This window comes from Lytechinus variegatus, chromosome 3, assembly GCF_018143015.1.
Source record: "Lytechinus variegatus isolate NC3 chromosome 3, Lvar_3.0, whole genome shotgun sequence".
Classification (NCBI taxonomy): Eukaryota; Metazoa; Echinodermata; class Echinoidea; order Temnopleuroida; family Toxopneustidae; genus Lytechinus; species Lytechinus variegatus.
The window spans coordinates 61,517,076-61,633,431 of NC_054742.1; the positions used below are offsets into that span (position 1 = coordinate 61,517,076).

The 116,356-nt window shown below is 35.6% G+C and overlaps 1 protein-coding gene and 1 long non-coding RNA gene across 8 annotated transcripts in view; one reads left to right on the plus strand and one right to left on the minus strand.

Moving 5' to 3' along the window:
* The window catches only part of LOC121411566, a 14,998-nt gene extending 2,023 nt beyond the window's left edge, over positions 1–12,975 (plus strand). Inside the window, exons 2-6 of one of the 5 annotated variants that reach the window (XR_005969494.1) lie at positions 4,771–4,944; positions 6,082–6,120; positions 6,608–6,739; positions 9,021–9,178; positions 12,823–12,975. This is a non-coding gene — a long non-coding RNA (uncharacterized LOC121411566). Of the gene's footprint in view, positions 1–4,770; positions 4,945–6,081; positions 6,121–6,607; positions 6,783–9,020; positions 9,179–12,822 lie in introns of all 5 variants that reach the window. The other 4 variants (XR_005969493.1, XR_005969492.1, XR_005969491.1 and 1 more) reach the window with 4 other exon arrangements.
* Positions 12,976–24,300: 11,325 nt separating this feature from the next.
* LOC121411567 (cortactin-binding protein 2-like) lies at positions 24,301–111,775 on the minus strand. Of its 3 annotated transcripts, none has more exons than XM_041604360.1 (21): positions 111,410–111,775; positions 88,245–88,358; positions 78,809–79,057; positions 77,933–78,040; positions 70,857–72,327; positions 45,790–45,975; positions 45,126–45,225; positions 43,836–43,986; positions 42,979–43,197; positions 37,305–37,422; positions 35,776–35,969; positions 34,392–34,512; positions 33,902–34,071; positions 33,050–33,136; positions 32,503–32,602; positions 30,910–31,144; positions 30,259–30,555; positions 29,570–29,745; positions 28,579–28,761; positions 28,240–28,339; positions 24,301–27,802 (listed from the first exon to the last, which is right to left on the minus strand). In XM_041604360.1, the coding sequence occupies exons 1-21, from the start codon at positions 111,548–111,550 to the stop codon at positions 27,433–27,435; spliced, it is 4,890 nt and encodes a 1,629-aa protein (XP_041460294.1). In that variant the 5' UTR covers positions 111,551–111,775; the 3' UTR covers positions 24,301–27,432. The 3 variants fall into 3 exon arrangements, with proteins under 3 accessions (XP_041460294.1, XP_041460296.1, XP_041460295.1); XM_041604362.1 differs by having other exon boundaries at positions 71,052–72,327; positions 111,410–111,771; XM_041604361.1 differs by lacking the exon at positions 111,410–111,775 and adding an exon at positions 101,008–101,544.
* Between the last annotated feature and the right edge of the window lie 4,581 nt (positions 111,776–116,356).

The window sequence follows — 116,356 nt, forward strand, 5'->3', positions numbered from 1 at the left end:
TAAAAAACTCCTCGAAACAGACGGCTGCCAGCTGTCTAATCTAGGCCTAACGTTAGATCTAGATCTATATTTGTAGATTTGTATGCACATAAAATGACAGTGAGGTCCGTTGGTCGCTTTGGTCAGAAATCGAAGTGAAGGTCCGTTAGTATGTTGTCCATAACATGGACTTAACGTTAGATACCTCAGGCAGATAGGCTTCACTACAATTCACTACCGCTACATGTACCCTCCGCTCCACCTATCCGAACAGGTAGAGAGGTGGGTAGCGGTAGCAGTGAAGTGTAGTGGAGCCTATCAGAACCCTCGCCTGAGGTAAATGTTAGAAGAAAGATAGCGTTGGTGCGTTGTTTGTTATAATAGTCACAAATATAAGTGAGGTCTGTTGGCTCTTTGGTTGGAAATTGAAGTGTTGGTATGTTGGTCATAGCATGGACTTGGAAGATAGATAGGTGCGTTGGTCTGTTGGTTGAAAATAGAAAAATGAGTCTGTTGGGTCAAAATCGATGCGTTGTGTTTGCTAATAAGCAGGTAGGCCTACGTCCGTTGGTTCGAAGGTTATTATGACTCTACCAATTTATGAAATAGATATTGGATAAAATTGGTAGCTAGATGCTAATGTGTAAAAAAGAATTTTGTGTTGTGTGTGTGATGCCTCGTTAACATTAGTTGGCATCCATGCTCTCATAATCTATTATGACATTGGATTCTAAAGGTACTCTGCTGTTACGAATTCGGAGGAGTTTTTAAACATTTTCTGATTTTTCTAAGTAAAGACTAGCATATTAAAAGTCTAAAAAGTCAATGCAAAGACAGTAAACAAAAAATCAGTGATGATCTATTTGACTACATTTTGTTATTTTTAGAATATGAAGACTTTTAAATATGTTTTTGACCATTTTTCATCATCTTTCTATTTAAGTTCTATTTGGAAGAATGTTGCAAAGTTTTGAGCGTATGAAATCATTTTTTGATATGTGTATGATGCTCGCGTTCAGAAATACAAGCTCGGTTGGGAATACACTCACTATCTGATAGGAATTTTTATAAATTTTGTGGTATTGTTATGTAAGGAGTTTTTGTTTTGACTATAAATTAAGGATTAGATCTATTGCAAATAGCCTAGATCTATAAATATTCTAGTCATGCCCAGGTAAATATTGAAAACGTATTATATTCGTATAGATCTCTAGACCTACACGTAGAGGATATGTATGATAAGTAAAATATCTTGGAGAGTGCATGCATCCCTTTGTGCAAAGTACATTGTACTTTCCAGAAATAAACAACTTAAAATTGTATCCCTAGGAAAATACTTCTCACACAGTATGTACAATGTAGATCGAGACCTCTATTCTATGGTGGGCATGTTTCTAAGGGATCATAGACAAACCTGCTCACATAAGAGAGCAGAGAGAATTATCTTGTCTTTGTGCAGATATGCAGCACACTCACGCTGATTTAAGTTCTTTTCATGAAAATGCTGAATGTCCAAGTTGTAATGTCTACATGTATGTATAAAGGTCTATCTCAGGATTCTCAGATTCCTCATTTGGAGGAGGGTAGAATACCCATTTTAATATGGCAATATAACTTTTTTTGAGAATAACTAAATACACAAATAATCTTGGTGACAGGATGATCACTAAGAACTCAGTTTACTATTAATTCTCTTATGCTTGACCAAAATATTAGAACTTCCTAAAATTCATGACAATTTTATCAGACAGTACATATGTCAGCTTTCTGATTTTTATGTATAACATATCCTGCTACAAGTTATTTCTAGATGGGCTTTCTTTGATTCAACATAATTTCAGGCTTTTGTCGATTTTATTCAGTCTCACACTACATAACCTCACACAAAACCCCCAACAGTCCTAAAACTAGTTTAGGGGGAAGTCCACCCTGACAAAAATTTATTGTAAAAATAGCAGAAAAATAATACAAAATATTGCCAAAAGTTTGAAAAAAATCTGTCAAAATAATAAAAAGTTTAATAGAATTTTAACTGTTTGATCTGTGATGTCATGTGCAAGCAGCATTCTTGTATATCGAATGGTAAGAAAATCAAAGAAATGTCATTTTCTCTGAAATTTGAAAATGGTTTTTACTGTATTCGTATGGTATATTGATAGAAAAAGAAAATGAAAAATAAGTCATCGCAAACCATAAAAGATTGAAATTTATGCATTTTATATTACATAACATATAGGGCAGCTGCTCGTTTATGACATCACATATCTAAAACTGAAAATTCTAATAACTTTCTCAGTCTTGAATGGATTTTCCTCAAACCTTCACCAATATTTTTTTATTTTTCGTGCTATTTTTACAATAAATTTTTATTCAAGGGCTAGTTCCTCTTTAAGTGGAAACTAGTTTAAAATGAGGTAATATTAGTCCAGACACTGAGTGGTTTCAAATTTTTCGCGAAACATAATACCCCACTGAGAGTGTTCTCGTGTGAAGTGGTTTTGAAAACCACTTTCAAGCGATCAGATGAGAACACTAGTTACATCAAACTTACATGTTTTTTGTAGCAAAGTGGTCTTCGAAACTTATTTCATGGAGTGGTTTCCAAAGTGAGAGTGGTGTCTAATTCAACTCTTGATTCTAAGGCCCGTATCGGGTTTAATTTAATCTCTGTTTTAATAAAAGTTGTGGTTTAACTTTAGAGAGCCAACTGTGACTCAAGTCTTTAAAGGTCAAGTCCACCTCAGAAAAATGTTGATTTGAATCAATAGAGAAAAATCAGACAAGCACAATACTGAAAATTTCATCAAAATCGGATGTAAAATTAGAAAGTTATGACATTTCAAAGTTCGCTTATTTTCAACAAAACAGTTGTATGAACGAGCCAGTTACATCCAAATGAGAGAGTCGATGATGTCACTCACTCACTATTTCTTTTGTTTTTTATTGTTTGAATTATACAAAATTTCAATTTTTTCGAATTTGACAATTAGGACCTCCTTGCCTGAAGCACAAAATGTTAAAATAATGGAATTCCATTTTACATGACAATGACGAGAAAATCAAAATATTTCATATTTCATATAATGAAATACAAAAGAAATAGTGATTGAGTGATGTCATAAACTCTCTCATTTGGATGTAACTGGCTCGTTCATATAACTATTTTGTTGAAAATAAGCGAAACTTTAAAATGCCATAACTTATTTTACATCCGATTTTGATAAAATTTTCAGTGGTGTGCTTGCTGAATTTTTCTCTTTTTATTCAAATCAAGTTTTTGTTGGGGTGGACTTGTCCTTTAATGGAAGGCCTACAAGTTCTATTTATCAGCTCATTTGACACTATTAAAGTCATTCATTACTGTTGGAAAATTATAACTAAAAATACTTTATTTAATATTCACCATTAGAGCATACATGTAAAGGAAAGAGCAAAGTAAAGTTAGTTAAAATGTAAGAAACTATTCAACAATAAGCAAACTTTTTACATTTTCAGCTTCCCAAAGTTTTATAAACTGAGTTACACTATGGTCTATTAAGCCACATTTCAGAATACATGTATGTGGGCCTGAGTGTCTAACTGCTTAAAATCCTCTGTCATGTAGTGCTGTATTTTATGTAGATCTGTATATACTCACTGCAGACAAATGGATGAGTACCGGGGGGGCACTCACATGTATAGTTGGCGGTCATCCGAAGTTCTGAACCGTGGTATCACACATACGATGGTGCAAGCCCATTTCAGAGAAAATTGACTTCAAAGTTTACTGTAATTTTCACACTTAGTTCCCCAGCCTTACAACATATTAATTGCTAGAAAATAGATGGTTAGAAAGACTAATACCCTTTTCATAAACCTATCCTCCAATTAGCCGCCTAAGAGTAATGCGGATAATTCAATAAAAATTGCGTTCATAAACTCCGAAAATAAGCCGCATTATTTTAACGAGCGCCCGTCCTGAAAAAGGGGGATAATCGCCATGACAACTGGACATGCCCCCTCCGATGCGGTTGTGTTGGAAAAGGGTGACCTTGTGACCGCACCATGGCAATTATCCGCATAATTTGGAAATGCGTTCATAAACTCAAAATCTTGTCCCGATGCTGCTATTATGCGGATAATAGCAGCATCAGAGTAATGCGGATAACTCTTGTCCTCCTCCAATTTTACGACCAAATTATGCTGCTATTAGCCGCCTAATTCATTTTAATGGGGTTTATGAAAGGGGTATAAGACATTTGCTTGACATTGCTATCCATATTTTTACACAAAATCAAGGATCAGAGAAAATATTATAAAAGAGCTCCATGCTTGTAATTTCAGTTTGAGCGTTTTAGATTTTCCCTGTTCAAAAACGCTATAGGGGATACAACAACCCTGACCACGATATCAATAAGCACGTGGTAAGTCAAAATTTTGTATTGATTTTTGGAGCACCCCCCCCCCCCGATCAGTACATACCCCTGTCCTGCCAGTGTTTCGTCATGACTATGTGAATACTTTCTTCAGTACTCTTGTTAATTTTTATTTTTTAATGTCATTATTATCTTAATTTATTTTTATTTGTTTTTCATGCAGATGTTTGATTATATGTTACATACATGTATTTTGGTGTTAACTACAAAAGTAAATTGTGCTTAACAAGCCTTGCTTCTCTCAAGATCACTACTTTCCCATAGTTACAGCTCTTTTTTTTTTTTAACATTATTATATGTTAGGTTATTGTTCACATATTTTTTCTGGTTTATATTATGGAAAGAAATAAATGAACTTGAATTCAATTTTATATAGGGCATGTATGAAAGCGGGAATTCTATTTTTGCTGTTGGGAAAGACGAAGTAAACTTGCTGCTGCGATGGCGAGCTGTGGACCAGGGCGTGGCGGCGCGATTGAGACTTCAGACTGGAACTTGCTGATGGATGAGCATAGCAGCGTGCCATTTACTAACATGACTAAGCCAACACGTAAGGCGCTGTTCACTGTCTATTTATTAATATGGGCACTATTTAAGGTAGACCTTAGAGGTAACAAACTGACACATGCATTTTCTATTAAATGTACACAAGAGATGAAGAGAATATGTCCAAATTGGTATTACCCTGGTATGCCTAGCCACCATTAAATCCGCCAGACAAAGTGAATAGTCAAGTTTGATTGAATAGTCAAAATCATTTTCATTCTGGTCTCATATAAACAGAATAAAATAAGTGCTATTGTTGTTTTATTAAAGTGAAAAGATTATTAATAGTTGCTGTGAAGATCAGGATTCAAGCCACCTAGTGCTGTACATAAACCAAGCAGTCGTCAGCAATTGACGGCAGAAACAAGCATTTTATGGGCGTGATACCTTCTCTCTCTATAGAATTCTAAACCTCTGCATTCTTGCTTATTCAAGGACTTTGGGATATTTTCACAATACCTCTACATGTATGTATAACCAAAAATATGCAATACCAATATATATATGTTAATAATCGAATATGTTATTCATCTACATGTAATTGCCATGACAAATTATTCAGGTGTCCACTATCTTCAGCACAGCAAAAAGCGCATGCTACCAGAGCATCTTCAACTCATTGTAATTAATAAGTTTTTTAATGTTCATATGTGATTACAGAATGTGCTCCTGTTATAAGCTTTTTTTTTGCTTTACTCTATCACTTTGTTCACAATACATATTAAATTCCTTTTAGCATTAGAACTATGAACCCCACCCCCCTCCCATTGCTTGGCCTCTTGTTCGATTATACAAGTGTGGGAGTATGCAGTCAAAAGAAGACCTACATTCGCACTCATAATTATCTGCAAAGGTGTACACTGTAGATCACTAGTTGCACAGTACCCCTGACTTGGTTATTGATTACAAACACAATACAAAGGTCAAGTCCATTACTGTTGGTATTGACCTGCATTTGCCGTTGATAATAATGGTGGCATGGTTGTGATGTCATAAAGAGATGTAAGGTGAAGGTCTGTCCAGTGCTTCTCAGTCATTTCTGCTGCTCATACTGTAGATACCATAACACTACAGTGTATTTGTTACTAGTAATTTTGACAGTATCAAAAGAGATCATTTCCACGACTGTTGTACATTACAGAGTTGCTGGCATCTCATCTCTGATCTGAAAATTGTTTTGGTAAGTGTTTTGTAAATTGTCATGATATGATAATAATGATATTCTGCTATAAATCAGAACAATGTTAGTAACTACTTTGCAGATGATGTGGTTGTTTTATCCTGGCTTGCCTACACACAATGTGAGCACTATCTCCGCTTGCTGCGCTGAGGATCATTCCAAAAGGCTTAAATTGTATCCTTCCATGTACCCATGTAGCACCTGCGTGGAGAGTGGCAAAGTGTGGGTGTACAGTGTTTGACTACATACATTGTTGTTGTTACAATGGTTAATTGTGGTTAACAAGCCTTGCTTCTTTTAAGATCACCTCTTTTCCATATACACATATTTCCCATATTTACAGCACTTTGTTCATAATTTTTATGCACAACATTAATATTGTTCATACATGATTTCTGGTTTATATTGTGGAAAGAAAGAAATTAACTTGAATAAATTTTATATAGGACCTATATGAAAGTGGGAATTATATTTTTCTTTTGGAAAGGACGATGTAAACTTGCTGCTGCAATGGCGAGCTGTGGACCAGGGCGTGGCGGCGCGATTGAGACTTCAGACTGGAACTTGCCGGTGGTTGAGCAGAGCGGCGTGCCACTTACTAACATGACTAAGCCAACATGTAAGGCGCTGTTCACTGTCTATTTATCAATATGGGCAATAAGGTAGGCCTGAGGAGAATAAAACTGACGCATGCATTTTCTAATTAATAAATGTACACAAGAGAATGGAGCCAAATTGGTATTAAGCCCAGCTGCCATTAAATCCGCAAGACCATGTAGATATTGTCATGATTTAAAAATAATATTCTGCTTTATAACGGTCATACATCAGAACAATGTTTCTATTAAAGCACTGCATGCAAGTTGCAGATTATGTAGTCGATTGATTTTGACTGGCCTGCACACAATGTGTTAACTTTCTCTGCTTGCTGAGGAGCTTTCCAATAGGCTTTTGCATCCTTCCATGTACATGTATCCACGTAACCTATGTGGTGAAGCGAAGTATGGGCATACACTCCATCATCCTGTATTTTGTCCACACTCCATGTTTGAGAGAAGTGGATTTATTTTAAAAATAAGATAAAAAGACAGTAAAGTACTGACACTTTGAATTTCAATTCGCACATTTCAATTGTGCATTTTCATGTAGAATTAACCCATAATTTTTTTATACATGCTCTTGAAACCTGAATAATAAGTTGTTTATTAGACATGAGTCTTGTGACATGATCATATGACCAGAGAAACAAGAGAAATCAGGAAATTACTTGTAGGATTTAGTTTGAGGTTTTCCTACCATAAAGGATGTAAAAACCTCATAATTGTCTTCACATCAATGGATTTGGTGTTTTGACACTATTCTTTATCATTAAAATCAATTCAAAGTATTTTTGTAACTTGCAAAAGGAGATAAAATGTCAATTTTCTGTAAAAGTTTAAATAGAGAAATATCTTTTTTATTGTCATGTGCCTGAAAAAAAACCTAGACCTTTTGAGATGCATTGTTCATTGAATTTCATTAACTGCACATGTTTCATAAAAAACACATTTATTTTCATTTTCTTATAATTCAACATTCAATTTCGTATAATTTAGTCAAATTGGACATACTTTATTGAAATATTAAAACTTGGTCAAGCAGAGTTAATACAGTGTATATTATTTTGAGGGAAGGAAAACAAAAAATTATTTTTTTACCAGTGAGTGTTTAGACTGCCAGGATTTTCATATTAATAGGGTTTAGTTTCAGAAAGATTTCATACAGTACAGTAAGTTGCAGAGAATTTCATATATAATTTGTATTTCATCCTAGTGTTAATTATAAATATTTATATTGATTTATATCTTTTCATGAATATAACACAAACCCCCACAAATTTCTGGTCTGATGATGGAGTTAAAATATTTTCAGCATGCTATCTGGCCATCTCTGCATTTGATGGTGTGTGTCCATGTTTACTCAGCGAAGCATGGTGTCACCCACAAGCTTTTCTAGGGTAAAGCCTGGGAATGCTGAAGGACAATTGTGTAGTCATGGCAAGCAATGCTCACTTCAGCGTGAAGGTAGCTTCATTGAAAGCGACATGTATTGAAGTCGGAAGTCACGTACTTGTGTAGGGGGGAAGGGATCATCGAGTGCTAACCAGATGCACTCTGAGCATTTGGCTTGTGATCTGTTTTGGAGTGGATGGTGGAGGTGTTTCCTTTTGGTGAAGCAGGGATGTGAATAAGAGCACATGATATATCCATCAACAAGCAGTTTACATCCAGTGATCCTTGTCACAGAGAAGTTGCAACAGGGACACCTTGTGCAGGTGATCAATGTCTTCTGGCTGATGTCTTTGAGTTGGTGTCATGCTACAAGTGCTTTGATAAGGATCCTTGGTTTCTTGGTGCGTAGGTCTACCGTTTGGTGTGAAAGTACTTTGACTCATCTTTGTGTAGACAGCTATTGTAATTTGCAACTTTCTGTTCAAGCTACATGTAGGAAGAAAAAAAGAAGTATAAAGATATATTTTGCAATCGGAATTTTTTTTTGCAAGTGTGACAAAGAAGTAGTCTGTCATCTATGCGCATGATTTAAGTCATCCACCAATGAACCAATCAGGCAGTCCCAACTAGCTATCATTTATCAACAGAGAAATAACAAATACACTATTTCACTTTCTATTCAATATCTTGAAATGGGTATATATAGCTGATATCTGTTATCTTTGTGTCAAATTGTGTGAACCAGTTACTGTGGTATATGGTTACAACTACAATTTATATACCAACCAGATGTCCAACTATTAACCAGAGTAATAATGAATAAAATGTATCATTTCATATTCCTTTTTTATGATTGAAATGACATTTATAGCTCATATTTATTGTCTTTGTGTATCTATTTCATTTCAGTAAACTCTTCTGTCTTCTTGGCCAGCCTTTGGTGTGGACTATTTTGTGTCAGACGTTGCTGATCTTAGATTGAGCTTTTTGTTTATCAACTTGACATATTTCATTCATCATGTGTTACGTGGTTGTCTGTCAGAAGTGTAATAAGAAGACATGGAAAGGTAAGATTATTTGGCATGCTCATCTTTTTCTCAGTTTTGTTTTCATCCCCTTAAGGATATTCATCATCTTGTTCCCACTAAAATTCCCCATTTATAAATCTGCTTCATTTTGCCTTTTTTAAAAGAAATCAATTCAGATTAACCCCAATGTGTTGTTGTGAGTTTTACCATTAAGTTGTAATTATCTGTAAGTATTTTCCTCACCTTTTCACTTTGTTTATATTTATTTATCTGATGTTCCATTGACACACAGACAAACATATACAAAGTGGTAGAACATTTAAGATAAACCTGATACAGATTATTATACTGCCAAAATAAATGAAGAATCTGACTGCATTTCTTTTAATAGTTAATTGACCCCAATAAATTTTCAGTAACTAGTATTAGATAATCTAGAATTTGTGATTTTTCAGTTATTTTGGATAGATGCATCACTCTTGGAACATTTACCTAAACCCCTACATGTAGTTTGCTGTTGTGCTGATTTCAAATAAATATTACTGAATTGGGAAAGAACATGGAATTTTATATGAAAAAAAACCAATATTTTAAATTCAGGAAAAAAAAAATATTTACAAAAATACAGAAATACTGTAATAAAGAAGGCAAAACCAATTTTAGCACACAGCAGAATATAAGGCAAAACAAATTTTAGCACACAGCAGAATATAAGGCAAAACCAATTTTAGCACACAGCAGAATATAAGGCAAAACCAATTTTAGCACACAGCAGAATATAATTGCTCTTTAGAAAAAAAAAGATAGGGCTCATAATCTATACATGTTGCCAACACGTTTCAACATCATGAATGCTTTATACCTCAAGACAATAATGCTGAGCCTGCATAATTCAAAACTTCCGTAATTTAGATAAAGTGGAAGCAAGAATTCATACCAGATTATACAAAGTATATGTTAGTGTATCTTTTTTTGTTTATTTTTTGCCTTTCAAGGTCAAACATATAAAAGGTGGGCAATGTTCTATAAAAAGGGGACAGAATCGGGGGGGGGGGGGGGGCTTTAGATATGAGAATGAGTTTGACATATATTCATGAAGCGTTAATTCCAGTTGTGGTGACAGTCTCAATATGTGATTGAACAGAACCCAGTAAAATGATCACCCAACTGTTTGTAGCAATTTAGATATATAATAGATATATAATAATAAAAGATTGATTTATTATTAGCACAATATATGTTAAACAATTCTGATAGAAATGTGTACTTGCTGAAAAAATAGCATTCCTGCAGGGTGACAGGTCCTTTTTCAAGAAGATTTCAACATTTCACAATGTTTGTTTACTTCAGGTCTTGATCTATGATGATATGGTAACTTTCAAATTTGATTTTAAAGGCTTCTGATGAAACTATTGCTCGGTTTTATTTTAGCATTATAATCAAGAAATTTAACTTCTTACACCAAGTTTGTTAAGAGGTTGAGACAGCTCTCTGTGAATGGAGACAAGTGAGAAAGATGACAGTGATTGTATTATGAACGGAAATCACCGTAATCCCTGGCAATTTCTCTCATTTCCTGTTACACTTTACACGGCAATTACAAGGCCTTTGATTTAGCCACTTTAGCCCTGGAATCACACCCACAGCTTTAATACAGAGGATATTGACCGAATACCGTGAAATTATTCTGGGAATTGTTCCAAAAGAAGTAGTGGATTTCAATAACATTGGCAAAGCTGGCTGATGCTATACTAGGGTAAAAGTTGGGAGATTCATCACACTATTGCCTTGACCATTTCCTCGTTAAATGTTCAAAAACATGTTGGGGAGAATTTGGAAGGATACTTGCTGGAACACCTTGGAAATTCAACAGAAATTGTTATTTTTTTGAAGCAGATGCTTGTTGCCTTAATTCATTCTCGACTACTTTATCATTGGTCCCCTTCTCCCCTCCCCTTTGGAAATTCAATTGAAATCTTTTTCTTTTTAGAGGATGTCTGTTGCCTAAACTCATTCTTGACAACTTTATTGTTGCTCCTCCTTCCCATTCCCCTCCCACTTCCCTTCCCCCATCCCCTTCCCTTTCCTCTCCCCTTTGCTTCATCTACTTTCCTCTGTGTAACATTGATTCTTTGAAACGATATCATCTTTGTTGAAACAAGTTTAATTCACTTCTCTGAATCAAAGTACGTGAGACTGTTATTCACAGATGACACTCAAAGTGGACTGTTTGACAATGAAAAGATCTTAACTTAATCCAAGTGTACGGAACATTCCCCCAAAAACTTTAATACAAGATATTTATTTAAAAAAACCCATCTGATCACAAAATTCATACCAACCCACATTCTGATATTTTAGGAGTCAAAATGACATTGATCTGAAAATAGTATGCCAGAACTTTGATGAGTTTACTCACTGACTTTACTCCCTTTTTTGATATTTTAGAAAATATGTATTTATAGTCTGATATGTTCAATGTTTAGTGCTGCATTATCTATATTTATCATCAAGATTCATAAAGTGAGAGTGTTTTTTTTTAACCAACCCATTTTAACACAAGGCACAATGCAATAGACTATTTTTAATCACTTTAAATGCTAGTTTATAATGCAAGTCAGACCCATGTATTAGTGATTAGCCTTGGTAGTGGGGAGAGTGGGAGAAAGTTGTAAAAGAATGAAAAGTAAACCAAATGAACATTGAATGATGCTGAAAAATTGTGAAAGAAAATTATAACACAAAGAAGCACACATTGATAGGTGTGTACATGTATGTGATCTTTCAGACGAGAGATATTCAAGGCTCATTGCACTGTATAGCCTATCGATCAGTGCTACGATTGAAGAAGCTTGTTATGGGGTCCCAGTGACAGAATGCCTTTATAAATGTGTTCATTATAAAGGACAAGTTCACCTGAACAAAAAGTTTATTTGAATAAAAAGAGAAAACTCCAACAAGTATAACACTGAAAATTTCGCCAAAATCGGATGTGAAAGAAAAAAGTTATGACATCTAAGTTTTATTTAATTTCACTAAACAGTTATTTGCACATCTTGGTTGGTATGCAAATGAGGGGGGGGGGGGGGGGTCGATGACATCACCGACTCACTATTTGTTTTGTATTTTTATCATATGAAATATTCACATTTTTTCCTCATTGTCTTGTGAAACAAAGTTTTACTCCTTCTTGGACATGTGGAATTACTATTCCTTTAACATTTTATGGTTCAGTCAAATTTGTCCTTATTGCCAAATCTGTAAAAAAAAAAAATTCAAACAAAACAGAAGTAGCGAGTGAGGACATCATCAGCTCTCTCTCATTTACATGACACTGAGTTGAGCATATAACTCTTTTGTGAAAATTTGAATAAGCGAAACTTTAAATGCCATAATTTTTTTTTTTTACATACTACTTGGATGAAATTTTCTGTGTTGTACTTATTGGATTTTCCTTATTTTATTCAAATCATCATTTTTCTGGGATGGACTTGATGTTAAACATTTAATCCATTTTCTACCAAAATTATGTGGCACATGTTTGTAATATTTAATAACACACTGTTTTGTACAAATATTTGTTGGTTCTATTATTGAAATTATTTTTTATCATTTATACCACAAATTGAACGTACTGTATCTCTAATTATTTCCTTTCCATTTTCCTTGATTCGTTCTTACAGGATGCGGACAACACGCTGAGCAGGTGATGCGAGATGTTCCAGAGGGAGAAAGATGCAAGTGCCCTAGAGGAAGCTAAAATGGCATCTCAACAATCGATCTTTCCGCACATTACCATCTGTCATGGTTTCTATAAGTACTATTTGGGAAGGGGTGAGGGTAAGGTGTGGGGGGGTGGAGGGTAAGGGATGGGATGGGGTAGGGGTATAGAAATGGAAAGAGGGGGGGGGGGGGGGTAGGATTGAAAGTGAGGGAGAGGGGGGCAGAGGGTGAAAGAATAAAGGGCCATAGTTTTGCACTGGAGGGGGGGGGGGGTTAAGAAAGGAAATTGAAAGTTAGTCATGAATTTGGTGGTTGTTGCAAGGGGGAGGGGGGGGGTTGGTACTTTTAAAAATTAAATTGAGAGTTAAAGTTTTTCAAATCCTCTGTGTTTGCAATAATACAATGGGTGATTTCATGTAAGGTGTTGGTGTTGAGTGAAACACTCAGCTGGCCTAAGCTTCAATCTAAGTATATAGGGTTCAGAAAGACGATAACAATCGTTCCAACAGTACATGTTGCTTAAGACGTGAATGACATCATGCATCTGTATGATTACCATATGTCAACTTCCATCAAAAAGACTCACTGATGTCAGCGAAACTGTAAAAAAAATTGCTGTTAAATCTCATCATGCAAAACAACCAAATTTAAAAATACATCAAAATATAAAACAGACAATGTTATTTCTCATCAAACTTATTTCCTTTGCCACAAAAGCTGATTTTTACTGCAGGAAAAGCATTTAGAGGCACTCAATACCAACACAAGCCTGATTTCAAGCACATGGTGCTGAACATCGACTCCAATTTCAAAAGTAGATTCATAATGATGAAGAAATGTGCCAGAACATGACCAGAAGAATTTATAATGAATACATGCCTAGAAGTTGATCGATAAAACCTGACGATCCAAACGAATTCTTTGAAAACGTACATGGGGAATACATCTTTTTTTTTTGTATATATCATCATCGGAGCACATGATTATAAATTTGATTTGCTTTAGTGTGTTATGTATTATTTTTGATCCAATCACATGTATATGTTAAATTTTGCTGCAAAATATATCAAGATAATATTTATGTGATCTATTAATGTTTGTATGTATGTTAAGGCAATCTATATGTTTACTTTAGGAAAAGTGACTAAATAACATGCCAACTGTTTAAGATTTAAAGCAGTTGGGTATATTTTATCAAAAAGAGATATTTTTCAGTATGAAAAGCAAGATCTAAATAAACTGTGAATAAAAGGGAAGAAAACTTTTTGGTTTTGTCCTCAGAAAGGTCTAACTAGTTCCCATTTTTCAAGTTCAGCCGAATATCGGTGATAAATTTTAGTCACTTTTTCTTTGCTAAATTTCAAGCCCACCAATAAAGTGATATTGTTTGTATTATAGTGTTATAAAACGTGACTACTCAAAAAAAAAAATGAAATAATTACTAAATCACAATGGTAATAAGATACAGTGTAATTTTTATATCTCTATTTCCTATTCTGTTGTGTTTTTATCTTATGGATACATGTATACCTAGGTATACAGATTACACAAATGATAAATTTCGTTAGTACATTATTATTACAAGGTATATATCATGAAAGAATATACTGTATTGTTTGGCTCTCATTGGTGGAAAAATGGCCATGTGACAAATTTGACCTGATGAGGCACCTCAACAAGGTTTAGAGAATGTAAGATTTCTGTCTTCTCAAATCGTCGTGTTGGTGGAGATGTGCCCTTAGCACCACATTTCCGCGCTTCCCACCGGTGCACAAACACCCTTACGCAATGCCCTAATGCGCGCTACTCTGCATGTTTCTGCACGCATGCAATGGGAGTAAGTGTGGTGCTAAGGGTGTTCCTGCACCAACACGACGAAATAAACTGTTATGAGACCTATGATGCAAGGTATTATGGTCATTCCAGGGTTTTAGAATGCAGTTTTTCATTCTAATGCACAAACTTCAAAGTATTTTGTTTCTGTTTTTTTTTTAATTACCCATACCTCATTTAATATTAGAATTTTTTTTGTCTAATCAGCAGTTTTATGTTTTTTTTTAATGGACAATGGTGCTGTCCATGCATGCCAGTGTTGCATTACCCACATGGATTTTTGAAAGATTTTTTAATTTTTGGTGTGTGAGTTTAAGAATTGTGATAAAAGAATGACTACCGTAATTCGTAAAATCTGTTTCTCGAATTGCAATGTAAATTTTTCTGCAGAAATTAAATGTGAAAGAAAATTAGCATTTGGCTTTAAGAAATGCAGTTTAAATTATCTAAAGTGTAGGAACTCGAGCCTTATTACTTCAAATACTTGTACTGTGATTTCTGACAGAGTAATTTTTAGAATTCAATATTGAACTGAAAAAACATTTGATTTCAGGAGTATATTTCACACAATTCACTGTGTTAAAGGGGCACTCTCAAACCGAAAAATTAATGATGTAAGTAAAGAATAAAATTATCTGAGCAATACGCAGAAAATTTCATCAAAATCAAATCTTTACATGTAACAAAGTTATTGAATGTTAAAGTTTAGCAGTATTCTTTCTTAAACGATTATATTTCACAAATTCACACCATCATGAATATGCAATGGGTGGGCTGATGATGTTATGTCCCCTCATTTCTCTTATGTTTTTACATGAAATTACAAGTATTTAGTATTTTCATACATATGTGTGTATGATACATGTATCCTTGTGAAACAAAATAAGTTGCAAGGATCATCTTACTTGATTAATCACTTTTCAATAAATTTGTAAATTCTTCATTGACAAAATTTGAGTTGATCTAATCAAGAAAAAAAAGAATAATAAGTGGAAGTGTGACATCATCAGCTTATTCATTGCATATTCATGAAGATGTGCATAGAACTGTTTCATAAAAAATATACAAAACATTGGTACTTCTAGTTCAATATTGAAGAAAATTTGACCATTATTTTGTTTGATTTCACTACTTTCCAGCATGGAATACCCCTTTGATGTTAAAGCACTGCAATGCACTGTGAGATTTATGAAAATAAGTCATGTATTTATTCTGGTATATATCAATTATTGCTGCATGTTAAATGAAATCATTTTTATTACTGAGACAATATTTATGTTTGTATTTTATCACTTAATAAAATATATCAATACTCAATTCATTTATTACCAAATATTGTACAATGTATGATGTTCATGCATGAAAGTATAGTGAGATGGATAACAGGAGGGGCCTCGTCTTACAAAGAGTTGCGATTGATCCGATTATCGCAACTATGGAAAGCCAGCAAAGTCACACAAAAAAATGCATGTGTGCTAAAAAAAATTCTAGGTACGAATGTATATCCTTTTGAATTCATTGATTTCTTGACAGTTTGGTGTGTTCTCCTTTGCTTACAAAGGACATTTGCACATTTCCTGTAGAAAAAATTATGACACTGATGGATTTCCATAGTTACGATTGATTGAATCAATTGTAACTATGTAAGACGGGGCAGTGGGTGGGGAGAAGAAAAGAGGAAATAGAAAGGGAATGATCAGGTAGGACAAGGTGATAATATGGAAAAGTAGCAAGGAGGAAAGAGAAAAGTAAATAGGAGGAAGAGGGGGAGAAAGAAGGAAAGAAATTGAGAGGGAAATAAGAGATATAGGAGAAGAGATACAGGAGGAGAAAAAGAGATATGGATGAGAGAACAGAAGGATGAGGGATGGTCATCATTGGTCACTTATATGTACAGCCCCTACATGATCTAATGGAGTAAGTACTGTGCAATAACCTGTAACATTGTGAACTACTCCAACTAATAAAAGAACACCCCAATTAAAATGGAACAATCCCAACTAAAATAGAAAAAAATAGAATGATCGCAAGTTTTTGTGAATGAATGCTAGTTTTTTGCAATTGATTGCAAGTTTTTTTTGCAATTGATCATAATTTTTTTGGCAATTGATTGCAAGCTTTGCAAAATCGATCGGAAGTTCTTTTGCAATGGATTCGCATTTTCCCAATTGATCACACTTTTTGCAATCGATTGCGATTTTTTTGCAATTGATTGCAAGTTTTTTGCAATTGATTGCAAGTTTTTTGCAATGATTGCAAGTTATTTTGCAATGGATCTGTATTTTGACAATTTATCACAAGTTTCTTGCAATTGATAGCAAGTTTTTTTGCATTCGATCACAATTTTTTTTGCAATTGAATTCCAGACCATGTTTAAATTTTTTAATGTAAGTATCTACATAACCTGAACAAACTGTACTAACAAATGATGTCATTGCAATTAATTTGCAAGTTTTTTGCAATTGCAAGGAACTTGCAATCAGACATTTTAAATGAATTGCAGAATATATTTCATTTTTTTACATCAATAGCTACATTACTTAAACTGTTCTAAAGATTCATCTGCTAACTGCTTTAATTTGAAAGTGTTTTGATTATCAGGTTTAAAACTAATACTCAAGCCACAGATGTTTTCATCTTGTCTTATCTGATTTGCAAGGGTTTCATTGCTAAGTACATGTATAAATAATAAAGCAGATAAGAGGCAGCCCTGTCTTATTCCTCTTGATGGTTTCATCTCTAGCTAAACATCCATTCATTAATATACATGTATTAAGACGGGGATTATTATATACACAACAAAAAAAGTAAGCCCCCCTAAATCAAAATGCTGTGAGTTTTCAACGAAATAATTTTGAAATATACATGTATGTAATATTCCGTAGGTGGTTTTCTACACTCATTAAGCAACTCGTGGGGAAAAATGAGATTGATAGGTTGCGTCATGCATAAGTAATCAAAGATTGAATTAAAAATGACCATTTTTGAAAGTCACAAGAGTCGTTTTTCACATTGTTTAAATACAAAGTAGCGCAAAAGGTTTTTTTTGGTGAATTTTATGGTGTTAATGCTGTTTTACTATTCATCAATTAGCCACTCTACACAAAATTTTGATAATGTACATTTATGTTCATGGTTGAGTGAGCACATTTTTGTGACTTATCATCATAGGGGTTAATGGTAGTTAAAACATGTTAAAATTGGAAAATGTTAGTGGCTCCCCTTTCCAAAATTTGTTTGCCCCTCCCCACTTTCAATTTCTGGCTCCACCACTGATTTGTCCATAAATTCAACTGATCCTAAGAAATTGTTAGAAAAATAATACATATATGTAGTAAAAAGAGTGAGGAAAAGAATACATTTATGCAGTAAAAAGAGTTTTTGATTGTGCTTGCTCAACCATGAAAGTGTAAAAAGTTCAGAAAGTGCCTAGTGAAAAAAAATTATGGATGATAAACAACAGCAATTAAGTCACATTTGAAACCGAATTTGCCCCTTTTATTCACTTTGTAACCCCTAAAAATGAGTCTGTGACATTGAAAATGCCCCCTTTCCCCCTTTTGATGTGTGCTCACTCATCTATAAAGAAACATATCGATTTCATTTTTGCATAGAATTCTGCCCAAAGGTTGATAAACATTACTGCCAAATGAGACTGCTAAAGACAGCTTTGAAAAAAAGTTCCATCACATTGAATAAGGGTTTACTTATTCCTAAACACATGCTGCACCCATAGTGTACAAAATGTCTATGTCAGAATTTCAACTTAAGTGAAATAAGGGTTTGTTTCATGGACAGTTTTTTGTTACTTCTGCCAAAAGTTTTTTTTATAATTAACTTTGCACATGGCTTCAGTATGACACTATCCAAAAGGCATGCACATTCAATTCGGCACAGAGTGGGGCCAAGGCCTTGAACTTTCTTCTCATGTGCATAATTTTCGAAGCTTGTGTGCTCACTGAAGCATTAAACATCAGGATTTTCATAAAAATCCAATCAAATGAACTATGCAAGGTTTGTAAGAGATATCTATAGTTAGAAATTGCATTTTTTCCAATAACGTATAAAAAGAGCTAATCACATTTCACATGTTCATTCAAGGGTGAATATTTAATTAAACGCCTTTGAATCATTAAAGCATGTAAATTAGTCATGAACATAACGAAAGAGGTTGAGAAAAGATCATTTCAGTTACCAAAGTGAAACAATACTTGTCAATGATATTTGAAAATCATATTTTTGTTTCCACTGAATGTTCATTGAACTGTGAAATGATGAATATTGTTGAAGATGCTCTTCCCAAAAGCAATAGTTTTCATATTCGATCACTTTTATCAATAGAAAAGTATAAAATAATCCAATAATAGCAAATTTTGACTGTTATTCAACTGTGATATTTAGAAAAAAAAGTTGTATCGTCTTTTATACCCCTTTTATAAACCCAATTATGCGGCTAATAGCAGCATAATTTGGTCGTAAAATTGGAGGAGGACAAGAGTAATCCGCATTATTTTGATGCTGCTATTATCCGCATAATAGCAGCATCCAGCATCGGGACAAGATTTTGAGTTTATGAACGCATTTCCAAATAATGCGGATAATTGCCATGGTGCAGTCACAAGGTCACCCTTTCCCGACACAAACGCATAGGAGGGGGCGTGTCCAGTTGTCATGACGATTATCCGCCTTTTTCAGGATGAGCGCTCGTAAAAATAATGCGGCTTATTTTCGGAGTTTGTGAACGCAATTTTTATTGAATTATCCGCATTACTCTTAGGCGGCTAATTGGAGGATAGGTTTATGAAAAGGGTATAAGAAAGAACTTTTTACAGGCCTAATGATTTTTCATGAAAATGTGAAAAAAATGGAATCAAAGTCATAATGTTTTGCTTGTGACTTTTAAAATGTGACAATTTTGCCTTCTGGCGGTGCTCACTGAAGCATGACATAAAATGCGTCCGTAACATTCGCTCAGAGGGTAACTTATAAAATTACCTACACCCTCATGTAAAAATATATTGAAAACTCCCAGTGGTTTGGAAATTATGGATGTTTGTTCAAGGGGGGATTTACTTTTTTGTGTATTTATTACTGAAATCCATTTCCTCTTTAAAACAATATTTCTTTAAACAAGCATCAATAAACTTTCACTCTAACGTATCAAATGCTTTTTTTTAAAATCAGCATATCTGCAAACTTTCCATCCACAATATCATTTTCATACACTCCTCTTTCTTTTCTCTGTTAAAATGTGATTCACACCCACTAACTAAACTGCATTTATCAGCATGTCACACATCACATTCAAATGCACTCCAGGGGCCCATCTTCGAAAAAAGAAAAGTGTGATTAAATCCAATTGATCTCAGCTATGGAAAGCCAACAGTACCACGATTCTTGGTCTAATTTGAAGCAAATGCACATAGCCCTCTGCAAACAAGAAGAATCATACTGATGGACCATTTGTCATCTGACAAGATGATGATATGAAAAGGCATAGGCACTTTAGTTGATGGTGTCACTGCCCTTCCATAGTCAAACCAACCAATGTTGTTGAACGAGTAAAAAAAACACACAAGGTCTTACAAAATAAGTGTGATTGATCCAACTGACCTCAGCTATGGATAACCAGTGACATCATCATCTATAATGAATAGTCTTTTCAAAGCATATCCTCAAAACTGTGACCAATACTCACAGAATTACGCGACAGTTACAGAACTGGTGGCTTTCAAATGTGAGATTGATAGGCTTAATCACACTCCTTTAAGAGACAGGGTCCTGAAGAACAGATTCAGAAATGATCTCTTTTAACACAAAGAAGAAGTGTTACTCGATGAATATCTTGAATCGCCATGGCACTGTATTTTCTCTTCTGTACAATGATAAACATACCCACCCCAGTATGGAAGAGTATTGACTTTATTCTGAAAAGCAATAGAAAATATACATAAAATGCCGTCTTCATCTATCATAGCCTTTATATTAATTGGGATGTGCTGAACTTCTCATAAGTAGATGCCATCATTAAAGGCAAAATCATTTAATCCAGGAGTTTCTAATATCATACGAGCCATGTTGTATACATGCCTAGCAGTGATTTTCTATGGAAAACAATATCCTTCGTGTTGGTTTAAAGATTATAGATAACTGGCAATAAAAAGACAATGCTCTCCCCATTTCTCAGATTCTACAGTCTCAGAAGTGATCCCAACATTTCAAAATACATGGTTGAGGACCCCGTAACACAAAGACTAGCAATTGATCGTTAGTTGATTTTTGCCCTTCATAACATTGATCATTATATGCAATCATGCGCACAAATCAACTGTACCATCAGTCGCTATAAACCTTTGTGTTCCAGGCCCTTGATCGCACAATGGACCGTAATCTGAAGTCAGGTTTAACTTAGACCATGGCCAAAAGTGTCAAATTTTTATTAAGTTGTATGTTTCTTATTTTTACTGTGCTCTTTCCCAATTCTTCAATGGTGAAAACAATCATCTATTTATACTTCCTACACAATTATGAATGATTTGAAAGCCAAATGAGGTGAAATATCATATCTCTACTGCTAGTGATTTATGTAACAATTGGCTATCCATACTTAAACCAAAACTTTAAACCTGAGTTGAAGTTAAACCCGACTTCAGAATACGGGCCAATAAATCTAAATGAATGAATTAACCTTTAAGAACCCAACCTCTAATACCATTCTATGACTAGTATTTCAAAGCATGCATAAAAACAAGTAAAATATGATGGGACACTACAACATGAGAATAAGTCTCTTCTTTTTTTCATACCTTCCATACACATTTGTTTATAAACGAAAAGAAAATGAAATGCCAAGTTTCTTGAATACATTACAGATTAAGTATGATGATGGAAATCTCGACCCGATGGCAGTTAATTATTAAGCGTTGTATTTGGTTTCATTCTTGACAATTTTCATGATGTACAGAGATGAATACAATAAAAAATTAAACATTTTGTTCGCTTTTTTATTTGCATGGATTGTATAGTAATAGATAAACGTGAAATCAATTTTTCTTCTTAATGGGACAAGACTTTGGAATAAAAATAAATCTTCCAATCACTGTATGTACAAGACTTGTACATACAATTGAAAGTATAATGATTAATTGAATCTCTTCTGCAATAATCAATTTTCATTTCATTTTATACACAATACAGAGTACCACCCAATAAGATGCGGATGGGAATGAAAATTGCTTGTTTTTTATGCACATTCTAATTATGGGACAAATGAAGAGGAGATGCCTATTCTTGGTAAAATAACCATGATTTTTAACCAACTGTCACTTGAGCAACTTCATTAAAGAAAATGTGATTAGTTTACCCAACATTTGATCTTTATGAAAGTCAGGGGCATTTTGTGGTGGAAATCTATTGCCTGATACCTTGCCATTTATGGGTTCAGGAGACAAAAACTGATTAGATTTCATGGCATAAACATTGGCGTTCAGGTTTGATATTGCATTGAGTGTCAATCAGAAATTTTGGAAGGTTCTGACCTGTTTCTATAACAAGTTTAGCAACAGCCAATAAAATTGAAGGATTTCAGTAGCTTTAAACATTTAATGCAAATTTGCAATTGTACCAAGTTTTGTAACGCAGGCTCTAGTACCACCCGCAGCAGTGACGACAAAGACGAACACTGTGAATGCGAGAGCAACTTCATCAACAACAGCTAATATTTTACAATCATGTCGTCTTTTCTGAGCACTGCGTATCACTTTTTATCATCTATACAAATATGCTCATGTTTTGCATTTCCAAAATCTCTTAACATTGATGTAAAGCTTTCAAATGAAGAAACAGGATTAAAGGGGAAGTTCACCCTGAAGAAAACTTTGTTGTAAAAATAGCAGAAAAAATAGTAAAAAATATTGGTGAAGGTTTGAGGAAAATCCGTTAAAGTGTAAGAAAGTTAGTAGAGTTCAAAGTTTTGGATTTGTGACGTCATAAACGAGCAGCTGCCTCATGTGTTATGTGATATAAAATGTATGAATTTCAAATTTTGTATGGTTCCTGATGACTTAATTTTGTTTTCTTTTCATGATCGGATGTGAAATGATTTGTCTATTGATATACAAAAGGTACAGTGAAAACTATTTTCAATTTTCTGAGAAAATGGCATTTTATTGTTTTTTTACCATTCGCTATGTAGGAATGCTGCTCGCATATGACGTCACAAATCAAATAATTTAAATTCTAATAACTTTTTAATTATTTGATGAATTTTTCTCAAACCTTCGGCAATATTTTTTATTATTTTTTCTGCTATTTTTACAATAAACTTTTTGTGAGACTGAACTTCCCCTTTAAATCATATCCTAAGTAAAACATATAAAAGGATTAAAAAAAAACTATCCAATTGAATACATCATAATAATGGTTATTCAGCTCATCACATACTTTGAATGAATTTACAATCATTTCATTTTCATTATCATTAGGAACAGCGTCGGCTGAATATCATCCACACTGGTTATAGAAAAGGACAAATTAACCAAAAACTTTTATCACAATAAATGAATACATTTTGTATGAAATTTAAAATGTCAAATTTGATAGCATAATACATGTACACTGGCATAATAAAAGTATTAATGACATTTCATAATTCAATAGCAAAATCGTTGACGAATGAATGAAATAAGTAAAATCAAATTGTAGCTAACTTCACTGGTAGGAAACTTTCATATTACACATTCCGGAAAAAAGAAGAAATGGTCACTATGTATGAGAATAATAGACAATAACAAAAGGTTAAAATAATGATTGCATACAGGAGCTCAAAATCATTCACAGATATATCTCAAAATCATGGGACTAAAAATTCATCTGTTAGACTTTTTTTTCATCATCATCCCATTACATGTATATGTAAAATACAGGATTAAAAAAATATTTTGTTCATAAAATGGTAAAATGACTAATAAACCAATCTCATGAATTAAAACCTCTCAAAAAAGGACAGAAAAAAACCCAGTGCCTCGTTCACGTTCACATGCTTTAAAACATTTATGTAATATTTACATGTTGAAAATTAGTTGCCTGTACACAATATACATTACACATTTCTTTTTCTCTACATGACATTTTTTCACACCTTGGTTTGTCTTGTTATAAATTAAAATGCTTTTCTGATTTTCACACGAGATTCTATTTACACTAATCACCAGAGAAAGATGGCTAAAAATATCTCATTCATTATGTCATATATATCTTAAAATATGATATAAAAAGGAGGAAAAATACAGCCTTTAAATTGATCAATATTTCATACAAGTATAAATAAAATGCTTTGTCTTATCTTAGAATGTATAACAATATCATTCACAAATAATTTGTATAATACTAACTTACATAGTACAATTCTTTCGTCATGTCATCAACTAATGAACGGTCAGCGGCATCTACTGCTTCATTTTTAGGAAACAGATTTCTAACAAAGATATTGGACCAATTCTAGATCCTAATGGGCTAATCTATATCATCAAGGGTGCTAGCACAAATAACTCGGATGCTTGATACACCATAACAACATATAATAGGCACACTTTCCAAATAATCGGTGGCATAAAACAGTAAGAACTTTATTTATCTGGATGCATGAAGGCACTCTCTTGAGTAAAATGCGATGACAACTATACAGCTGATATTCCTGATTCCCTTTTTTTCTCTACATTTGGTACTTTTCATCAAGGACTTAATCTCACTAATTTATCACGGGTATGTAAATTTGTTATTTTCAGCAAATGACTCATAACAAAGAAATAACTCTCAATTTGTGACCATATTTGCACTTGGCTTGAGAGACGGAAAGCCAGGGATATTAAGAGCAATATAGAGTAAAATCACGAACTTGTTGTTTTGTGCATTTCAGTATTTTCATGTCATTGATCATATATTTTAGGGGAGCGTGATGACAGACTTCCACACACTACATTTGACATGCATTGGTACATGATGGCCCACGGCAAGGTCAAATAATGTACTCTACAGAAATCGATGTAGACTGGCCTGTTGCATGACTCTTTGCATCTTGCTCCATTGAGATATAGTATTAAAAATGCTGAAACGCACACAAAAATATAAAAAAAGTTAATATATGATGTCATGAGTTTCGGTATACTGTGTCTTTTAAAATGGCTCGCCACATTGAGCCAAACTTTCTTAATAAATCTTAAGTATTTGTGAAATACCTCCTAGGACACACATACTTGGCAATTAAAGGGCAATGAACCTACACTCTCATGGTCTACCCTAACTAGATCATAATGGAGATGAATACTTTCACTAAGCTATTTTTAAGTCTATTCCATGAATACAAGCTTCCTCACAGCCTCTCTTGAGTCAAACTAAATTGTACTGTCCGAAGTACAACTCCAAAAATTGTCAACCTTTTTGTACATCTAACTATGATTTTCTTCCTTCGTACTTTATTTTCTGAACTTTTCCAGCTATTATAATTTAAGAACTTCATGTGTGTCGGTGCAAGAACGCCCTTAGGAAAACATTTTCCCGCACCCCTTGTGCGCAAAGATACCTTTACACCATGCACTTAAGTGCGCTGCTAAGGGCATTTTTGCGCCATGTGATGGGAAAAGGTGTGGTGTTAAGGGCGTTCTTGCACCGACATGACATTTTTTCATGTGAAGTAGAAAGTAGAAATAAATGAATTCAGGAAGATCACACAAATAGGGGAGCTGGACGTATATATTTTCTGGAATTACCCTTAGGTGTTACTTTTTAATGGCAAAATTTCACTAATTAAATATCGATGAAAGCAATACCATTGTAAAGATAACAGCTTAAACAGGGTTTTTTTTATGTACACAGAGCAGTGATTTAAGTCATTTCAGTTTATTTTATTAAGTACTTATGAAGAAATGATGATAGCGGTTTTCTTCTGGACAGGGGATGCACGTCAAAAATTAGTCGGAGAAAGAATAAACACCGAGGCTATTCTGAACGCCCCATTAAACCATGGTCGAAAAGTCGGGGGAAGGGGGAATCTGGCAAGCAACAAGTGTCAAGCATCTGTTAGACTATATACTTATTGTGAGGTTACTGACATGTTTTTGATTGCAAGTTTCTCGTAATCAATTGCAAGGTTTTGCAATTGATTGCAAGTGTTTTCTTTTTTCTTGCAATTGATTGTAAGTTTCTTACAATTGATTGCAAGTTTCTTGAAATTGACTGCAAGTTTTTTTTAATGATTGCAAGTTTTTTTTCACCTGGGATTTCAAGTTTCTTGCAATTGATTGCAAGTTTTCTTTGCAACTGATTTCAAGTTTTTGCAAATGATTGCAAGCTTCTTGACATTGATTGCAATTTTTTTGCAATTGATTTCAATTGACTGCAAGTTTCTTGCAACACCCCATTAGACCGCACTTATTGAAAGTGCCATCTGCCACCTCATTCACTTTAAAAAGAAATACAGATTATTTTAATCATGCAGTGAAAAATGTTTTATTTGCAATGAAATGTGAAGAATAGGATTTGATTGATACAATACATTTGAATTATTTGGTGTGTTATCTACGTCTTGACTATGAAAGAAGTACGATAAAGAGCCCATTTCATACAGACTTGTTATAATAACAAATTTAGTTTCTAGTATCAGCCAACTGAATGATTTCAGTAGATTTATCCTGTTACTGCACATTTGTTATTATAACTAGTTTAATCAAATGGGGCCCAAAACTTTCATTTCATTCAAGTGTGGACTACAGTTAATGTTTCGTCTGGAGTTGATCCTGGTTTAATCATCAGAATATCACCAAGAAAGTAAAGATCCTAAAATTGTTTATATTCTCATGCTTACTGATTGAAATGAAGAACTTATTTTTTTAATTCTAAATTGCAGTACTATGTGACGTGAGTGACACATAGCAGCATAATACATGTATTCACATATATTGGAGAAATCTGCTACGTTTTCAGTAATTCTCAAATATAATGATTCCTTTTTACTGATCATTGATCATTCGTGCTGGTGGGATAGCTCCAATTTGCATATTTACCGGTATTCTTCAGATTTTCTGGCAGGAAGAAATTTAATACTCCATCATTAAAATGCATATATTCAAGGATGGAAGTTTCTGTAATTTATAAAATCATGGCGTTTCTGGGTGGATTTTAAAAATAAAGTACCTTTCATGACGGAAGCGTAACCTCAAGTCAATAATCCCACAGGTGACAATGGTAAATCAAGGGGATTTAATTTCTATTCCTCATTGGCAGGTCATAACATGCTAATTTTTCAGCTGGTGAAAAGATCTTTATCAAAATCGTAGAGCATGGCAATACGCGAACCAAAGTCGCTGATTACAATCCCGCAAACATCATTTAGTCATTGTGGTCACTCTAGCTGTTATTCCTTGATTCAGCTGAAAGGTTTAGACCAAAACAAGCCAAATTTCCAAGGTCTGGCAAAAATGTTTCGCTGAGATTCCCATCCTTCCTTTCTTCTTGGATATTTTTCCCCATATTTCCTCATAAAGCACTGACCAACATTGACGAAACACTGTTGTCATGAGATGGCGCTGTTGATTGTATATTCGCCATTCTTGCATCATTTCATGACATCATTGGACTCAACCTGAATCAGTCATGTCATGACCATGTATCATCATAGTAGTCACAATTGATATTGGAGCAGAAGCTGGTACATATAGGTAACTTTGTCAGACTGAATCCCTTCAGACAGTCTCTTCCCAAACACTCCACACGCCATCCTCATCTTTAGTCCTTGTTCTCGCCAGTCCAGGCGACACCGGCGCTCCATCGCTGGCCCTCCGTAGCAACCTCTGTCCTCCGACCACGCCCACTTGCCCCCCACCGGTCGTCTGCTTGCTGAATTTCATTCCCTTATTTTTGACTTTGTCTTCCCCGTCCCCTCCTCCATTGCCAAAGAGAGTCTTCTGAAGCTCGATGAGTTGTTCTATCTCTGAGAGTGAAGGGTTGGCATGGTTACTGAGGAGTGATTCCAGGAGGTTTGGGTCATCGGTTGGTGATGATGGGATGCTTTGACTTCTTTGGTGTGTTATGACAGGACTCTCCGATAGTTTACTGTTCAATGCAATGATAGAAATAATTCATAAATATATGACAGTGAAGATATTCTTCCTTGCCACTGCAATATTTGTAAAATTATTTTCAAATCATTAATTCCTACCCCATGAAAAAAAGAGTTATGCTTGTTAACAGTTTGAGAGGTTTAGATTTTACATGACTTAATAATATAGGATCACATAGAGTTGCATGTATTTAAAGATCATTCCTTACTGGATCTACCTTTATGAACTGATTGGTTGTTTGTTCTGTTTAGCACAAGTCTTGAAAGGTTTTGGTTTCACACATTGGTTTTAATACGGGTTTAAGTGCAATTTTTAAAGATCAATCTTTACTAACAGTTCTGTTTTGTAATAGTCTTGAGAGATTTATAGTTCATATGAAATTGTTTAAGCATATTGCTTATTGCAATTTTGTTAAAGATCAATCCTTACCTTGTTGAACTGATAGGCAGTGAGTTTTGCTTAGTAACAGTCTTGAGAGGTTTAGGGTTCACACGACGTGGAATCATAGATCGACCATTCCTCTGAGAATCTAGCCATAGGAATAAATAGAAAAATAATATTCACTACAAGATGTATGCGATAGTAATACTAGAATGAGAGCTTCTACAAAGATAAAATCTTTATAATTTAGGAGGCTTATCTATATCAAGTTGTGGTTTCATGCATTATATTTCATTATAAATTAATGTACACATTTCATAGAATCGTCCCATCTGCAAACAACCGTCAATTTGATTTTTTTTCCTTTGCTCTTAAACGATATCCTACCTGCGCTTATGAGGTCCATATGAGCCTGGTTCCTTGCCAGAGCTGCAGCCTTGTTGCTGGTCTTGCTACGATCCAAACTCTTACTCCTCCTGGGCTTCTTAGCACCACTGCTAGACTTCTCAACCACGACGTCCATGGTAGGGGCACTGATGCCTCGGAATCCAGAGAAATACTCGTCTGCCTCTGTATGGGGTCAAAGGTCAAATTCAGCAAATGAAAAGTCAAGTGAAACAGACTCTACATAAGTTGACCTTCTATACGTTGAATGGTTGCCTAAGTTGAAGCATTTGTTTTCAGATCAGAGCTCTGTCTAACAAATAGTTTCGATGGATTTGATCTACCACAGCTATGGAAAGCCAGCAACGGCAACACCTAAATGCATGTTTGATCAAATGCTGTCTCGATGTAGCGTATATTTCTGCATTCACCATTGTCTTGACAATGCAGTGTGCTTCCTCTTGAGAAAATTTACAGCATGAAAAATTATGACAAGATGGATTCCCATATAGTTGAGGTTGATTGGATCTATCATAAGTCTTTGTAAGACGGGACCCAGAATATGATAGATATATCTTTTAAGTTAATTTTTGCCTAAATTGAACTGATTACTGAGGTCCCAAAAAATTTGAATTAGGAAGACTCTGCTTTATCATTAAATGGAACTCTTTGTTAAAAGCGACAAAAATGCTTGCATTTGATTGGCTGGGAGTAAATTTGACATATTTAAGTACATTTTAAGTACTGCAAAATAAAGATAGTCTGTAATTCTACAGGTGACAAAATGTGAATACTGTACCAGACGGTCTGATATTTGCACTGCTCAAAGGTTTTTCCACAAATTAAAGATCATGTTCCAAGAAATATTACACACAAACATAAATACTGTAATTTGATAGATGATGAAACTCAAACATTTTACACGACAAACTACTGGCCATTTTTTTTTATTTCATCCTTCTTTGGACTGTGTTTCCAAGAAGAGCAATCTTACCTTCATCACTCAGTGGGCATCCTGGTAAGAAAGCCTTATGAAGCAGGACATAGAGGGCGGTGCTCGCAGCCATGTTATGTTGCTGTATGTGGGCAGATGATGCCGTAGGTCCATTGTGGTGGAAGGTGTCTTCGATGTGAGGTGCTAGACTGCAGTTCCATAGAAGACACAACCATCTGTATATGGTCAAGAACATAGTACACTTTATCATGGATTTTCACAGTAGTTTAAGGGGCTGGCACAGTTAGATGTTTAAGCTAGCATTTGACAAAGTATGTATGGCAAACATTTTCCACTTCATCCAATTTCTTAATATCAAGAATTATTATGTTATTTTGTTCTCACTGACTTGTAGCATTTTTATTGATTGTACTTGTGTGTTTTTTTTGTAGATATGTTGATCAAGAAAATAATCAAAACATTTGATTCTAAATAGATAAAAAATCAATTTGTATCGTTTACAAAAGGGCAATTCTTATGTCAAGGTCTGAATTCTTGATATCGATATATATGATAAAATGATAGGACAGCTTGCCGTATGTGTATCATCATATGCTGGCTAAATGCAAAAGGGAAAAAACTAAAGGTCAGACGTACAAAAATCATGGAACTGCCCAGCTAAGAGCTGAAGATTGAAAAAAAAAGTGTACAGCAAGCCTAGAATACAGATTAAGGAGAATTATTCTCACTTCAATATGGACATTGGAGCATCGCCGTTGATGCAGCAAGTGAAGAACTGTTTGGGGCCGGTACTGAACTCGGGCATGGAGAGTCTAGCCAGAGCGTCGTTGAGTCGCTTCCAGATACCACACACCCATGTCAGTACTCTCAGGGTATCATCAGAAGGTGAGGTGGGTACCAAGCCATCCTTCTCGTGGATCAGACGCCTGAAGAGATACCGCGGCAGGATGCTACGGAATGGTTCCTGGTCCCAATCTACTCGGATCCATCGGAAGTGCTGCTGGACTGTTAGATCGGTGCCAGGTCTGGGATACGAATAAATAAAACATAAACACTGATCCAAAATGTTTAAAATAAACTCCCACTAATCTTTTCATTAACCACATCCTGAAATGCAGTATGATGCCTACAAATAAATAATATTTTCGCATTTCCTCTAATGCTCATTTAGTCTAACACAAGCTTCTCTAAACAGATGAACTAAGTAAGTATAAGATGGAATGGTCAATGGAAAAAATTAGAAAAAGGTACGACTATGTGATTGAAAAAAAAAATCTAGTAGTAGACCAAATGGATAAAACTACATGGGATGAGAATCAATTAATGGCCAAGTGGAATTAAACCAAGTGGCCAATTCAGAAACTAAGAAGCCATCTTACCCCACTCCGTCCACCGTACCAATGATGATGGAGTTCTCGTGCAATGTGAACAAGGCAGTGCCAGACAAGGCTTGTAGCCGGACGGTCTTCTGATTCGATCTGTTCTCTATCAGCGGTAAGAGGTCGGCAAACAGACCTGCCACGCCCACTTTATCCAACCCATCAAGAACCAGGATGTGCACTGATTTATTGTGGGATGGGTTGGGCTTGCCTGACATAGCCTGGACAAGAAATCCTTGATTGGAGAAAGAAGAAATAGTAAAGATAATATCAAGTCACAGAACTTGAAAAAATAACATACAAATATACCAGGCTTTGAGTAAGTATAGCAGGAATTATTTGTCTGAGGTTGGACTTGCATCACTATTTTCCCAGTACAACCGAGGATGAATAGTTCCTGCAATACTAACACAAAGCCAGGTATATTTGTTTTATATCCTACATTTACTAAGGCAGATTAACAGATCTTTACAATCTAGGTATGGTACTCGCAATTCATCCTTTTTTAATCTGAACCAAAATATAGGTAATGCGCTGCGCTGACTGACCTACTTTTCCTGAAGCCACGCACTCAGCGGAATGCGGATTTGTGCCTGTGCCGTCTCTTCAGTGGGCGTTTTATTTTCAACATCATCGCAACATAGTGAGAATATGTTTGGTCACATGATGCTATTTAATCCAATCAGTATACAGGATTTAATTTATGTATACAAAATGCACAGTCAAATCTGCATCAGTGGCCACCTCTCAATAGCAGCCACCTGCCTGTAGTGACCACTAAAACTGATTCCCTCGGCAGCAGATTTCATGTATATAGTCTATATAGGTCACATTTTGTGTGGTCACTATAGAAAGGTTTCCTGCATTGGAAAAGTCTACAACCAAAATATCTGCCAAAACACACAGTTCAGTAAGTTCCAATATTGATCAAACTTTTAAGGCTACTGATGTGTTTGAAAGCGTTTGAGAGATTCCTTTCTGATGTACACAAAACTTAGCAATCGATTACAGTTTGCTTGTACATATGATTGTGCATAATGATAATAAAGACATTTTACGATGCCCAAAAACATATCCACCCTAAGGGTACTCAAGGTGATCACACTTAACTCTCTACAATTTACAGTAGAGAAGTTTTCCACTTGCCTTAAAATGTTCTACTGATCTATATTGTGCGATCTCCCCTTGACCGTCATAATTTGGAATAGAAAGTCAAGAGTGGAAGTCTTAGAAGTGTGAAGACCAGAGCGACCAGGTTTGCGAAACTCAATAATAGATGAGATGCCTTCTGGTGAAGACAATGTCATAGCACAATTAATCAAGCATAAGTGTCAGCCCTATGATCAAACGTTTAATCTTTGTGTTATGATCCCCATGGTGAAAAGTTGCAAAATTAGATGATGGGTCTCAAATTAGACTACAAAACTTTCTTCTCATCCTTTACCCATGTTACTCTTTAATAGTTAGAGTATGTTTTTGAGTATAGACTTTCTTAACTTCTTAATAGTGTTTTTAAGAGTGATTACAATTTCCATGCCCCACCCCATTTGTGAGTTAACAGAAAGAAAAAGAAAAAGCGAACACATCACATACCTTTGCTAAGGAGCAACTTGCACAGGTCTTTGTGAGTAGATGAAGAATTTAACGAGGCATAGGTCATGTCAGACTCCACTCTATCATTCTTGTTCTTTGCCTGTCAATCATATAGAAAAGTTTTAATCATGCAACAACGTCTTTCAGAACATGAATCAATCAAATCATGACAACATGTATGTTACTATGTATTGAGTAATATATCAGAGTGTGCTAATCGAACACATATTGTCACCATTATTGCTTTCTACTGAGACATACAAGATATGACTAAAATGTTGCTAGTACTAATTAAATGATTAACTTTGAAATAGGACAAAAATTTGTTTTTACCATTTATTGATACAAACATGAGAAACATATCTATCACTTATCATTAATAATAGTGGTTTGTTTACCGTATTATTTCAAACAAGACCTGTTTGTCACAGAGCAAGTGAGAAATGTTGGCCCTGTAGTTGGCTCCTCACACAGTTACAACATTCTCAAAAAAAGTCTAAGCAAGAAAAAAAAAATCTTTCAATTTTTCTTCTAAAAGGTACCATACCTGAATGAATTGAGCCAGTTTAACAGCTAGTCTTGACTTGCCAGAACCGGGTGATCCATACAACAGAACACTTTTGTATTGCTTAATCTACATGAATGAAAACAGAAAGGATATTTCACTGAAAAATAAGGTATGATGTTGTCTTGTTTGTGAATTTCATTTTGAGGGTAATGAGTTCCAATTTCCTTTTTTCAAGATGCCAATCTACTCTTGGCCAATCATTGCCCTTGTGTTGAAGCCAAAGTAGTGTGCTACCAATATGAGCTTGGCAAACTCAAGCAGTGCTCCTCAAGGAGTTAAGAAATTATAAACTATCTGTGAATTAAAACACATAATTGTCCCAATGTTCAATGCTCGCGCTATATAAAAAAATCAAAGAGTATTATTATCATAATTTCCCATATTGTAAGATTTCTCCCATTAAAGCCACCAAATATTGTTTACAGCTTATTCTTAATCAAAATGAAATTTACAAGTTGAATTAAATTCCCCTCAGGGAAAAAAATCCTACCCATGCGAACTAAAAAAAAATTTGTTTGTATATCTGAAGAGCATTTCATCAGGGTTGTGGTGTGACCAATTGTCAGATCTGAAAACTTTCATTGGTTTTGACTGGGTGAGAAGCACAAATGTCTGGATAAACAGACTTTGTTGGATAAAACATTTGACAACTCGTTCATGAAACACTTCCAGATATTTGTATCAATGATCGATAGTTCCATGGAAATGGTACTTCTTATGAAATTGCTCTTTTTATGTCACTTTTGTCAAAAAAGCCTGAAGACTGGGAGACTTGGGGAGTAACTTAACCCCCCCCCTCCACCCTACCCGGGTAAAAAAGGATCAGCTTACTATTCTGACATAGGTCTGGATCATCTGTAGCGGCAGGAAGGTTTCAAAGGCTAGCTGATCCAAGCGGCCATTTTGGTTGCCATGGAGCTTGATGACAATATCAGAGGTCAAATTGAAGATTTCATGTGGTTGCATGGAAGGAGTTTCTCCAACTGACCAATGAAGGTTTCCTAGGACAAACATTTAACATACAGAAATATCATATACATGTACTTGTATTTTCAATGGAATAATGTCACAACCTAGGTTTGTACGTGGCATAGCAAAGTTCAGTAACAATTTGGGTCTTCAATCAATGCCACATGTGGCAAAAACAAACAGGCAGGATACTTTTTAGTCACCTTGCAAGAATTTACTAGTAATGTGGTTTGTTCATCATGTTGTTATCTATTTGACAGGAAAATGAAAGCTGATTTAAGAGAATCACCTAAAAACTTGATTCCTGTGAGGGTTAATTAAAAATATAATATATTAATCCTTCTATGCTCACCTGCAACATAGCTATGAATGCTGTTGACTCCTAATCCAATATCAATGTTTTCAGGTGAGATCTCATTTGTGGGAGATTGATCACTGTTGGGACTTGGTAGTTCATTGTCACTCTCAGGCATCTGTCAATGATAATAGATAATCTATTAATCATAATCATCAGCATTGTAATCATCATCATCACCACCACCATCAGTAGTGCATATCATCATCATCATCACCATCACCATCACCATTACCATCATCATCATCATCATCTTTATAATCCTTCCCTGCTCCTCAATATCATCATGATCAACATCATGATCATGATCCTCATCATCATTTTATCATTATCTGCCTCATATCTATCATAGGGGGATCGCCACAAGAGAGAACCTCAGGAGAAAATGGGTTTATTATATTTACAATAGGGCAGGTGATGTTCAGGGGAATAAAATATATTTTACAGAGAATATTGAACAATAAAATAATTCCCCCAATGTTTGATGTGAAGTAATTATTACTACCATTATGATTATAATTATTCTTATTATCATGATTATTATTACTATCATTATTAATATTATCTCACACATATAGAAGTATTTTGATATTGATTTATTTACATATTTCATTTAATTCTATTTTCATTCTTCCACACAGTTACCTACATGCATTCTCTTCACTATAAACAAAGGTTAAGACCAATAGTACTATTTTTTTTCTAACCAGGTAAAAGGTTATGGAGTACACATAGCTACACATGGAGTAAATGCTCTGTGAGGTTAACTACCTCATTTATCAGGTGACAATCCAAGGGTAATTACTTTATGCTTTGTAAATTACTTTATAAACACAATTTGTTCTCCAAGTCCTTTGGGAGCAAGACCACTAAAGGACTTCAACCTCATCCACACATGTTGAATCAATCAAAAGATTTAAAAGTGACAAATTAAAAAGAGGTCAATATTTGCATTTTGTTTCACGCTACCAACACCACATGACATAAGAGGTAGCTGAAGTTACAAAATCAAAACTTCAATAAAAAAATAAAAAAAGAAATAAAAATGAAATTATTCACACAATTTAATCTACTCTTCATTTATATATTATTTTTTTGAGAAAAAAGTGAGAAATAAAACAAATAAAGCTAATACTTTTGATTGATTTAAACCTAATCATCATTACTATGTTGTTGTTTTTTTCTGATTTCTGTCTGCTTTAATAAAACTAATTTCATGTCAGTTTTAACTTTTCCTTAAGCATCAAGGTAATCTTGGATATCTCATCAGGCACTTTAATGAAAGCGTGGTGCTTATCTTTTTTTGCATCATGTTTGAATGAGCCTTAATGAACAGATGATGTTTTTAGATAAAAAGAGATAACACAGAGAAGTGACTGACCTTGCAGCTGTTAGCCAGGACCGAGCCGATGGCCAGGTCAAACGCTGACCATGTCATTCCTGATAGGACAGACAACTGACCAATTACAAACTGAGATGCTTCGTCCTTCTGGCCGAGGAGGTGGGGTGAAAGGTCGTTGGAAGGCATCGAACTCTGACTAACGTCCACTATCACTCGGACAGTCTTGCCTTCAGCTGGAATTCAAACACAAGAAGCAGGAATAAATCGGGATTACTTGAAATTCAAAGAATTGGCTCCTGTTGGGTTTGTAAACAAAATCATAACTGCACTTGAATGAAATATCAGGCCTGATGTTGTAAAACCTATACATGAAGACCATCCAAACGGGACAATAATAGTGGTCTTTTTAGCACAGAATGATTCCAAGATGAAAAAATTGCTATCAGATAAAAAAAATAAATCTACACTTTTAAAGATGCAGTGATACCTTTATATCAACCTTCCTTGAGATTCCAAGATGAAAAAATTGCTATCAGATAAAAAAAATAAATCTACACTTTTAAAGATGCAGTGATACCTTTATATCAAGACACCACAAAGGGAGACAGGTAAAGCATTCTTTATGAGCAGGTGATCTCTATCAATTCATTTCATACATATTTCAATGGGGAAAATAATTCAAGGGATTCCAATCTTGTGGTCTTTATAAGGTGGACTCAAAGCAGGTTTGACTGTATTTAGTCATTAAAGCCTAATCTCGGGCTTTTGCTCTGAATACTTATTTACCCATCGATAAAAATAAGAGTGACTTCTCAAACAGGATTTACTGATCAACATAATTACATGCACATCTCTGAAAATGGCACCCGTCGTGCAAATGTTTAGTTTGGATTCGTTTTATTTCCAAATTCAAACAAAGATACAAACGATGAAAATTGAAATTAAGAGAACAATAAATAATCCTGCCTGTACTCAATGAAAATAAACATTAATCATAATCATAAACTTCATTAAAACAAAGAGATTTTCATACACAGGAGACTGTCACTATGAGCAGTTTCATGTAGCTTGCAGGTTACAGCAGATTCAAGAGAATTGAATTAGTAATATGAGAATCATTGGCCTGAATTCACAAAGGTGGTTTTTAAAACCATCGTTTGAACCCATGGTTTATGTAGAATTTTCTGTATAATTTACGCTTATTTACCGCATATATTAAAAAATGTCCAATGATGATGCGCACTTTTGTCATAGTGCGTCAAATGGACGCCTGTTGCCATGGTTGAAAACACTATTTTATTCATGAGTCCACTCTTCAAACAGTGGACTAATGAATTAAATAGCATATCCATGGCAATAGGTGTCCATTTGGTGCACTTTGACAAAAGCGCGCGTCAGCATTGGACATTTTTTAATATACGCGATAAATAAGCATAATTTATACAAGAAATCTGCACAAACCATGGATTCAACCGAGGGTTTTAAAACCACCTTTGTAAATTTGGGCTATTGAGTATGAGAAATTGATGATAAATTTGATATGACTCAGTACACTGATAAGGACTTACTAATGCTGCTTAGGAATTCTTTGCAGGAGTCGGAAGCAACATCGCACGGAGTACGCCCTCTCCTGTCGGGTACAGCTAGATGTACACCACCGTACTGATGAAGGGCGACAAGCATCTCCTATATAATGACACAGAGTAAACGAAACAGAGATGTGATAATAGAATTACACTGAGGACTGATTTGTCTCATTTTCATCCATTTTATATAATTTATAACAGTAGGCCTGTACTCTGAAGTGTGGTTTAACTTGAGTCATGGTCTCAGTCTGTGCTAAGTTTATGGATAGCCGAAAGATGATCAAACTTTAATTTACACTGTATGATTTGTACATTTGCTGTGCTCTGCCTCTTTCCTCATATTTCATCCGTGAAAAATAGTTGTCACTCCCAATAATCAATATGTTGAGTGCCAAATATGCCTATGAACTAAATTCCTCACAATAGGTTTGTGTAATTATTTGTCTAACCACAAACCTATACCAAGTGCTGTCTCAGTTAAACTTGAGTTCATAAAGATAGAGAGATGATGTTTGGTATTGCAGAATTATTCTGATTGCAAGGACTATAGGAATTGAGACTTCACCACACAATTATATCGCAGCCATGTAATATATTCAAACAAGTGCAATTGATATGTTCAAGGTTGATTTCCACTATGTGCTGAATTATTACAATCTTTTAAAGATAAGATTGCAATAGTAACCACAGTTAAAATTTCAGCAACATGTAAACTGCTCTCCTTGCTATAAAGGATAGTATCACCCTCAGCCCCTTAAAGCATTTATCGTCAAGAGGGCACCCCAACCGACAGTAATCAATGCTGACAAGAGGTAACGCTGGAGCATTAGACTAAGAAACGGAGCCAGGGGAGAACATGATGATTGAACAAGGTTCTCTTAATCACATGTATTTTGTCTGGCTGTATCAATATTCTATAGCCCCAGAGAGCAATTGGACAATCTAGTTTAAGATTAGGGGCAAATAAGAAGGGGGATTGCTATAGGAGTGATCGAGATAACATTGTCCCAAGGCATGATGGTGTACATGAAGTATGTACATTATATAGACAGGGCTACATTTGTGCCTCAGTAAACAACAACAAAAATTCTTGCGATCATATGTAAGGACATTGTGACCTTGAGAAGCAAGAGAGGTTCACTATTCACTTGATAAAATGAACAAAATGTTGCTTCACATGAATTGATCTGCCTCCAAAATCCAATTTGAAAATTTTCGATTGAATTCACTTTGGCAGAACATCCTCATTAAATTTGATTTGGAAGGCCTGCACCTATAGAGGGGTGAATATTAATGTTATTTCCCAACAAAAATGCAACATACAGGTCTGCAGGTAATTCTTACATGCATGTGTGTATGTGTTAATGCATGTACATGAAAGTGGCTTAATCACCTAAACAGTTGAAAATTACATGACATTTGTACATGGAAAATGCAAGCTTTATATCATTCCATTACCACTAAGGCCATTGTCTATGATTTCTCATTGGTTATATGTAGCCTCAATGGCCCTCTCATTGGGCTTGGATAAATTCAATATTTATTTGATTTTCCATTTGTATAGGGACAGTGATTTTCCGCGATCGCGGAAAACGGACGGAATTCACGGAAAATGCTTTTTGAAACGGAAAGTGGCATTTCAAACGGAAAATCACGGAAAACGCATTTTCCCTCAAAATACACAGAATAGCAACAGAAATTACTCCAAAATCACAACAAAATGAGAATATTAAATGGCCACAAAACCCCAGAAAACACGATCTCACTTCGCTACAATCATGACAATTCACAAATCATGACTGCACCCGACATCAGCACACTCGATTGTACAGTACCCCACGCCCGTACCCGGCCTGCCGGCCGGGTTGGGCTTCACTGCACTGTACCAAAGATCGTTCCAACTATGAACGGTCGTGTGTTGCTGCCCTCTACGTTTGAAGATGTAACAGCACGATATCGTGGTCTTAAAATCCAAGATGGCGGATCGGCAAAAGCCGTTGACTGATGATAACGATGTCAAAAAAACCCCCAAATTATCGATGAAAAATCATTTCACCGTGAAATAATGCTAATGATGTGAGAGGTGAGGATGTATGCATGCTAAATGTCTTTGTAAAAATATTATTTACACCCGCATAGATCCGATTAGAACGGATTCTATTGTGTTGTTGGTACAGTAGCAGATACAAAGTTGGACTAGTGCGAGTGTACGTGTAATTTTGCTATTCAATGTGGAAACGGAATTGTCACTTTTCCGTGTGTACAAAGTCTATGGGGAAACGGAATTTCCGTTTTCTGACGTGCTGAAACGGAATTTGAGATTTTCTGAAACGGAAAAGGCAATTTTTTGAAACGGAAAATCACTGTCCCTATTTGTATTCTGATGTGTGCTCTAAGTTGCTCAAGTTGTTTTTCCCTAAAACTTTGAAATTTAATTTTAAGGCATGAAAAATTTATAGTTTCATATGTTGTTGCCTCTAAAATGTGACTGCCTATCCCCCCACAAAAAAAAAAAATTACAAGATTTTCAGATGTTCCAAAGGATGTTCTACCCCAGATGCATGAAAGAGATTACATGAAGACTGGTGAATATTCCACTCTCAGCCATACAGGTTGTCATGTCTTTGCCAGAGGGCAGTGCATTATGTGGTCACCTGTCATACAGGAAATCCACTCGATAATCAACTTATTCCAGCAAATCTTATTATGTCAGGATAACATGGAGAAATCAGAGAAAAAGTGAAGGGTACATCAAGGAGATAGACTTCAGATGATGTAGAATTATAGTGACAATACACTTTGATATGCAAATATTCAATATAAAGAGATGGAAACAAACTATAATAACTAGAGAAGAAAATATATGTACACCTGAGAGGAAAAATAACAAATAGGACTCTTGTCAGCATCAAACAATTTGGAGAAATTGACACTTTTTTGTAAATGTTTATCATGAAAGTGTTGCTTATTAAGACAAATGCTCAGAATGCCTCTGCCCAAAAAAAAGACTTATGTTTTTTTTTTTCAAGTGAATAAAGACACACCCTACAACTAACTTTGAACTAAAGAGAACTCACTTTATTGGAGCTGGTCACATTTACATGGCACAAGCCAATCAAACCATAACAATATACTGTATTTAATTCAGATATTTATATAGTTTCTAGGAACAGAGTTACCGGTATATATCAATTGAGTTCATCGCTCGACATAGAGATAACGTCACAATACCTTTAATGAACCATGAAAATCAATTGAGCTGGTCATACACATAAAATCAATAAGATACTTTATCAAAACATGTTTGTGCATTGCGGTTTCCTCTACAATGATATTTCATTATTGACTAGCATCAAGTATCTGTAAAAAATAGCCGATGAATGATTAAAATTAGACTCAAATAATAATTTCAGGTTCTGATTAAATAACTAAAAAATCTAATTTTTATACTATATACATGTACATGTAACACCCCCTCCCTAGAAATAAAATGTCAAAGAAACATTTTCAAATTCCATACTTTTATTTTCAATGAATTTTCTCAATCATCTAGCTAATTTGACTAAATTTATATGACAAATTCAATTATTTATTTTAAAAAGTTTTGATTGATTAATTAATATCATAATTATCAATATTATTATCATTATCATTATTTTTTTTTTGAGGGGGGGTCCTTACTGACTATGTTCACATGCATTTTTTTTTCCCTACACAGAAGAATGTTATTGACAAGTAAAAACAATTTTTTTTTTCACTAATGGAGGTTAATGTAATTTCTTAATAATATCAAATTATGATTAGTTTTGTTGGTTAACACAATACTTTACTGATTACATTACAGTAAGTCTATTTTGTGAGTAATGTAAGTAAGGGGTGGGTGGGCCTTTCCTCAGATAAAATGGTACAATTCTCAGATTCAACCTCTCACTGAAAAACAACACTTATCTAGGGTTCACCAAATCAAGGTTACAACATCAAAACAAATGAATCTCACTGGAGTTTAATGCATCATACAAGATGACTTTAGGAGCTGGATCTGAATCAAATCACATGATAATACAAGGATCTTTAGGCAATCAAAAACATATGCATCTTCAAAAAAACTTCCTGTTGTTATGAAAGCGGTAGCAGGGGTCGAGAGTCCTTTGACAGCTTTCAATATCCTCCATCTCAACAATGGAAACCAGGGCTATGTTTCATGAAACGTGCTATCAGTAGCAAGTAACAGGATATGGTTAAAAGCTACTGAAAACCCATTATTTTATTGGCCAGGAATAGAAATGTCATACATTTGTAGAATTTACATGAAAGCCTTCATATCTGGTTTTATGGAACAGACCTAAATGTATGGTCTTGGACCCCATGACACAAATATTTGCAATCAACTGCTAAATGTCAATGGCCAATAAAAAAAACTGCTGCATGTATCTCTTTTCTCTTTTTTAAAAAACACTGACCTGTAAACAATCAACATTGTTCAATGAAATTTGCAATCATTCACAAATCACAGAGTTACAGGTTCCGGAGTCCTGTTGCATAAGTACATATTATGGTAACTCTGCCCTCAAATAGTAACTACCATGGTAAAAATGCTAAATATTCGACAAAATCAACTTATTCCATGCAAGTTACCAGTCAATGACAAAGTCCAAATATTAGCTTTTATGCAACAGGGCCCAGACGTACAAAATAAATCCAGCAGTGATGTTTCTATATGGGGGAAGAAAGTTCTACGGGAATAACATGGAAAAACAAATCATTTTCAATTATTTCACAGAGAGCTGCTATTGAAGTAAATTCGTAAAGTCATCTTCATCATGCAAACAAAGTGGGACAACTTTGGCCACTGGTCAGTGTTGTGATGCCATCCTCATAACTGTTTGCCCACCATCGCAGATGTCTAATCGCTTGGGAGGAAATAAGAAGGCGCTTTTAAGGAAATGTAAGATTGGTTTAGAGGAAGACTCTTAATTGACAGTGACTACGGTTTGAGTAGGTGAAGATGGGTTGCTAACACATCGTATTTGATCAAAACGCGGCTAAATATAACAGGATTAGGAGCTACGGATTAGCAGTAATCTGGAGAGAATTTTGCAGTGTGCCGTTTGAGGGAGTGATAAGATGATTGAGTGCATTCCCTGCAAGGATCACAATGACCTGGCAGCAGGAGCTTCTTAGAAAAGTGATCATAATCTGACTTTCTTATTCACTTAACAAATCACATAATTCATATGTTTTTACAAATTTTGACAAAACAAGGAGAAAGTTTAAAGCTAATTGGTCAATCACATATAATTTTGATCTTAAAAGTAATATGAAATCTAAAAGCAAGAGCACACTGCATATTTTTTTTTCTGACGAACTTTTTTCTTCCCAACCTCCACTTTCTCGCCTTTCCATTTCACTTCTATCTCTTTTCACTTTAACCTCAGCCCTTGTAGGATTTTAAACACGGTGTACCATAAACCACTTCTGCATTTTCAAACATCATTTTTTTCTAGTTTCATTTTGAAGATTGCTGTTCAATTATTTGATACAAATAACAAATGCAACAATGCAAGTCACCAAGAATCATGCAGTGACGGGGGTAGATTATCCAGAAGAAACAACAGAGGAACATTGGGAATGTCAGGATTAACATGTGTGAACTCACCTTCTGTCCAGTCGAGGCCAGAATGTGAGCCAGAGTCCATCCATCATGGTCCATCATGTTGAGTAAGTCCGGTGAGACAGGCTGGGGTGCCGTCTCTTGGTTGATCTGTGAAAGCATCTGCAGGTCAGGTTGTTCACTGGTCGGTGTGTGGTAGAGTAAGGCATGTAAGCTACCCATCTGACCATAACGTGCAGATGCGTGGAAGGGGGTCCAGCCAATCTATAAGGTTGAATGAAAAACAAGACAATGATATAAGTACAGGTCTGATGAGACAGGTTGGGTGTCATTTCTTGGTTGATCTGTGATAGCATCTGAAGATAAAGTTGTTGACTGGTTGGGGTGTGGTAGAGCAAGGCTTGTGAGCTACCCATCGGACCGTAGCGAGCAGATGCGGGGAGGGGTCCAGCCAATCTATACGATGCGACATATATGGAGCTATATGATGGGTCATCTTAAAATTTATCTAGGATACATTGATAACATATCGTATGTGAATGGTTTCAAATCTTGTAAATTAAGTATAAAGATTCCGAGATTCCTCAAACGATTTGGTGAAGGCTAGTCAGGTGATACAACATTTTTTCCCAAATTTCGAAGTAACAACTATTAGCTACTGAGATCCTTACTTCTGGACCTTGTTACATAATATCTATGGTAACTCTGTCACCAAATGATAACCATAAAAGTAACTTTTATCCATTATGGTCCTGATAAGCTGGACCGAAATGGTCAATGACAGTAAAGAGCAAGATCAGCATACAACTTTCTCCTGAGGTAAATACACTGCATTGGACAACCATATTTAAATCATATAAATCAGAATACATTTCATGTATAAATAGTTGTGTAAATCTTACATTTGTAATGCAGTCACGTTTGGAGCCATTATCCAGTAGGGTTCTGACACACGAGGCGTGTCCACTAGCAGCGGCCCAGTGTATTGGTTGCCATCCTTGGGAATCACGGGACAGGGGGTTACATCCATGCTCAGACAGAAACCTCACACATCTAGATAGAATAAGAGTAAAACAAACTCAAATTAGCATTTCCAGGCTTACTTGACAGATTAATTGATAAGACCTAATATTGACACAAAAATTTTATACAGAGTCAAAGCAAACACAAAAATTGTTATTATTTTTTTTATTAATAAATGGGAACTTGACTCGATTGAGTTCTTGGCTCTAGCAAAAATTGCATCTTCTGAAATAGTCCCACACTTGTGCATGTTAAATCTTGATTCATATACCCTTTTATGAAATAATCAATAATATAGTGTGAATAGCCATTCAATCTTTATTGAAAAACAGGGATACTTGAAAGCACATTGTAAACATGCTGTTTCTTTGCAATTTGTGGCACAAATCTTGTCAAGTGTAGTGAGTGATAAATGATTTTTAATTTGTGGGCGTACATTGCAAGTCTATGTTATCGCGTGTGTGCGTGTTTGAGTTTTGTTAGACGTGTATCAATCAGAAATGATTATTTACGTCTGGGACCATCTTTAACGTCGCCATCCGAAAGACGTGACCAGGGCTCGAACCTCGACCCTCTGCATCAATTTGTAACTTCCCCACAGCTTGGATTACAGGCGCACGCCACAACGCCCAGTTCAAAGTGTTGCATCCTGGTAAGTGCCCAGGTGGGTGTTTCATAAAGCTGTTCATAAGTTAAAAGAGACTATACGAACGCCTGGTGACCCTTTCTTAGGTACTAAATCCACACCGATATCTCAAGAAAGGCTCACAAGTCATTCGTAAAGTCGCTTGTAACTTACAAATGGCTATATGAAACATTCACAAGGAACTACATGTATATGAGTAGGTTGGATTTAATTCAGGGGCTATTCAAAGTGGGTGTGGCATATTGGATTTAACATTTCACTCATGCTTTGTTATATTTTGTTTTTTGTTCTTATTTTTGTATGCTTATTTTATGTTGGTATTATTTGTTATTATCCTTTGTCCACGGCATTGCAGAAAAGTAACTTCTAGCTGAAAGCAGGCTTTTTAACTGTGATTAAATAAATAAAATACAAAAAAATACATTTTTCAAACAAGATCCACATATTGGTTACTCTTGATTCTATCATGGCTTGAATTAAAGAGTTCTGGATAGAAGCCATTGTTAGAAGAGGAACTGCTTACCCTTCATGCCCCTCTCCAGATGCCACATGTAGGGGTGTGAGTCCTTCTGACTGAGCTGTATCGGGGTCTTCTCCTAAGGTTACTAATAAATCTATACTATCTGTAAAACAGAACCGCAGAAACAAGAGACTGGTTAAAGAATATGTGCAGGAAGGTACATGCACAAAGATATGCAAGCACAGTTTAATATAGTCCCCTGTTTCATAAAGATTTGTTATAATAACAAAATCAGCCAATCAAATTAAATGATTTCTAACGCTTTAAACTGTTATTGCAAATTTGTAATAACAATTTTTATGAAACGGGGCCCCAGATCTTCAAAAATTCAAATCAGACCCTCTAACTGTAATCTTGGGCTGGTTTTCATTCCATCCAATCTTTAAATATCAATGTCTACATCAACTAACATTCAATATTTTATTAATGTATATACTTATACAGTATTTTTTTTGTAAATGTTTTAGGCAAACTTTGCATTTGGACTACTGCATTGGACTGTATTGTATACACTGAAATGGAATTGAATTAAAGCGAATATTGTTAATCTTTATGAAATGGGCCCTTGACAAACATCAATTAAAAACTGGCAATTGATATCTGCACTCTTATTGCAAGTCAGTTTCTTGCAACCACCCCCTCCCCATTCCCATGATGCACCACTCACCTACTTGACCGCCATAAGCAGCGGCATGAATGAGGGTAGAGCCATCTTTCTCTGGTGAAGTCCTATCGTGTTGCTCCTCTATAAGCCTACAGAGCGTTGCTGTGTCCCCTTGTCTGGCGGCCTGGTGGAGAGGGGATTCCCAGGCCGAGGGACACAGGGTGGGGCGGGTTAGAGAAGGGGGACTGCCTGCATGAGGTGAAGATGGAGGAGAGAGAGAAGGAAGGGGGGAAAAGAAGATAGAATTAAAGTCATCATCTTTGCATTGTAACTTATCTTCTTGCAGCCCATCTTCTGGGAAGGTTCATTTTGGGCTTTGTTTTCGGTGACGACTGATCAAAATCAATCATAAATTGACAGTTGATTTCAATGCATCACATCCTGGGACGTGATTGATATCACAATGAAGCACAACAGAAATGAAATGGGATCCATCACAACTAAAGGAAGACATGGCACAGCTCAAGATATGCAACGGAAGTCACTTCAAGAGTAAACAAACATGGCTTGTAGTGTTAAAGAGATTTCTTCATATTGAAGAAGGCAGACAACGCTGGAAAAATATCTTGCTTGAAAACAAGTTCACTCTCACAACTGCTGTTATTGTCTGTATGCCATCAACACAGCATCAGCATTCATTAGTTTCAAAGATTTTAATCATGTCTTTTATATGAACATGAACTCAGGACAAGGTCTGAGGACAATAGCCTATATGAAGATCTTATAACACGGGTTGTGACAACCCATAAGCACAACTAAAAACTTGTATTTAAACAAAAATGTAGCTGTGATGCAATTTTATCAAAATTTCAAGTAGCGAAAAGATATCATTGGTGAAAGAGATGTCTCCTGAATGATAGAATGAAATAGTGATTCAAGGTATGCAATAGTGAAACTTGAAAAATGAAAAGAAATGAAAAGATATTAAAATCCCATGCTCCAATTCACGATATGCTTAAAAACATCAGAACTCCCAATAACATACATCGGTACTCCAAATAAGACTTCAAACATTTCATGACTATACCATGAATCATTGTTCCGACATATACAAAAAAATCTTGAAGGCTTAGTAAAAGGAGAACATTAAATAGGTACACTTCACAGCATGTATTTCTAACAATGCTCATCGGCCTTTAATTAACAGGTTCCAAATTGTAAGTATAAATGAATGTTGAGAGGTAGGATATATTTCATGAACATTTACTGTTATTGGAAATAGTTTCTCTGACCTATTCATGACATGTGAACATGACTTACTAGGAAGTGGGCTTAGCTTTTGACACATGAGAGGATATCCTTCTTTCTTTCTTCTTTTTTCTATTTACATGCAATCCTAAAAGGCTTTGGTAGGTCTCTGTTAGACTGAGTTTGCATGAACCAAATGGGCCCTATACAAGAAAACATCTACATTAAAAACCCCACTTGATGATTCTCACTTTATTTTGGTGAGTCTCACTTTATGATAGTGATTAACCCCCCCTCCGAATTTTATTCATTCCATCTCTTGCCTGAATATCATTTAAAGCTACCCCTAAATTGTCATATTTAACATAAAATTCATTTTCTAACCCCCTAACCCTTCTTATCTGTTGACTCTAAAATCCCTGCCTATCTTCTTTTACATACGAAAAACTATCTAATTTTATTAACTCCGCCATTATGTTCACTATAAAACCTCTCTCGTTCTCTGTCCATGTCAAAAGCATGGTACGCATCTAAAATCACTGACTGGCATGCATCAGGGAGAAGAATTCAAACCGGCAGCTTGGAGAATTGCAGAGAAAATGTTAAAGGTCAAGAGACTGACTGCTATTTGCTGGAAGCTAATGATCCAAGTCTGCCGGGGCTAGCAAAAAGATCAATACTGCTCAACTCCGTCTCACAAACAGATGATGAGATGTCATCCAAAGTATTATTGGGAAAGAGGATAAATCTATAAGGGCCAGGAGGAGAGATGCTCTTTCATTCTACACTGCCCTGCGGCTGCCTCTACCTCCTAAAGAAATGTATTGATAACATTCAAGGTTAGGCAGTAAATATTGCAATATTCTCCTTGACTGATCCAATTGTTTGATACGGATAATCTGCTTTGATAGACACAACTGAAGGATGTAATTCAGAAATTTGCGATGGAGACAAGGTAATGCCTCCATTGAGTTTTATTAATAGATAAATGTGGACGATGCTTGTCCAGTTGAAAGCATTTCTATTTTGATCATCGGGACATCGAGCCTCCTTCCTCTCCTGTTGTTGGGTCGGGGAGATTGAAATCTAATTCCTTATTGTTTCACAGTTTGTCGCATCTTGGTGACGTCAATTTCAACCATCTCAAAATTTATTGGTTTTTAACCTGACCCCACTTGTGTCAGTGAGACTGACTGCCAAGGAAGAATCAAGAACATTTAAAGCCTGTCTAAAGCTTTGGTAAAGGGCCAATATTAAATATTATAATTGAGTAAAATTCAACATTCCAAGTTTTATAAGATATTTCATTTTGAACCTGCACTCAAACAAAAGAACTTTCTAAAAATATAGTTGGAAAAACTATTCAAAGACATTTATATTTTGTATCATAGACAGCAAAACTGTTTAAAAAATACACGCACATTAAGGCAGATTTCTCAAAACTTGAAAAAAATTCAGGCTGAATACAGATGACCATGAAACACCACATCCTGATTATTCTGCATCTGAGTATATTCAATTTTCAATGAGACATAATTGTCGGTACTTTTTTTTTATAAATCAAATGACCTGAATATTAAAGATTGCAATATTGCTGAAAAAATTATTAAATCAATTAATTAATTAAATGAATAAATAAATTGTGTAGTGATTGTTAAAAGAGTCCATACGCTGATGCTCCAAGTAACAAACTGATTAAGTCATTGTAAAGATCACATTTCGAAAACAGAAAAAATCTTAAAAGTGCATTTCAAAGTGCACTGGTCTTTCAGTTTCTTGGTGCTGAAATCAAGCCCTCCAAGTTATCTCTCAATGCATCTCATATATATGCACTCCAAGAAAAGCAAAGGCCATCTACATTTACATACTGGCATTGCTTGCTGTCAATGCACCCCTCTCCTAATGAAAGGAAGCCTGTATTACTGGTAATCTCTTTCATTATCAATCATACTATTTCTTATTGAATTAGATTGAGAGAGTGCATCTTTAATGGCCCAAAGAGTAGAGTCAAAGGGTGCGTTTAGACTTGTAACTCTCGAGGTCAGAATGAATGTCTTTAAATGTACATTGAACTAAAAATATAAAACGTTCATATAAAAAGTTCATACATACTGTTAAAGCTTTTATTTTACAATCTACATTAATGCTACCCTTCTAACAATATTGATCTTGATTAAGCTTTTAACACCAGCATTCTCAATTGCCATTCATCAAAATGTAAAAATTCCAACAATGTAAAAATTCCATCAGCTTTTGATCCCAACATGTATCAAAATGCCCAAATGGCCCCAACTAACCCTAAAATGTTGAGTACATTAATGCAACATTTGCACAGCACTTAATACAATTCTGCTAAGCGTACTATTACCCCAGCTTTAGCACAGCTACCCTGATCAGGTGCTCGAGAATTCAAGACATTTCTGATGATGGTGATGGTGATGATGATGATGATGATGATGATGATGATGATGATAATGATGATGATGATGATGACAATGATGATAATGATGATGATGATAATGATGATAATGATGATGATGATGATGATGATGATAATGATAATGATGATAATTATGATGATGATGATGATAATTATGATGATGATGATGATAATGATGATGATGCTGATGACAATGAGAATGATGAAGATGATGACCATTATGATGATGATGGAGATGAGGGTGAAAATGTTGACAATGATGGTGATACTGATGATGAACATGATAATTGATTATGATGATGATTATGGTCATGATGAGACCATGACGGTGAAGATGTTAAGGATTGTAGTGATGAGGTCATGAGGAGGAGGTTATGATGGTGATGAGGATGACTGATAAAGCAACATGAACAATACAAGGATGGTAAAGATGTTGATGATGATGATGAAAAAGATTATGTCAAAAGTATAAAAGATGAGTTTAAGGATCCTGGTAAAACATCATCCTCAACATCTGGAAAAGCTGCCGCATGTGACGACTCAGAGAAGTCCTCTACGATATCTCTATACTATTATCACAACATTCCTGTGAGATCATATGCTTATACTGGTGAAGTGCAAATCAAAGACCAAGAACAACAACATGCACTATAGAATCAGTCAAATTCATTAATACTCCACCTTTCTTTTCAACAATAACCATATAACTCTGTCTATATGTACCTGCTTTTCAGTTCATAGCCATAACAGCAGACAAAAGAAGAACTTAATTCATGAATAATAGAAATGACGTAAACACCAAGAATCAAATTGCGACCTCAGAAGACCTTCCTGATTCCCAGACAAACAAATCTGATATAATCTGATACAATATTATGAAGTTAACACATTCTAGGTCTGTCTTCATCAAACTGAGTTCTTAGAATAGTCTGCTACAAATGAATTTGGTTCCGGAAACGTCTACTAAAAAAAACATAGCTCATAAAGATTAGGCAGGCAACTTGATATTCATCTCTATATACAGTTGAGGCCGAAAGTTTACATACACCCATGGAATTCAGTGAAATTCGTTCACTTGTCAAACATCGTTAAATTTACTATATCTTCAGAAATATAAATACTACCATGAAGAATTTGGTATCAAATGAAAGAGCATATTGAGCTCTTCCACATGATTGGAATACCGTTGAAATCAAAGTATATTTCAAGTGGAATTTTCTTTGAAGAAAAAAAAGTAATATTAATGCCATTGTATTGTATTGTTAGTTTTTATATTTTCAAACATCGTTTCATAAAAATATATAAATGTCAAATCTATGATTTATATTACATTTTCTATCATGATATGTCACCACTGAACAAAAATGTGTAATCTGAAATGTTTGTTTTGAGAAGTAACTAGCACAAATATGAAATGTTTTTGTCAAGTTTTTGTTTTTAATTCGTCTAAAATATGAAGATTTTGGGGGAAAAAATTTCACATAAATATTTTTCAGCTCCTGGTGACAAAGCAATGTGATGAAGGGGCATGACATACTCATTAATTTGATATCAAATTTGTCATGATAGCACAAATATTTTATAAGATACAGTAAATTCTATGACGTTTGACAAATGTCAGCTTTTCTTTGAATTTCCTGGGTGTATGTAAACTTCTGGCCTCAACTGTATGAAGTCGAGGTCATTGTCAGATATGGTAAAAAAAAATTCAAAGGTGAAGATGCACATGGGTTTTGGGTCGCAATAATTTATTCATGATCAAGACCATACTACTTTAATAATTGTCAAACTTTGGCTGATGGATGATGAAGATGTTGACTGGTGGATGGAGACAACAAATGTGGCCATTTTTTTATTTGATGCAGCCATGCAGGGTACCTCCTATTAAAACTTATTAAAACTATTACTACATAAATGGTGGAAATTTTTTACCGGATTGCTAAGAAAGCATGAATGCTTGTAAGCAACCAGAGGACTGACGGCCCAAGGTCCTCTCTGAGAGACCTGGTTTTGGGGATTAATGCCTTACCAAAGGGCACTAGTGCACCAAGTGGGTATCGAAAGCGAGTCAACGAAATCCAAAACCCCCGCTCTATCAACTGAGCTATTATGCAACCATGTAAAATATAAATACAAAAAGTCATACCACACAAAACCAATCTAAGGTAAACCAGGATGCCAACACCAATTGTGAATGTTGCCACTGCTAAAATGTGCACATTGTAAAGATAAACGCATTCTAGGCCTTTTAAAAGAAAAAAAAAGAATACACTACAGTACCACACATCTTTTTGTATCATGAAGTGATATTCATTTTCTTTTTCTTGAGGTCTGACTGGCCTAGAATTGTGCAAGAATCTTGATCTTGAGTCGCACAGGAGCTGATGATAATCTAATACGCCTCAGACACACCGGCGGCACTAGACTCTAGACCGACCAAGTCTATCATGCCACTTCCAATGGCATATCATCTGTCGGTTTGAGTTTGGCGTCACCGGTGTGACTGAGGTACAAGCCTGGTGTCCTGAGCCAGGTCACATCAATTTCCTAGAGGATGTGTGCTATGGGAGAACGTCTTGCAGCCTTGCTAATTACAAACTGTCAATTATACATTCCTGCCAAGCTATTAATAACACAGGAATGCCATAGGATGGAGGGGGATGAAGAAAGACGGAAAGAGAGAGTAAAAGAGAGAAAGAAAGAAAGAAAGAGAAATAGAGCCAAGTACTCAGTCGTTTTGTTTCATACGTTTTGCTGAGTTTGCTGATAATGTTTATATCATTTATCAAAACCTGTTATTCTCCTGGTATTCATGTATCAAATAGAGATAATTCAATTTCTAGGCAAGCAAAGACCACACCCAAGGTGCAATTACTTCTGAGTAAAACCACATTGTATAAAAAAATGTAGGAATTACTAGTAAATTACTGGCAACCATTTATTATTTTTACATTGTACTATTAATTTTGAAAGACAGGTGAGGAGGAACAGAACCTATGAGTATGATCTAGTATTCTACTGTATACTAGTAGTTTGCCTATATTCTACTTTCAATTCTAGTAGTAATTTTATTCTGTGAAACTAAAGGTACATTTATGCAATACAAAAAAAGTATAGGCCTACAATAGGTTTGCAAGACCTCTGATTCTCTAATTCAGAAGATTTATCACTGGATAAGTCTCCTTAATTTCCATGCAGTATTTGATTTATTTGTTAGTAGCCTAGAAATGAACAACTGTAAAGGTTCGTAAAGGGATTAAATAAGTCTTACTCCAACTCCTAAGTCACTCGCTTGGTTAGAAATCTATGGAAAGTCCGAAAAAATTGAGGGGGGCATGAAGGGGGGGGGGGGGCATGAAATTAGATAATATAAAAAAACTTCCACAGATTATGATCATAATTCTAAATGTAGGTCTATATTGTAGCCATATATGAGGAGGGTGTGTTCAATGTTGATTTTTCAAATTTAAAGATAAATTCCAGTTTTGGTAACGATCTCAAAATGACTTTTTACAGAATCTAATATAATGACCACCCAAGTGTCTGTTTGTATGAATAAAAAATACGTGCCAAAGGATTCTGGAAGAAATTGTGTTATTGCTGAGAAATAAGCAAAATAAGTGCGGATTTGGTCACTTCCGTCGGGTCTTTATTCCAGCAATATAATACACTGTCCCACGTGTGCCTATCTGTGTTGGTGATCTTCATTGTGATCATTTTTCAGCGTAGATTTCAAGATTTCACAAAGTTCAGTTTATGTAATTGTACCAGATCTAGATCCTCGATGATAATGATACCGACAATTAAGCCTGGTTTACATACTTTCTCATGAAATCAATGTTTACTGCAACTACTGGCATTTCTCTTTAAACAGCAACATGAATCATGATTCAATAAACAATTACAAAATACACAACATAAACATGATCAGTGGTACAACATCAAGTGTTGAAAATTTGAAGCTGATTGTACAGTGATCATCTTTTTTAAATTTCCTGCCCTAAAAAACAAACATCTGCACAACTGCTGCGAGAGCATATATAAAGACATTTCAAAACTCAATCGTGTTCACTATTTCATTTTGTTGCATTCGCGATGCTGAAGGTTGTAATATCTACACTAATCGCAAAAATGCTGATAAAAGGTGCACTAACTCCTTTGTAATTAATGAGCCTTGAAATCCATAAAACACCTTCATTAGATAAGCTTGGTCACTTTGATCCCTCACTTTATATTTTCAAACATAAGCCCCATTACCCCCACCTTTCCAAAGGAAAAATGCTCCCTGTCATCAAGGAACCATGATACGCCCGAGGAAACCTGAACATTCATGAATGCTTGGCAAGAGACGAGAGGAAGAATGGTAGACAGAATCAGACCTTGAGATCTTTTGGACAGGAAGATGTGATGGCCATCTTCACTGACATGGAAGATACCACATCTCAATGGATGGATGTAGATGGATGCAGAAAGAAAGAAATAGATTGAAAGATAGATAGATGAATAAATAGATAAATATAAATAAGCCATAAATGAATATGAAATATATAAATAAACAAATGAATACTTTTAAACACCATTTCTGATACACAATGCAGTACCGTACCTTGTGTTGTTTAATGTGTTGTGTTTCTGTTTACAGTTCCCCTCAGAATTTTCTTAATTCTTAATGCAATACCAATTAAGGCCCTATAAATGTTCAGAAATTGTTGCCAATTTGAGGAGTCGAAGTTTATTAACTTAGACCTTTAGAAACCATCCTAATGATCTTGAGACTTGACAGACTCTGTCTTCAGAACTTGAAAATAGTGGGAGAAGGTCCTAATTACATGACACAGAGAACACTTGAGACCTTCTTGCATTCAATTTCCCAATGAAGCAATATGTCAGCCCTCGGGACATTTAACGCCCAACTCAAAGTTTATTTTTTCACATATTGTTGTGAAAATGTCAAGAGAAAGAAGGAGCAAAAGTAGGAAGCTCTTGAACACTAGTCACTTCCTAAAGGTACTTTCATGTTTCCATCAGAGACCGGGGAAGGAGATGGGGATTAAAGATGACTTGCAAAATATTACTTTTCAAACTGCAATTATGGCACCAAGATTTCTTTCAAATGTGAAATATTCTTCAAATGTTTTCTACAATCAGCTGCATTCATTGAGTAATACATACAGGGTATGAAACCTTTGATCGAAAAACTGGAAAAAACAACACAAGACTGGATGAATGAGAAGAATTTACATTAAGTCAAGATGGTACTAAATACTGCATTACACTAAAATGCATGAGAGTGTTCTGGCCAGAAATAATTTTGATTTATCCCTACTATGGGCTGCAAAATTTAATGAACATATTTCTAAAAAGAGTAAAGTCAAGAAGATTTACAAAATTTATCCTACTCAGACTACATTACACCAAAATGAATGAAGTTTTCTTAAGTGAAAATTTATCTACAATCAGCTGCATTTGATGAATATATATTCTAAAAAGAAAGAAAGAAAAATCCTTATGATTGTGTATCCATAACAATATAAACCACATCCGCATGGAATCAACACAGTTTATCCATGCACTTTCACTAAAAGACAATGTAATCTCCAGATGACAAGACAAGTTTTCTGAATAAATGTAAGGATAAGGTTTGACTTTACGAGCAATGGCAACATTCTGCGTGGCTTCTACTAGCTGTGCTCATTTCTGTTGTTTTCTTTTGGGGTTTAGATAATGATTTGATGGGGAAATGTCCATCTTAAAGGTCAAGTCCATCCCAGTCTGTCAATGTGTATTTGCTATCTATTTATCTGTCCATTCACCGATCTATCTTTCTAATGACATTTATTGTAACCAGGAAAACCCAGTCACCAAAATGCTCTCATCTGGAGAGTAAAATTGTAAGGAAAGTCAATGTTTACAACAACATCTTGAAGCTTAATTATCTCCTTTTTTTCAAAACAAAACCCCACAGCATGCCCCTGTCATTTTGAAGGTCCCTATTATCAGATCCCTGCTTCACAACCTATCAATAATTATGGAAGCAGCCAAGAACGTGTTTGTCCATACACAGATGCCTAGAAAAGAGGATTCCCTTTCCAAACTGATATACTATTGGGGCAGATAATTCCCTTTAGATGCATATAAAGGGTGTATGTTACATGGAAGATAGACAGTAATCTGAATCAACTTGTTAATACATCATGAGAGACACAGTGCTTGCAGCCCAAGTACAAAGATTTGCTTGTAGATTTCTTAAAGGGAATATTCAGCGCTGCAAGTCAATATTTTTTCCGTCATATCTCTCCGCCATACACGAAAAGGCTAGTGGTCTGAACAATCCATGAATCTGTGTTGAACAGAGGTTATTACTAAAACGTTTGACAATGCATGATTCAGATTTTCAAAACAATTATATCACTGTTGATATAGTAATTTCTTTCATTATTTATTCATTGCAGATTAAACTGTATTGTAAAGTAATAATAATAATAATAATTGGCATTTATATAGCACTTTATCAATCTTCGACTGTTCAAAGCGCTTCACAATTATTATTACCCGGTCATTGGATTCATAGCATTCCAAGCAGCCTGTTAGGAGCAAACTTGCTAAACCAACCACAATGACGGTTGTTTCCTACCGGTATCCAATTAGCACCTGGGTGAGAGGGGCAAAGTGTGGATTGACGCCTTGCCAAAGGGCGCTAGGTCATGGTGGGATTCGAACACACGACCCTCTGATTACAAAGCGAGAATCAGAACTGCTACACCACGGTGCTTCCACAAAGTACAACTGCTCTCACCTCTGCTATCATATTTTCAAGAAAGCACGGCAGAGGGCAAAAGGACATGAATTCCTTATCCCATTGCTGCCTCCCATTAAAAACGATACTTGATGAATGCAATAAATCACAAAATGTTATTAAAAATTTACTACAGAGATTCCCCGAGATGAGATGCTTAGCACAAAAGATTATAAATCACCACCAATTATTACATGCCTCTCCAGCATTGGTAGGATACAGAGTCTGCATAAGATTGTATTCTTAATATACTTTCCTTCTTAGAGTGCTTTCAATGAATTTCTTAAGCTTCTACTGCAAACAAGAATCACAAATCAAAATGCAAACTGAAAACATCAGAACCTATAGGGAGTGTTAGATTTAGCCCACTCATTACCCCTCCCGAATAAGTGGATTTGACTTGGGGATGAAAATGCTGACTTGAAATGTACACATGTCTGCAACATTTTGATCTTGTGAAATTATGAAAAAAAAATCACAGATGGCCTGTTGTAGAATAATGATTAAGATCTCTGTTGCTTGGTGAAAATTAAGAACAAGACCATAAAATAAAAACTTTTTCTGAACACTTTTCCTATTCCTATATACAATACATTTCATAAAATAAGAAAAAAAAAACCCATAAACAATAAATTCCTTGGTACAAAATCTTTGTCATGGATATTGAAGAGGTAAAATGAAACCAGGCTACAGGTTTAATAGCATTCCATAAAAATTACTGTCAAGTATGGAATTAAACCTTTATTTAATCATCAAAATACCAAGCAATATCGCATTATCGCTTCAGTGAGAGTGATTGAGAATGTAAGTGTTATTACCTTTTTCGACCGAATAGACATCTTTGTGAGAAGAGCAAAATTAAATATGAAGCCCCAAAATTGGATCATGATTAATGATAATCCAAGTTATCCAACAATGATACTCAGTCATTGATCACTGTTCTAATTCATAATTGGGTCACTAATTGATCATGATTCATAAAAGGGACATTAGATCGTTCAACTATTACAGGGGTACTACAAAAATGATGAGCAAGTTCTGTGATGCGAACTTTGAAGTGACATAACACTGCACTTGATTGTTAATCAATTGTCATCTCCTCACACATTAATTTCAAAATTCTACAATAAGCTACATATAAAGAAGGATATCTGATATGAATAAAATGCAATATATTTTTGTAAAGAAAAACATATCATGCCTTCTGATAAACTATAACCGAAGGTCATCCCTGCACTGAGGAAAATATATTCTTCTTCATGTCAACCCCCCGTCCAGTTGTTAAAGGGGGTAGTCCTCATTCATCTATCATCTTCTTTGAGTGCTTTAAGACAGTGCATCTAATAATGCAGAAATCCATGCCAGCTGTCTGACTGGCAGATACCCCTTTAAATTGATTAGAGGGTGAAATTTGATGATTTAATCAAGCCTCAATGCAATCAGAGACAAACCGGGACGTTTACAGTCCCAAAACACCAAGCGGTGCACATGGACAGCCCGCCTACGACTGTTGGATGTTTCACTCAACATGAAAACAACATTCCTCGTGTTGTATCTCTCCCGAGTACCCCCTTCGTGGTACCCCCTCCAGCAATGAATGCATGACGGCGCCTGCCTGCTCGCCCTGATTTTAAATTCTCAGTTTGTGGAGCGCGCTAGGGCAACCAGTCAGGTGTGAGATGACGACGAGACGCTAATTTGCTTGCCACATCTCAAATAAATAAGAGGTACACATGTATAACAGGCTGTGAGCAAGATAGTGTATTCATTTGTCTTTGTCTTCTCTCAATCTTGCTTGCATGCATGTGCTATACAGACCTGTGTAGCAAGATGATTACCCCCTCCCCTTCCTAGATAAAGTTTGAATAATTTTTCGGACATTTTTGTTTTCTATGCGTCTGAAATTATCCCTTCCTTATTTGTTTCACTATACTAATATCAGCCATGATTTATTTTTATTTTTTTGCAAAGGGGCTTGCAAAAAAAGGCACTTATACTAAATTTACAAAAAATTGAATGATATAAAATAATGAAATGAAGATTAGTTTAATCCGATTATATATGTAAAACAGCCAACCATGCTGGTAGAGGTAAAACGGCAGGGTTCGTTTTTTTTTGCTTACACCAGTGTCATAATGTTTGAAGAGGGCACAATTTCAACACTTTTCCCACTCTCAGCTTTCCTTGATACCCCACTGAAAATACAGCACCAACAAATTAAATAGTAAACGTACTTCGCTAACTTTACATTCCATTCATCAATGTTGCCCTTTGACTTGTAAACGAACCTATAATGAAATAAACAACTGCCCAATAAGAACTCCCGGGGTGACTTTTGTGGCCCTGTATACGATCGAAATTCATTGTACGAATGTATTTGTGATGTTAAAAAATGAACATAATTCATTTACAGAGTGACGGTTTGGCAGAGACTGAACACGAGCAGTGATTATTTTGACAGCTCTCTCATAAATTGACAGGCATAATGTTGCTTCATGGTGTGTAATGCTCGAGTACAAGAACATAGGTGTTTCCAGACCCACATGAAAACTGAAAATTCCTGGTATACATATTTTAATCGGGTAATCATTACGAAAGCAAAATACTTGCAATATCCCTGGAAGAAAATACCCTTTAAATAGCAGGTACCGGTACTTGCTGAAATCACAAGAACTTTTGCAGGGATTTTTCCGAAGTCAAGGGTATTTTGGCGATCGGAAAACAAATTACAAGAACTTTTGCAATATCCATGAAAGAAAATACTCGCTAAATAGTAGGTACTTTCTCAAATTATGAGAATTTCTGCAGGGCTTTTAAAAGATCGCTGGTGTCTGCGCAGGGTGAAAGAAAATCACAAGAACTTTAATCCAACACATAGGGCACAGGCTGCGTTGGCAAATTTGATGGCACATGCCTCATCTGCTTCTCAGACTGAACAAAACCCAAATTGGTCTGGTTCAGATTTGTATGGATGAGAAAAATACAAGTGCAAGTTCTTATAAATTTGGAGATTGAGTGGGTCTGAAAGGACCTTGTGAAACATCTAAGTAAGAATTTGGACTGAGCCTTTGGGTTCAGAGGAAGTACAGAATGTTGCTCCATGTCATCTTCAGTTTAAACATGATATATATCTACACGTACCTTCCTGTGGCTGAGTGTTACTTTTCAGGTGCAGAGACAAACCTGCAGGAAGTTCAAAGTTGCACTTAAGACGCCCCTGGAACAATCGCCAAACTATACCGATTCAAAAAGAATTATCAATTTTATTATGAAGGATGAAATCTACACAAACTACCCCTTTTATATTATAGAATAGGAATCACTGTATAGTCTGGGCAGGTGCTGAAGTTGCACCCCTCTCCATCATTTGATATCAAAACGAAATTATCCCTCCCACAATTTTTTTAAATGGTGGGTTCTTCAGTAATTGCTTAGTTTAAAAACATTCAAGATACTTAAACTGCTTTCAAACACACCCTCCTGGTCAACAGACTTTAGAAATGAACAATAAAATCGTAGCTTGCACTTGGCAGAAATCACATTGACAAAATAAAGAGCCATCAGTTTTGTCCACAATCCATGTTATATTGTTCAAAATTAAATCTGAAAAAAAAATACTCAGAAAATGTTTTCGCCCAATTGATCATTGGTCCAACAGCCACTGTGCAGCGCCAGATATGGGTGTACTCTGTGGGAAATCTGGTGATGCCAAGAATGCTTCACGTAAAATAAAATTAAGTCTATGTTCTGCTGCCTCGTGACAGAATGAAGCAACTCTTACATTTTTTTTGCTTTATAAAAAATTGACTGTTTTCATGATATGGTATATTTTCAGTAAAAGGAATTGGAGTCACATATCCCCAATTTCTAACATAAAGACCTATCAAAAGCAAGCAACTCTCCATAATTCTAAATAAAACTATAGGCGGTTCAAACCGCCTCGATCACAAGAATCCCCGTTAAATTACGAGAACTTTTTAGGCTGAAAAATACCCGTTAATTATTCCTGCATTCACACCGCCCTGAAACATACCCTTCGGGATAAGTTCCTGAAGTTACGAGCATGCGCAGTATGGTCTGATAAGCAGGCAAGGCGCGAGATTCAAAATCACTAGCCCAGCAGCCACCCACAGCTCCTGCGCCCAACGACGACCAACGACACGCTGGGCTAAAAGTTCCCGTAATTTGCTTTCACATCGCCAAAATACCTGCGACCTTGGAAAAATCCCCGCGAAAGTTCTCGTAATTTCGCCAAGTACCTACTATTTAGCGGGTATTTTCTTTCGGGGAGATTACGCGTAGTTTGCTTTCACATTACCAAAATACCTGGTATTTTCTGATCGGGTAAATTTCCCGATCAGAGAATACCTGGAACTGGCAAACTTCGAGGCGGTCTGAAACCACCTAATAACACATTTTCCTCATTTTTTTTTATAAGAAACTCATTCTAAAGAATTGCTTTCTTTGTCATAGGATGGCAGAATAGGCCAAAGAGTGAGGTAGAGAAGGGAAGGCGTAGAGGAGGGGGGAACATGACATCCCTCTCATCAGGATGTACCCTGGGAACAGGTGGGGTAGTAAGATACTTCCGTCTTCTGGTCTACAACCGCCGGTCAGCCATATCCAGACAAAATCTAGCTAAGATCACTATTAATATCACCAAGTGATGAAAACTAAAAAGCAGAACCCGTAAACAAACCACCGCAGGGCTTCTCCGCAAAAAGACACATTCAATAATCGAAAAGTAATCCCCTTTTGAAAAAAGAACCTTGTGAAAAAAAAATGTAATATTGTCATTACTAAAACAACAGCCAAATAACATTTCTTTACAATTGGGGCCTTTAATTTATACTTGAACAAGCTTTCAGACCAACTACATATTTTAACAAGTAACTGCCAAACTTGTTACCTTGAGATTGGACTGGAATTTAAACAATATCTTGGATGTAGGTATTTGAAGTTTAAAAAACTTATTTGCCTCTCGTTGACTTCTCATGACAAATTCCAGAACACTATTTTAATGGCAATGTACAGCGTTTGAACATGGACCAGCAAAACTTTCATATGGCTCAAATTTTTCTTTTCTTGAGTTCCATAATTTCAACAAATTGGATTTGAGGCTGTTTACAGATGGGCTCTCAACCACGTTTGAGGGGAGGTTGTTCCATTCGTTGATGCAATTAAATGCCTAATATACACAGACTTCAGGAAGAGTAAAAATTATGCCTAATTCAGAAAGGGATTTGCCTCATTAAGGCTTCATTAATAGATGCTAAAGTGACCCAAGGTTTCCAAGCTCTCCCGGGTCCAGGAACACAAAGGTTGGAAATTAATTGTATTCTTGATTTTCACGATTGATTGCACATTGTAGTCAATATAATCAATCGTAAAAAAAAGTTCTACGATTGCTAAGCTTTGTGCTATGGGCACCATACCTCATTAATACCATGCTTTCTTTTTTTTTCTTCAGTTCTGTATAACACCATGAAACTCAAATGAGATAAACTTCATGATTTCTTTTCTGTTTGATGGGGAGAAGCATTCATTGAAAATTCCAGTTAACTAACCTAAATATTGTGAAAAACAAAGCTTATTTTCCAAGTCTTAGCTGCTTCCACTAATGCAAAATTTGCTGTATTAACTGCAGAGAATGTTTTTTTTTCTTTCAAAATTTTCCCCCTTTAATTGGAAACTGTGTTAATAGCTTTGAAGTTGTTCAAAGTCCGATCAATTCTTTCATCAGGTACAGTTTTAGCCATTTGGTCAAGCTCCTAGAAAAGCAATAGGCAAATTTTGCTTTACTGTTGTATGAACAAAAAAATAATATATTGATTTCAGACTAGTTACCGTGTATCAATGTCAAAACAAATGTCTAGAAAATTCAGTCAGGTTTTTGTTTAAGTACTTAACATGCTTTTGATGGTAAACAGTGCTTTAACAAGGCCAGCAGCACATTTACAATGTACAACTAAGTCTGTGGTATGACCAACATCTTGACATAAATATTTACAATTGTTTATCCCAACTCAAAAGTTTATCAAGACTAAGATGAGAATCAGGGTGGGACATTACAATCACTTTACAGCTTTCTCCTTCACATCTTTCCATGACAATAACATCTTCAAATAGAGTGCTAGTACCATGCAATCTGGGGTATGTATTGGTGTAGGCCCTGAAAAGGCATACTCGTATCCTCCTGAAGGATGTTCCATAAAGCTGTTTGTAAGTTAGGGCAACTTAAAAACGACAGGCGATCCTTTCTTGTAATGAATAATGCATACCAGATTTTCATTGGCGTTCCTTCTTGCAGTTCCTGAGATAGGGCCACCAGTCATTTGTAAAGTCGCTCATAGCTTTATACGAACAGCTGTATGAAACACCTACCTGATAATAAAGTACCCATGAATTATCAGGACTCAAAAAACCTGACAAATTATATTACGCATTCATACCAGCTTGAAAAAGATTAAGAGCCTGAAGATATCCGCCAGCAACGAGCCTCACATTTCTACCCAAAGATGCCCATTCTCCTTGCCTGAAATCAAAAGTTCATCAAAAAATAAATTCAAAACCCCTTTAAAGTTGTTGCAATTTTGAAAAGTACCTCCCAATTTGTAAGTATTCCATTGTTTTTCTTATTCTATCGCAGCGAGGCTTCCCTTTAATGACTCTGGCTTGTCTCTTAACAGAAGATAGATGTAATCTCCATGATTACGAGAATGTTATCCTCCCGGTTACCAGATGATGATATCATCTTCATCTTCAGAACTTGATTCATGTTACCCTCCAGTTAACCTCACTCAGCCAGAGAAGGACAATAATTATACCTAAGTAGGGGTGGCATCTTGGAATGGAATTGGTATTCCTCAGCAACATTAAAAAACTCTCCTTCCAAGACTGCATCAAGGATGAAATGTTCCATCTGTTATCACCCTCATGGCCAAATCTTGCCTGGTGTAATGGGGGTCATAAGACTCGCAATATGATCCATGTGACATGTTACAAATGATGGGTCTCCGGTAATAGTCTGGGTATTACATTTACTTTATACTGGATCTTGTCTATGCTTACATGATACAAGATGCATTGAGGAATATGGGTGTATGTCATATACATCTGTGTGAAGCCTTGTGTTATACCCTCATATATTTTTAAAAAATAATCTCCAAAATCATATAAAAGGTTTATGGCATTGTGGAACTGATAAAATCATTATTCCGTATTAACTTTCTTTGATAAATGCATGAGCCTCTTCATAAGCATACCCCTGAAAATTCAGTTAGACATTTTCTTACAATAAGATATATTGAGGGAAGAGTGTTTGACATCGCCTGCACTGTTCATGCCACTCATGTTATGCACATCCGAAATGTCAAAGTTTTGCTTTTCTCATTCTACATTTACTTTTCATGAAATTTCACAGTTACGCTTGCTTATTCATATAAAATTGATGTTAGGGTGGACTGGATGTAAAAGAAAAGAGATGTTCTTGTTCAAGCCTAGATAGGAAAACTTATGAGGGATTTACATAAATGAAAGGAAAGTTGTGGGCAACATTAATTTCTACTACCAGTACATAAAACTGCATTACAAACAATCAGAATATATCTAATTCTGAATATGTAGGAACCTATACTTCATAAAACCTAGCCGATATAAGGAAAAATCCTGTCAATCATCTCCAAAGGGTCAAAACTGCAAGAGACAACCTTGAGCATGACTTCAGCAGTTTATAATGTGGGTAAACTCTGGAAAAAATATGGTGTTCTGTTTCAGTAATCTCAGATCATAATGGCTGCATTCAACTGTCACACTCTATCTTAGAAACATGGTTGCAAAAGACCACCACGGTTACATTTAAGTATTTTTTTTTTGCATTTGATTCCCCCCTAAAAAAGAGATGTTTTCAAAGTCTCAAATATGAAATGATGAATAGATGCAACTTGAATGGCCATCCTGCAAAACCACTTCTGATAAAATTTGATGCCACTCTCCACCCAGGTGTTAAATGGGTACCCCGTAGGAAGTGAAAGCCTATTATGCCTAGCAATCGAGTCTTGGAACTCTTGTTGGAATGCTCCCCAGGGAGTGGAGAGGTGCATACATTGTATGCGGGCATGGAAGGATCCGATGACCAGGGTAATAAGATGTATTAAGCGCTTTATAAATGTGGATTATTATTACTATCGAACACATAATGATAATACTATGGCAGGACTTCCTCGGTGTAGACGTATGCATTGCTTACAACCAAATTTGACCTATAACTTCAGTATGATCGGTGGGATTGAAATAACAGGGACAAAACAATGTGCTTTAAATCATAAAAAAAACTAATGAAAGAAATTTGAAAACTGATGTTTACATTCCAAGTGAACAGTATTACAAAGAGGTTGGTCTCTAACCATTTTAGTTCATCTCCTGACGTTTCCATTGAAAAATAACTTGTAAGCAGAAGTCAGACAGTAGAAAATCAAAGTACATAACAATATTTTAGACAGTACAAGAAGAATGCATGACTCTCAATATGAATAGTGAGTGAATGAGCAAATGTACACATAAATTGTAGGGCCTACATGTAGGACAAAAACTTGCAAAGAATAAAGTGTAACTACAACATAGCAAACATAACACAATTTCTAAAAGAGGAATGTATTCGAAGAAAACAGGTGGTGACAGAAAACATTGGAAACTAATTAAAGTTAACTTAACTCAATTCAAAATTAGTAGCCAAATAAATAATTCAAAAATTTCAATAAGCAACTTTCATTTCTTATCTCTTACTACTGTTGGTATCAATAGTAATAACATGTTTACTATGATATTGGTTCCATCATTGTTGATTCCACTTTAACAAAAAAAAATCTACTTGCAGTTTCCTTATTGTTTGTAGTTCTTTTTTAAAGTTTGCTTTCTATATTCTAAGGCACTCAGACAAGAAATAACACTTGTTGTAAGAGGCAAAAAACAAGGTTTTGAAATTCACATTATTGGGACAAGTAGCTAAAGAATTTGAGGTTAAAACTTAGCCTATCAGTTGTTTAAGGTGCAACACTAAATTTCATAAATTTCTGTGGATTCTAAACCATTCATCACCTCCAAGCTATATCAGATGAATAAAGACCTATACCAATATCTTTTCAAATGTTCAGCTGGTAATATTCTACATTGAAGAAAGAGCAAAGTCGCACCTTATCCATCTCTTTCAAGCAAAACGATTACCATCAAGGAAATTGCCAATTCATGGTGAATAGTTGGACAATTTTCTCAAAGATCCTTGAAGTGTCAACTAGATTTTGGGGTGAGGAGGTTGTAGCTATTGTTTTGGAGCTTATGTCTGGAAAGCACCTGTTAAAGAATGTGTGAGTGGTTGAGTTCAAGTTAGTATTTTCCACCCTAGCATGATATTCAAAATTTTTAGCAAAATGTGCTGCACTTAACCCAGGTGAGGAAATGGGTACCTGGCAGTTTATTCCGTGAATGCTCCAAGTGCACAGAACTGTATTTTACAACAGAAGGATGCTAAAACTTGCTTTAAAAAATAGACAAATATTTTCATCCTTGTACTACGGCGTGGTATCAACATTTGATTGAATACTGGTAGACTGCTTCAAGTTTAGACTTAAATTGTGTCTGAAAAGTTGAACTATAATTGCTAGATCAAACTGCACTGTAGTATATATTTTGATATGAAGAAAAATGAGCATTGATGAAAAATCGCTTGTATGTTGTCTGAAGTAATTGCACTTTACTTTTCCCTTTTGATTTGTAATATCAATGTGCGATTCTGGGTAAAGAAAATTATATGAACACACCCTGATTCTCCAAGATTAGAGGATTTTGGTAAGAGGGGATGAAGGAACAAAAAAAACTGGAATAGAGCTCAGAATGCTACTGCACCACAACCATTATATTTTTGTCCAGCAAGGTCGCAATAATCCATGCGTGGCAAAGAATATTAAATTCTAATCCCCAAACATGAACATTAAACACAAATAAGGATTAAAAAAGAGGCATGAAGTAGTATACACAGTTCAATCCTGTACTACTGTTTAAACCGTCAGCTATCAAAAACAAAGAAAACAGGCATTCTCTTGATCAAACCAATAGGAGAATTAGCACTTAATGTATTAATACAAGTTGCTTCAAATAAGATTAAAGGGGCCTATGTGATTATAAATAACTTAACAACTAACACTTTTCAGAAAAATTAATAAAATGTTATTTTCAAATGAACTTCTAGAGGAACCTACATGGTAAAATCAAGTGTGTTCAATGGAAAAAGATAGAAAAATCAACTAAAAAGGGGAGCGGGATGTAGGTGATGAAATAGTATTAATGCTTTTCTAATGAGATGGGCCCACAAAATAATGGTAAGGTGTTTTAAATGGACTAAAAATAAACTGCAATCAAACAGAAATTATTAAAAACCCATCATTGCAATTTTTTTAATATAAGTTTATTAGGTTGAAATGGAAATAAATGAATTAGATTTTTTTTCTTAAAAGTTAGAGTTAGAAAAAAAGGTATAAAAGACAATGAATAAAACAATAAACCACAATAAAAACCGAATAGGGGTTTATGAAACATTAAACTTACTGCCTTGCCGAACTTCTTGGCCTGTAAATGTTAGCAAAATCATACACAGTTTAAGTTTCCCTTGTAACTTCAAGAACTACACATTCTTCGAACATATCAATGTATTGATATACAAAATAAACCAAAAAAAAGAAAAACAAAAATATTACTGAATGATTGTATGTAAGAGCAGAGTAAGGAGACTTTTCCTGTATTTACTGAAACTTTTTACATACATGTATTCCTAAACTATACACTTTTTACCCTGGAAATGATTAGGGTTTACCTAGATCATATCATTCTACATCTCATTCTTGCACTAAAATTTGAGAGCATATCAGTTCCCAAACATATAATGTGGTAAAAATGAACAACAGAATTTCTAGGGAAATAGGAAAAAAAAGTTCAGGCTGTCATGCCTATTAAGTCTAAGGAAAAGAATACAATAAAATTGTAATGGATTCCAAAATAAAAAGAAATACACATGAATCTGAAAGACATGTACATGTATAGGTATGGCCAGGAAACTTGTATGAACTTATAAAACTTAAAAATGAAAAGAGCCATAAGCAATTCAAAAATACAATCATTTGAGTAGATGACAGTCAAAGTAATTCTTGTCAGAACGACAAACATCTAAACGACAAATACATAAAAGTACAAGTGACTTTAAAACACAACTTTCATGCTTGCTTTCAACAAAAATTATGCATGCTTATTCATCCGGTTGCATCAAAACTTCAAGAAATGTGAACATGCTTCCATATAGCATGACATACAACAAGAACAGCAGAACAATTGCCATACCACGTAAACCACATTCACAGTCAACAATACAATTTTCATGCAAAATATGACAAGTCTACTTTTAAGTCGCTCATTACAATGCAGAGTATCAAAAGTGATTATGACAAGGGAAATGGTGCATAATAAACGAATGGAAAACTTTTAGAGGAACTATTTCTGCTCATACCCCCCCATCTATATCTCTTATGTGAAGCGATTCTCCCCTGATTCCCCTAAGTAGGCCATTTAATAAAGTCTAAATAGGCTTGTTTTCAGTAAATAATAGCAAAAATAGCTTTCTAAATAATTACAAGGATACATTTTTGTCCTTTCTTCTTCAACCTTTGATTCAATAAAAAGACAAAAACTGTCCTAAAAGGGGAAAATTAGTTTGGTATGTTGAATAATTTGCATGTGGGGATAATATACCAGTATGGGTTTTTATTTCATCCTATCTTTTAAATACACATTACTCGAGAATGCCATTCTGCATTCTCCAAATGTTATGATAGGTATGATAGGTATGATAAAGACCCCCCCCCCCCACTTTTGTAAACAAATTGATTCAATCATGGAAATGACTCATATGGTGCATGAAAACTGAAACATCTCACCAAAAATAATAGAGACATCCCTTCCCACTTGTGTTACTGTTACATTGGATTTCATTTTCTGTCCTTTTCTGCCTTTTTTCTGCTTCTGCTTGGGGAGGCTTTTGGGGGAGTAGGGAATATGGAAAAACAATTCACATCACATACAGAAAGGTTGGGAAGGATTTCTCTGAAACCTTCAGGTCTTTGGGAATAAATGTCAAACATCAGTGCACAAATCAATTTATTTTCTGGCATGTCCCTGGGTGCAGAAGGTTATGGATTGGCAGCTAGATCTATCCTGAACTAAAATAAGATATCCAGATGGCAAAATATCAAGATATGATTGTCAGTTACATGCCAGGTGAAAGGTCTACTAAAAGGGAAACATTTCATTTTTGCCCAAACATTCGGCTAAAAATATAGATTTTTCCAAGGTTGGATTTGTTTCTCTATATCAAGCTGGTGCATGATTTTTCTATTATATAGGATTGATTTTACCCATTTTTCCCCCTTTTAAACCATTTATCAAAACATGATCTACAATCTAACTGAACTTGTCCATCCACTAAGTGACTTTTCTGTGTTGTTGTTTTAATTTTGAGAATATTGCATATGCAATGTAATATCATACAAATTTGCTTAATATTCTTAGTACTAACACTGCTACAAATTTATGCACATTGAAAGGACTTTGTACATCAAACTTTGCATATATTAAATATTTAATGGTATGTCAGAACCACGTCTTACTCTAGGCATTGATTAGTCTTTGGGTCTAAACATGAACTGAACCATCCATCCTTCAAATGAAGCTTCTCATGATTTCTGCCAGGACTTCCAACTTTGAAATGGAATCCACAGAGCAGATTGGGTGGCTACGGCCAAGAACCATGACTGATATTAATAACAGGACATGAAAATATGTAGATTTAAGGAAAAGAAGCACCTATGGCAGAACACAGAAGAGCAACAATGAAAACATCTCAACGCTTGTTTGTCCTTAGGTGAAGCACTCGCCCCTAATCCCATCAACTCTTATTGATTCTGGAATGACGGAGAATGCTTCACCAATGATGAAGAATTGTTCCTCACTACAAAACACTCTCCTCCCCCATCCTCATTCTCTCTCTCCGTCTCTCTCTTTCTCCCTCCCTCTCACTATTCCTTTCTTACAATCTCTGTTTTCTACATCTTGGATAAGGCCCAAAATGATAAGAAATCAAAATAAAATTGGACAGCTAAAGAGTGCTGCTTTGATGTCCTGAAGATGGCTTGAAACAGGATCATCATTAGAAGAGGAGCGATAATGAGAGAAGTCAATAAAAATATGAAATGCATATTGATAATAACTTGTTATAGCACATAGTATTCAATTGCTGTTTGTCACTGATTGTAGAAAAATGATATGACCAAAATATGGATTTATTCAAGATTTCAACAACCGTAACTGTCACTTAAAATGGATTTTGAAATGAAGAAAAGAGTACCAAATAAATGGATGTTGTTGTAAATAAAATGATTAAATAAGATCTCTTGTAAAATATCTACAACTAGACATGCCTCAATACAGCCGAATCTACCATGCTTATACATGATTCTGCTAAACGGATCTGATGGCAATCGTTTCTAACCAGTGATACAAATTAGTCTTGAAAATTGTTAGTGTGAACTACAAACAGCAGAAGATACCATGGAAAGTGGCTCAAAAACTGGCCACAATGAAGTGCTAAAGGTGGGTATTAGTTTAAGAAGTTAGGGAAAAAAGCAGGAAAGCAAAGAGGAAAAAACTGAATCAAAATAAAAAAAAGCAAAGGGAAATTGGCAATCTGGGATAAGGGGGTGTTAGCGTTATTTTTCTGCACAAGAAACAACTGACGGCAGAGCACTGTGGCTAACAAGAGGACCAGTCTGGGCATGCTCAATTCTATAGTCTGGTGACCCACCTGCGCAGCAGCCTTTCCTTGGATGGAGCTTCCTGTGACCAAGGAGGACGAGGTCTTTTCGTTAAGGGACTCCAGGCTATTGGAGTTGGAGTTATTGACCATGAGCATTGGGTTGCTGCTTTCAAAGGGTGGCCGCAGGTTAGTTGCACTGATACCCACACCACTGCCAAGTTTATTGGCAAAAAGCTGCTTGCGGGCTTCGACCAGAGAGTCTGATTTCCTGGAGCTGGACAGGGAGTTGGAGGTAAGGGAGTTCTTGGGGCCATTGGACTCGGGGTGAGAGTTGGTGGTTGGAGTTGAGGAAGAAGATGTTGTTGATTTGGTAAAGGCAGGAGGAGTTGTAGATGTCGTTGACTTAGACAAAGCGGGTGAATTTGTATTAGCGGTTTGCTTTGAAAAAGCAGACGACGATGTTGGTGTGTTTGAGGTTTTTGTAAAGGCAGTTGTGGAAGATGCATTTGTTTGCTTTGATAAAGGAGAGGTTGTATTTGTTGGTTTGGATGATGTTGAACTTGATTGTTTAGATAAAGTAGATGACATGGTTGAACTTATTGGTTTAGATAAAGCAGAGGATGATGTAGTTGTTGTACTTGTTGATTTAGATGAAGCAGTAGTGGAGGAAGATGTAACTGAGCACATAGTGGACAGGGAAGCCGTAGGAGGAGCAGAAGAAGTGGAGGAAACAGAAGGTTGTGATTTATGAGGTATAAGAGAGGGCTTATTAGGTGGAATAGGTGGAGGAGTACCTCGGGGTGACACATTGCGTTTTCCTGGGGTGATGGACGATGGAGAAGTCACCACAGGTTTCACTTTGTCAGTGATGGCAGTACTGCTGACACTTGTGGGAGCTTCTTTGGTTTGAGTGGTACCACTAGGCTCTGAGGAAGTGGAAGAATTGAGTTTATTTGGAGTGTTTCCAAGTGGATTGAAGACTTTCTTACCAACGGGACTGGTGAGCTGAGCTGCAGCTGCTTTCACATTCATTCCAACAAATCCCCTGGTTGGAGATTTATCCCTCGAGTCTTTGTCCTTTGGTGATGTAAGAGTGTTCCGTAACTGGGAGACTTTCCCAGCAGGTTCTTTTGCTTTCATTGCAGTATCCCCTGAAGCTAAAGTTGTCGGTCTGGACAAAGCATTGCTTTTAGGTTCACTTTTGTCCATTTTAGATGAGTCTGTACTGTCTGAGGATTTCTTTACAGGCAGTTGTTTGCTAGCTTCCTGAGATATATTTGAAGCCTTGCTGGGTTGTGGGGCAACAACTGCCACTGTAGGGGCACTCTTTCTCAGTTGAGATGAATTTGCAAACATGGCACTGCTGCTGGGTATCTTTGTTCCCTTCTGAGACACCCCTGATGAAGGTGAAGCAGAAGATGCTTTCCCAGATAGTTTGTCCAGACTTGAAGCAGGACTAAGAGGTTTATGGTCTTTGCCTGTGCCTTTGGAAAGGTTAGTGGTACCAGGCTTGGGCTTTGAGGTTATGCTTGGTTTCTTGCTTTCTGACAAGTTGCTCTTTGGACTTGGAGCAGCAGGACTCACAGAGTGTACTCTGCTCAAGGAAACAGTCACATTGATATCTTCTGAAGATGACGATGATGATGAGGCCTCAGACTTATCAGAATGAGGAGGAGTCTTGTATCCTTTTGCACCATAGATTTTAGCTGAAGCTTTTGGTTTAGCTACTGCTGGTTTGCGAACCGACCCAGGAGTCTCTTTTCCCTTAGTTGTTTTACCGTCACCACTGCTTGATATACTCTTTGCAGAACTTCCTTTTGAATTGCTATTCAACTCACTACCATTCGCTGCACGTCCATTAACTAACTCTGCAGATTTCTTAGAAGACTTCTTGAGAGATTCCAGCTCTTCTCTAAGCTCTTTAGTCCTCATTTCCTCCCGCTGCAACCTTCCCAACAACTGCTCTCGCTCAATATCAAAATCCGAGAGCTTCTTCTCCATCTCTGCTTCCATTTTCACACTTTTGTTCCTTTCTTCAGCGGCAAGCTTTGAAGCATTCTGCGCCTCAGCTCTCATTGCTTGTGCCTGGGTCTCCCATTCCATGGCTCTCTGTTGAGTGTCTCCGAGCTGCTGTGCTAGTAAGAGATGTTTGTCAAACATGAGCTTGATGAATTCTGCATGCTTCTTGCGTTCCTGAACCAGCCGACCCTGAGATCTCTTGCACTCCTTTTCTAGCTTGCTCTGCTGGGCCTTCTCAAAGTCCACCTGCAATAAAATACAAAATATAATATAACATAAATATTTAAGTGATGATGCGAGTTAATCACAACATCAATATCGCTGCTTGGGCAACAATAACTTGGATCTCAATGTTCAAGAAAGTAGAAATGCAGGACTGCAATAAAGCTGCCTCAAATAGTTTTGCTACTTTTTGACAAAGTTCAACATTTTTCATATTGTTATCAAGACAAGATGAGGAAAAATCACATCTTTGTGCTACTAAAGTAATGTGTGTTGCATGCATGCTTCAAGTCTAAAATATTGTCTGAAGTTGTGAGGACCAACTCATGACATCATTATGATGTCATGAGCAATGTTATATTCATGTATATTATGTTGAGTACAAGTCACAAGTTTGTCCGGGTAACTTTTGACATTTTAGTTTACTCTTTTTAATAACTGATTGGATAACAAATTTTTGTTGGAATGTGACAAGAAAATTTTGCTCAGGAACAAAAAAATTTTGGTTTACACCTGGATTATCATTCAATTTCTGAAATATCCAGAAAGGGCGCAAGACTTTTCAATGTATGAAAATGAAATACTTTGCACCTGAAACATCTAAAAATAAGACCAGTGGGCATTAAGTTTGATTTATAGGTAGCCTGCAATAATCAAGCAGCACCATATCTGTACAATAGGCAGATTTCTTTTCATTCTTGGGCATATTAAACAGGAAAACCTTATGTATACTCTAGACTGAGAAGTGCAGTACTATTTTCTGAATGTTATACAGATGTATGGATATAAAATTAAAGTGTAATCTACAAGAGTTTGGGCAATTTAAACAACTCCTTCAAGATTTTAAAATAATAATATACTTATATAACACTCTTTAATTTTCATCACTGAATTGTAATTTCTAGAGGCATGCACAGTGAACAATTGGAATCGATATGGGAGCGACTGAGAGAGAGAAAGATTGAGGGAACGAAAGAAATAGAAGTCAAAAAGCACAAGGGAGAGAATCAAAAGTAAGAGGAAGGAAGAGGAAGAGAGAAGAGTGGGAAGAGAAGGGAAGGGGGAGAGAATGAGAAAGGCAAGAGAGAGGAAAACACAGAAGAGAGAGAGAGAGCCTTTTAATAGCGATTTTCTTAGCATGAGTCATCATGCCCCCATGTCACCCCCACATGGGATGTGTGCAGTGGATTATAAAGGCTTCGGTCATATTAACCTGTTATATTCAAATCTCCCTACATTGCCAAGTACACACATTATCAGATGGTGGCTGGCTAGACAGTATGCTAAAATAACTCACAGCGTCATCTCAGTGATAGGCATCAATGACACTGTTGCATTGACGCTTAATCAAATTGCAAGTAAGCCTCGCGCGGTGTAATTAATCTAATTATGATTTTCTTGAAGAGGTTAATGATCAATTATAAAATAAAACGAAGCTTGATGCAAAAACACAATAATTGTATTATGCTACCAAAATATCTTTTATTGACACTTAATGACAATGCCTTATTGAGGAGCAGTGTGTTTTAGAAACAATACAACTTCTTGGATATTAGGCCTACATTGTAACATGATCTATAATGTTTAATTTCATTTACATGAATGCTGACTGATTTAATACATTAGAATTTGACATCTTATCAATAAAAAGTCATTATCAAATTTAGCTCCATAAATTCTTTCCTAATTTACATATTGAACGTGCAGTACAATGTGTTATTTTGCTCTGAAGGCACAGACAGACCTGCCAACCTCTGGGCATGAAAAACTGTATTCTGTGATAAAAAAAGTATTTTTCCCCCCAAAAAAGTGTATTTCATAATAAAATGCATGGCGCACTTGCTCATTGCCGCGCTCAAGCTGCATGCAAGCTAAAAAGATTGCAGATGAAAAAAAAACATCGAAACATGTGTATAGCTCACCCTGGTTTGAACAAAATGATTGAAAAAAAAGTTACCTGAAATTACATTGATCTTATATCCACATTTTTATAAATCTTATGAAATAGAGAAATATAGAGATGATTTTTCTCAATAAATTATGATTTTATTTTAAAAAAAAACATATTTTTAAAAGAAAACACATACTGCAAAAATGTACTACATGTAAATATGCCAAAAGCGTACTGGTTAGCAGGTCTGCGCAGATCAGGGGTATGGCATTTTTTGCTTTTAGGTTTCTATGCCTTCTTGTTTATAAAATCTTAATTCAATTCTTTGTACATCAATAATAATCATCTAGCTTTTAAGATTATGTGCTGCAGTAGTTAAGAGCTTTTGTATTATCAATAAATTCTGCAATTACAGAAAGTCTCCAGAGTCTGAACTATTAAAAACAGCATCAACAATTTAGACAAAGATAATAAGGGACATTTTCCTTGTGAAATTTTGCCCCTTCCCTTTCATATCAAATAAAGAAAGCTCCAGAAAGTTACAAGTCTTCATATAAAATACTCTAAGGTTATTTTTGGAATTATTCATGCAAAAATAATCCCTGAACAGAAAAACAATTATTTTACCTCAGAGTAGATTAATTTTTTAGATTATCAAAATTACATGTATTATCTGCCTCTGTTCAACCTATTTGTGTGGAGTTATACTTTATTGCTTTATTTATTTTCATTCATTTTGTTCAGACCATGATTAATCAAATGGCCAATTACACATAATCATAACCATTAGAATTCCTGAACTATATCCCATTAAAATTCTTTTACTCTTTTATACAAGTACTCTTGTTGTTGAAGCTTCAACTATTGAGTGGCCATTTATCATGGTTCACAACAAGCCCACACATGTAAACATGTTCTCATTGTGTCACTGACTGCATTCGACATTCTTGATCAGAAGAGGAAATAAATATGACAAGGAGAGCCAGCAATTAATTAGACTGAATTAATCCAATTACTCTCAGACACCATATTGTTTGCATCTAATTTGACATTTGGCACCTGTACTTTCAACTAGAGGTTACTTGGGCCTACATGATGCAGGAAATGCTTGTGTTTCCTCCATCTAATGTAGTCACTTCAGCAGGATGAATATGAAATCAATTATTGATAAAATAATCCATCATTTCCATCATGAGAATATTAACTACAATAGAATTACACCCTTTTCTTCCTAGCTATTTAATCATTTGGTATGTGTTTTGGATTCCAGGCTATTATTTGACAATATAACATGTCAGTGGATTGATTAAGTTTTTCCATAATATATTTCCCTGAGGTGAAGTACATTTCCCTAAACATGCTTTGTGACAAGGTTTTGGTTTTAAGCATGTGAGAATTCGACCTTGGGATAGGATTTGGTGTGACAAGATGTTTGGCTTAATGTTCAGATTTTGCAAAGGAACAAATCTGCTGCCACATCAAAATGTCACAGAAGGTTCTTTCAGACCACCTCGAAGTTCGTCAGTTCCAGGTATTCTCTGATCGGGAAATTTACCCCGATCAGAAAATACCAGGTATTTTGGTAATGTGAAAGCAAACTACGTGTAATTTCCCCGAAAGAAAATACCCGCTAAATAGTAGGTACTTGGCGAAATTACGAGAACTTTCGCGGGGATTTTTCCAAGGTCGCAGGTATTTTGGCGATGTGAAAGCAAATTACGGGAACTTTTAGCCCAGCGTGTCATTGGGCGCGGGAGCTGTGGGTGGCTGCTGGGCTAGTGATTTTGAATCTCGCGCCTTGCCTGTTTATCAGACCATACTGCGCATGCTCGTAACTTCAGGAACTTATCCCGAAGGGTATGGTTCAGGGCGGTGTGAATGCAGGAATAAATTAATGGGTATCTTTAGCCTAAAAAAGTTCTCGTAATTTAACGGGATTCTTGTGATCGAGGCGGTTTGAAACCACCCAGAATCAACTATTAATTTTATGTACTACATCAAGAGGGGCATTGCAATAACCCTGAATATATATTACAATATATTCAGTGAGTACTACATGTACACTAAAAAGTTGAATCAACCAACAATTCAAAGAAACATACATGTATATAAATAAACTGGCAACTTCCTTGTCATTCGCTATAAATTCAGAATCCCCAAACAAATATACATATTTCCAAAAAGCCCTTCATTTGTTACATACATTGTACATGGCAAATGAAGAGAGGCATCCGATTCCCAGGTTTTCCCCAAGTTCTAGGGCAGCTTTAGAAAATCTAGCTTTTGACGTCTAAGGCCAATGAAAAGTTTAGTGTACTTCTGTCGTGATGGACTGCCCATTATGATGCCTCTATAACAAAACGGTTCTTTTGACCCGAGGCGATCAGAGTTGGTGAACCTCACAATAAATGACCCTAACAAGTCTTTTTTTTTAACCTGGGAGACAGGTTCATGTATTCCCACTCAATGCAAGTTTAAATTGCTCTCGAGATTAAACACACAGTTTGCTCAAATCACCTGTGTGTATGATTTCACTTGCATGTATGCGTATGACAGAACAGAGAGCGATGCATGCATAATGAATATCAATACATTGAGTAGGCCTATAGTGGTACATTCTAGAATGATGCTCGAGATAAATTATGTTCAAAAGTGATAAGAACTTAGCTTGGAAATAAACATAGCGCTGAGCAAAGACGTACTAAAAAAATTTAGCCCCCGCCCCCCCCCAAAAAAAAAAAGAAACAGTTGATTGGAATAACAAAATCCATTAACAAGTTTTGTGTAAAAGTAAAAGTGTGTAAAGGTCTCTTGTAAAACTGACAAGACCCCACACAAATCTAATAGCATCATACAGATGCATTGTAACACTAATTGCTTTTCATTGTACATGATAAGTGACATCTTTGCATTAATGCTGAAATTGAGATGATAAAGTAGGCCTATACGAATGGAAAAAGAAAAGCAATAGAGGGAGAAATGGGGAGGGGTGGAAGAAATGGGGAAAGTCTGAACATAGGCAGAAATGGAGAGAGCCATGCCTGAGGAATAGATTTAGAGGTAAAGATGTTTGTACAATGATTTTGTGTGAAATGATCAGTCAATTGACTGACCTCATAGGAGTTTATAGCCCTCCTTCTAAATCACACGACTTTTACAATCACCAAGGACCCCGTTGAGGAAGGACTTACTGTTGTTCACGAGCATCGGACTGGTTGAATACCATGATGCGTTTGATTTTTGGAGTTGCGTTATGAGTGCATCTTTTTCATCAAAGGGCCCCTTGGAATTTTAAAATTTCTGTATTTTTTTGGTTTCTCTACATGCAGGCTGGTACATAATGCCTACAAATCTGAAGACCCTTTAATACTCATTAAAAAAAAATTGATTTAACACCCTTGATGCTGCTACATTGTAATATGCATCTGATGGGGATATTTGTTTTTTAGCATCATCTCGACCCCATTTAATACAACATTTGTTTGTATCATAATGAATGCTACATTTTCTATTACATGAGTCTATAATGATCACTATACAAACATTACAACAAAAACCCTTCTGTGATTCACCTGGTGTAATAGCCCCCCACCCTAGAACCCCCCCCGCTTCATTCCATGATAGAAAATGGTCTGGGACTCAGCCGATTACAACTTATCATTCAAGTAATTCATACCAGTCATTGTGAATGTTAGTGATTACAAAGTTTTATGAAAGCTAACTCTTTTTTATTCCTACCTGCTGCATGAGTCTTTCCCTCTCCTTTTCCAGCATGTATGTGACATCATCTCCTTGTGCTGTGTCTTGAGCATGTCTTCTCTTCTCATCCTCAAGTTCATTCACAGCCTAAAAATACACAGGTCATACAGAAATTAAGACTTCAAATTGTTCGAAAAAAACTTCTACGTTGATGTTTATACAGTAATCAGCATGCTATCATCATCATCATCATCACCACCACCATCATCATCAATCATTATCTTCATCATCATCATCATCATCTTCATCATCATCATCATCATCATCATCATCATCATCATCTTCATTATCATCATCATCATCATCTTCATCATAGTCTCCATCATTGTCACTACTGTTATTGACTTTAAACATATTATCATTGCAATTATCACCATTTTATATTTTCATAGAAAATTAGACCTTGAATTGTCAAACTACAAACTTCTAAGTTAACATTTTTTCAAGTTAACAAACTTCTTTGTAAACGTTTTTGAAGTAATTTGCATGCTATCATCATCACCAATACCAACATCATTATAATTTTTATCATTACCACCATCATCATCATCATCATTCTTATCATCAAAATCAACAACTTCTATGTAAACATTTTTGAAGTAATCTGCATGCTATCATCATCACCAATACCAACATCAATATAATCTTTGTCATTACCACCATCATCATCAGTGTGATCATCAAAATCACCTAATCATCAGCAGCATTACTGCCCCCATGGCACCTGGCTGTCGTTATCATCATCATCATCATCATCTTCATCGTCATCATCACCATTGTCATCATCATCATCATCTTCATCATCATCATCACCACAATCACCACCACAACCATCATCATCATGTCTACAGTTACCTTTGAATGACTGGTTTTGAGTGTCTGGACTTGGTTCTTGAGCCTCTCCTCTGCTTTCCGATGATGCTCTATGACAGCATGCAACGAAGCCACCACATCTTTGGTATCTGTTCCCTTGGTTTTCTCCTCGTCCGAGTCACCCTTCCCTGTGGCCTTCTCACTGTCTCTCACCAAGGCTGTGTAAGGGTTGGCCAAGGTGTACTGCCGATGGGGATTCTTGGAGGGTTTCAGCAGCTTGGTACGCTCATTCTAAAGAGAGAAGAAAAATAGTAAAAGAAAAAAATAATTCAACTTTCTAAAGGTGAAGATTAAAGTTCTCATTTGAATCAAATGTAGTGATCATCATTTTTATTAAAATGTATATTGTTTACTGCTTTATAACAAAAGTAGTGGCTATATCAGATTTGTATACAAGACCCTATATCTGCAATAATACATCCAAAAATATAATTTCGAAAACTATGTTTTTATTTCAAAGGAGAGAGGTGTTGATTTATTTACTACATTTTTTTGCAGTGGTAATCTTTTTTTATAAATGCATCTCTAAGCCAATCTACTTTACTTTTTTGGGGCCCCTTCCTTTGCATTCCAATATTTTGTGTAAGAGAGTATGTATCTGATTTATGTCTTGGGAGCAGCATGTCTGGGGGCACATGCCTCCGGGCAACAGTGCTGAATTTCGCTTTTGAGCCCCCTGAACCACATGCCATTCCCACATTTCTTTATATGTTTGAATACTGTATTTGTTTATTCTAATGTATGTGTATGTACTTTTTTATATTGGTAGAATAAATAATGATAAGATGTGAGGAGAGATATTGTTATTCATGCTACTTCAATTAAAGCAATTTGTTGACAGTTTCTTGGAACATTGTGATTAAAAAAGGAATGGGTGTTATCAATAAAACATCAAAATTCATTTCTAACCAAAGCTTTAATATCATTGATAATTACAGATAAGATATAATGCCTTAATTTCTCATGCAAAACATGTAAATTGATTAAAGAAGAATTAACGCCAATGCTCCCACAGACATGATAACCAAGCCAAGAAACTTATCTAAATCTTCTATAATTTCCAAATCAAATGTTAACATCTTACTACATGTACAATCAGATATTAACATAAATGGCATCCCACATCTAAAAGCTTTCATGATAACCGATCAAGATCTATATGTATGTCATTTCTAATTTTTCAACTACTACAAAACTTCACATTTATTTTTCTAAAAAAAGGGGGTGTAATTATTTGACATCAAATGAATATATCAAAATACAAACATGTAGATATCTTTATAGCTGAGCCAATAGGGACCTTTTCCATTCCCTTCTTCACAAGAGAATTTTCAATCATGCAAGACTTTGAAGCAAAAATTAACTTATTTTACTGTAAAAGTGTCATCTGACTGAAATTCTGGATATTAAAGGTATTACACCCTTTCTTCTACATGTAATACTCTCTATTCCAATCCTGCCACTTCCCTCCAACATTTTTTCTTTCAAAAGATTTAGCAAGAACAAATGAAATACAAATTTTCTATATTTTTTTTTTCAACTTGATTTTTCTTTATGATGCATAAATTGCTTTCTCTTTCAACCTTTTCTCCTTCAATATTTCCATTTTGTGGTGAATATTGAGTTGACCCACTTCTGATTGGATAACGGATGAACATCATATCCAGTCATCAAGTAGGGCTCATCATATATTTCATTCAGGCATGGTGAAATCTATATGGTGGATTTGGTGAATATTTCACCCAATTTTATCACATTCAGCTTCTGGCATCCTATCATGAACCCATGATACTCGCAATGATATTAGGTTTTATATTTGGTCATTGCGCCCAACAATACGTCTTCCTTGCTTCATTAAATAGGCACCATGAGATGGGGACGGATGATTGGCTATCTGACTGGAGTCACTATTTATCTTGCTAATCACTGAAGCGACTCTGCTCTAGTATGCCTGCTGATTAAACCTAAGGATAGAGCCCGAATACACTTGGCATCTTCACAAAGCAACTGTCAATTTTTCGCAATTGCAGGGCACAATTGACAACAGAAAATTGCAAACATGGATTAAAATGACACAGACCGTGTACTTTGCAACATTTGCTCTGAAAGGGGTTTATGATGCGGAATATTGTTACACAGTACATGGAAGACAGAATGCTTCACGATGCATGATTTCTATAATGGCACTTGAGGGAGGCAGTGTAGTACGCAATAAAAAGAATCAAGGCTTTTACTTACAGTACATCTATACCCATTGTTAAAAGTCATGTCTTGAACAATGCTACAATTTAAGACCCATATCATCATCTGTACGGAAGATTAGACTCAGTTTACTCGCCTACATGTAATCCATATACACCACCATACCTTATTCTACATGTAGCTGTGCATACATGTAACTAGAGTTTCTAAAGAATACTGTATATGTACTGTATTATGAAAGATAAAACACATCGGCCCGTATTCTGAAGTCGGGTTTAACTTGGACCATGGTCTAACTCTGTGCTAAAGTTATGGACAGCCAAAAATTAAAAAAAATTTGACATTGGATGTTTCTGTAATACGTTTACTGTGCTCTCTCCTAGCTCATGAATGGTGATGAAAGCTATCTTATTTATCATTGTTAAACAGTTAAGAACGATTTGAGAGAAAAATGAGCTGACATTGCAATTATACTGTTAGAGATTTTTGCCACTACTGGCTATCCATAGTTAGACCATAACTTTAAACCAGAGTTTAAATTAAACCCGACTTCAGAATATGCCATCAACTGTAAACATGTTGCTATGTCAGGGCACAAATCAAATTATGTTAGCAATGCCACGAAGCTCCCCTCCCCCTCCCCCAGACCGAGTAATGAATATCAATCAAATGTGAACAGCAACATTAAACATCACCAAGCTGATCATCTATTATAAACATAAATTTATGTCATGTTCATCAGACAACAGGATCTCTGGTCTACTACAAAATAGCACTGGGTTGAATTTTAAGATCTACATTGTAGGTATCAGTCACTTGCCATGCAACAAAGATGAAGCAGACAGTATAATACCTTAATATATGATAGATAATATTGATTCAGTATTATGATTCTCACATACTATTACTGTGCCTGATCATATATGAGTCATACAGGTGTATCATCGCATCTACATCTAGAAAAAGCTTAACTATTCAATATTTTATCAGAGATCCTCTCACACGTGCAGGATGCAGCCATCTTGATCTTATACAGGCTATTCAGTATTCACACAATATAAAATTTACCGTATAAGCTGGAATTTCAGAAATTTTCCGACACTTGCAAGCGAATCAAAATCACAAGTAACACAATATGTCCACAAGTAGTACAAAAAATTAATTTGGACAGACACGGCAAACCATTTTTTTTTCTATGCCATTCTATTCAAAAGAACCAATCTACGTTTTTTCAATAAAAATTGCGAATATTAGTAGTAGTTTCAATTTTTTAGTTTCGAAGTCATCTACCTGTAGTTTTATTATTAAAAAATCAATCACATACATGTATAAAGAGTAAATAAGCTTTCAGATAGCAAAACACAGAAAAGAAGTAATATCTTTCATTTTCTAAAAAGACTCTACAGACTAGGTTTTATCTCTCATGACACAATGAAGCCTCAAGGCAACAAGATAATTAGCAGCATTCAGTACAAGCAAGGAGCTTAAACTTGCACAGGTCGACTTCCATATAAAAAAAGTCACAGCAAATATACATTGAATTTTTCCTACATGTATTAAAGTCGAACAGATTTTGTGATCCCAAAAGATTTGACTTCTATCAAAAGGCAAAGTTACAGGTCTGTATTTCATTTGTGGGAATGTAATTAAAATGCATGATGATGCATGATGAAAATACACAACTGTGTATGGATCGCACCGCTGATGGATCGTACCTACAACATACATGAAGAAGACCCACCCCCCCAGTTGACAAAATTTTAACAAACTATCAATTTTCCTAGTTTACAAAATATCAATTTTCTTTACCCATATAACGGCATATATACATTCAAATTCAACTTTAAGAGATTTGTTGTTTATGCTTACAAAGCCGTTTCATTTTAATAGTAGGCCTACATGTATTTGACTATATGTTAACTACAGCGTACACTTGTGCATATGGTACGGACTAAACTAACTTCAGAGTAAAATCTTCATTTGATTGGTTCCCCATTAAAATCACACCAGCAACCTTCTTGCATACATGTGTACAACTTGCTGCCCCCTACCCCTAACACCTCCCCCCCCAAAAAAAGGGTGCCAAATAGTCACGGCCTGCACCATACATGTATACTTGATCATTATTTCTGTGCCCAGATAAAAACATGCTACTTGCGAGCTCTTTTAAATAATGCTGCAATTAAAGGTCATACTCCCATATACAGTACATGTATGTTTATTGTATCTTTCAAATATTGTTTGATAGAATGGTGAATTAAAAAGAAACAGATATAAAAGCTCTCAGAGACATTTAAACCTTGTATACATTGATCTCCATGATCAAGCACTGGCATCAAAGCCTGCCGCTGCTGAGTGTACTGCTAGCTTTGAACAACGAACAAGAAGTGCTGTTTACACAGTTACCTATGGGAATATTTTGAATGCCTCGGCTATATGACCTTTATGTTCATAGTAGTACACTGGAAAATGAGATCAATCTCCTGATACTACAACATTCATGTTGCTTTGCAGGAGATGTAAAGCTGAAAGTTTTCACCCATGAAACCTTGAGATGTCATCTTGAAGTACAGTGTATGAAAGTCTTCGGCTCAAAGTCATATTATAATGCATCTTTTATCGATAGCATTTATAATTTCCTGTTGCTCTTTTGCCATTCATAAACCAACTTTAAAATGGCTTTAAAGTGCTTTCTAGAATTAAAATAAAAAAAGCTTCATTTAGGATATTGAAGCAAAAAATACATAAAAGAGAATGATGAAAGAGTGAAAAAAAAATGCAATAAAGCTATAAAGGTTTGAAATTTCTGTAAGTAACCCTTTCATTGATGGCAGTCATCATTAACTGCAAATTGTATCTACAAAGGGCTCTTATGAAGCACCTACATGTATACATGTTGTCAAAATACAAAAAAAATAAACATTCCCATTCTTAGCTGATTTAAAGGTCAAGTCAACCTCAGAAAAATGTTGATTTGAATCCATAGAGAAAAATCAGACAAGCACAGTGCTGAAAATTTGATAAACATCGGATGTAAAGTAAGAAAGTTATGACATTTCAAAGTTTCCCTTATTTTTAACAAAATAGTTATATGAACGAGCCAGTTATATCCAAATGAGAGAGTCGATGATGTCACTCTCTATTTCTTTTGTTTTTTATTGTTTTGATTACACGATATTTCAATTCTTACGAATTTGACGATTAGGACCTCCTTGCCTGAAGCACAAAATGTTAAAATAATGGAATTCCACGTGTTCAGGGAGGAATGAAACTTCATTTCACATGATGACAATAACAAGAAAATAAAAATATTTCATATTTCATCTAATAAATACAAAAGAAATAGTGAGTGAGTGATGTCATCAGTTCCTCATTTGCATACCGACCGAGATGCGCATATAACTGTTTTGTGAAATGAAGCGATGCTTTAAAATGCCATAACTTTCTTATTTTACATCCAATTTTGATGAAATTTTCAGTGTTATGCTCGTTGAATTTTTCTCTTTTTATTCAAATCAAGTTTTTGTTGGGGTGGACTTGTCCTTCAATAAAACTTCTGATAGGTCTAATTCCACAGATGTACTACTCTCTTTGGTGGTTGTCAGTCTGCTGAGGTTTAAAAGATAATTTCCTTTTTTAATTGATGAACAATGTGTGTTGAATTAATGTCTCGGTAAAAATCTTAAATTTGAAAGAAAAAAAACAGGTTGATACATGTGTATTGCTCTTTTCTTTAATAAGACCTTGTTTCCCCCTCAAACCAGGCAAGTTTATTTTCTCTGAAAGTGGAAACCAAATTACTCTACTGCAGATGACATAATTACTTGGATGAAAAAACAACTTGCGTATCACCATGTAATTTAATAAAATACATGAATTCTCTATTAACAGGATTGCCGATTAAGGACTCGCCCAAAACAGGAACCATCCCAATTGACCCCTCCACAGCAAACCTCCTCTTCCTTATTAATCTTGCAGTGTATTTTGAAAAAAGAACACTTGGGCCCAATAACACAAAACTTAGCATTTGAGAGTACACTGACTTTTACAATCAATTGCTCACAATGATCAATGCCACTGTCAGAAAATTAATTCCAAAAATTGATCATAAAGCTCAGTGATACAGGAGCCCTAAAGATCCTTGGTCCAACCCTGTTCTAATATCCGTCCATTCAGTCCCGGGATAATTGCTCAATTTACTTTGGTACGCTGTGGGCCATAATTTAAGAATTCACACCACAGATGGATTTGTTTTTTTTTTCATAACAAGTCATGGATTAACTCTTGAACATCTACCATTAAAATGTTATCCATGAACAGAAAGAAAAAAAAATATCTGAAAAGTATGAAAGAACTAAAATAAATTAATGCAGAACATTTCTAACTGCACATTTTATTTTCAGTACTCTATTTTCAAAGGTTAGGTCTGAATCTATTCTTGAATCTTCTAATACATACAATCTTGATTCTTATGCAAACAAAAAATAAAATAATGAATACTCAAACAATAACAAGAATTGAATGAATACTTTCATTTTTTTCAAAAATGCAGAATCTTCAAAGTTGGAAAGTTTACTTAATTTAAAAAAAAAATTCAAGTTCAAGAGAAAATCTTGGGAACTCAGTAGCCTTCATCGCTGAAGAAAAAGCAAATCATTTCAATTTGCGTTTAGGAAATGTCGTTCATCTGCTAATTTTCCTTATCAGCCTTTTCTGTCACTTTTTTCTCCAAGCCCTTCAAAACTTTTTTGTGAATGCACTGCCTTGTCAGTTGTCAATCCCCCACTTTCATGGGGTATATCACCATAAACTTGAAGACTAATGACTTGTAAGGAAGCTGGGATCTCTAAAGGCTTCCCAAATTTCTCAGACTACCAATCTTTCCTCGTTTATGTTCCGTTCCCTTCTACCTTCATTTAGCCCGCTTAAATAGCGTTATCTGCATCATGCAAAAATTGTGATAATGATGTACAATTTCCTATCGATGCTGAAATATACAGCTCAAGAATGGTTCGAATGTAGAGGAATAATTCACATAGTGATGCATATTGCTTTATTAATCAATGTTTATTGAGGTGAATCTATTTTGTTTGCAGAGTCAAATGTTTTGCACAAAATATTCCATTATCATGCACAAATTATGTTTCAAAAACAATTCAATTCCTTACAATTTTTTCATTTGTAAAGATTGGTGAAAGACTGTAATTAGATCATATTTTCAAATCAATTAACATCACGTTTTTATCACATTGTACAAAAATCTCTATGGAAATCACACATTTTAAAGAATATCTATACTTTTATGATTATGATATGAGTGATATTATGAGAGCACTAATACGCAAAGTGTGTGACAATTTTGAATGGGACTGTATGCGACATGATAGCCATGCTCGATACGCTGTTTAAAATAATTCCCACCCATAATGCATTGCAATAAAAAAAATGTGACTTCAGAAAGCAGTTCTTATCTTCGCAGAATACCAAAAAAGTTAAGCAGAAAGTCAATATCTAATATAACATCCTTTTTAGATTTTGGCTAATTGACATTTGATAGCACTGCTGTACTACCAAAGGTTTGCCAAGAACGATATCAACCAAACATCAAGGCCAGATTCTGGAAACATCTAATCTACACTAGGTGCATTCTGACTGCCTTGAGAACCAGAATATCTGTTAAATTATGAGAAATTTTTCAGGCTATATAAAATAACTGATAATTGCAGCCCTCATTCATACCTACCAGAAACAGACCCATTCAAGCTAAGTACTCGACGTAACGAGCATGCCCAGAGTAGTCTGATTAGCAGGTAGGGGAGATCGGGGTTAGTTGGAACACAGGGTAAGTTGAAACGTTGTAATTTTCTTTAACGCCTGTAAAATAAATTTATGCAATACTGCCCTCAATTTATTGCTATTAATAATACAACACTAGCAATAAATTGAGGGCAGTATTGCATAAATTTATTTTACAGGAGTTAAATAAAATTACAATGTTTCAACTTACCCCACGTTCCAACTAACCCCTACATGTAAAGGAAAGCGTGTTATTCAAATTCGCTAGCTCAGCAGCCCCCCATGGCGCCTGAGCCCAAATACACATACATGTAAAGCTTGAGAAAGTTAGAAATTTGCTTTCATAATGCAAAGATACCTGATACGATTAAAGAATAATTGGTATTCTCCAACCTCAAGGTGATCTGAATACGCCTGCTGAAGATGCTAGAAGGTAAAGGTTATTGCGCTTAGATCAATATTGGTTTCCTGAATGCAGTGGTATAAACAGGACAAGTTGGAAATGACAGTTGTTGCTTGATAGAGGTGTTAATGACATAGCGCAAAAGGCACCGGTGTCTTAGTTTCAAACAACACCAGCTGCAGGAATATGATTGTAATTGACACTTGGCATTAAGACATGTCTTTTGACTCTATTAGAATGCTAGTCCATACGGGTCGAGGCTAACACACTTTAAAATGTGCAGTTGCATCTTGTATTAAGGCTGTTCCCAGCGAATGAATTATCAAAACAATATGTGAATTATGATTTACTTTTTTCTTCCCTTTTTTCACTTAGCAACACCAACCTCAAAGGTTTTGATACTTGAAACTCGGTGACAAGAAAATATTTATTTTGGTTAGGAAGGCAAAAACGGTGATCCATGTTTCGCATTTATAGGGGGGCAAAAGTGGAAAAGGTCAACAATGTTTCGCATTTATAGGGGTGCACAAAATTATGATGCAGAATTTCGCAGAAATTGTTGAAAACAAATTGTTGAAGAAAATTTTGAAAACAATGTGAGAGAAGAAAAGCCCAAAGAAATTCTTCCCCATAACAGTGAGAAAGTGTAGGCCTACACACTATAAATTCAAATTTAACTGGTAAAATTCATACGCTGACAATTCTTTTACAAAGAATGCCCTGATTTAGCAGCAGCAGGGATGTGTTTCAATAAAAAAAAAGTAGCCATAGTAACAGTCAGACACCTGTGCTTCTCAGCCAATCAAAATCACTGAAAGTTGTCAGAACTTGTAAGACAATAAAAGTTGATGAAAAACTTTTGCAGATTACTGTGCTATCACAGTAAGACAACTCACTTGTAATCAGATCATGCACAAATACATTACATGTAGTCTACAGAGAAAATGTGAAAGGATCTTGCAAGTATTAAAGCCATCGCATCGATCTTGACAACTTGACACTGAAATTTTCACTCACCTTCAGGCTGTTGATGACCAAGTCCCTGGCTTGGAGTTCTGCCTCCAGTAATCCTAGAAGCTTCATCAAGTCAGCCTTGGAGAACTCCATGATCCCCTTCTCTTTCTGATGCTTCTGAAAAAGCAAAGACAAGAAAGAAGATAAAGGTTAGAAAGGAATGACGACATTAAGAAAATGTATGAAACCTCTGGGGGAAAAAACGTGTTGGCTATTTAATACAATACTAAAAAAATACTATTCAGCATAAGACTCACTATACCACACATACATACATGTAGGAATCCAACAATGAAATATTCTTCCCCTGTATGATTACATCAAGTAGATGAATGGAAAAGAGAACCTCCTTTGTTTATTATATCAAGAACTGAGCTTCTGTGGGTACCTAGAAATTTCATTAGTCATCCAAACAAGGTGTGCAGAGTATAATAAGGGGGATATCCTTGTAAACCAACCACACAATCTTTTCAATGAAAGAAGAAAACCAAACATGTTTATCAACTGAGTAGATAAAAAGGAACCATTCTTCTAAGTTTTTTTGAATTACCAGCTCAATTCATCATATACATGTATACACAAGATATTCTATTCAATCCATTCCAATATGCTGACAACTAGTCAACCTGAAATCCTATTGATGTAATGCCTGCATGAATATTAATATTAAGGAAAAGGTGCCCAGAATAGAGTACACTCAATCACAGAGAAAACTCATCAATTGTCGTCATCATAAAATCCAAAACAAGATCAAGATCAGCATGACCCACAATGAGACGATCATCAAAGAGGTCCACAGAAGTTTTTCGAATCACAAATTTGGACAAAGATCCTTTGCCCTACACACACTCGACAAACGTACACAAAGTGACTGAATCAGTCATGATGCGATTGCGACACACCAGTCTTTCAAACGTGCTGCAAGGCACGGTGCACAGTCATCACTAGTCTCAAGACTCTTATAATCAGGGCAGCATACTGTGAAACAAATCATCAGTGACTTAAAGCTTCTGCATTTCTTGCATTCGATCAATAACACTGTAAATAGAGGTAAACAAATCAAGTTTGGGTGTATTGTACGCTTTTTTCCAGATTGTACACAAAATACTTTTCAGTGTGCAAACTGTTTCTGTTGTTGCTCCCGCTGCAGCACGTGTAGCTGAAAAATCACAATTCCCTGGATTTCACAAAATGACCTCATCAGCTGCATTCTAAATACCATCATAAATCCCGAGATTTCCCTTCCAACCCTTATGACTGCTCCTTGCCTTCAAACGGAATCCCCCTTAGAATGAAATGAGTCACAAACACACACACACATAATGGGGACACTAGAGATCTATAATCTCATATATTCAGCACCAACATTCAACAAAGAAAAAAACAAATTATGCCCATATCTTGCAGCGAATATTGCTTGAGCAGAATTGGAAAAAAAAAAGATGATGCATTTTAATGAGTCATATGATCCATATCGAGTGATTTGTCACTCTAGCAACAGCATTCCTAACTTCCAAAGCCAGTATGCATATGCAGACAATGAAAAGAGTAAGAATGAATAACTACTGGTACGGTACTAAAAAAATGGTCTATTAAAACAAATAATTCATTGCAAAAAAGATGAGTCAGAATGATAATTGCTATACAGGCCATTTTATCAAATCTGTTTTGGGACATTTAATTTATGGTCAATTAAAATCTGGGATATGAAATTCTTTGTAATTACAGGACTTTGACAGTTGACAAAAAATGGACCCCCCCCCCTCCTATATATTAAAAGGAAATCTTGGATCTGCCCTGGAGAATACCATGGGGAATTTGGGGATGATACTGTCTTGAACATACATGTTTTTTAAATGCACTTGCAGAGATTGTGTGAAAGGCTCAAATACTAGTACACAACAAAAAAAGTAAGTCCCCCCTAAATCAAACTGCTGTAACTTTTGAACCGAATTATTTCGAGATATGATATTTCATGGGTGGTTTTATACACTCATCAAGCAACTCCTGGGAAAAATGAGATTGATCGGTTGAGTCATGCATGAGTAAATAAAGATTGAATTAAAAATGACCATTTTTGAAAGTCACAAGAGTCGTTTTTCAGATTGTGCAAATACAAAGTTGGGCAAAAATTGTTTTTAGGTGAACTTTATAGTGTTATGCTGTTTTACTATCCATTTAACCATTTCAGAACAAAATTTGATATCGTATGTTCATGGTTGAGTGAGCACGATGTATTGCAGGGGCCGCGGAAGCGGGGAGGGGGGGGGGCTGGGGGGCTTCAGCCCCCCACTTTTTTCCATAAGCAAGTACAAAAATGTAATACGATTGTGATTTTTGGCATGGTCAGCCCCCCCCCCCCCCCACTTGAAAACTGCTCTGCGGCCCCTGTATTGTGACGTGTCATCATAGGGTTTTGGGGGTATTATCTTTTACAACTTGTTAGATCATGTTAAAATTTGAAAATGATGATGGCTCCCCCGATTAAAGGCCCCTCCCCCATTTAAAATTCTGGATCCACCACTGATCTGTCCATACATTCAACTGATCCTGAGAAATTGTTAGGAAAAGAATACATTTATGCAGTATAAAGAGTATTCATTCCTAAATTTTCGAATGTGCTCGCTCAACCATGAAATGGCTAAAGTTCGGAAAGTGTTTGGTGATAGAAATGATGGATGATAAAAACAACAGCAATTAAAGACACCTTTCAAACCAAATTTGTCCCCAATATTCTCTTTATTACCCTTTAAAATGAGTCTGTGTCATTGAAAATACCAATTTTCCCACTTTGATGCGTGCTCACTCATCCATAAACAAACAAATCGATTTCATTTTTGCACAGAATTCTGTCCATAGGTTGATAAACATTACTGCCAAACGACATTGCTAAAGACAGTCTTGAAAAAAGTTCCACCATATTGAATAAGGGGTTTACGTATGCTTAAACATATGCACCCATAATGTACACAAGTCTATGAGAGAGGAAGTCAAAATTTGAACAAATATGAAATGAGGGTTTGTTTCATGGACGGTTTTTGTTACTTCTGCCAACAGTTATTTCATGAAACTTCGCACATGGTTTCAGAGTAACACTATCCAAAATGTGCGCACACCAAAATAACCATTCGATTCGGTACAGAGTGGGGCCAAGGCCTTGAACTTTCTTCTCATTAGCATAATTTTCGAATATTGTGTGCTCACTGATGCATTAAACATCGGGATTTTCATAAAAATCAAATCAAATCAACTGTGCAAGGAGTTGTGTGACAGACATCCATAGTTACAAATTGCAGTTTTTCCAATAACGTAAAAAAGAGCTAATCACATTCCACATGTTCATTCAAGCGTAAATGTTTAATTTGACACCTTTGAATCATTGAAGCATGTTAATTGGTCATGAACATAAAAAAAAGTTGAGAAAAGATCATTTTCAGTTAGAAAAATGAAGCAATACTTGCCTACGATATTTGAAAATCGCATTAATTGTTTCCAATAAATGTTCATTGAACCGTGAAACGGTGAATATTGTTGGAGATAGTCTTCCCCAAAACAACTGTCATCATATTCTAGCATTTTTATTGAAAGAAATGTGTAAAAATCCAATTATAGCAAATTTGGACTTGAGTTTATTCAACCGTGAAATTTAGCTTAAAAAGTTGTATCGTCTTTTAGAAAGTACCCTTTCCAAGCCTTCTGACTAGTTTTCATGATGAGAATGTGGAATTAGTTCCAATACAATGGAATCAAAGTCGTGATATTTTTGCTTGTGACTTTTGAAGTGACATTTTTGCCTTCTGACGGTGCTCACTGAAGCATGACGTAAGATACATCCACAACATTTACTCATAGGGTAGCTTATAAAATTACCTACACGCTCATGTAAAAATATATCAAAAACTCCCATTGGTTCGGAAATTATTGATGTTTGTTTAGGGGGGGACTTACTTTTTTTGTTGTGTATAGTTCAATTCTCCTACGTAAAAGGACATTAGAGCTAATTCATTCACGTCACTCATGCCAGTTTGATGGTAATGAAGTTTTGAACATGATGGAATTCTATTCATATTGTACATATTGTAGTCCCACATGTATGGACATGTACATTTGTAGGATGATCGAGAGTGGCATCTACTAAAAACGATCTTACAAATAAAGAAAGATGGGAATATTCTCATTGATAGTTTCCATCTATTTTAAGAAAATGTGGAATATAGATGGGCGTTTCATGGATGTAAAAATGTGGAATGTGAAATTTTATCAACTTTTGGGATTTATTTTCAAATGGTTTTCAATATAGGAAAACATTTTAATGCTAATGCGAAAGGTCATTTAAATGCTGTTTTCAACGTTTGGACTCAGCCCCTACTTGTACATGTACATGTATGTATACTAAACATCAGCATTACACTTGTATACGTATGCCTGCATTCAGTACTATCCCATCGATAAAATGAACATGGAAGGGAAACATATTGACATCGGCCAGGTCGAAAACAACCTAAAAATTTAGGCCTACCTCATGTTTTCTTTCATGCACCCTGAACCAGGGAAGTTTGACCATGGAAAATTAGACCTATACATGTAGTTGACTTAAGTGTATCATTAAATGGAAACCTGTTAAGTCATTGACACCTTCCTATCAAATCAAATTAACAACCCTATTTCCTTATACAGCCAAGGTGTTAAAGACTAGCCAGGTGGCTTTAGATATATTTCTTCATAAAATCCACCCTCATCTTTGTTGGACAAGAACCCTTTCTCTAAATGAAGTGTTTGTTTTATGAGTCATACACTACAGGTTTCCTAATGAAATTTGATATTCCATGACTGTATGCATAAGTGCCCTTTCACAGTATACAATGTCAATCACAAAGTAAATCATGATTATGTAATAAAGGGAGCAAGGAAGACATTTCAGTTGCCTTGTACAGCATTCACTCATTTCCTTCTCCATGTAGGCCTACCTTGTTCATTATCTACAACCTGTTAAAATTGACCAAATCAATCCTTTTACATACACAAAAACATGGGGGAGGCAAATGGAGCATAAGGCCCCCCCCCCCTTTCCTCAAGCTTTTTGCACTTTTAATTGTTTTTTTTCTCCGGTGATGCTCCCAATGAACATTGATTCCTTTTTTTTTATTATTAATTTCTTTACTTGTCAAATAAGATCCCCCTTCTGTTTAGAATAACTCAAAATTTTCATTGTCTTTCTTGTGCATTTTTAAACTATTTTCCTCAGGCATATTTCTGCCTTTCATTTACCTTGACCAGTTTATTGTCCAGGCATGCATGTAGGCCTAAATCCCTGAAGAAATATGAGACACCCTGTATAAGTACCAGTACTTCATTTTATTTTATCACAATGTGGTGTCTGTCTTGTGGACCTTTATTATTCAGTGTCTATCTCATAGGCCTGGGGGGGCCTAGTGTCTGTCTCATGGGCCTTTACTTTCTATCTACTGGGATATGGGGTCATCAGTATCCTGGATCAGTCCCTATACAGATCTATAGGCCTTCATACAAATCGCACTATAGGTGGTTTCAAACCGCCTCGATCACAAGAATCCCCGTTAAATTACGAGAACTTTTTAAGGCTAAAAAATACCCGTTAATTATTCCTGCATTCACACCGCCCCGAAACACATCCTTCGGATAAGTTCCCGAAGTTACGAGCATGCGCAGTGTGGTCTGATAAGCAGGCAAGGCGGGAGATTCAAAATCACTAGCCCAGCAGCCACCCACGCCGCCGCGCCCAACGACACGCTGGGATAAAAGTTCCCGTAATTTGCTTTCACATCGCCAAAATACCTGCGACCTTGGAAAAATCCCCACGAAAGTTCTCGTAATTTCGCCAAGTACCTACTATTTAGCGGGTATTTTCTTTCGGGGAAATTACGCATAGTTTGCTTTCACATTACCAAAATACCTGGTATTTTCTGATCGTGGTAAATTTCCCGATCAGAGAATACCTGGAACTGGCAAACTTCGAGGCGGTCTGAAACCACCTTATGAATGAAAATATGAACACAACGTTATTAACACATGATGGTACCAGTAATCTCCATTCATCATCTCAAATTACAATTATAATTACAATTGGAAAGGTTGAGTTGGTGATTTATAAATAGGGAGAGAATGTTTTCATATACGGACATTGATCATAAGTAATTGATATTGATCTGTTCTGTTGAAATCAATTTAAAAAAATTGATGTCAATATCATACAAATTGTTAGCAAAAGATTCCTTTATGAACTACAGATTCATAAAAGCAGGGAATAATTTTGTTTCACAAATTTGATAGTCCTATGTAAAAATATCTATACAAAACACTTTAATATGCATAGTGCACAGTCTTTTAAAAATGTGGAGCAAATTGCGATACAATACCAGGAAAATTATTCTGTGAAAAGCATCATCAATGAAGCATACATGCCTGACCTATTTCAGAAATCAAGATTTTAAAAAATATTAATGAGACGATTGTTCAGAGCAGTAGGCCTATGGATATTTTGAAATCATGTTTTCAATGAAATCCTGATGTGGTAAAGGCAATTCTGGTAAGAATGCAACATCATATCATAAGTTCAACAACAAGAATGCTTTCCATATAAGGGCATAAGTGGGTTTGCAGTGGGCCAAGATTACAAGCTGAGAAGCACTACACTGTGTAGCATGCTGAGGTTTACAGCAATTAGCCCAAACCTGTCCACGGTAGACTGACAAGTCTTTGCTAGAATTTGAAAATGGCTAATTAAAGAAATGACTTAGGGCAGTCACAGAAGTCATCGCTCCGACCTTGGCCTTTAAGGACAGTAAAGAATTGAAGGCTATTGGATCAAACTGCATGCCTACACGTACCTCGAGATCAATGGCCAACTGTATTTACTATCAACTTCTCATACATGATTTTCCCTGAGGTTACACTTGGTTTCTTGCAATATGAACAATCAGTAGGGTTAGGCTTTTTTAATAGGGTTTAGTTTCAGAAAAAACCTCAGTGTGAATATGGTTGTACATTATGTTTTGGTTTACATTTAGGCTCATTTTTACCGTGTTTACACATTGACATCGGCTCGCGTGTTGAATCAGCGAGCCGGGTTGAACACTGCGAAGAAGGGATCAGAGATCACGTTCATAACGTACATATAAAAAGGCGAGTTCAACACGGCTCGCGGATCTCGAACGGAAGAAGAATTATGACGTCGCAAATTAAACACGGGAAATTCACCGCCGGAATCGAATCTTGTCCGTGCGAACAACAACACAGCCAAAAGTGAAAGCGCGCGCAGTGACCTAGGTCAAGAGAGTTCGACACGGCTTTCTGTTTACACACGAAAAAATTGCCGAGTCTGACTCGGGTCGCGGGTTGAAACCTTCGATTTGTAGGATCGATAAAGCCGTGTTTGACACGGCTCGCGGATCACTCTGATTGCGTTTACACAGCATAAAATTGCCGTGTTGAGCACGGCTCTCGTGTTCAACCCCCGAGCCGAGTCAATGTGTAAACACGGTATTAGCTTTCCATGCTCAAGATATCAACATCAGGATTCTCCAGAGCACATTTCAAGTAGAGTATGCAAAGTACAGACCATAATAATAATACATTATAATAATACATTATACACATTATATAATAATATATAATAATAATACATTATAATAATACAGCATATTTGAAGGCAAGGTCACTATCCTATTCAGCATATCTATATGAGAGGATAAAGGTAAGAATAAAACAAGGCATAAAATCCTATGGTCCATGTAGAGGGGCACTAGGGCCGTCTGCACCATCCCGAGTTTTCAAATTAGCGCGCTATTTCTGATCTGGCAAATTATCCCGATCTGAACAATCTCGAGATCATTTGCAATGCAGACGCAATTATCGCGCTATTTCGTAGGATTAATCTCAAGATTGCAATCCCAAGTCAACTTGGGATTATTTGCAAAATAGCGCGCTATTTCACGAATTATCGCGCTAATTCGTAGGTGCAGACGCACTCGGGATTATTTATACACGGCAATGCATCAATGCCTCGCTCGAGCATGAATTGCTCTTCTTGCGATGGTGGAGACGGGGTTTCTTGAATCTCAAAATTAATCGCGAAGAGGGCAGATCGGGCGAAAATCTTGAGATTGGGCAAACTCGGGATGGTGCAGCACCGCCTACTGAGTCAAACAAAAAGGGGACTAATACATGTACTGTACATCATGGATTACTGTAATCTAAGCCAAGACGTATTTGGCCTCTTTCTTATTTTCATCCTCTTTATGCATTGTACACTAGATATTTCCATGGATCAGACACATTATGAATGGCAATATCATCCAATGCTAGAGCCTAGAGGCAGTAGTATAGTGTTGTGATTCAAATTGCGGGGGAAATTCTCTCTCATCGTAGCCATTCCATGTCAACAAATACAAAATAGAGTGGGACTTGGAGCATGTATATTGTATGCACATTCAACCAATGCATAGCCTCGGACGTACCATAGACCCTGCATGGATGTACACTGTAGTCTTTCACAAATTTCTCTCTGTGTTTACCCTACATGTATTATCAATATGTTGAGCAATGAGAGCGGGAAACTGCTCCCAAATTTGTTTGGGTTTTTTTTATAAGTTAAGAGGGGCATTATAAGTATGAAATCATTAATATGCCTCATACATGTACCATGTGTAAACCATTCTGGTTGTCAAATTGCAGAACGAATAATTTCCAATGCATTGAAATTCCAAGTTTTTAATTTGAATATATATAAATCCTGGACTTTTCACATGATACATCTTGTGAACGCAGACTAATGTATTTTGATGATCCAAAACTGAAATATTGTTACAGTTAATGAGAATTCACTGAAATTAGGATTTGAAATACATGTAACATGTAACATCATGCACACAGCTATTTACTGCCCAAAATGCAGCAAATCTGTAACTTAACCTAAACATACATGTTCTGTATCTTGTTGGGATAATTTTACTACCGGTATTTCATTACATCCCCACCCCTGCCCCACAAAGAAATCAACACTTTGTTTCTATCTTGTCAAAGAAATTAAAACTTGAAACTACAGTGTACAATGTATATTGAAAATCGACTGCAACTAGATGTACATGTACATGTATGTACAAATATATTTGTTATGTACAATCATTGCTGTTTTATATCAACAACTGGTAAGAACTGTAAAATGACTGACAAGTATCATGCTCTCATATGCGCTCACTATTCCTGTCCAATGGCATATCAGACTTCACGGCATGATGCTAACAAATGCATTACCTTGCTTCGTACTCTACCTGCACGATGTACAAGTACGTTGGCAATACTTTGTACATTCCATAGATGCCTTTCATTTCACCAATCTGAAGTTGAAGTTACACAACAGTTATTCCTCAATGTGAGAGGACTCTTTTCTTCCAAAGACATGTTTTTGTTTGCAATAATTGTTCTGACTTCTGTATTTGCCTTTATAATTCTCAAAACCAGAGCATGATGGGAAGGAATTATTGTATGCGACAAATCAAAACATACAGTACAGACCGACCTGACACAGTGCACTTATATAGCTCACTATTATTCTTTAAATAGCGCACTCATCACACAGCATAAAAAATATTCAACCAAGCCCTCTTTTACATGAATTTTCAAAGCACAATCAAATGAAATTAATGGAATGATACTGTTCAAAACAAGTGATTTGGTTAAATAGCAGTATTCGAAAAACCAAACTACAAGTACATGTATGTCTTTTTCTAGAATCCTGTCTTGTGATGCATTGCAAAGCAATGCACTTGTCATTTTTCTCAGAGTCCATTCTTTCACCATCTTGCCCCCCTCCCCCCGGTCTTCTCATCCCATCTTATAAAGAGCTCTTTAACCCCCAGTCTCTTCTCAGCTTTACTTCATCCCAACTTTGAAACTATAAAAAAATAACTTTCATAGTGTGTTGCAATGGAGCCCCCCCCAAAAAAAAAAAAAAAAAATAATAAATAAATAAAAAATATTTTTAAAATGCTTTTTTACACAAAATGTAATTTGAAACTTAGAGAACTATTTGAGAGAAAAAAGGTTTCTCTACTCAAAAATATATCATGTTGCTATCCTACATGTACCATGGTATCTCTACAACACCCCAAACCCAAATGTATCAAGTTTTTGTAAGAATAATTGTAAAGCTGAAGACTTCTCTTGTCAAATAGGGGGTCACAAACTGTATTCACCTCTATGGATTTAAAAACAATAAAACCGACATAAGCTACATCTGAATTTCTTCAACTTTACTCCAATCACTCACCAACTCTGAGATTTGGCTGACGTCAGAAGGATGGATACAGCACTCTGAGCATTACCAGAGGAAAGAAATTCTATGAATGAGTGTGCGTGTTTTGAGAGGCCCCAAAAATAAAATCATATCTACAAGATGTTCGCCAAGCCGATTGAGGGTCATCTAAAATAATCTGCTAGAAATAGAAACCTCTTTAATTCTAAGGTCATGTCTTTGTGCACTTGTTCAAGGGGAGTAAGAAAGGCACTCGGGGAAGACATTCAAATGTCAAAGGAGATAGGAATAATTGCTTCAATATCTGCAGTCCATGTGATAAGGCTACATTATTGGAGGGTCAAAAAATTTTAACTGATATTTCTTACTATTCTGGCAGTATTTTACCCCAGATAGAGACACTGATCCATAAAATTGAAATACAAACTAATACTAAAAAAGTATGCTCATGTATGTAAAATAAAGGGGAAGTGTAATGCACTGCTCAAGCATACAGATCTACAGATCAATTACTGACCCCCCCCCCCCTTCGAAAAAATTTGAGACCATTGTGCCTTTCCAATGAAGATCATAACTTTGGCCAGCCACAATATACAGGCTGATGAAAGTCTTTCATACAGCCAAGATATTGGACAGCAGAAAGCTTCTAACTACCATCAAAATAAAGGCCAGCAAGAACTCAGTGTACCCCTTTCCCACTGACGGTAGGGGGCTGGCCCTGCATGGGTTTGGACTTCATTCACCTCTTTGCGCCCAGGCTGATCAAAATTGTGTCGAATTTGGACCAGCCAAAGGGATATTGACAAAAGTAGAGGTACTTGAAAGCTGTATTCCTTCAAAGATGGTGTGAGACAGAGTAAAAACGAAAAAAGCTTCCCTTGGCGTGGTTATGTAATTATTGATTTTCAATAAGAAGTAGAATGGCTTGCACATGAGATGACTCATCAGTGATTAAAATACCAGCTCTAAAAGACTACGCCATCACTTCATGATAGCGTTCATTTTACACCATAACACCTACATGCGCAATGCAGTGTAGGTTCTCTCAACACCCCCTCACCCAAATAGATCCATCATGTTCTCAGTATACTTTCTTGAACTGGTTTCCCTTAAACCAGATAAGGAAACCAGCTTAGATCACTTTGCAAGCATCGTCATCACCATCTCCTGTTTCTATGGGAACACTCTGAGTGGGGTCAAATGTATTGTGTGAAATTTGAAACCTCAGCGTAGGCATTTTTACAGTGTTTAGAGTCGTGTGTCACAGATGCACAAAGATCGCTTCCCAAAGAACCGTTGTGTCCTCACCTTTCCTTGAATTAGTTTATTGAGGCAAAATGATCTTGAAAAACTACATCGCGAAGTGGTTTTCCAAACCGGTTTGGAAGAACGCTTTTAAGACCGCTTTGACCATTCTTATTACACATTAAGCTTGTTTTCACCAAACTAGTTTCAAAACTAGATTTAAGACTGCAATGAGAACAGGGTCTGTGAGGGTTAAGGTGTTGGTGATGGTGGTTAAGGTGAGGAATCTGAAGCTGATGTTTATACATTAATACTACATAATAATTCATTCGTTTCCAAGAACTTCTGAGGGTATCTTTCAAGATATTAATTCTCTGAAAATAATAATAATCCAATATATTCAACAGTGAATATTGTTAACTGTCTACACATGGATCCTTCTAGAATCCATGCTCTAACACACAAATTGAGAGTTTGGTTTTTAATAAGATGTCATTTTAATTTACTCATGCATGAGATATCAATACAAAAATATGTGAAAATTAATTTATGAAAAATTAATCAACTGCCTTCTAATAACAGGAAAAGCTGCTTGCTCATTCTTTTCATATCAAAAATAAACAAGAGGTACTTCAGAAAAAAATGCAAGAGACAGCCAGCTTGCTTTGAAGGTATTAACTTTGTGAGCAGCTGATTTAAAAAATTCTCAAAACAAGATGAAACATGTGTACAAGTGCATGTATTAGAACTAATAAACCCTGAAAACAACCATTATTGAGAATGAAAAGCTAAAACTACAAGGCAAACCCAAATTTTGTAAATAGGCATCTTATAGACACCTAAATAGTACACATAAGTGTATGGGATGAAATTAAGATGGTGTTTCCGATCACTTTACATTTCAATTTTTGAAGCACTAAATAATTATTTTCGAACGTAATTTTTTCTGGGCTTCATTTTTGTAACATATCACAGACACAGGTGACAAGTGTGACCTTCTAGCTCATATTTTTTAAAAGTCGAACCAATGTCAACAATCACTTTAAATTTGAAATAGATAAAGGCCTCGCATAGACCTCTCTCCATGCTTTTTAATACATTTTTGGTGATATTTATCTCTTATTATAGTTTTGCTGTACTTATGATTTCAGGATTAATATAAATTTGTGCTATTCAATCTTGATCTAAAATACAACTATTTCTTTATTATCACGCAGATGTAAAACTTACGGATGGAAGAGGAAGTGAAGATGTCTCCCTTCCACTCCATGAAGCCCCTTTACCAGTAGTAGCAGTGGTGGGCCTGTACTTGGTATAGCTGCTGTAATTCTTCATAGTACCGGTACCTCTCGCACCAAAAGGAAAACTCATCTCAAATATGACAAGGCACAGCAAGACAATCAATAATCTATAGTCACTCGGTTAATTCCATGATGATTACAAAGAATGCAAATTACATAAGCTGTAGAGGACACGTTTGATCACGGCCGCCATCTGGGAGATACATCAGGGAAGGGTCCAGAAGAATCTGGAGCTTCTGTTCCATATTGAATATCAGCAGAAGCAAAGGAGTCCGTTGACAGTTGACAAATTTGACAGCCCATCAGATTTAACTTGGCTGGCGAAGTCACATCACGTCTGTCCCATGACATCGTCAAAATCTCCTCCAGATTGAAGACGGCCCCATAACTTCCCAACCTAAAGCCAGGCACAAATTCGGCTGAATGGGTTTTTCAAAGCAGGCAGCAATCCTGCTTTGCTATCCTTCACTCGAAACCTCCTCCCGGCCGAATGAATCTCCTTCCTGAAAGGGCATGCCAGTCAAGAGCTATACATCCCGACTGCTTGAAATAGCAGAGGAAATAAATAGCTGGCTGGGAGTAGCGCAGCGGGTTGGCTATCGCATAGGGATGACCCTCTCTTAATGATCTCTGCCCTTTGCAAGCATACCAATACCACAGATCAAATTTAGTTAATTGCTACCAGGACATACGTACATAGACTATAATTGTGCTTTATACTGTTTTCATTTATGGAGTATCGCTGAAGGACTTTAAAGCAACAGATCATTTGTTTACTGTTGAACAAAATAAAAACAAAAGAATTTTTAAATTCCAAACTTAATGAATTAACAGGCGAATATTTTCGACAAATAAATAGTCTGTCCAACACTCTATAGCCCTACTACTTTCAATCCAGAAATCTTGCTTTATCATGTATGTCACTTTTACACTAGCAATAAAAGACTCTGAACTGACCAACTCCGATACATGATTTACACTGACATACCATCAGTCTGTTTGGAGTTAGTTTGGTTGGTGTGAATGAAGCATCGGGGAGTTTTCACAATACTACACAGAAACGTTATGGAACATAGAGAATCTATTGTTAAAAGCCCTTCATGACAAAGCATTTTTTTGTCGAAAATAGGTGAATCAAAACAGCAGTGTCATCCTGGAGTCTGGACAAATGACATATTTGCATATTTTTCAGCTCCGAATCTTGAAGACGACCAACTGTCCAAGTTCACCATTTTTCGACAAAGACCTCCCAGGTATACATTAATGTATGATTACAGCTTTACATTACAATAAGGATTTTCCAGGGCTCCACATTCAAGTTTCTGGGACTATTTTTAGCATTTCGCCCCCAGCCCCTGTTGTTTACATGAAGAGTAGGTCTATATGTATGTTTATATCCATAAACATTTCATATTCTTGCCTCCCTAATGGCTGAGGGGGGGAACAAATTACACAGGTTTTCTGCTTAGACATCAAAATGCCCCCCCCCAAAAAAAAAAAAAAAATTATATATAAATTAAAAAATAAATAAATACTCAAAAACAAAAACTAAGGGACACAAAAAAATCCCCATATGGGTCAAATTATTAAAGGTGTGAAAATTAAAATGTAACAAACATACTTTTTCTGTGACCATGTATATCAAGTAGGCAATTTTTTTTCCTTTTTGTTTTGTTTTTACTTCTATTTGGGATTTTTAGCTTCCCCACTGACCTGAGGAGAGCTGGGTGTGTAACAGTTAAAAAATGCAGGAGGATTTGGATGAATCATCATTGGGCTCAGCTTGCCACCAGGACCTCCACCAGCTCTAGATCTTTAATTGGACAAGCGTGGGTGCCCAAGCCTAACTGCTACATGCTCCATCTACACTGCAGGCAGATGGCCGACAAATCAGGAATTCATGACATGAAATTTATTCTTCTCTGCAATGGAATATTAAGTGGGATTTGTAATCATTCAATTAATACATGTAGGCCTACATGTATTTTGGTATGATGGTATCCTTCAATGAGGTACAGTAGTGTTTACTTTTATTATTAAATATGAAGCTTGAAGAAGTAAAAGTCAAATTTCACGAGACCAATAGTTGAAAAAAGACCCCAAAGAAAAAAAATGATAATAAATGAATGAATGAATGAATGATGAATGAATGATTGAATGAATGAATATATTAATTAATAAACTAATAACTAAATAAAGAAATAAATTAATAGACAAATATATCAATAAACAAATGAATGAATAAACAAATGAATGAATAAACAAATAAAATAAAAATAAGAACAAAAAAGGATTTCAAAAAAACATTTACTACTTTTCAAGAAACATCAACAGTATTTATAGGACAAATCGAGAATTAATCATTGTACATATACGTGCAATTTTGCCTCCAATAATGGATTATGGAACCCTTCTTATACAGTTATATTAGCCCCATGAATGGGGTGACTAACTTATCATTAACAATCCTCAAATATTCGCTCTTTCTTCGAGACTAAATGGGTCTGTGTGGATGAATCATTCAGAAAGACGGTCAGAGACTGCGCTTAATACCATTAAATATTACTGAGTATCTAGTCACTCAGGCAGATGAGATGACCATCACAAAACTACAACCCTGTTCTCATTTACATGTAGTAGATCAAAAAGCATGCTTGTGCTACAAGTACAGCATATCTCTAGTTAAAAAGGCAAGAAATATAATCTGTTAATTTTTTTCAACAACTGCAACTCAAGGCTACCTTCATAGTTTGCAGGTTTTTCAAAAAGTCACTAAACCGATTGCTGGACAGGGGTATGCTCCAATATTGCACAGCACGGTCCCTCCTTAAATTACAACATGAGAATGGGGTTGTTGTCTTCTATTGCTAACATTGGTGGAGAGAAATAGGGTTGGTCTGATGAGCAAATGACAAACCGAGGACTGGAAAACCCCCCCAATAAATGAGTCATCATTCACCAATGACGTCACGCTGTATATTGTGCATGAAATACAAACATGATGCACACATCACATTACGATCAACACATTTTGAGAACTGTTGCTTATACAAGCACACATACTGTGCATGTACGCCACTTCCATTGAGGAGTGTATACCAGGCGCGACCAAAGAAACACGTAACGGCACGTAACGTAATAAAGGCTGTCAAAAACACTAAATTACTGAAAAAAGGTTATATATTTCGCTAGGAAAGCTACATGATTATGCCTTATGGTCAAATTTGCGAGGGTATAGAAGACGAAAAATGCTTTATAAAGGATGTAGTTTTTGCCCCAACATACATTACGTGTTTAGAGTCCGATTTGAGTGAGGTGTGGGCGGTACTTAACCCAATGTAAAGGAAAAGCCGAAGTCTGTGACATAACAGTCATTGAAATGGAAAAAAAAATATAACTGAAACAAGAGCTTGAATCGGTCAAACTACCAGTTCTTACATTGTATTTCTGAAAACCTGATTGGGAGGATTCACCTTTGCGGCAAGCGTGCGACTAGCTTGCGCAAGCTTGCGGCATGCTAGTAACTACCGTAGCATGAGGCTAGCTTAATAAGCGTGTAATATGCGTGCAGAGTAATAGTTAAGCGATCTTTTAACGAGCAGGGACTGTTCGCTAGCATGTACTTGCTTATTAAGCGAGCGCCCTGCTAGTCGCATGCTAGTTACTAGCAAGCGGCATGCTTAAATTTCTGTAGGGGCAGCTTTCATCACTATGATTTGCTCTCTCACCCCCCCCCCAAAAAAAAATCACTCAGGCATTAAAAACAGTCAATTGCCTCTAATGCCCAATGCCAATTTGCTTAATACTGAAAGTGATAATGCTGGACAAATCAAATACCCATATAGCTAATAGCTTTAAATCCTAACGATGCAAAGTAATCATTTAAAATACACGGCAGACTGATGGTGTGGTGAATGTGGTCTGTAGTCTAATAGATATTTTAAATCAATAAATGAGAAATGGTACAAACAATGAGACATGGAAATTAAATTCAGTCGATTTCAAATGAATTGAAAGTATGTGCACATATGTTGAGAACAGGAGTCTGATAGTAATAAATGCTATTTTGAAGAAAAAAAGCATTTCCGGGCAAGTCCAAGAATTCGCGCGCATTACGTATGGGACATTTCAGAGGCTTTAATGACCTGAAAAATAGTGTTAAATGACTTTGATTAGATTGAATACCCTCGTGATGGTAGACATCTAGGAGAAGAATAATCATGCAAAAAATTGTGACATATGACCTTGATCTTGACCTTTTAGAGCGAAAAGATGCGCCGTTACGTATGGGACGCAGAGAAAAGACAATTTTTAATACATTTGTTTCAAGTTGAGAATTCTCTGAAAGTATTTTACTTGACAACTTGAAACTTAGTGTGATAGAAGTCTCAATACTATAGTATATTTATGGCAAGTTTCATGTCATAAGCCAAATCCCTCTAATTACAGACTCTAATTAAACAAATTAATGACATGTTACATATGGGACATTTTGTCCCCATAGAGAACGTACACAATTTTCCCCATAATTCAAAAAATTGAAATAATTTAAAATATGGAAATAACAAAAGAGTTTCTTTCTTTTAAAATGTTCTATTGAGACATATTTGATATCACTGAAGGGGAATCAGCCATTTCAACCTTTTTATTCCTTGTTTTTCATGGTTTTATGAATTTCTTATGTATTTCTATTGTTTTTATTTTTTCATATTTTTCCATTTTTCCATTTTTTTTGGCTTCAATTGTATTCATTAATCAGTATTCATAACAAATCAGTGTTTAAAAACTAAAGAAAAGGTAAATAATCAGTTTTTAGAGCACTCTTCAAATTTGTTTTTCTCCATTCACTTTGTACACAAATCTCCCCATTGACATTGTGTGTAAATGTCCCATACGTAACATGTTGTCCCATACGTAACAATTTTTTAATTAACTTTTAATTAAAAAGTAAACTCCATTTTTGAAACTTTTTGTGGTATAACATTTTCATACTTAATAAATTAGAACTTCCCAGAGATGCAACAATTGTATTATGAGAAATAACTTAAAAACACATCCTCAAAATGTTACGTATGGGACATTCCATCCTTGGACAAGACCTAATTTGCATAATTAATTAGATGACACCACTTTTTTCTGCCAAAAGTAATAAGATGTAAGGGGGTCCATGTCCCACCTATGACTAAAACTCAGAAGTTTTGTTTTCATTTTCTATGAGTTTTTCTAATTGTCCCATACGTAACGCCCATTTTACTGATTATGCAAATTAGGTGCCCCAAATTAGCATAAATATGCATATTATCAAATTTTTCTTAATGAAATTTTAAAATTCAACATTTGGGCTTTCTTACCCCACCAAAGATAACTTCTTAAATTAAAAATGAAATTTTGCCTTTCAGGGTGACCTTTTCTTGGACTTGCCCTTCCTCAGAATTTTTCTGCTTCTTCTTTAAAGGGAACTCCAAGCTGAATATGATATGATTTGAACAGATCAGGGCCGTCTTACAAAGAGTTACGATTTATCCAATCAATTGTAACTCTATGGAAATCCATCAGTATTACAATTTTTTCTTCAGGAAATTTGCAAAAATGCGATGTCCTTTGTAAACAAAGGAGAATACACCAAATTGTCGAAAAATCCCTAAATTTACGGATGTAGTACATTCATATCTAGAATTTTTTTGAACAAACATGCACTTCATATGTTGACTTTGCTGGCTTTCCATAGTTGCGATTGTTCAGATCAATCGTAACTCTTTTTAAGACGGGGCCCTGATGAACAAAAACTTGAAATCTCATCAGAATCAGGCAAGAAATGAATTTTAAAAAGAGTACTCCGGGTTGCAATAAGCTTAAATTGACTACAAGCAGAAAGTTAAAAATTTTGCCCATATTTATTCTTTGTTATCCATTTCAGCTAAAAGACTATGTCCAGACCTATGTCAATGAATAATCTTGAGTCATGTCAGAATTTTTTTTGTTATGGAATCCGCTTGAGTTGCGCTGGTCAGCTGGTCGGTAATCGGTATCCTAAAAAATGAATTCATGAACGGAGAAGTCACAGATTATACAATATTGATTTCATTTTTAAACAAATATTCATTTATTAAATAAAAAAAAACAAGAAAAATTATTATGAGAAGACGGGAAAAAACTTGCCGATGTTTATGTGGCCACCTTGTTCTCTTTGTAGTAGCTAAGCTATGAGACGCATGCAGCGTCTGCCGCCCTCTATACGCGTCTCGTAGCTTAGCTAATAACAAAGAGAACAAAGAGGCCACGTAAACATCAGCAAGTTTTTTTCCCGTCTTCTAATAATAATTTTCTTGGTGGTCACCTGAAATATAACAGAAACCTGGGTTATGAGTGGTAAGACTGAAAAAAACATACTCGATAATCAAAGATATTCAGAAGAAGAAAATACTTAACTATTTGTTGTGTACTACATTGTTTTATTGAAATACCCGAAAGGAAAATACAAAACCAGAACCTGCACACATCGGACAGATTCCAGAATTCCGTCCGTTCCGAATCAAGGCCTAATGATCAGACTAAATGTAGTGTTGAGACCAACCTTATAATCAACTAAATGGATTTCATTCTACTATGGTAATAGACATCTCTCCAGAGAAGACATTTCATTTGAACAGGCTTACAGATATTCACCATCTTCAAACAGGGGGTGTCATTGAACCAAATGCCTCCTCACAATGGGCTATACAGCGCAGAAAGGATTATGAATCAAAAGTCTCATTCAACTGTACAATAGCAACAATAGTGCTACAAATAACAAAGATTCTCTAGACATGCCTTACAAAGGGATATTTTGCTGAAAAGAACATATCGATTCCCCCTTCCCCATGCAGTGTGTTTACAACATTGCATCTATACAAGGCGTGAGAAAGTATTGTATTGGGCAAAGAATAAACCAATTGTGGTGAATGATTCGGTGATTACAAGTGTACATTTTACAATCCGAGGTATAAGAGATAAAATACTTAATTCAACATACATGATCGAAAGTCAAAGTCCAATTAGCTTCAGGTAGTACATGTATGTAAAACCACATGCTTTGCTGTCTGGAAGGCAAAGGGCATATATGTTCTACTGTACACTTGTAAACAGATCAATGATCTGCAACATTAATTGTGAATTTCATTCAATGATTACATTACAGGATACAAAAACCTCAAAAATCTGTAGCATATTTTTGTTGTACATGTACAAAGTGTACAATGCAATGCAACATGCGCAATCTGAACTTTACCCGGCTTTTAAATGTTGTGCAGTGCATTCGGGCCCTACAATACATTTTGATTAATAGTTTGGGTTTTTTTTTGCATGCTGTACATGTATGTAGGATGTACATGTAATGGTTAATTTCCCATTCGTCTCATGCTAATTCGTCCATTTGCCAACTCGTCTTATGCCATTTGGTCTACCATCAGTTGGTCCACTATCCACATGGTCTAACTGCCAACTCATCCACTTATCATTTTGTCTAATAACCAGTTGGCATTATACTAAATGAAAGTACAGACCATGTGCTGAGTGGACGAGTTGGCAGTAGACGTATTGGCAATTTACCGGATGTAATCATTGAATAGTTGGGCTTTTTATATACCGGTACACATGTAGTGTCTTAAAAGAAATTCATGGAGTGGAATGCATGTACGTACATGAGGTATCTCCCTTACTGTATGCTATCTTTCGTAAAGTATTCATTATTACAAAATATAATTTGTCAATATCACATTTCCTTTAAAACGTTTCTCTCTTTCGCATTTTTACTAGTTCAACAAATGGTCATTGTCCAATCAGTTTCTCAACATAAAAGGAGTATTTTTTTAAAGGAAAAGTCCACTTTAACAAATAGTTTATTTAAATAAAAAGAGAAAAATCCAACAAGAATCACACTGAAAATTTCATCAAAATCAGATGTAAAAATAAAAGTTATGATATTTTAAGGTTTCTCTTAATTTAACAAAATGCAAATCAGAAGACTGATGACGTCATCTACTCTCTTATTTCTTTTGACTGTATTTCATTACATGAAATATTCTAATTTTCTCCTCATTGTCAAGTAAAACAACAATAATTCCTCCCTGAACATGTGGAACTAACATTTTTTAATAGTAGGCCCTATATTATATATATATATGGTGAAGTCAAGTTCATTGTCAAATATGTAAAAAATCAAATAATGTATCATTCTAAAAATAAAAAACAAATAAAATAGTGAGGGACATCTTTCATCATTGCATGTCAATGAGTTGCGCATATCACTGTTTGGTGAAAAATCACTGTAACTTTGAAATGTCACAATTTGATTACTTTACATCCGATTTGGAAGAAATTTTCAGTGTTATGCTAATTCGATTTTTCTGGGGTGGATTTGACCTTTGAGAGTCTGCAGAGCCATAGACTATATCAATCTAATGTAGCAGAGATCTGAAGTTGATTCTGATATGTAATAGTTTTGGACAATACACTTCAAGACTGACCTTTGCTTCCTGGGTCAAACTCAGTGATTTCTAACACATGGTTGGTACACATGGGTGCACATACATGTACCCCCAGTTCATGATTCATATCCACCTTCAATGTCTCAGAATTTCCACAAAATGGGACAGCTTGGTGCCTTTCAGCACTCCCAGCTAAGAAACAGAATCCTAAAATCAATGGAATCTACATCGTAACAAACATCCCATGGCACACACACACACATGTACATACATTGTACACACTCTCTTGGCAGAGAAAGCATTCATTTCGAGTTTTCTTTTGTGTCTGTTACATACATGTACATAGTACATGTTGTGCGTTAGTATGAGTCAGTACATGGAGGCAGTTCTGCTAAGGATGTCGGATGCCTTCTTTTACATGCAACTACATGTAGGTTATGAAATAATATGTAATTTTACATGTAATCTGACTGACCATTGTGACTGTTGATTTCCTATTTGGAGAATGAAAAGGCATACAAGCTGTGCAACTATTACATTAACAGTACATGTAAGGCCTACATGTACATACATGTAGCCCCCGTGGCATAAAGAGCCAAAAATTTCGAGGAGGCTAGATATGGCGTATCACGTAAAACTTATAACAAGATGCAAGCAAGCAAGCAAAAATTTCAATATTTTTATTACAAATGTCAAATTTTGTGACAGATTTTGACAAAATATACATATAATATATATTTCATCATTCTCTCTTTCCTTTTCTCTTTTTTTTTCTTGGTAGTGAAAAATTTTGTGGGGGGGAAGAGCCCCCATCTGTATGCCAGTGCCCCCCCAAAAAAAAAAAATTACATGTAGGCCTACAATGTACATCACATGTGTACACTTCATATACATGTAAAAATGCAAAATGAGAAGACGGGATATAATGGAACTAAAAAAATTCCTAAATTACATGTAGTACAGCATCATTAAATAATGACTTCCGGTATATCATATGAAAGGTGAAAGTGAAGTTTTTGTCTGCAAACGGTGATTAGTCACACATGAAAGGAATCATTATAGGCCTACATGTATTACCATTTAGAGGCTGTGATTACTGAAGTGTAGGCCTACATGTACATGTATGTAGCATGCACTGCATCAATGGTGATCATAACTTTATTTCATATTTTTTTCTGAAAGATGAAATGACATGCTTCCATTTAATACAAGTTCTTGTCACAATTTTTTTCCTCTTTATTGATTGCTCCTAATAAAAGTTCCTCACATGGGTATTGCCAAGTACATGTACAAAATGTAATAACGGCTTTGATCATAATACACATACCGGGTACTTTAAAAAAATATTATCAAATATCAATTTTGATCTGTCTACTGATCTGACCTGACCATAGACCTTGACCCACAAACCTGGTATTCTCCTTGCATGATAACATGGTACGGTACACAATACATAGACCTACTGTACTGCTGCACACTTAATGGAATATGGATAATAAATTCAAAGAATAATTTTCCTGGTATCACATTAAAAATTGCTAGTATATTTTTTACCCCAACATGGGTAGAGTTTATACAGAGCTGTATGTATAAAATGTTGCAAGTTCATATATCAACTTCTATGAAATATTTTCTACAAATGATGAAATTGCCAAGTACTTTAAAATCTAATTAACCAAAATTGTTGAATTAATCCCTGAAATACATTTTTTTAACATCAAAATAAGGTCACCGTTGACTTGGTATTGAACATGCTAATCTTGATTTGTTCATTCCTGATGAACATCAGCTATCGGTTTAATCAGAAGCTCATTGGAAGCAATAGCATCATACTATGGATTCTTGCTCAGAAAGAATTTGACTTACCTGTAATAATGAATGACTGTTCTTCAGTAGATTTGTTGTAGCTATGGATGAAGAAGCAGAAGAAGACTTTGATCCACTAGAGTATCCATCCTTACTAGGTGTTCGCGTTGAAGGTCCACTGGTACTGGGCGACTCCAGCATACTGACCTCACAAGATCTCCAGCATGCAAAGACGATGAACACCCAATACCCAGCTACATTGGGAGGACTTTTAAGACTGTTTCCAATTGATGCCTACCTGATTCAAGAGAAATATTAGTAATTAGATTTGCATTTGCAAGAAGAAGTATATACCAGTAAGCAGATTTTATGAATTACACCAATTAGCACATTTTGAACACAAACAAATAGGCTAAGTTTAATGTCACATTGCCTCATGTGTCTGCACCAAACTAGCCCATCCACCACTGTTTAACACATGTACAATTCAATGAGAGGAGTAACTTTGCAAGCTTTATATTCTAAGCCGAAAGATCATATATAATTCACTCATTTAGGCTCATTCATTCATCTAGAAAGAAAAGCTTATGTATACGATTTCACTTTATTTTCTATCTCAATAAAAGCAAGATGGGCTTTGTCATCAAGGTAGCAGTTTTGATGAAGGGGATACACATAAAAATAAAAAAATTAATTTATTATCATTAACAATTACAATTATAACTAATGCAGAATGACTTCAATTCCCACGTTACCCTATTTTGTGCATGGTTGAATATCTCAATATCTTGAAAAAACTTAAACCAACAACAGAAAAAGTGACTCAAAATTATTCAGTACATGTTAACTTCCTTAAAGGACAAGTCCACCCCAACAAAAAGTTGATTCAAATAAAACAGAAAAATCAACCAAGCATAACACTGAAAATTTCATCAAAATCAGATGTAAAATAAGAAAGTTATGACATTTTAAAGTTTTGCTGAATTTGTTATATTCCCATCCTTGCCAGTATGCAAATGAGGAGACTGATGACATCACTCGCTCACTATTTCTTTTGTGTTTTATTATATGAAATATGAAATATTCAAATTTTATCCCTGTTGTGTGAAACAACGATTGATTCCTCACTGAACATGTGCAATTAGCATTGTTTAATGCTATGTTTCATCAAGTTGGTCCTTAAAAATTGAATATTGTATAATTCAAACAATAAAAAACAAAAGAGATAGTGAGTGATGGACATCATTGACTGTCTCATTTGCATGTCACTTCTTCTTGTTCTTCCTCCGCTTTTATCGGAGATCAGCATCAAAATGCAGTAAATGATATCACAACTCAGTGATATGCACTGAGTTATGCATATCACTGTTCTGTGAAAAATATGCGAAATTTTTAAATGTCTTTCTTATTTTACATGCGATTTTAATGAAATTCTCAGCACAATGATTGTTTAAATTTTTCATTTATTCCAATCAACATTTTTCTGGGATGGACTTGACCTTTAACGATGAAATCAGCATTTGTGAAAATTTTGACTAAACATCAGCAAACTTTTATTTACCTTTTGCATCTGTTCCAAGATAATCTAAACTTCTCAATAAGCATCAAGAAATCACCCTTTTGCAAGCAGAAGTGTTCAAACAATTAATCGTACCAAACAAAAAAGTATTTAACCTCCATCTGATATATATTATTTTTACCTTTTCTGCTTGATTTCTTTCATAGGGCTTTGCATAACGATCATGTACAAATTAAGGGGGTCACACTTTTAGTTTTAATGGCACTTTTTCAGCCGAGCGCACACTGAAGAGTAACATCGATTGCCATAGTATTTTGAATTTGAGATTGTAATACAAGATCAAAGTAAAGAGAAACCCTTGACAGACTTAATAATTCTTTTGAACCATCTTAAAGACTTAATGTCTTCATGATTTTGCTTTTTGTTTCGTATTTCTGATTTCAATTGATTTTGTAGTATTGTACTATTATAGCAGAATTTTTTCTTGAAAATTCAAATCCGAATTCATAATTTTATGATAGGAATCATCAACTTGGAATTATCAACTAGAAATTATTATCAATTATGAAATTATTATCAGTTTCAAGTTGCGTTACTTTCTAAAAATAAGTGTTACGGTACTTTCTAAAATAAAAGTACTCCGAGAGAAAGACCAAAAGCTTCGGTCTCTGTTATGTTGGTTGTTCAGCTGAACTCCGTTGGCTTCACTCACCAAATACAGAGACCGAAGTTCTAGCGCGATCTGTACAGGGGACTCAATGGCCATATGTTTATGTACTTAAGATCGGACAAAACGGGGAAGTGAATTTGCGTGACAGCCGAGGTAAGTCACTGTTTTTGATCCTTTTAACTTGATTTTCTCTGTTTTTTGGCCTTTAATGCCAAGAGGGAATATTAATTTGCATTTTGGTCGCAATAATTGTCAATTTTTTTATTCATTAAAGACAAAAATTGAAGAGCCCCGACGGGGGATTTTGCATTGCAAGTCCCCTAATGGTGGCTGCACGATAGCGAGCCGTCTGTGTACGAGGAGAAATTTAAAAAAAAGTTAAAAATCTCCTCGAAACAGACGGCTGCCAGCTGTCTATCCGAGAGAGTGACATGACTAAATTCATACACATCAAATTGTCTCAAATTGTGAGCGTCAGATCATAGAAGTTATCCTCCGCTTGGTACTCGGGACGTTCGTGGCCGTGGCGAAGTCCCCGGGCTCAACGTGACCCCCGCACTCACTCACTCCCTCTCACTCACTATACCGCACAGTACCGGTAAACGAAAACTTAAAAACGCGGAACTTCAGAAAATAATCCGAGTGGTAGGATGCAAAGAACTCTTTCCCTCTCATTAATATATCAAATAAACATATATAATATTGAATTAGGATTCTTGAAACTACACTTACCGTCAAAATAACACCACGACGACTTCAATCCTGCGATCCAGCGAAAGGCGAATATTATTATTTCACCCTTTCGTTTTTCTACCAACAGCTGTCGCTGTTTACTTTCTTAATTGGGCCTAGCTAGTGTGGTACTGAAGTCCGGAGTTCGATTACCGGCACGGCCCTGGTCCTGGCCTCGAGCAAGGCGATTTATTTACAATACTTTAGTTGCTCTTTCATCTTGCATCAAATAGATACAAATGTCAAATATATTTTTATGCCAACTTGTGCATGGGTTAAAAAAAGAAGAAATGATAAAACAAGTCTTTAAAAAATTATGAAACAAGTCCACCCCAACCAGAGATTGAAAAAGAAAAATCAAGTATAATGCTGAAAATTCTTTGAAATAGGATGTAAATATGAAAGTTATTACCTTTTTAAAGTTCAAAAAGCAGTTTAACGCACAATGCAGTGATATGCAAACGAATGACGTCGCTCACTCACTATAGCAATGTCAATTTTATGAGTTCCTTTTAAAGAGCATGCGAGTTTACCTCGTAATCAGGGGCGGAAATCTTTCTCAAAAGGTATTACACTCTAAAAAATGAAGTGCTAATTTAGCTCTTAAAGAGCGTGTATAGTGACTGCACTTCGGAGTGCTGAATTGTCTAGTTCACTTCGGAGTGCTGAATTGTCTAGTTCAAATTTGAACTAGACAAATCAGCACTCCGAAGTGCAGTCACTATACACGCTCTGTAAGAGCTAAATTAGCACTTCATTTTTTAGAGTGTAAGGGGACAAAGGGCTGGAAAATTTGACAAGCAAAAAATGAAAAAACAAAAAAGGTTATCACCCCAAATTTAAGGTAATTTCGTTTCGACGAAAATGAATTTGACAAGCAAAAAAAAAAGAAAAGTTTTTATCATCACCTAAAATTAGGTCATTTCGTCCTAAAATACATGTTTTATTTCGAATTGAATGATGTATTTCTTATAAAAGACTAGAAATAGTAGGGGGACATTTGATATTGTGACCCCCCCCTACTATTTTTATAACGTAGGCCTATCAGCTGGCGCTGCGCGTTCGCATTTATTGTACACTCACCTAGAACAAGCTACTTAAAATCCCATTTACATTACAGTTTTAAGACAATTTTGCTCGTGATTTGCGCTTGCATTAATTTTAAAATGTATTAACCACGCGTCCTATTCAACTACAAAATGCTTAAAATTTCCAGGTTTCGATCCTTGATAATCAACAAATTCCACGCTGTCATTAAGCATATTACATTCATAAAATAACATTTTATGAAAAAATTCCCCTTTTTCAGAATGGAATATCGACAAGTTTCATCTCGCAGGAATTATAGTCATCATTTTCATTATGACAAAGTGTCCTTAGAATGTCCCGGTCCTATAGGTTAAAATAATAATTCAAAAATATAAGCTAGCGCTTCGCGCTCGCATGATTTATCAAGTGTGATCCACATCCACTTCATAATTTCTCTACCGTGCACTGCTTGAATTAGTTAAATTGACCCGCTTTTCCAGATCGGAAAATATTTTTTCAGCTCGTTCTTCGATCTGGCATAATTGATATTCAAGATATACAGAATGTCCAGATTCTATAGATCTAAACCTAAAACAGACGCACTCATGTTAATTGATAATTATGCAGATTTAAAACGTGCTTAAATTATTCAGTTTGAGATCAGAATATAAATAATTCTCTGCTCGCGCTTCACGCTCGCATTATTAATGTAGGAAGATACTCAATTACCAATCCTTTCATAATTTACAAAACATGAATTAAGTGTCCCGTTTCTTGGTCCAAAATCTAAATTGTCTTCCGCTCGCGCTTCGCGTTCGCATCAACAATACATACCTATCCCTTTCATGATACGAAAAGTATTTAGAATGACAATTTTTTTAGGTCAGAATGTCAGAAATTTTCAGCTCGGGCTTCGCGCTCGCATTATTTAATAATGTTGAAATGTGTATCACCTTCATGGGTAACTGCAAACAGCCCTCAGCTTGTCCCTTTTCGATCGGACCATAACGTTTATCAAAAACATCTGACCTCGCTTGGCGTTCGCGGTAATCATTAC

Excerpts from the sequence above, each read along its gene's own strand:
- LOC121411567 (XM_041604360.1), bottom strand. The coding sequence starts at position 111,550 with ATGCTGGAGTCGCCCAGTACCAGTGGACCTTCAACGCGAACACCTAGT. Across the intron at positions 43,987-45,125 it reads TCTGGAGAGGGGCATGAAGG|ATGTGTGAGGTTTCTGTCTG; the intron begins GTAAGCAGTTCC and ends TATTCTATCTAG. Across the intron at positions 28,762-29,569 it reads ATGCCCACTGAGTGATGAAG|AGGCAGACGAGTATTTCTCT; the intron begins GTAAGATTGCTC and ends GACCCCATACAG.